This window comes from Megascapheus bottae, unplaced genomic scaffold (genome assembly GCF_031878675.1).
Source record: "Megascapheus bottae isolate mThoBot1 unplaced genomic scaffold, mThoBot2.hap1 HAP1_SCAFFOLD_48, whole genome shotgun sequence".
NCBI lineage: Eukaryota > Metazoa > Chordata > Mammalia > Rodentia > Geomyidae > Megascapheus > Megascapheus bottae.
Window position 1 is genome coordinate 1,267,616 of NW_028327313.1, and position 144,179 is coordinate 1,411,794.

Consider the following 144,179-nt stretch of genomic DNA (forward strand, 5'->3'; position numbering starts at 1 on the left):
CAGGTGGCAGAGTTCTATCCTTGAGAAATAAGCTCAAAGACAGTATCTGCCCTCTGATTTCATGCCCTAACATACATACACACACACACACACACACACACACACACACACACACACACACACACACACACATTCTCTTTTACTGCAGGCAAATAGTTACTTTTACAAACTAACCACTGTAACACTATTTCATGTCAGATATGCTTCACGATCCAGGCATGACCAGTCATTGTAAAAGATCTTTTATGATAGACTTTGTCAGCCTTCAGTAAGTTTTGGTTTACTCATGTATGTATATATCCTTGGCTCTTGTCCTGGAACAGGGCTTCAGTAATTATTGCCTGCAGAAAGAAAATAGAAGGGAAGAGAAGGGCAGGGGAGAGGAGTGGATGGGAGGGTGGAGGCATAAGAAAATGGCTATTTGGGACTCTAAGAAACTGTAACAGCTTACTCCAAATGTATTGTAAGAAAAAATGTCACTGCCTCTATCATTTTCATTATTTTTCAACTGCTTGGGTGACAAGTGGGTCATTGGGTATTTGCCCACATTTGGGAGCTAAAATGCCAGTGACAAACCTGACATATTACATATATGTCTTTATCTTATATGTCACTGATGCTTCCTTATCTTTATTACTTTTGTTCTGGCCCTGGGATCACAGCACCTGTACACTCTCCCTGAGCTTTTTGGATGAAGGCCAGTGCTCTATCACTTCAACCACAGCTCCACATCTGGCATATTTTGGATGTTAAATAGAGATTGAGTATTTTACATACACCTTCTGAGGATGGGTTCAAACATGGTCCTCAAATCTCAGATTTCTGAGTAGTTAAGTCTACAGACATAACAAATCTTTGCCTTAGCTAATTTTGTTTCTTCACCACTATCTGCCTATGTTTTTTGTAATTTTCCTTCTCTTATATTTCCCGAAACATATTTCAGTCCTTTTGCACATTAGCGCTAAGATAAACATATTAAGCAGTATAGTTTCAACAGATTGATGTTTCTTATCTATCTGCAGAAATGAAGAAAAGTGTGGTCTGGGTTAGGTAAAATTTTATATTTGGTATTGATTACAGACATGAGGATTTATTCATGAAGTTATTCATATAGATAAGTGTATTGCTGCAACTAGAAATTCGTAAGTTAGAGATTTGACTGAACTCTATATCCATTGCTGCTCCAAAGTATTTCTCAATTGTTATACAAATAGGGTAATTTTGCCACATAACTGATTCATATTTTTCTACCTTACATGCCATGTAAATAGATTGCATTTATGGCCATATTTATACCTTGTCACACATCCTTTTTTCTCTCTCATATCACATGAGCCACTCATCTACTTTTGGCTTACCACTGATTAACTGCATATATGAGTGTCTTGGAGAGATTTGCAATAGAGCAAAACCTAGATACATAAGACCATACAGTATGATGCTAAATGAAAGACCTCTAGGATATAGAAACAAATGCCATATAATGAGTAATTGTTGTCCTTAATGTACTATGTTAATTCTCATCTCTTTTGCTGTCCCTTGGTTATCTCATATTGTTACACTATCTCACTTTATTATCTGATATATTGGACATATTTGTATTGGTTATTTGAAAGTGGTTAGGGAAGGGGGGAAAATGAGATGAAGAGTGCTGGATGGGGGAAGGGAAATATGGACCAAGACAGGAGAAAGGGTATCAATGTATGTGAATTAATACACCTTCTCTCTGGCCAATATAATGTATACCTTCAATTAATTACAATAAAAATATATGAAAAAAAATTAAAAATTTTAAAAAAGGGTATCATAGAATTTTCTGCTCCACATTGTTTTCATTGAGGCTCTTTGGATGTCATCCTCTTGGTCAGCTATGATTACAGGAACAAATATTTTTAATTTCTTGGGATATCCCCAATTTGTAATTTTTACCATGAAAAAAGGTGCAATTCTTGTTTTATAATTTTTATTTTGTCTGTGACTTAGTACAAATTATATTTTGAAAGGGTTCCATTGTGATTTTTTTCGACAGAAGTGCCTAGTACATTTGGAATAAATTTACTTTCTACATTTACCTTCTGCTTCATATATTTTATATTAAAGAAATTAAGCAATGATTTTCAGAATCAAGCTCTGTGATCCAGATCATTAGCATGAAACTGACTGTTTCATTTTATGAAGATAATTCCATATACAAATGTGCATGAATGATTAGTTGGAATGTAAATTATCTACCTATGAACATATTTTTAATGATATCAATGAAATGAGAAGCCTCTAGTTTTCATGGCATTTGCATGACAAACTTTATGGACATGTAAATAAGCAATGAAAATGTAAACTCATACTATCCCTATGGGACTCTTTGAGGTACTAATCTGCAAGTTCTCTCCTTACAATGTTATTTCTTCACTTGAGGTTGCAGGTATTTAATTAAAAATTAAATACTATTCCAGAAATATGTACACCTTAACATCTACAACAGAGGAACAGCACTTAAATACCTTGTGTCTAGCATGCAACTCCAGCTCAGATCATATCTCTTCATTTTTAAAGGCTTTATGTCATCATAACATAAACTGGATTGTCTCAAAACAACATTTTTCACACAGGTAGAGCTAGTGACTCCAAGATTATGGTAATAGAATATGTGCTATCAGCTGAAAGCCCATTCTATTGTTAATGGATGACAGGTTTTGTGGGTGTGCATCTGTTAATAGAGCACTTTCTCTGCTGAAATAAGTTTCTGAATCTCATTCATGAAAAATTCTCTTCAAGTCCTTACATAATCCTATATATACTGCGTTAATGTTCCATTCCCATTGTGGTTCATCTTTATGCATACTCATTGGCAAAGGAGCAAGCATTCAATCCATCAAATGCTTTTTATGAGCTTTGAAGTACTCCTAAATTTCTATACTATCTTCACAGATGTATCTTTATTGAAATAATTCTAAATAATTCTAAATCTGTTCACAGATTTATCTTTAAGAACTACCAATTTGCTTTGGCCTTGACTTTTGCTATGAAGTGATCAATGAAAACCCTGATCTTTACATAACATGAGTCTGGGGTTTGATGTATGTAATGTTCAATGTGAGGCTTGAAAAGCATTTAAAAATCCCTTCAACAGCTTCCTGGGGAAGTATAACATTCCAAACTACTCCTATATGAGAGAGAGAGAGTGAGAGAGAGAGAGAGAGAGAGAGAGAGAGAGAGAGAGAGAGAGAGAGAGAGAGAGATCAAATCTCTAGCAGCACTTACAGGACCATCGAGATTAACAACTGCTCAAGTTGGGACACTTTTGCACCTCTACCGCTTTCCACAAGTAAAGGTGGGAGGAGTGGAGTGATATTGTTTAAATGTCAAGTTTGGTATTAGAAAATTATATAAAGAGACTGGATTCATGAGCATATCAAATTGGTAATATTAAAAAATAAGAATTCAAGATAATGGGAAACATTGTCCAATTTCTTGTCAAAGATGAAGGAAAAGTGGAGCATACAAATGGAGTTTTTTGAAGCTTTAGCTTTATCAATAATTTTTTTAAACTATCAGGAAATGAAAATGAAAATAGAATATAAAGGAATGTTGAGCTGGTGCTTTTGGCTCATAAGTGGAATTTTAGCTACTCAGGAGATATATTGCTAATTCACTAGCAAAAAGAAATGAGTAATATGTGGTTCAAGTGGTACAATGCTACCTGTGTTATTTATTCACAATGGAATTCTATGCTGCTATCAGAAAGAATGACATCCCCCCATTTGTAGGGAAATGGAAAGGCTTAGAAAAAATCATATTAAGTGAAGTAAGCCAGACTCAAAGGAACATAGGCTCAGTGGTTTCCCTCATTTGTCATAATCACTAGAAACCTTGGACTCTCCTATCAGATATTTACTATAGAACAAAACCTAGGTACATTAGGCCATACAGTATGACGCTAAATGAAAGATTTCCAGGATATAGAAACAAGAGCCACATGATGTGTGATTGTTGTCCTTAAGGTACTATGTTATCTCTCATCATTTTTGCTGTCCCTTAGTGTGATTTCTTTTAAAGGACATCCTCATACTGGACATTTCTTAAGACATAATACTAATGTATTCACTTCTTTGAAAGTACATTGAATGCTAGGCGTTGGAGGTTCATATTTGTAATCATAGTTATTCAGGAGACTGGGATCTGAGTACAAAGCCAGCCAAGGTAGAGAAGATCATGAGGTTCTTATTTACAACTAACAATCAAAAAGCCTAAAGTGGAGCTCTGGCTCAAAAGCGAAGTACCATCCTTGAGTTAAAAAGCTAACAGGCAGAACTTAGGCTTTGAATTCAAGCTCCAGTACTGGCACACACACACACACACACATGCACACACACACACACATACACACACACACATACTTGCATACACATATGTGTGCTAAGGATCTGAAACTAAGAATATGATGTACGAATGAAACGTTATTTTTTTAAAATTTTTTTCATGCTACAAATATTTTCATTGTAAAATTGATATACGGAGAGGTTACAGTTCTAGAAGTCAAGTAATAAGTGGATTGCTTTTTTCATGTTTAATAAACAAGTATTCAAGGAGGGATTCTTTTTTTCATTTATTTTTATTATAATTAATATAAGGGTTACATGATATTTGCCTGATAGAAGGTGCATTAATTCACATACATTGATTCCCTTCCACCTGTCTTGGTCCCCATTTCCCTTCCCCACTCCCCCAACCTTTATCTTGTTTTCCCCCCTTCCCTATCCAATTTCAAATAACCAAATACAAATATATCCATTATATCTGGTAACAAAGTGAGATATATATCAATATGACAAGGGACAACAAAAGAGATAAGAGATAACATAGTACCTATGGACAACAATCATTCATTATATGGCTTATATTTCTATATCCTAGAGATCCTTTCATTTAGCCTCATACTATGTGGCCTTTGGTATCAAGGTTTTGCTCTACTGCAAATCTCTGCTAGGAGAGCCCAAAGTTTCTACTGATTATGACAAATGAGGGAAACCATTGAGCCTAAATTCCTTTGAGTCTGGCTTTGTTCACTTAATATGATATTTTCTAAGTCTTTCCATTTCCTAACAAATGGGGCAATGTTGTTCTTTTTGACAGCAGCATAAAAATCCATTGTGTACAAATACCACATCTTTTTGATCCATCCATCAACTCAGGGACATCTAGGTTGGTTCCCTATCTTTGCTTTGGGAAATAGTGCTGCATTGATTATTGTTGTGCTGGTGGATTTAATATGTCCTTGTTTCTGAATGATTGGGTAAATGCAAAGAACTGGAATTGCTGGGTTATTGGGGAGCTCTATGTTTAGTCTTTTGAGGAACTGCCATACTGCTTTCCATAGTGGTTGAACGAGTTGGCACTCCTACCAACAGTATACTAGTGATCCCTCCTGGCAACATCCCCTCTACTTTTCTTGATCCTGGCCATTCTAAGTGGAGTGAGGTGGAATCTTAGAATTGTTTTGATTTGTATTTCTTTTATGACCAAAGATGTTGAGCATTTCTTCATGTGTCTATAGGCCATTTTTGCTTCTTCTCCAGAGAAGACTCTCTTTAAGTCTTTGGTCCATCATTTAATGGGTTGGTTGTTACACGGGAGATTAGTTTAGGATTGATTCAATTTTTTGAGCTGTTGATATATTTTAGGTATGAGGCTTTTGTCCATTTTATGGTTGGTGAAGTTCTTCTCCACTCTGTAGGCTTCATAATTAATTTACTAGCTATGACCTTTGTCAGACAAAAGCTCTTCAGTTTAATGCAGTCGCCCTAATCCAGCCTTTCTCTGATTTGTTGTGATTCTTGTTCCTTATTAAGAAAGTTTCGACCTCTGCCAAGGAGGCCTGGTGTATCTCCTATTCCTTCTTGTAAAGTTTTCAGTGTGTTGACTTTTACCTCCAGGTCTCTGATACTTTTGGAGATAATTTTAGTGCAGGGTGACAAAGAAGGATCCAACTTATTTTTCTGCAGTTGCTTAACCAGTTCTGTCAGCAACAGTTGTTGAGGAGGCTATCTTTCTTCCATACTATTTTTTTGAGTCCCATGTCAAAGATTAGGTGGCCATAGGTCTTCGGTTTAATGTCTGGTTCTTCAGTTCTATTCCATTGGTCTTCAGGCCTGTTCTTGTGCCTGTACCAAGCTCTTTCGATAATTATAACTTTGTAATAGAGTCTAAAGCTTGGTATTGAAATTCCTACTGTGCTGTTCTTTCTGCTAAGAAGAGTTTTTGCTATACGAGGTCTTTTATTGTTCCATGTGAAATTTTGGATTGCCTTTTTTATTTCTTTAAAGAATGAAATTGGGATATTAATGGGTATTGTGTTGAATTTGTATATATCCCTTGGCAAGATTGTCATTTTCACCATATTGATTCTTCCAATCCAGGATCATGGGAGGTTTTTCCGTTGCCTCAGTTCTGCTTTAATTTCCTTTTTCATGATTTTAAAATTTTCATCAAAAATGTCCTTTACATTCTTAGTTAGGGTGATTCCTAGGTACTTTATTTTCTTTGAGACTGTTGAAAAATGAGTTGCTTTCCTGATTGTTGTCCCATTCCTCTCACTGTTATCATCGAGGAAGGCAGTTGATTTTTGAGGGTTAATTTTATAGCCTGCTACCCTTCCAAAATTTTGAATCAGCTCAAGGAGCTTGGGAGTAGAGTCTATAGGATTCTTTAAATACAGAATCATGTCATCTGCAAAGAGGGAAAGTTTAACTTCCTCTTTCCCTATTTGGATCTCCTTTATGCTTCCTTCTTGCCTTATTGCACTGGCCAGGATTTCTAATAATATGTTAAAAAGGAGTGGAGAGAGTGGGCATACTTGTCTCATTCCTGATTTTAGAGGGAATGGCTTTCGCTTTTCACCATTAAGTATAATACTAGCTGTGGGTTTGTTATACGCAGCCTTTATTATATTGAGGAATGTTCCATGGATTCCTACTTTCTCCAAAGTTTTTTACATATATGACCGTTGGATCTTGTCAAATGCCTTTTCTGCATCTATTGAGACAATCATGTGATTTTTTCCCTGCTCCTGTTGATGTGTTGAATTATATGAATTGATATGCGTATATTGAACTAGCTTTGCCTCCCTGTGATGAATCCTGCTTGATCATAGTGTATAATTTTTTGATGAGTTGTTGTAGACGGTTGGCCAGTATTTTGTTGAGAAGTTTTGCATTGATGTTCATCAAAGAAACAGGTCTATAATTCTCTTTCTTTGATGAATCTCTGTCTGGTTTGGAGATGAGGGTTATAATAGCTTCATAGAACGAATTTCATAAAGAACCTTCATTGTCAATTTCGTTGAAGAGCTTGAGGAGTATTAGTGTGAGCTCTGCTTTGAAGACCGTATAGAATTCTCCTGTGAATCCATCTGGCCTTGGGCTTTTTTTAGGTGGAAGGTCTCTTAGTACATTTTTATTTCAGTGCTTGAAATAGGCCTGTTTGGTTTAGTTCTTCTTGGTTCATTGTGGGTATATTAATATTGGCTAGAAATTCATCCATTTTTTCTAGATTCTCAAATTTCTTGGCGTAAAGGCTTGAGAACTATACCTCATGATGCTCTGGATCTTGGTAATTCCTGTCATGTTATTACCATTTTCATCTGTGATTTTGTTTATTTCCATATGTTCCACTCTTTTTTTGGTAAGATTTTCTAAGGGTCTGTCAATTTGTTAAGTTTTTCAAAGAAAAACTCTTTCTTTTGCTGATTCTTTCTATAGTTTTTTGTACTCCAATTTATTTAATTCTGCTTTGATTTTAATAATTTGCTTCCTTCTACTGTGATTAGTATTGGTTTGTTCCTCTTCCCAGGAGCTTCAAGTGACACGTTAAATTGTTTGTCTACCCCCCCATCTGACTATCTTCTACTTATGGCTATCTATCTATCATCCACCCAACCATTTATCATTAGTCTTTTGGGTATCTATCTTCAATCAATCTACCTATCATCCATCTATGTACTTGAGTATGTATGTATGTATGTATGTATGTATGTATGTATGTATGTATGTATGTAAATACATACGTACATATACATGTATGTATGTATGTAATCTATCTATCATTTGACCGATCTGTCTATCTGTGTATCTTTATTTTCTATCATCTGTTTTTGCTATTCATTTGAAACTCTCAGATTTGTATGGTAGATAATTTTTAATTATTAGCCAAAGGCTATATTTCTTTATGAATTGTAAAAAGTGATATGGTACATCTTTTTGATATTATTTATTAGAAGAACATACCTGAATTATTCTTGTTCTCAAATAATTCAGATATTAAATAATTCCATGGTTCAATGCTTCTTGATTTATAATCACCTCGCGATGGTATTTTATAAATCTCTTTGCTTTATAAAATTTAGTTTATTATATTTTTTAGTCCTGGGGCTTGAACTCAGGGCCTAAGCAATGTTCTTGGGCTTTCTCAAGCTGGATCTTTACCACTTGAGCCACAGCACAACCTGTGGCTTTTTCTATGTTTGTGTCACCAAGGAATTGAAGCCAGGTTTTCATTTATGCTAGCCAAGTACTCTACCACGAGGCCAAACGGCCAGCCCCTCTCTTTCCTTTTTTATGATAATTTTGTCCAGACTCAGAGTTTGGCCTTTTCAAATGACCCATGAGTAGCTGGTATTGGGATTCTTTCTGCTTCATATTAGCATTATGTTTGTGTGTGTGTGTCTGTGTGTGTGTGTGTGTGTGTGTGTGTGTGATCTTTGTGTCACTAGAAACATTATTCTCTATTATCATACTATGGAAAAATTACCTGTGCTCCCTCCCATCCACTGCTCCAGCTTTCAAAAAATGAGGTAAAATCCTGGAACTCACTTTCTCTTACTGTTACAATAATAGATTCATTTCTAAAATTGTTCTTACCGACGTGCCATTGAAAGGTGAGATGTATTGAGATGTGTTGTTTATATTTCATGTTCCAGTCAGGGAAGCGCTGGCAGTTTCTTCCTAGATGAGCAAAATCTATCTTGGCTGTGTTTCTTTGATTATATGATGACTTTATACATTCTCTTCTATCTAAATGAATCAACATCTGGTACTTGAAATATCCGAGGAAAAAGCTGTGGATCAAAGAATTTAGTTCAGGGATAATGGGAAATGTGTTACATTTAAAGTGAAGATTTGAGAATTATTTGGTTAGAAGACAATTGTCTTTCAGAAATATTCCAGATTGTTACAGTAAATGCAGCATAATATAAATGACATAGGTGCATTATTGTGAATTAAAATTTCCAATGGGTTGCCAGTGGGTAATTGTCAAAATCCTTCTCAATTGGCCTAAGATCCAAGGATCATGGTTTGAAACCAGCACAGGCAAGAAAGTACGTGATACTCATATCTGCAAAGATCCACCAAAAAGCCAGAAGTGGAACTGTGGCTTAAATGGTAGAGTTCTATCCTTGGGCAAAAAGAAGTATATGGACAGTGCCCATGCTTGAATTCAAGCAAAGACTGGCACAAAAAATAAAAATAAAATAAAAATAAAGTTTCCAGCCCAAGTGAGTTCTGGCAAGTTGTTGGAACAGCCTCCAGAGGTGCATTAAGATCATATGTTTCATTTATTAAAATGAGAAACCCTTCAGACATCTATGAGTGGTTCAAATAAAATGCTTTCCTTTTTTCAAGCAAGACAATTTATCAACGATTTATAATCTGATCGGTTTTGCACTTATAGAGAAGTGTCATATTTTGGCCTGAACCATCTACAAAGTACTATATAAATATTTTCATAGCTATAACCTCCAATGGTATTTTTGAAATCGTTTTTGTGTACTGGGGCATGGGGAGTTTCCCTTAGCTATTTTGCTCAAGGATTGTACTCAACCACTTCAGTCATACCTTCACTCCCAGGTTTTGGCTAGGTAAATGAAGGTAAGTCTTTTTTTCTAATTGTATATTATTGTAGGAGTAATATATAGAGGGGTTACAGTTACATTTGTCAGGTGGTGAAGGTAAGTCTTACGGACTTTCCCGCCCTCGCTGGCTTTGAATAGAGATCCTCAGAGATCCTCAGATTCCAAACACTTGAGTAGTTGAGTAGCAATAATTTCTAAAGAATAACAAGTTATGAGAATAAATGAAAAAGAAACTAGTTAGACTCATTTAAAGAATGGTACTTTAATGAAAAGCATAAAATGACATTGATAATTGACAAAAACTTCCACTAAAATAAAATGATTCTATTAAATGTTGTCTCTATGTTTAATATTCCTTTGAATAAATAGGGGGAAATTTATGTGAAATTAACTAGTAAAGTGCTTTTTTATCCATATATATTTATTGTAATTAATAGAGGGTTACATTATATTGACCAGAAAGAAGGTGCATTTCTTCACAAACATTGATACACTTTCTCATGTCTTGGTCCCCATTTCCCTCACCTCATACCTAGTACAGAGCTTTATATAAAGTGCTATTTAAGTTTCACACTGCTACAATAAAACACCTGAAAGTTTCCTTTGAATCACAGTTCCAAGATTTGGGTCTATCATGAAGGTGTCATATAAGGATGGGAATATGTATTTGAGTATTTACATTTTGAGCCAGGAAGGAGAGAGGGAGGGAGGGATGGAAGGACGGAGAAGAGAGAGAGAGAGAGAAACAGAGAGAGAGAGAGATAATTTTATAATCCATGTTGAGGATATAATTTCAGTAACTGTCAAGTAACTTTCAACTAGGCAATACTTCTCAAAATTAAAATAGCATTTATCAATCTTAGGGCAAAAACCTTTAGAACAAAGCTTTTGGGAACACAGTCCTATTTAGGTGGAAACCAGTTGGTCACACCTGCAATCTTAGCTACTCAGGAGGCTGAGAGTTGAGGATTGGAAGAAAGCATATGAAAATCTTATCTCCAATGAAGCATTAAAAATGTTAAAAATGGAGTGGTTGGCTTAAGTGATAAATCACTAGCCTTGAGCACAAAAGCTTTAAGAGCACTAAGTTCAAACCCCAGAACCAACAGGCGCGGGAGCACACACATGCACACACACACACACACACACACACACACACACACACACACAGTTAAATCATAGAAAATACTGAATAAATATTTGCTGAATTTGTATCAATTCCACCTTGATCCTGTCCATGAGTACGCTATGTTTGGGAAAGTTAAACAAAATTTATTTTGTTTGTTTATTCACTTCTGTCTTATCTGCCCCATTGAACACATTATTCTCACACATTCTTCGTTTTCTTAGAATTTATCATATGTTGATGGAGTTTATGACTATCAGAAAAAAGTCTTAGTTTTTGTTTTCAATAACTTCTCTCTCTATTCTTGCAATATGAAACCTTGTTGACAAGGAAACAGTTTCCTTTCTATTGTCAAAGACCCTCAGGTTGTCTTTATGAGTTCTTTCAAACTTGAAAGCTGCCTCTGATGTTGGCTACAGTGTCTGGAGGAAGCCAGCAGAGGGACATCTTTGCCCATTACTTATGTTTGGTTGACCTAGTTGTTCTGTGCTCTTGGGGATCACACGACACATAAAAGGCAATGGCTGTGGTTAGAATGAGCCTAATTCTCCTCTCTCCCAGAATCCTCCTTCCTTGTTCATTTACATGATTGAGATCTCTGGGGCTATATGCTATCCATAATAAATGCACAATTTATTTTTGAGGGTCATGCGTCTTGAACCCTGGACCTGGGCGCTGTCTCTGAGTTCTTCGTTTCAAGGCTACCCCTCTACCTTTGATCCAAGCCCTACTTAACCATTTCTAGTGATTAATTGGAGGTAATATCTCACGGTCCTTAGTGCCTAGGCTGGTTTTGAGCATTGATCCTCAGATCTCAAACTCCTAAGTAGCTGGGATTGCAGGCGTTAGCCACCATGCCTGGTAAAATGCACACTTTCTAAGCTGTTTTGTCCTAGATTCGTAGTGTATTTTCTAAACACTTCTATTTCTTCCCCATTAAGAACAATGAGAACAAGTTGTTCTACGTAAAATGGGGAAATCTGAGATTTGCTGGAACAGAATCAGAAGGTTAGATGATAAAACAGAATGTTGGTGCTTGCCCTGGGCATAAGAAGGCAGAAGTTACATTTGGTTGAGCCTTTCCTCAGATCTGCAATTTTGTGCACAGAGCTTCTCCATACTCCTAATTGGGTGCCAGTGGCTCATGATTATAACCCTAACTACTCAGGAGGCTGAGATATGAGAATCAAGGTCAAAACCAGACAAGCAGAAAAGTCTGTGAGACCCTTTTTCTCCAAATAACCCACAAAATTTGGAAGTGGACCTATGGCTCAAGTATTAGAGCACTAGCCTTGAGAAAATTGTTACAGGAACAGTTCCCAGGCCTTGACTTCAAGCCCCAACCCTGATACACATACTGAAACAGGTAACATACACACACACACACACACACACACACACACACATACACACACACCCATCTCCATGCCTCACATTATTTTGCTGAATGAATGATGAGGATAAATGCATTTTCTACTACAATCTGCCATCAGGTCCTTAAATACTCTTAAATATAGATATATAGATAGTTGTACATTTATGAATCCATATATTTGTAAAAGAGCACTACAGATAGATCTATTTTTTTGAGGGGGTGGCTTTTGGTAGGCAGTGGAACTATGCTCTTCAAATGGGTACATATGCATGCATGTCAATGGCCTCGCCACACCAGTCAGAATTATATTTAGATCCTTCCAATGAAGCAAAAATATTCTCATGACATTTTCTATACCTCAGGCCCTAGAGCTATGAATACAAGGACAAAGCGTTATTCTACATTTCTATAAATTAAGTCAAAATGATATCATTTCACTCAAATCTACATTTGAATATATCTCTTTCTGATTTGAAGTGAACACTGTCCTTTACTTATAATCTACTGACTTAAAGAAGAGAAGAGGAAATTGAATTATTACTGTCTTTTAATTTTAGGATGAAGTTTATATTTTTATACAGTAATTGCTTTGTGTTAGAAAACTCATTATAGCCAACCACTTGTGGTTCATGCTTATAATCCTAACTACTCAGGGGGCTAAGATCCAAGGATCACAGTTCAAAGCCAGCCTGGGTAGGAAAGGCCATGAGACTGTAATCTCCAATTACCTACCAAATACACACACACACACACACACACACACACACACACACACACACACACACCTCAAAATGAAAACAAACCACACCCAACATCTCAGAGGTGGAGCTGTGGCTCAATTAGTTGAGAAATATCTTGAGCAATAAAGCTCAGGCTTAGCACCCAGGCACAGAGTTCAAGGCGTGGGACCAGCACCGAGAAGTATATACCTATACTTATATCTATAAATAATATGTAAATTACATGTGTATATGGTATGATAATATAACAATATATATAATTAATATACTATTATTTTAATATATTATATAATACAATATGTAATAATGCAGACATATGCATAATAATTTTATGTGTAAAATTATATGATATGCATATGTCATATAATATTCATATTCTATGCTATGTATTGTATATACTATACTGTATATATTCTATAGTGTATACACAATTATGTAGTATTAATGACATACTATATATTAATACATATTATTCATTATGTAGTAGACATTATATAGTATATAATTGTATAGTGTCTACAAAGTATATTATATATACTACATAGTATGTTATCTGGTTGTATTTCAATAAGAATCTAGCATAATTATTAATCTTTACAGTTACTAAAATGTTAATACATTATAACATAATAATATAACTAAGATAATTGAGTTAATAGAAAAATTTATAATAAATGTAAACAAATTATGCATTGTTGTGTATTATTCTGGTTTTGTATGATATGATACTGATACAATCCATTACTTCCAGGAATGTTTGCACATGTTACTATGTAGACACTAGTGTCCTATGTGGACAAAGATACTTTTCTTCCTAAAATATGTTATCATATACTTGGACACTTTTGTATGGTGTTCTAGGTTGACCATATTTCCTCAAGTATACTGGGTACTAAATGAGCTCACTGCTAGTAACCTACATTCTTGTCTCTGTATCCTGGGAACCTTTAAGTTTCCTGAAGACTTCCCTTTGTGTGTGCAGTTTAAAATTTGTGATTACTTGTTTGCTTTTGCAGAGGATTTACACCTGCTGCTTTCTAGTTTTATTTCAGTATAGCTTTATAGATACAGAGCATATAATACAATATTTATGAAAGTTAAAATATATAATGTATTTTGTAGAATACGGCATCATCTGATGGTGAATGCACTATGTTATTTGATAGATTGTGTACATTGCAGTTGTTGTCATAAAATGTTCTGTCATGTTAAATGAGTCCAATATATGGAATATTCTTTGAACTGCAGCAATGTCGTTTCTAACATTCTACACTCTTTAATCTATTACTGATCTAGATGCCTCAAAATCACCACATAGAGTTATGGATCTTGATTTTGGTTTTCACTTTCCCTTGTGATTTGATGCTCTCTTTAGCATACCTTTTATCACAAAACCTATTAAAGATCAGTGTATTTCTAGGAAAAAAATGTAATCTTAATTAGTCCCTTTATTCCTTTAGTCATACTTTTCCTGAGATATGATTTGAACAGTTTCACATAAATATTTTTGGTATGACTATGTCTATGTCTCTTCATGATTTTTTATTTTTAATTATTCCTATCTATTTACAAGTTAAAATGTAATACATTGCTCATGTCTACATTGTGGAAGTGTCCACTTGAGGAAATTGATATAAATATTGATATAAATATGAGCTCCTACTTACCATTCTGTTGTGGTGAAGTTACTTAAAACTGAATTCCTTGGAGATTTCCCAGATATTCTTAAATGTGATCATCATTTTTTACTATAGATCTATCAGATTATTTTCTTCTGTATAGCTGAAATTTTGATTCCACCAAAGTGTACATCCAGGACCATTCCAAAACATGTATCTTTATATTTAAAGATGGTTTTTCTCGTGTAGCAACAGAAATTAGTCCTTCTCTTCTAGTTTACTGTCTTTATATTGTAATTATTATATGTAGATAATTCAAATATAAAGTGATCATTGATCTACAGAGATAATTATGCATGTTAGTATGTTTTCTATTTGTTTTTCCTTAGAGAATATGTATAAACTTCTCATGTTTTCTGTGCACTCATCACAATTCAGCTGATTTTTTGCTGCACATTCATGTAATTATCTTTTATACTGCAATTTTTTGCTAGACCTGGGCTTGATCTCAGGGCCTGAGCACTGTCCTTGGACCACCTCACGGTTAGGCTACATCTCTACCATTTAAGCCTCAGCACCACATCCAGCTTTTTTCTATGAATGTGGTACAGAGAACTCAACCCTGATCTTCCCTCATACTAGACCATACTCTACCATTATGCCAAACTCCCGGCATTTTTTTTTCTACTCAGAGATAACATACATTTTCCTTCTCTAGAAAATTCCTTTAAACAGTTTCTACAGTGCAGAAGCTGGTGACAAAGTCTCTTCAGTTTACTTTTCTTCATGCTGTATGAATTCATTAATTTTTATGTTCATGAATGTTTTTTTTTCTTCTTGGCATTTTGTTTTTTTATTTTGCCAGTCCTGCACTTGGGCTCTGGCCCTGAGCACTGTCCTTGGTCTTTCTCAAGGCTAGAGCTCTAGCACTTGAGCCTCAGCACCACTTCCAGCATTTTTCTATGTATGTGGTACTAAGGAATCTAACCTGGGTCTTCATGCATGCTAGGCAAGCACTCTACCACTAGGCCAAACGCCCGGCCACATGAATGGTTTTTTTTTCTCCTTTTCTCCTACTGCCCCACTGAGCAAATGTAGTAATGGCTTCCTTAAAGTGACTTTATACATGCATAATTTCTCTGTAGTGTTCCTGATGATATCTAATTATTCCTTGATATTTCTTATACAAGCATAATTTTCCTTTGTTTCTGAGGCTTTTTTTTCGTTGTCATGCATGTGAACACTTTCATTAAACTTCCCATTTTCTAGTGAGTTGCCTTATAAGTTTTGTGTCTGAGATTTGTTGAAAATTGTTTCATTTCCATTGAGAAATTATTTCCTTGTTTCACTGTTCATGGTTACAATATTTACATGGATATTTTATTTTTTCATTGTCATTGAAGAGTGAATATCTGACGAATAGAATGGTATGAGTTCAGATCTCATATTCAGTGTACGAATCTTTGGTTTCATACAGTTCTGCAGTGGTCAGGAATGTGGGAAATCTGTTTTATGGCAGAAAACTGGGAAAGCCCCAATTTTTCAAGTCAATACTGTGGCCTAGTGGTTGAGTGTTTGCTCTCTAACACTAGTTCAATTCTTGGTTCCACGTACACAGAAAAAAGCAGCAAATGACTCCAGTGGCAGAGCACTAGCCTTAAGAAAACACAAGGACAGTGTTCAGGCCCTACATTCAAGCCCCAAGAATAGCAAATCAAAACATAGTAAAACAAAACAAAACCCCAATATTTCCATCTGGATACTTTACCCTTTTCTGCCCAATCTCAGAAGAAGAAGGGAATTTTAACTGTTTTTCAGTGTGATATGGCACAGAATTTTTGTTCATGTTCAATTTTCAGTATAATTCATTTTTCTTTTTATGTATTTATTTTTTTCCTTTTTTATTGTAATTAGTAAAAGGGTTAAATGATATTTGCCAGATAGAAGGTGCATTAATTCACATACATTGATACCCTTTCACATGTCTTGGTACCCATTTCCCTCCTCCCCAACCCTCCCACCCATCTTGGTATTTCCCCCCTTCCCTATCAAATTTCAAATATCCAAATACAAATAAATTCAATATATCAGATAACAAACTGAGATACTATAACAATATGAGATAACCAAGGGACAGCAAAGGAGATGAGAGACAACATAGTACATTAAGGACAACAATCATTCGTTATATGGCTTTTGTTTCAATATCCTGGAGGTCCTTTCAATTAGCTTCACATTATATGGACTTATGTATCAAGATTTTGCTCTATTGCAGATCTCTGCTAGGAGAGACCAAGGTTTCTACTGATTATGACGAATTAGGGAGACCATTGAGCCTAAGTTCCCTTGAGTCTGGCTTACTTCACTTAATATGATTTTTCTAAGTCTTTCCATTTCCTAACAAATGGGGCGATGTCTTTCTTTCTGAGAGCAGCATAGAATTCCATTGTGTACAAATACCACAACTTGTTGATCCACTCATCAACTGAGGGACATCTAGTTGGTTCCATATCTTTGCTATGATGAATAGTGCTGCAATGAACATTGTTGTGCTAGTGGATTTAGTATGTCCTTGTTTCTGGATTGTTGGGTAAATGCCAAGTAGTGGAATTGCTGGGTCATGTCTTTTCATGTCTCTCTACTAGGAAGTCAGTGTTTCAGCTCTGCTAGCACATGTTCATTTCAAACTACAGGGAGAAGAATTGAGGCAAAAGTAATGAGACAATTTTGCAGCTTATGAAAGACCAAGGGTATGTGTTGTAGGATTCTGAGAGAAGTAGGTTAGAATGTAGTATTTATTTCCAGATTATAAATGTGATTGCTAATTTCCTTTTACTTGGCTACTTAAATGTCCTATTTCATAGAATTTTGTTTGATCTTTATCTGAAAAACATCCTTGGCAAGTAGTGGAACTGCTGGGTCATGTCTTTTCATGTCTCTCTACTAGGAAGTCAGTGTTTCAGCTCTGCTAGCACATGTTCATTTCAAACTACAGGGAGAAGAATTGAGGCAAAAGTAATGAGACGATTTTGCAGCTTATGAAAGACCAAGAGTATGTGTTGTAGGATTCTGAGAGAAGTAGGTTAGAATGTAGTATTTATTTCCAGATTATAAATATGATTGCTAATTTCCTTTTACTTGGCTACTTAAATGTCCTATTTCAAAGAATTTTGTTTGATCTTTATCTGAAAAACATCATTGCTTGTCATTTTTTTTCTTTTAATCACGAGAAGACTAGGAATGTGAAGGCCAATAGGATCCAAGGATCATCACATGAACTCAAATGTGGAAAACTAAGTGAAAGATTTGCCCCACCCCAGATGATGCCTGAAAGTCTGCTTCATGTGTTCCTGTCCGTGTGTGTGTGTGTGTGTGTGTCTGTGTGTGTGTGTGTGTGTGTGTGTGTATGTGTAGAGGTCATTGGGCCTGGGTGCTGTCTCTGAGCATTTGCACTCAGAGGTTAGCATTCTGCCACTTGTGCCACAGCTCCACTTCTAGTTTGGGGACTTGAGGGTCTCATGAACATTCCTGCCTAAACTGGATCTATGATCCTCATATCTCAGCCACCTCAGTTGATAGGATAATAGATGAATCTTGTTTTTATCACCAGTATATTTGTTATGAATTATATTTGATCTTGGTTTTCTGCAGCTAAAGAGTTTTTCCTTTTTTCTTTACTTTTTCTTGTGTGCTTAAGAAGATATTTTCTACATCCTTTCAGCAGGAATTATAATGTTAAAGTTTGTGACATCATTCAACCATGATGGTGATGGAGTTTCACTCTGATTTTGTGAAAATAAAGTGATCAGAAGCCTGGGGACATCATCCTAATGAAAGGGGACTCAATCCAGTCATACATCTGCCCTTTTCAGTGAATCTATAAAAACATAAAATACTATGTGTACTTAAGATGTACTTCCCTGAAATACTTGGTACCACCTTGAGTGGCCTTCTCATCTCATGAACTATCATTTCAGGAAGTAGAAAACCTTTACATACCCTCTTGATTTTTTTGCCACTCTTGAGGCCTGAACTCAGGTCCTGAGCGCTGTTCTTGGGCTTTTCAAGGCTAGAACTCTACCACTTGTGCCACAGCATTTCTGGCATATTTTGTGTATGTGGTACCGAGGAATCACAGCCAGGTCTTCGTGTATGCTAGGCAAGCATTTTAACACTAGGCCAAACTTCGGCCTCTCTGCTTGATTTTTATGCTTATTATCACTATTGTGAACACCAGAGCTTCTATCTGCAATGGGTATAACATTTGCATAGCACGAATGGGATGTCTTAAGGACCATCACTTGTCTCTTTTTCCCTACTCATACTTGATAACCTGCTCTCCTTCCTGATGGTCAACATACACTCTGACTTCTGCACAGTTAATACTGGGGAGTTTGTATATTGTGATAATTGTTAATTGGATTGCTACTGAATGTGTAAGCAGTGTTTAACTCAACAATAACAAACCAACCCTGTTGATAAAATTAAGAAGAAATTTTAAAAAATGAGCTTCATTAGAAACAATGTCTTTCACCATCTCTTATAAAATATTAACAATTTAGAAATATTTGCTCAGGACCCTCCCTTTTAAAAGGAACATAAGCACAGTGCTATTTTTAGCCAATACATTGTTATTTTTCCAATTTAAAACTAAAGTAATAGAAGTCCACTGTCAATAAGTGATTGTCAGTATATAATCACTTACTTATTAGAAACATACATTTAAAAAGGTAAAATAAAAATGAAAAGGAAGGATGGTCATTATGTGACACTATGTCTTAAATAGTTATGTTTCTTAAACATGTATACAGTCCAATAATTCAGTCTATTTAAAATAATGAATAATGAATTTCATAAAAAGAAGGTAATAGAATGTAACATTGTTATAATCATCAGATAACTGAGTACATATCTAATATATGTATGTTCCGTAATTTAAAAATATTTAAACAGAGATTTGTAATAGAGCAAAACCTAGATACATAAGGCCGTATAGTATGACGCTAAATGAAAGGACCTCTAGGATACAGAAACAAAATCCATATAATGAATGATTGTTGTCCTTAATGTACTATGTTATCTCTCATGTCTTTTGCTGTCCCTTGGTTATCTCATATTGTTTCACTATCTCACTTTGTTATCTGATATATTGGATATATTTGTATTTGGTTATTTGAAATTGGATAGGGAAGGGGGGAAAACAAGATGAGGGGTTGTGGTAGTGGGAAGGGAAATGGGACCAAGACAGGAGAATGGTTATCAATGTATGTCAGTTAATGCATCTTGCACCTCCTATCTAGTGAATGTAATGTAACCCTTCTATTAATTATAATAAAATATGTGAAAAATAATTAAACAAGTATATGTTGAAAAGCATATCCAGCAATGTATAAGCAAACTTAGGAATTTACATTTTTCTTCAGCTATTGCTTCATAAATCTAATACATTGTGATATATATTAGAAGTATATATTTATAGGATATATAAGCAATACTGACATTCTACAACCATATACAAAATGAAGCCATATAGAAAACCATATAGAATGGTAGGAGAAGGAAATAGAGGGCAAAAGAAAAGAGAGATGGAAAGGAACTAGAGAGGATGTGGCAAGGTAGATTGATTGGAACAAATAGATTTATAACTACTGCAAAAACAGATGTGAGAATAAAAACTATTAAATAAAATGCACTAATGAGTATATGAAATCATGGAACATGGTAATAGGAAAATATTATTGAAATGTATTTAAAGACTGAGCAGCATAATGGTATGAGTGAAAGAAGATAATGTATTTAAAATTTAGTTCCTAGGTACTCAGAGAGCTGGGATCTGATTAACACTGTTGGAAACCAACCTGGACAAGAAAATTCACGAGAATGTTATCTTCAGTTAACCACCAAAGATCCAACGGAGAGGCTGTGGCTTAAGAGGTAAAGCACTTAGGTTTGAACAAAAATACTCAGTGTCACTAACCAAACTTCAAGTTGAAGCCCTAGAATTGACACAAAATAATAAATTTTAGGCAAGTTATTAATAAAGCAATATAAGAAAACAAGTCAGAAGTGAAAATATACTAGTGAAGCTGGTTGTGGTGGCTTATGCCTATAATCCTAGCTACTCAGGAGGCTGAGATCTGAGGATCAAGCTTCAAAGAATCCTGGGAACAAAAGGCACTGATACTCTTATCACCAATTAATCTCTAGAAAATGGGAAGTGGGACTTGGCTAAAGGGTAATGTGATATCCTAGAGCTGTAGAGCTCAGGTACAGTGGCCAGGCAGAGTTCAAGCCCTATTATACAGGCACACACACACACACATAAACACACACACATACACACACACACACACACACACACACACACACACACACACACACACAAAATATAATAGTGAAGAATAAGGGAGGTGAAAGGTTAAATAAAGAGCAAATAGAAAGAACCAAAAAATACAGAATAAAATTCAAATTTACCTGGCTCTGGCTACTACTTGTGGCTGCACCATTACTAGAGAAATGAATGTCACTCATATGTTGAAGTGATTCCAAGAACACAAATGAGTATATTTGGTAAAATATTTAAATTTCAGCTTAAGATGGCCTACTTGTTTCAAGATGTCTTCTGTCCCAGAAGCCATGCAGAGAATTTATATCTGGCCTTAACAAAATGATATGCACTTGGGAGCAAAGATTCAGCCCAGAAGCCCAGCACTGGAGGCCAAGATAGAGAAGACCTCTACAGCCACCATGACTTTTCCTTTGGCACTGTGGTAAATAGGCAGGAAAGTGAGCCAGACACTGCAGAACAACAGCTTTCTGAAGGTCAGGAACTTGGCTTCATTGAAGGTGTTAGGCAGGTTCCTAGCAAAGAAATCCAAAGTGAAGCTGGCCAAGGCAAGGGCACCCAAGACACACTAGAAAGCAGTGAGGGAGCCCTTGCTACATATCATGATGAGGTGACCATGTTCAGACTATGCATCGGTGTCAATGAAGGGAGGAGAGGTTCCCAGCCAAATTCCATAGATCCATTCCTGGATCAGGGTGCAGATGGGAATGATGAAGTTAGGAGCCCCTAATACCAGTAGCCACCTCATCTTCTTGCTGGAAGAGTGACCTTGAAGGCCAGAACTGCAGTTACAGTTTTGGCCAAGACAGCAGAAACAGCTACAGTGAACACAATTCCAAATATGCTTTGCTGTAGAATGCAGGTGACTGTGTTGGGATGACCAATAAAGAGCAAGGAACAGAGAAAATGAGGGAGATGAGCAGGATGTAGCTGAGAGCCTGGTTATAGCCTTGACAATGATAGTGTTGTTATATTTCACAAACACCGCAAGAACAACTACTGTGAGTGTAGGTAAAGAGCAATGCAAGACATGGCCACCCCAAGGGCTGTCCATAAGCCAGGAAACTAGTAGCTCTTAGGAAGCACTGATACCTCTCTGTGTTGGCATACTGTGTTGGCTTACTGTGTTGGCATTTCACACACTGCTCCAAATTTTATAAGAAAATGAAATTCTCATTAGTCCCTTTTCAGTACTTAAAAGCAAACATTCTGACATGTGAAAATTTAGTAGCATAAAGCAAATATTACCATATATGCTCAGTATTACTTTTATGTATTCTTCATGTTCTTACAGTAATTCTTACATTCTATTTTAGTCTGAGTGAAACTCTTTACTGCCATTGATGATTGTTCATATTATTTATTGCCATTTTAATATCCTACAAATTATTTCTTTTCTTCTTCATGCTGACAAAACTCTCAGACTTATGTACACAAGTCCAACCCTCATTAAATTTTATATTTGGGGGCCAGGAGTGTTGCCTAGTGGTACAGTGCCTGCCAAATATGCATGAAGCTCTGGGTTTGATTCCTTAGGACCACATACACATAGAAAGAAGGAAGTGGTGCTGTGCCTAACGTGGTAAAAAGCTTGCCTTGAATTTGAGAAACTCAAGGACACTGCCCAGCCCATGAGTTCAAAGGCCAGCACTAGCAAAAAAGAAACATTTGTGGAGTAAACCTTGCATGTACCTGTATGTCCCTGTAGCACACTGTGGTACATCCTTTCAGTTGTTATGTTTGCCTCTTCTATTCATCTGTATGGGAACAGATAGTCAAATCACACTTTGAATATATAAAGTCATGCTATGCACAATACTTGTGTCAGATTCTGAATCTTTTTATTTTTTTCAGTCCTGGGATCTGAACTCAGGGCCTGAGCACTGTCCTTGGGCTTTCCTTAAGGCTGGAGCTCTACCATTTGAGCCACAGCACCAGTTCCGGCCTTTCTATGTATGTGGTACCAAGGAATTGAACCTGGGTCTTTGTGCATGCTAGGCAAGCACTCTACCACTAGGCCAAATTCCCAACCCTGTGCCCGATCCTTAAATCAACACAACCCAGAGCATTTGCTCTGCTTCCCCAAGATTTCTAAGTAATAGGAAGTAAAAATGTGCAAAATCTGTGTTTTCTTTGTAGTTCAAAAGTAATATTGAAGATATAGATCTTGTTCTTAAAAATTCTTTGCATGTAATGGGATAGAAGTTAAAGTTACAGTACTGAGTAGTTGAGTAAACATACATACAGCAGACCAGAAAAAATCCTACGTGTAAATCAGAGCCGAAGTCTTTTTCCCCCCGAAGAGAAGTAGCAACCACTGTCACAATTAAATTACTAAGTGAAGGAGGAAGAATTTGAGTCTGCAATCCTGCATTTGTATTGACTTGCATGGATGAGAAGAGTAGGAGAGAGTATGAATTTCCCCCTATGACGTGAGCTTACCTGTTCCATTAGCAATCTCATTGTCTGGGCAAGGTGTGCAAGAAAAGCAACAGGCAGCCTTTCCCTCCTGAGGATATTTTTTGAATCCAGGACCACAACTCTCACTGCAGACAGAGTGAATAGGCAGAAGAAAATCAGATATGTGTCAGTAACTGCTCAGAATTTTACATAATACTCCAAAAATATATCACTTCAACACAATGTTCCATTAAGCATATTATTTCTTTTTTATTGCCAGTCATGGGGCTTGAATTCAGGGTTTGGGCACTATCCTTGAACTTTCTCAATGCTAGTGTTCTGGCACGTGAGCCACAGCACCACTTCTGGCATTTTCTGTGTATGTGGTAACTAAGAAATCAAACCCAGGGTTTCATGCCTGCTAGGCAAGCACTCTACCACTAGGCCAAGCCATAATATCGTCTTACTTTCTAGTGGCCATGAAGTGAGAATCATGTCACACAGTCTCATTCAAGGATTCCTTGAAGATGCTTAAAATAGTAGACCAACTAACCACACAATGTAGCAAAGTAAACATTTCAACCACATGAAGTGATTCCTGTGTTAATTTGAAAAAATATTAAAAACTTGCTAAGAAATATGGGGCTTGTATTGTATGATGCTACTCTAAATCATTGCTACTCTACACAATCAGTGTTAATGTCTACTTTTTGGTACTGGTCCTGGGGTTTGATCTCTGGATATGTGCATTGACCTTGGGCTTTTTTTCCAGTCCTCAGGCATGAACTAAGGGCCTACGCACTTTGTTTGGTTCAAAGCACCACTTCCAGCTTTTCCTCTGTATGTGGTACCGAGGAATCGAACCCAGGTGTTCATGCATGCTAGGCAAGCAAATCTACCTCTATGCCAAATTCCCGGTCCTGGATTTTCTTTCCCATAAAGGTAGCATTCTACCACTTGACCCACAGTTCTACTGAACTGGCCAATTGAGATAAGAATCTCAAACACTTTTCTGACAGTTTAAACTTCAAAGAGAACCGTAATCTTAGATGTGAGGAAGTTGGCTTCCTCAGTGAATAGGCATAAGTCACTAGACCCAGCTCTTCATTCCTGGTGGTTAAAAGAATTTAAGAGTCTCACAAAAGGTCTTAGTTTGACTGCCTTCAAATTATAGTATTTGTAGCTCACCTACCTAAGTAGAAGTTATTGCAGGAGTATATTGCTTTTATACAAGCAGGTATAAATTTTATGGGTGAAAGCATACAGAGTCGATATCTTCACTAACCATACAACAAACAAAGGCCTAATAACTAAAATGTATCAAAATCTCAAAAAAATGAATCACTCCAAATCTAATCTCCAAACAACCCTCCTGTTAAAAGATGGGCCAAAGATTGAGAGTGTTCTCTGAAGAAGAAATAAGATTGGCCTATAGACACATGAAGGAATGCTCTATGTTTCTGGCCATAAAAGAATTACAAATCAAAACAACTCTAAAATTCCATCTCACTACTGTTAGAATGGCCAGGATCAAGAAATATAATAACTGATGATGGTGGGGATGCGGTCAGGAGGTATCACTACTACATTATTGTTGGCAGTGCAAATTCATTCAACCACTATGGAAAGCCGTATGGTGGTTTCTCAAAAGACTACAATAGAGCTCCCCTATGATCCAGCAATTCCACTACTTGGCATTACCAAATGATCCAGAAACAATTGCACTAGCACAATGATGCTCATTACAAGACTAATTTCCACAGCAAATCTATGGAACAAACCTAAATGACCCTCAGTAGATGATTGGGTCATCAAGATGTGGTATTTATTAACAGTGGAATCCTATGCTGCCATCAGAAAGAATGACATAAAGGAAATGGAAAGACTTAGGAAAAGTCATATTAAGTGAAGTAATTCAGACTGAGAAGAGCATAGGGTCAATGGTTTGTGTCATTTTTCATAATTAATATAAACCTTGAACTCTCTTAGCAGAGGTTTACAATAGGGCAAAACCTACATACATAAGGCCACATAGGATGAGGCTAAATGAAAAGACATTCAGGATATAGGAACAAGAACCATATGAGGTGTTACTGTTTTTCTTAATGTACTATATTATTTCTCATCTCTTTTGCTGTCCCTTGGTTATCTCATATTGTCACAGTATCGTACCTTGTTATCTGGTATATTGCATGTATATTTATTTGTTTATTTGAAATAGGATAGGGAAGAGGGAAAAAGTTGAGGGGAGGGTGAGGCGGGAGGGAAAGGGGGAAAAAGCATGAGAAGGGTATCAAATTTTGTGAAGTAATGCACCCTCTATCTGACGAATATAATGTAACCTTTCTATTATTTACAATTTTTAAAATAATGTGGAAGAAGCTTCAGTTAACTCAAGAACAAGTCACATATTAGCTATGTTGCATTTTGATCTGTCAACCATGACTGTGAATGGAAATGCCAGAAATTCTACCAATAAAAACTAGAATGGCCAGGTGCGGTGGCTCACACCTGTCATCCTAACTGTCCTGGGCCTGAGATCTAAGGATCAAAGTTCAAAGCCAGCCCAGGAACTAAAGTCTGTGAGACTCATCTCTAGTTAACTGCTAGAAAACTGGAAGTGGCGGTGTGGCTCAAGGGTAGGGTGATTGCATTGAGGTGAAGAACTCAATCTCAATGCCTAGACCCAGAATTCAAGCCTCGATGACCAAAAAGGAGTTAGAATGGCTAAATGTAGCAAAACTCAAGATCAAAGAACACCTTGATGTCAAGAAACACACTTCAGCATCAACGCCCCTCAGTGAGTTTAAGAAAAGGTCATCCATGCAAATGAAATCTAAAAGAAAGCTGCCATATCTTAACATTTCACAACCAATAGACTTGAATTAAAGTGACAAAATGTGACACAATTGTCATGTAAAGAAAGGATCAAATTTACCAGATGAAACTGCAGTTTCAAATGTTTATTTACTTACACACTATCCAAACACTGAACTATGTTAATCAGACTTTGAAATAGTCCTCAATACAATACTAGCTGAAGATATTATGGAGGGATCATCCAGACAAAATTAACAGGGAAGAATCAGACTTCAATTTCACACTTGATCAGGACAGCCTCATTACAGACTCACAGAATATTTTGTTCAACATCTGGATAAAACTTTGCTCATCAACATACTGAGCATTCACCAGGAGAAATGACCGTATGGGACACAAAGTCAGTCAGATTTTAAAAAATAACATTGAATGTGTATTGAGCACACATGCAGACATGCGGTAAGAAGGCCAGAAATTAATGAGGAAAAGATTCACATAGTATGAAAGTTAAATGAATCCCTTGTGAACACATAATTAAATAGTAAAATATAATGAGGAAAGTGTTCAACTTAATTAAATAAATAATTTAGGATAGTGAATTGTTTTTCAAGACAAATTTCGTTAAATAAACTTATCCTTGGAACAAATGAAAATGAAAACCATATGTATATAAAAAGGGGTGGGAGGAATAACAGGAAACTGTAACCTTTCGATAAATCAAGCAGACAGATACTGAGCTAAAGAATCTGCACTACATCTCAATGAACTAGAGATTTTTTTATAGTACTATTTGCTGTTCTTTTTTCTTCTTTTTTCTGTTTTTTTCCTATCTTCTTTCTTTGGTTTATTCCATTTCATCATCATTTTTAATTCTCTACTTTATCTTGCATATAAGGTCATCTGATTTGGGGAAGAGAATGTGAAAAACGGAAAGGGCAGGACAAAGGGTGAACCACTTCAGCATACATTAGATACTATGGTGGGAACATACTGTACAACTTGGCATGGAGACAAGTCTGAATGATTAAAACAGAAAATAAAGGTGGGATTTACACTGCTCAACAAGAAATATACTCATTATCTGAATTATATAAGTGCTCTGTTCATCATGTACAATAAAAATTTAATAACTTAAATTAAAATAAAAATAAAAGCAAGAGAACAGACACTGAACTGAAGAATTTACACAGAAACTCAAAGAACTAGAAATAACAATCTTCAAGTAGGTAAAAGGAATGAAATAATCAAGCAGAAAGAGTAGGTCAAAGGATGAGCAAACTCAGTGATATGAGACACTGTATTCGAAGTGAGGTTTTTAGTTTGATGTGGGGAGTGGACTGGAGTTAGGAAGTCAAAGAGTGGGAGAAAATGAGGGAACAGTAAAGGAGATGGTTTGAAAATGCAGTATCAAGAAAAAAGAAAAAAAGAGGAGTTTCTACAAAACCAAAAAGGAGATAAAACAAGTAAAAATTGTGAAGAGCTTACTGTCCTGGAAAGATGATACACAAAAGGAAACTAACTATCCTCTTCTACAAACAGGCAGAAAATCACTTAAATGTGGAGTCAAGATAAATTAATGAAACTAAGTTGTTTCTCTTGCATAGTGATAGGAGGTGATGGTAGAGGATACAGAGAGCATTCATGTGTGAACATAGAATTCCATCAGCCACGCCCATCCACAAAAGAAATCCGCAAATGGAAACGAAATGTAGAGTTACTTACGGATTGTACTGTTCATCTCCAGAATCATCACTGTTTCTGCGATCTGTTCCCAAAGTGTAGAGAGCAAAAAAACCCATCAATCATCACATCTCCATCCATGTGTGCTTGCTGCTTCATTGCAGAAAAGCATCTAGTGCCAGCCAAGAAACTGACAGAGAGGAGGCTGAAGAAGAATGATTATGGGAATCAAATGGTACATCTCTGGAGCATCTGCCCAGCTGAAATTCTGGATGGAAGTGGGGTCCACTGGGTCAGGTATGTGTATTCATAAATCTCTGTATATGTACATATGTGTCTTTTTATTGACAGAGATGTATGTTGTAGAAGTAGATGTGTAAGCCTATAATGAATTCCCAGGAAGAATGAGTAATCAACTTCCCTGGGGCTCTGCATTTGTGGCCTTGCATGCAGGAGAAAAACACGAGATGGAAAACATGTTTGCACATTCTCCTTCACTATCCCAGGTGCTATGATTTCCTCAAAAACACCAGAGAGTGACTCCCATGGAGGAGGGTATCTTTGATGTGTTTGCTTAATGTCTGTGTCCAGAAACTATTTGCATGAAAGCCATTTTGGATGATTCAGCTGGATTGCATCAGAGTATGCCATTTTAGGTATGCAGTGAAATGGGTAGAAAAAATTGTCAATTTGCACACCCATTGCCCAAAACAGCTACAGAACGTTGGTAGTTGATTCAAGGAGGTTTCAATAAGAATTCCACATACAGATGCCTCCACACATGCATCCATTTACTATTGCCTAAGGAAACAATGATGTTCCTGAAACCACATATTCAATCCACTAATTGTTTACTTCTTGTGCTAAAGAGTCTGATGTAATCAGTTTGTCAATTGTTGCTTTTATTTTGTGAGCTCTTTGAAGTTTTAATCAGGAAGTTACTGCCTAAACAAAATATTTCCTTTTTTTGTTATCTATATTGTAATGCTTTAAGTTTTAGCTCTTTAAAATATGGGTACTAGAAAAACAAGGATCATTCACAACTTAGGGTATCCTGGGATCACTGGTTACACTTTCCAAGTTGTGAAGTATGTTCGTAGAGAAAAAAGGTCTTTGAGGAAATAATCAGCACATTTGTTGGTTTTGGTGTGCACAGGTGGGAGGCATATAGAGCTGGAGTCAACATGGTGGCTAAGAATTTCTCAGCAGCTAGCATTGCTTCCAGGATTCAGAATAAAGTCCCACAAAGGGCAAATGGATCAAGAAAGGAGATATTAAAATTCTCTACTTCCATAACATTCTGCACCATTCAGAAGGAAATGTAAAGATGTGGAAAACTATTGTATGAAGTAAGCCAGACCCACAGATATATTGGTTGCATTGTTTCCTTCATTTTTTTCTATCAAATATGTATGTAAATCTATAAGTAAACACAATAGACGGTCAAAGAAAAAAATACACACTTGGACATAATAAATTATACTGAACTCAAAATAGTCACACTATAATATCTAAGGAGGGAATTCTGCTTTCCATAATTAGAAGATTTTTTAATTGGAATGCATACATATAATCTTTACATATTATTATATATTCATATCTATTTATCATTGATCCAAATATCTAATGGTACTTATTAAATAACTAAGGAAGGGATCATATCTACCCAAACAAAATAGTTAACTGTGTTCCTTGGTTGTGATTGGACACATAAAAATGTGTGAAACAGGACACTGGAGTTGAATATTTACCTCACTTTGGTCAACATAATTCAACTCCTTTTCAGAATATAGTTACACATTAATTACAATTTTAAGGGAAACAAAATGAACTTAAATCCCTTAACGGTGTTTCCATGAAGACTCTGGAGGATAAACATTTCATGATGCAGATCTCCAAATGTCAAGTATTCCATATATGTTTGAATTTTTGCTGACAAACAATTAAAACCTATGAAATTATAAAGAGAATCAGCACATAGGAAAGTGATGTTAGGATGCTAGATTGTTGTACTTCTGGGTCATTATTAAGAAAGTTTAACCTGTGTCAACGAGACCTATTGTCTTTCCTATTCCTTCTTGTAAAGTTTTCAGAGTATCTGATTTACCTCAAGGACTTTTATCCATCTCAGATTAATCCGGATGCAGGGTGACATAGAATGATCAACATTAATTCTCTGTGTGTCCTTAACCAATTCTGCCAGTAACCCTTGTTGAAAAGGCTGTCTTTTTTGCATTCTATTTTTTGGCTCCTTTAACAAAGTTTAGGTGGGGCCAACTGGTTGCCTTCTGGGTCTTCAGTTGTATTAAATCAGTCCTCAATTCTCTTCATATGCCAATACCAAGCTGTTTTGCTTACTATAGCTCAGTAATAGAGTCTAAAGATTGATATTGATATTCCTCCAAGGCTGTTCTTTCTGCTAAGGATTGTTTGTGCTATACAGGGTCTTTTTTTCCATATATTTTTATTGTAATTAATAGAAGGGTTACATTATTTTCACCAGATAGAAGGTGAATTCTTCACAAATGTTGATAACCTTTCTGATGTCATGGTCACCATGTCCATCCCCCCCACTCATCTTGATTTCCCCCTTCCCTATCCAATTTCAAATAACCAATTAAGCATATATAAATTAGATAAGAAGGTGAAATATTGTAACAATATATACAGGGTCATTTAACAGTCCATATGAAATTTTGAATTGCCTCTTCTATTTCCATAAAGAATGACATTGGAATACTGATGGGTATTGCATTGAATTTGTAGATAATCCTTGGCAGGATTGCCACTTTCATGATGTTAATTCTTCCAACCCCAGAACATTAGAGTTTTTCCCACTTCTTCAGTTCTGCTTTAATTTCCTTTTTCAATTTTTTTTAAAGTGTTCGTCATAAAGGTCCTTTAAATTCTTAGTTACATTAATTCCTAAGTGCTTTATTTTCTTTGGGGTTATTGCAAACGGAGTTGCTTTTCTGATTTTCTTCCTTGTCTCTCATTTTTGGCAAATAAGGAAGCAGTTGATTTTTGAAGGTTAATTTTACACATTGCTACCTGCTCAAGTTTCAAATAAGCTCAAGCAACTTGTGAGTGAAATGCATAGAATTCTTTAAATATAGAATCATGTCATCTACAAAGAAGAAAGTTTCACTTCCTCTTTTACTATTTGGATCCCCTTTATATTTGCATCTTGCCTAATTGCTCTAGCTAGGAATTCTAATAGTACATTAAAGATATCTTGCCTTTCTGCTCTAGCTAGGAATTCTAACAGAACATTAAAGATGAGTAGAGAGAGTTGGCTTTAGTTTTTTGTCATTAAGTATAATGCTAGCTGTGTGTATGTCATACACATCCATTATTATACTGAAGAATGCTCCATGGATTCCCAGTTTCTCCAGAGCTTTTAGCATGAAGGCATGGTGTATCTTATTAACTAGCTTTTCTGCATCTATTTAGATAATCAGGTGATTCTTTTTTTTTGCCAGTCCTGGTCTTGAGCTCAGGGCCTGAGCACTGTCCTTGGATTTTGTCAAGGCTAGAGCTCTACCACTTAAGCCTCAGCACCACTTCTGGCTTTTTTCTATGTATGTGGTACCGAGGAATCGAACCCGGGTCTTCATGCATGCTAGGCAAGCACTTTAACCACTAGGCCAAACTCCCGGCCCAATCAGGTGATTCTTTTACTTGCTCCTTTTGATGTGAATTATACTTACTGATTCTTGGGCATGGAACCAGTTTTGCATTATTCTGATGAATCCTGTTTGATCATAGTGCAGAATTTTTGGATGAGTTGTTGAAGAAGGTTGGCCAGTATTTTGCTGAGAAGTTCTGCATCAAAATTTGTCAAAGACATAGGTCTATAGTAGTCTTTCTTTGATGAGTCCTTGTTTGGTTTTGGGATGAGGGTTATGCTGGATTCATAAAAGGAGTTTGGTAAAAATTCTTCTCTTTCAATTTCATTGGAGAGCTTGAGGAGTATTGGTGGGAGCTCGAATTTGAAGGCCTTATACAATTCAGCTATGAATCCTTAGGTCCTGGGATTTTCTTGGATTGGAGGTCTCCTATTGCCTTTTCTATTTCAATACTCTAAGTAGACCTGTTTAGTTGGTTTAGGATTTCTTGGTTGAGTTGGTGTATGTCAATATTGCGTAAATATTCATCCATTTGTTCTAGATACTTAAATTTGTTGGCACAAAGGTGTGGAAAATATTCCCATATGAGGGTCTGTATCTTGCTTATTTGTTTATGATATTTTCATTCTTTTCCATCATTCTGTTTATTTTGGTATGCTGCCAATTTGCGGGGGATTTGCTCATGTTCTGTCAATTTTGTTAACATTTCAAAGAACCAAATCCTTTTGTTTATCCTTTGTATGTGTTTTGTCTGTAATTCGTTTAATTCTGCAATGATTTTTAACAATGTGGTTCCTTCTACTGATATGGGGATCGTTTTGTTGCTCTTTATCCAAGCTGTTAAGGTATAATATAAAACTGTTGGTTTGAGACAAGATCCAATACAATTTTATACTAAAAGTTCTGGAGAAACTAGGAATCCATGGAACATTGCTCAATATAATAAAGGCTGTGTATGACAAACCCACAGCTACCATAATACTTAATGGGGCAAAGTTAAATACATTCCCTCTAAAATCAGGAACAAGACAAGGATGGCCAGTCTCTCAACTCCTCTTAAACATAGTATTAGAATTCCTAGCCAGTGCAATAAGGCAAGAAGCAAGCAAAAAAAGGGATCCAAATTGGAAAGAGGAAGTGAAACATTCCCTCTTTGCAGATGACATGATTCTTTATTTAAAGAACCATATAGACTCCACTCCCAAGATGTTTGATGTGATTCAAAACTTAGGCAAGGTAGACGGCATAAAATTAACCTCAAAAATCAACTGTCTTCCTCTATGCCAACAATGAGAGGAATGAGGCAACAATCAGAAAATCACTACTTTGGCAATAGCCTCAAAGAAAATAAAGTACCTAGGAATTAACTTAACTAAGTATGTAAAGGACCTTTTGATGAAAACTTTAAAACCCTGAAATAGGAAATTAAAGCAGAACTGAGGAAATGGAAAAACGTCCCATGCTCCAGGATTGGAAGAATTAACATCATGAAAATGACAATCTTGTCAAGGGCTATCTAAAATTCAATGCATACTCATCAATGCCCCAATGTCGTTCTTTAAGGAAATAGAAGTGGCAATCAAGAATTTCATATGGAATAATAAAAGACCCATATAGCAAAAACAATTCTTTTTTTGCCAGTCCTGGGCTTGGGCTAAGTGCTTGAGCACTGTCGTTGGACTTCTCAAGGCTAGCACTCTACCACTTGGGCCTCAGCAACACTTCTGGCTTCTTTCTATGTATGTGGTACCCAGGAATTGAACCTGGGTCTTTGTGCATGCTAGGCAAGCACTCTTCCACTAGGCCAAACTCCCGGCTCCTTAGCAAAAACAATTCTTAGCAGAAACAACAGCACTGGAAGTATATCAGTACCAAACCTTAGACTGTATTGCAGAGCTATAGTAACCCAAACAGCTTGATACTGGCACAAGAGCTGCACCAATGGAATAGAACTTAGTACTTGGATATTATCCCATAGACCTATGGCCACCTAATCTTTGATAAGCGTGCCAAAAATATAGAATGAAAGAATGACAGCCTCTTCAAGATTTGGTGCTGCCAGAACTGGTTATGAAACTGTACAAAACTAAAGTTGGATTGTTCTTTTTCATTCTGCACCAGGATTAATTCAAAAGGGATCAAAGACCTTGAGGTAAAAGCAGATACACTGAACACTTGACAAGAAGCAACAGGAGGTACAGTAGGTCTCCATGGCATAGGATGAATCGTTCTTAATAAGTACCCAGAATCACAACAAACCAGAGAATGTCTGGATAAATGGGACTACATTAAACTGCAGAGCTTCTGCAGGGCAAAGGCAATAGATCGCAAGTTAAATAGGAAACCTACAGAATGGGTGAAGAACTTCACTCACCATACAACAGACAAAGACCTCATATCTAAAATATATCAACAGCTCAAAATATTGAATGACTCCAAAAGTAATCTCCAAAGTAACAAACATCCCTTTAAATATGGGCCAAAGACATAAAGAGAGTCTTCTCTGAAGAAGAAATAATAATAGCGTATAGACACATGAAGAAACGCTCAACATATCTGGACATAAAAGAAATGCAAATCAAAACAAATCTAAGATTCCACCTCACTCCATTTCGAATGGCCAGGATTAAGAAATCCAGTAACAACAGTTGCTGGTGGGGATATGGACAAGAGGGATCACTACTACACTGTTGATGTGAGTGAAAACTCATTCAGCCACTATTTAAAGCAGTATGGCAGTTCCTGAAATGACTACACTCAGAGCTCCCCTATGAACCAGCAATTCCACTTCTTGGAATTTACCCAATCTTACAGAAACAAGGGCATACTAAATCTACTAGCACAACAATGTTCATTGTAGCATTATTTACCATAGCAAAGATATGGAACCAACCCAGATGCCCCTCAGTTGATGAATAGATCAACAAGATGTGGTATTTATACACAATGGAATTCTATGCTGCTGTTAGAAATAGAGACATCACCCCATTTGTAAGGAAATGGAAAGACTTAGAAAAAATCTTATTAAGGGAAGTAAGCCAGACTCAACAGAACATAGTTTCAAAGGTTTCCCTCATTTTTCATAATCAGTAGAAACCTTAGGCTCTCCTAGCAGAGATATACAATAGAGCAAAAACTAGACACATAAGGACTTACAGTATGAGCCTAATGAAAGGACCTCCAGGATGTAGTATTAAAAGTCATATAATGAGTGATTGTTGTCCTTAATGTACTATGTAATCTCTCATCTCTTTTGCTGTCCATTGGTTATTTCATATTGTTACAGTATTTTTCTGTTATCTGATATACTCTATATATGCTTATTTGTTTACTTGAAATAGGGTATGGAAGTGGGGAAAACAAGATGAGGGGTAGGGCTTGGGAAAGGACATGGAAACCATGACCTGAGAAAGGGTATCAATGTTTGTGAAGTAATGTACCTTTTAACTGGTAAATACAATGTAGCCCTTCTATTAATTACAATAGTAACTATGTTAAAAAACTTAGTAAAAGAAAGTGAGTTCCAGGATTTTACCTCATTTTTGGAAAGCTGAAGCAGAGGATCAGGAGAGAGCACCATAGTATGGTGATAGAGAATTATCTGTTTCTAGAGAGACAAAGATCACACACAAACACACACACACACACACACACACGACTAAAATGTAGCTGAACAAATTCCAATATCAGCTGCTCTTGTGTCATTTGAAAAGGTCCAAGTCTGTGTCTTCCCTGTGTCAGGAAAAAATTATCATATAAATGGAAAGAGAGGGGCTGGAAGTTTGGCCTAGTGATAGAGTGCTTGCCTAGCATGCACGAAAACCTGGGTTCAATCCTTGGTGGCACAAACATTGAAAAAGCCACAGGTGCTGCTGTGGCTCAAGTGGTAATGCTCCAGACTTTAGAAAACCCAAGAACAGTGCTTACGCCCTGAGTTCAAACCCCTGGACTGGAAAAAAAATAATAAAATAAATTTTAAAAAGGAATAGATTTATAAAACACTATCCTTAGGTCATTATGAATCAAGTAGCATTGAACCATGCAATTATTTAATCTCCGAATTGGCTGTGAACAGCAATAATTCAGGTATGTTGTTCAAACAAATCATGTGAAAAACATGTACCACATCACATTTTAAAATTCAAAAAAAGAAATATAGCCATTGGCTAATCAGTAAAAATTATCTAACATACCAACACGAGAATTTCAAATGAATAGCAAAAACAGACCATAGAAAATAGAGACACACAGAGACAGACGGAGCGATAGATAGATAGATTAGATAGATAGATAAATAGATAGATAGATAAATAGATAGATAGATATATACATAGACAGGCAGACAGACAAATACATACATACATACATACATACATACATACATACATACATACACACATACAAATGCAAACATACATGTGTACGTATGTACATACGTAGAAAGGTACATAGATGGATGATAGGTGACTTTATGAAAGATAGATACCAACAAGACTAATGACAAATGTTTGGGTGTATGATAGATACATATGTAGATAGATACATAGATAGCAGAATGATTGATGATAGATGATAGATAAATAGAAGATAGTCAAGAGGGTCCGGGAGCATAGCCTAGTGATATAGTACTAGCCTAGCATGAACAACCACCTGGGGTCAATTCCTGAGTACCACATACACAGAAAATCCTGAAAGTGCTGCTATAGTTCATGTGGCAGAGTGCTAGTCTTGAGCAAAAAGTGTCCAAGAACATTGGCCAGGCCCAGAGTTCAAGGCACAGAACTGGCAAAGAAAAATTAAATTAAAAAAGAAGAGACATACATACATACATACATACATACATACATACATACATACATACATCATATTTTAGTTAGTTTTAGATCCATAAAATTTCTCATTTATTCTCTTTGTAAAATTATGTGAGGTCTTGACTATGAATGAGAAAACTAGCTCTTACATGAGCTTCCATGAAGCAAGCTTAGGATAGACTGCTAAAACATCTGTGTGTTCAAGTGGGTGTACGTGTGTGTGTGTGTGTGTGTGTGTGTGTGTGTGTGTGTGTGCCAGTACTGGCGCTTGAACTCAGAGACAAAGTTCGGTATCTTAGCTTTTTCACTCAAGGCTGGTGCTTCATTCTTGAGCCCAAAGTTCCACTTCAGGCTTTTTGATGGTTAGTTGTAAATAAGAGCCTCATGATCTTTTCAACATGGGCTGGATTTGTACTCAGAACCCAGTCTCCTGAGCAACTACAACTACAAATGCAAGCCTCCTATGCCTAGCTTTCAATGCACTTTCACGTAGATGAATTCATTAGTGTAAGTCTTTAAGAAATTTCTAGTGTGAGGATGTCTTTTTACAAGAAACCAGACTCCATTCTGCCAGCAGACTAAGGTTTAATTCTTTCCTCTGCCATTTAGAGAATGCATGGCTATATAAAACACTCTGGGATCTGCTTTAACTATAAATTAAGTTCATTGAATTACTCTCATATGGTGGCTGAGCTAATGGTGCCTGAGCATAGCCCAAGACAGGCACAGTCAATAAATGTTACTTTCTGCTCTTCCTATGACAATTTACATGGCATCACTTTCTCATTATAGTTAATTTTAATTTTCATGGTAGATAAAAATAGAGTAAAATAATATGAACTTATGGCAAGACACCAGTGGCTCATGTCTGTACTCCTAGCTACTTAGGAGTCTGAGATCTGGGGATTAGAATTTAAAGCCAGCCAGGGCAATAAACTCCATGAGACACTTATCTCTAATTAATAACTGAAAAGTCGGACGTGTTTGTATAGTTCAAGTGGCAGAGCACTAACTCAAGGACACTGCCCAAGGCCTGAGTTCAAGCCCCAGGACTATCAAAAAGGAAAAACAAAACAGCAACAAAAGGAGAAACCCAGAAGAGTATAGATTTATCTACCTCCTAATCAATAAATCTGGAAATAAACAAAATAGATATGAAACAACTTCAGGAAGTGAAGATTTTTGTCTATCTGTCTCTCTGTCTGTCTGTCTGCCTCTATCTCTCTGTGTCTGTCTCTGTCTGTCTCACTCGCTGACACACACACACACACACACACACACACACACACACACACACACACTGGAAGAGGAAAATATAAAGTCCTCAAAACCCTACAGACTCCTGCTTACTTAGAGAGCATTTGTTTGACTTCATTGGAAGTGTTGACACACCTTGGCTTTGGGGTCTGCCAATCACTCAGAGGAAAGACAAACTCAGAATCTGTGAAATATTTCAATAGTTATAAGAGCACAGGAGAGGAGAGAGCTGCACAAACACACAACTGTCAGAAACTCCAGAAGGATGCCTACAACTTTTCATTTCATTATTAATTAACCAAATAGAGAAGGAAATTACCCAAGCCTTTGGAAAAAACCAACAGAAATTATTAGGAGAGCAAAGTCTATAGCTCAAAAAATGCCAAGAGGTGTGTTTAACCAAATCCACAAAATGGAAAACTTTATAGTTTATGGAATACTAACGAGGATTTGTCCTCCATCATATGTAAACAATTAACTCTAGATGAACCATTTCTTTGGTCCTTGTTTATAACATTTAAATCACGACCCAAAAGAATCAACTTCCCAAATATCTTCAACATATCCCAGAACAAATATCAAACATAAACACGGATAATTTTTTCTCAAATTATCCAACAGCCCCTTCAGAATGAAAAACATCTAGGATCTGATTTAAAATAACAATTAAAAGCAAACAAAGCAAAAATTTCAAAGCCAGGTGAAGGATGCTCACACTTATAATCAAGCTACTCAAGAGACTGAGATCTGATGAAAGTTTGAAGCCAGCCTGGAAATGGAGGTATGGTTGAAGTAGTAGAGCCCTGAGCAAACAGCCAAGTAAGAGTGTGATTCCCTAAGTTCAAGTCCTGATACCAGCACAAAAAGAAAGGAAAGGCAAGAAAGCAAGGCAAAGCTAGGCTTGAGCATATGAAATAAAAGCTAGAAAATACATAAAAAGAATGGGGCTGGGAGCATGGCCTAGTGGTTGAGTGCTTGCCCAACCTTGCATGCAAGAACTCTGGGGTTGATTCCTCAGTAACACATACACATAAATAACCAGAAGTGAGCTGTGACACTCAAGTGGTAGAGCACTAGCCTTGAGAAATTCCAAGGACAGTACCCAAGCTCTGAATTCAAGTCCCAGATCAGGCCAAAAGAAAAAGAAAAAGAAATGAATTCAACTATCAAAGATGACATCTACATTCAGATCAAAATATACTGGATTAATTTAAGAAAGGATGAAATATATCAAAATAAATCTTGACTATCTTAAAGACATAGATATTGAAATTATTTAAAATAAACCCAAATATGAACAGAACATTAGCTGGCTGGAACTGGTGGCTCACATCTGTAACCCTAGCTACTCAGGAGGCTAAGATCTGCCAATCACAGTTCAAATACAGCCCAAGCAGGAAAAGTCCATGAGGCTTTTAAGTGTTTAAATACTAATTAAGCGCAAAAAGCCAGAAGTGGATCTCTGCTTCAAGAAGTAGAGTGATAGCCTTGAGCAAAATATTCTCAGAGACAGTGCTCAGGCCCTGATTTCAAGCCCCATGGCCACAAAAAAAGAACATAATCCTAGGAGGTTCATCATATGAAAAACTGGTTAAGTAATTAACTGAGTCTCAAACAGAGCACAAAAGAAAGGATGAAACAGATGTAAAGAAATTCTAGCCAAAATTTTCCCAAATTTAATTCATTTTTGACTTATAAATGCTGAGATTTAAACAGAATATTCTCCTACCATAACTGATGAAAAGATGTCTAAGGCCAAATTTACCATAATACTACCCTTGAAATTTTAAAAAAATGTCTTTTATATTCTTGTTGCTGTTGAATATTCCTTTTTTGTTACTGTACTTTATTGCCATGGTTATATATACAGGGGTAACAGTTACATTCGTCGATAGTGAGTAAATTACTTTTTTTGGATCTTTTGTCCATATGTGTTTGTTAATAATTCCATTTGTAGTGTACATTTCTAGGTAAAAACTTCAAAAATGTTTCGAAACACTTAGTCATTTCAACAGGAAAAGAGATATGTACACGATTTATATCACCGATCAAGTTCACAGAATTCAGATTTTTCCATATACTTTTTTTTTGGTGGGTCATGGAGCTTAAACTCAGCCTGGCCACTGTCCATATGTTCTTTTTTTATTTTTTTATTTTTTATTTTTTTATTTTATGTTTTTTATTGTAATTATTAAAAGGGTTACATGATATTTGCCAGATAGAATGTGCATTAATTCACATACATTGATACCCTTTCACGTGTCTTGGTACCCATTTCCCTCTCCTCCCCACACCCCCCACCCGTCTTGGTTTTCCCCCCTTCCCTATCAAATTTCAAATATCCAAATAAAAATAAATTCAAGGGCCGGGAGTTTGGCCTAGTGGTTAAAGTGCTTGCCTAGCATGCATGAAGACCCGGGTTCGATTCCTTGGTACCACATATATAGAAAAAAGCCGGAAGTGGTGCTGAGGCTCAAGTGGTAGAGCTCTAGCCTTGAGAAAGTCCAAGGACAGTGCTCAGGCCCTGAGCTCAAGCCCAGGACTGGCAAAAAATAAATAAATAAATAAATTAATTAATTAATTAATTAATTCAATATATCAGATAACAAAGTTTTGGAACCAACCCAGATGTCCCTCACTAGATGAGTGTATCAACAAGATGTGGTATTTATACACAGTGGAATTCTATGCTTCCCTCAGAAATAACTACCTCACCCCATTTTTAAGGAAATGAAGACTTAGAAAAAATCATATTAAGTGAAGTAAGCCGGACTCAAAGAAACCCAGGCCTAATTGTTACTGTATTTTATTGCCATGGTGATATATACAGGGGTAACAGTTACATTAGTGGATAGTGGGTAAATTACTTCTTGAACATTGATACATCTTCCCAGGTTTTTTTCCACATTTTCACTTCCCCCACCCTGTCCCAATCATCTTGTTTTCCCACTTTCCCTTCCTTCTTTTAAATAAATGCATTTACAAAATGCTAGGTAACAAAGTCATATACAGTAACATCATGATGTAAACCATAAGGGAAAAAAGAGAACAGAAATAATTTCACATTGTATATTAAGAACAACAATTTCCAAGATAAACCTGTTTCCATATCCTGGAGTTCATTTCGCTTGCCCTCATCCTATATGACCATATCTACAAAGCTTTTGTGATCCTCTGGTAGGAGAGTCCTAGATGTGTAGTACGAATTACTATTGAGGGAAATCATGGATGTTTCTTTGGGTCTAGTTTATTTCGTTTAATAAAATGTCTAAAAAGTCTTTGGGGATTAGAAACATTACATATAAAAAGGATGCAAACAGTCACGTATTTTCTAGCAAAATGGTGAAGTCTAGAAGGAACAACAAACCAGAATTTTTTAAAAAATTCTCTGGGCCTAGAAGTTGTTACCTGGTAGAAACTACCTCTCAGAATTAAAACATGAATAACATGTTTTCCCAAGAACATAAAAAGTGTAAGAATCGGCATCCAACTGTAATCCTTTCAACTCAGGAAGATGACATCTGAGGAACATGATTCAAAGCGAGCCCAAACAGAAACCTCTTTGTGACTTTTACCTTCAGTGAACCACAGAGAATGCTGGAAATGACAAAGTAGGCCAAGGGTAGAGCACTAGCCTTGGCAAAAGAAGATCAAGGATAATGGCCAAACCCTGAGTTCAAGCACCTGGACTGACACAAAACTATAGATCAACAGCTTTCTGAAGGTGAGGAACTTGACTTCATTGAAGGTGTTAGGCAGGTTCCTGGTAAAGAAAGCCACAGTGAAGCTGGCCAAGTCCATGGAGCCAGGTATCCCAAGACACAATAGAAAGCAGTGAGGGAGTCCTTGCCACATAACATGATGAGGTGACCATGTTCAGAGTATGCATCTGTGTGAATGAAGGGAGGAGAGGTTCCCAGCCAAATCCCATAGAGAGGCACCTAGATCAGGGTGCAGATGGGAGTTATGAAGTTAGGAGCGCCTGATACCAGTAGCCACCTCATCCTTCTTGCTGGAAGAGTGACCTTGAAGGCCAGAAGAACAGTTACAGTTTTGGCCTAGACAGCAGAAACAGCTACAGTGAACACAATTCCAAATATAGTTTGGTGTAGAATGCAGGTGACTGTGTTGGGATGGCTATAAAGAGCAAGGGACAGAGAAAGCAGAAGATGAAGGAGATGAGCAGGATGAAGCTGAGAGCCTGGTCATTAGCCTTGACAATGGAAGTGTTCTTATATTTCACAAACACCCCAAGAACAACTGCTGTGAGTGTAGATAAAGAGCCATGCAAGCCAAGGCCACCCCCAAGGGTTCTCCATAGGAAGGAAACTTGCAGCTCTTAGGAAGCACTGATTCCTCTCTGTGTTGGCATACTGTGTTGGCATACTATGTTGGCATTTCACACACTGCTCCAAATGTCATAAGAAAAACATATTCTCATTAGTCCCTTTTCAGTACATAAAAAGCAAATATTCTGACATGTGAAAATTTAGTAGCATAAAGTAAATATTACCAGATATGCTCAGTATTACTTTAATGCATTCTTCATGTTCTTACAGGAATACTTACATTCTCATATTTTAGTCTGAGTGAAACTCTTAATTGCCAATGATGATTGTTCATATTATTTATTGCCATTTTTAATACCCTACAAATTATTTCATTTCTTCTTCATGCTGACAAAACTCTCAGACTTATGTACACAAGTCCAACCCTCATTCAAAATTTTACATTTGGGGGCCAGGAGTGTTGCCTAGTGGAATAGTGCCTGCCAAATATGCATTAAGCTCTGGGATTGATTCCTTAGGACCACATACACAGAAAATGATGGAAGTGGTGCTGTGGCTAACGTGGTAGAAAACTAGCCTTCTGAAACTCAAGGACACTGCCCAGTCCATGAGTTCAAGGGCCAGCACTTCCAAAAAAGAAACATTTGTGGAGTAACCTTGCAAGTACCTGTATGTCTCTGAAGCACACTGTGGTCCTTCCTTTTAGTTGGTATGTTTGTCTGTTCTATTCATCTGTACGGGAAGAGATAATCAAATCACTCTTTGAAGATATAAAGTCATGCTATACACAATACTTGTGGCAGATTCTGATCCTTTTTTAAATTTTTTTTCCTTCCTGAGGTCTGAACCCAGGGCCTGAGCACTGTCCTTGGGCTTTCCTTAAGGCTGGAGCTCTACCATTTGAGCCACAGCACCAGTTCCAGCCTTTCTATGTGTGTGGTACCAAGGAATTGAACCTGGGTCTTTGTGCATGGTAGGCAAGCACTCTACCACTAGGCCAAACAGCCGACCCTGTGTCTGATCCTTAAATCAACCCAACCCAGAGCACTTGCTCTGCTTCCCCAAGATTTCTAAGTAATAGGAAGTAAAAATGTGCAAAAATCTGTGTTTTCTTTGTAGTTCAAAGGTAATATTGAAGATATAGATCTTGTTCTTAAAAATTCTTTGCATGTAATGGGATAGAAGTTAAAGTTACAGTACTGAGTAGTTGAGTAAACATATATACAGCAGACCAGAAAAAATGCTACATGTAAATCAGAGCCCAAGTCTTTTTCCCCCCGAAGAGAAGTAGCAACCACTGTCACAATTAAATTACTAAGTGAAGGAGGAAGAATTTGAATCTGCAATTCTGCATTTGTAATTACTTGCATGGATGAGGATACTAGGAGCCAGTATGAATTTCCCCGTAAGACATGAGCTTACCTGTTCCATTAGCAATCTCATTGTCTTGGCAAGTTGTGCAAGAAAAGCAACAGCAGCCTGTCCCTCCTGAGGAGATTTTCTGAATCCAGGACCACAACTCTCACAGCAGACAGAGTGAGTAGCTGAAGAAACCCCGATATGTGTCAGTAACTGCTCAGAATTTTACATAATACTACAAAAATACATCATTTTAACATAATGTTCCATTAAGCATATTATTTCTTTTTTATTACCAATCATGGGGCTTGGATTCAGGGTCTGGGCACTATCCTTGAACTTTCTCAATGCTAGTGTTCTGGCACATGAGCACCACTTCTGGCTTTTTCTGTGTATGTGGTAACTAAGGAATCAAACCCAGGGCTTCATGCATGCTAGGCAACCACTCTACCACTAGGCCAAGCCATAATATCGTCTTACTTTCTAGTGGCCATGATGTGAGAATCTTCTCACACAAGCTCATTCAAGGATTCCTTGAAGATTTTTACAATAGTAGACCAACTAACCACTGAATGACGCCTCCACAGATTGTAGCAAAGTAAACATTTCAACCACATGAAGTGATTCCTGTGTTACTTTGAGAAAGTGTTAAAAAAAACTTGCTAAGAAATACGGGACTTGTATTTTATGATGCTATTCTGAATCATTGCTACTCTACACAATCAGTGTTAATGTCTACTTTTTGATACTGGTCCTGTGGTTTGATCTCACGATATGTGCATTGACCTTGGGCTTTTTTTCCAGTCCTCAGGCATGAACTAAGGGCCTAGGCGCTTTCTTTATTCCAAAGCACCACTTCCAGGTTTTTTCTGTTTATGTGGTACTGAGAAATTGAACCCAGGTGTTCATGAATGCTAGGCAAGCAAATCAAACTCTATGCCAAATTCTTGGTCCCGGACTGTTTTTCCCATAAGGGTAGCACTCTACCACCTGACCCACAGATCTACTGAAGATTTTGATGGCCAATTGACATAAGAATCTCAAACAATTTTCTGGCAGGTTAAAGTTCAAACTGAACCGTAATCTTAGATTTGAGGACGGTGGCTTCCTCAGTAGATAGGCATGAGTCACTAGCCCCAGCCCTTCGTTCCTGGTGGTTAAATGAATTTAAGAGTCTCACAAAAGGTCTTAGTTGTACTGCCTTCAAATTTTAGTATTTGTAGCTCACCTACCTAAGCAGAAGTTATTGCAGGAGTATATTGCTTGTATCCAACCAGGTATAAATTTTAAGGTGAAAGCATACAGAGTAGGAGATCTTGACTAACCATACAACAAACAAAGTCCTAATATCTAAAATATATCAAAACCTCAAAAAATTGAATCACTCCAAAATTAATCTCCAAATAACCATCCTATTAAAAGATGGGCCAAAGATTTAGAGTATTCTCTGAAGAAGAAATGAGTGGCCTATAGACACATGAAGAAATGCTCAATGTTTCTGGCCATAAAAGAATTGCAAATCAAAACATCTCTAAGATTCCATCTCAAACCAGTTAGAATGGCCAGGATAAAGAAATATAATAACCGATGCTGGTGGGGATGCGGCCAGGAGGTATCACTACTATACTATTGTTGGCAGTTCAAATTCATTGAACCATTATGGAAAGCAGTATGGTGGTTTCTCAAAAGACTACACATAGAGCTCCCCTATGACCCAGCAATTCCAATACTTGGCATTACCAAATGGTCCAGAAACAAGGACATACTAAATGCACTAGCACAATGATGCTCACTGCAAGACTATTTTCCACAGCAAATCTATGGAACAAAACTAAATGCCCCTCAGTAGATAATGGGGTCATTAAGATGTCGTATTTATTAACAGTGGAATTTTATGCTGCCATCAGAATGAACGATATAAAGAAATGGAAAGACTTAGCAAAAATCATATTAAGTGAAGTACTTTGGACTGAGAAGAGCATAGCATCAATGGTTTCCGTCATTTTTCGTAATTAATATAAACCTTGAACTCTCTTAGCAGAGGTTTACAATATGGCAAACCCTACATACATAAGGCCACATAGGATGAGGCTAAATGAAAAGACATTCAGGATATGGAAACAAGGACCATAGGAGATGATACTGTTGTTCTTAATGTCCTAAGTTATTTCTCATCTCTTATGTTTTCCCTTGGTTATCTCGTATTGTTACAGTATCTTACCTTGTTATCCATTACATTGCATGTATATTTATTTGTTTATTTGAAATAGAATAGGGAAGGGGGAAAATTTTGAGGGGAGGGTGAGGCGGGAGGGAAAGGGGGACAAAAGCATGAGAAGGGTATAAATTTTTGTGAAATAATGTACCTTCTATCTGACGAATATAATGTAACCCTTCTATTAATTACAATTTTTAAAATAATGTGAAAGAAGCTTCAGTTAATGCAGAGAACAAGTCACATATTAGCTGTGTTTCGAAGTGATCTGTCAACCATGACTGTGAATGGAAATGCCATTAATTCTACCAATAAAAATTAGAATGGCCAGGTGCGGTGGCTCACACCTGTCATCGTAACTATCCTGGGGGCTGAGATCTAAGGATCAAAGTTCAAAGGCAGCCCAGGAACGAAAGTCTGTGAGACTCATCTCTAATTAACTGATAGAAAATTGGAAGTGGGTGTATGGCTCAAGGGTAGTGTGGTTGTCTTGAGCTGAAGAACTCAGTGTCAATGCCCAGACCCAGAATGCAAGCCCCAATGTCCAAAAAAGAGTTAGAATGGCTAAATGTAGCAAAACTCAAGATCAAAGGATACCTTCATGTAAAGAAACAAACTTCAACATCAACGCCCCTCATTGAGTATACGAAAGGGTAGTACATGCAAATGACCTCCAGGATAGTGAAAAAAGCCATATAATGAATGATTGTTGTCCTTAATGTACTATGATATCTCTCATCTCCTTTGCTGTCCCTTGGTTATCTCATATTGGTGTAGTATTTCACTTTGTTATCTGATATATTGAATTTATTTGTATTTGGATATTTGAAATTTGATAGGGAAGGGGGGAAAACCAAGACGGGTGGGGGGTGTGGGGGGGGAGGGAAATGGGTACCAAGACATGTGAAAGGGTATCAATGTATGTGAATTAATGCACCTTCTATCTGGCAAATATCATGTAACCCTTTTACTAATTACAATAAAAAAAACATCAATCCTCAGATCTTAACTTCCTAAATGGCTAGGATTACAGATGTGAACCACTGGTCCGTGCCTTGTCTGTTGTCTATTCTTCTATGAATAAATCTTATGCAGAAAGCCAAGAAAAAAGAAATCTAAAAGAAAGATGCCGTATCTTAACATTTCACACCCAATAGACTTGAATCAAAGTGACAAAAATGACACAGTTGTAATGTAATGAAAGGATCAAATTTACAAGATGAAATTGCTGTTTGAAACGTGTATTTACTTACACACTATCCAAAATTTGAACTATGTTAATCAGACTTTGAAATAGTCCTCAATCCTATACTAGCTGAAGATTTTATGGAGGGATCATCCAGACAAAATTAAGAGGGAAGAATCAGAGTTCAATTTCCCACTTGATCAGGATAGCCTCATACAGACTCACAGAATATTTTGTTCAACATCTGGATAAAACTTTGCTCATCAACATACTGAGCATTCACCAGGAGAAATTACCATATGGGACACAAAGCAGCCAGATTTTTAAACATAACATGGAAAGTATATTGAGCACACATGCACACATGCGGTAAGAAAGCCAGAAATTAATGAGGAAAAGATTCACATAGTATAAAAGTTAAATGAATTACTTGTGAACCATAATTAAATAGTAAAATATAGTGAGAAAAGTGTTCAACTAAATTAAATAAACAACTTATGATAGTGAATTGTATTTGAAGACAAATTTCATTAAATAAACTTATCCTTGGAGCAAATGAATATGAAAACCATATATATATAAAACGGAGTGAGAGGAAAAACAGGAAACTGTAATCTTTTGTTAAATCAAGCAGACAGATACTGAGCTAAAGAATCTGCACTACATCTCAAGGAACACGAGATTTTTTATACTACTATTTGCTGTTCTTTTTTCCTCTTTTTTTCTGATTTTTTCCTATCTTTTTCTCTGGTTTATTCCCTTTCATCATCGTTTTTCTTTCTCTACTTTATCTTGCATGTAAGATGGTCTGATTTGGGGAAGAGAATGTGAAACCCAGAAAGGGCAGGACAAAGGGTGAACCAACTCAGCAGACATTAGATAGTATGGTGGAAACATACTGTACAACTTGGTATGGAGACAAGTCTGAATGGTTAAAACAGAAAATAAAGGAGGGATTTACACTGATCAACAAGAAATATATTCATTATCTGAATTATGTAAGTACTCTGTTCATCATGTACAATAAAAATTTAAAAATTTAAAATAAAATAAAAATAACAGAAAGTAAGAGAACAGACACTGAACTGAAGAATTTACACAGAATCTCAAAAAACTAGAAGTAACAATCTTCAAGTTATTAAAAGGAATGAAATAATCAAGCAGAAAGAGTAGGTCAAAGGATGAGCCAAATCAGTGATATGAGACACTATATTCGAACTGAACTTTACAGTTTGATATGGGGAATAGTGTGGAGTTAGGAGATCAAAGCGTGGGAGAAAATGAGGGAAGAGTGACTCAGTTCAAAAAAAGGCATTCCTTACTTGACTTACATAATTTTAAACTCCGTTTATTTCACCTTCATAATAAAATCTAAATTAAAACAATAAAGCAGATGGTTTGAAAATGCAGTATCAAGAAAAAAAAGGATTTTGCTTATTTAGGTATACTCTCTTCTTTTTTTGGTAAGGTTTCCTAAGGGTTTATCAATATTGTTAATTCTTTCAAAGAACCAACTCCTTGTTTTGTTAATTCTTTCTATAGTTTTTTTGGATTCCAAGTCATTTAATATTGCTTTGATTTCAATAATTTGCTTTCTTCTACTGGGGTTCGGGTTGGTTTGTTGCTCTTTTTCCTGGAGCTTAAGGTGAAACATTAACTTGTTGGTTTGCGATTTTTCCAACTTGTTGTTGTAGGCACTCAGAGCTATAAATTTTCCTCTGAGTCCTGCCTTTGCTGTGTCCCAAAGGAGCTGGTATTTTGTGTGTTCCTTATTGTTAAATTTCATAAACTGTTGGATTTCTGTTCTGATCTCTTCGATGACCCATTGGTGATTCAACAATGTGTTGTTTAATCTCCAGGAGTTACAGGGTTTTTGTTGGTGGAGATGTGTGTTCAGTTCCAATTTGATGCCTTTGTGGTCTGAGAGCGTGCAGGGAATAATTTCAGTGTTTCTGAATCTGTGAAGGCTTGTTTTAATGCCTAAGATGTGATCTATTTTGGGAAATGTTCCATGTGCTGCTGAAAAAAACGTATCTTGTGTTGTTATTGGGTGGAATATTCTGCAGATGTTTGTTAGATCTAGTTGGTCTATATAGTTGTTCAAATCTAAGATTTCTCCATTGAGTTTTTGCCTTGTTTATTTGTCCATAGGTGAGAGTAGTGTGTTAAAGTCAAAAACAATCACTGTGTTTCGATCTATGTATGGATTCAGTGAACGTAAAGTTTGCTTGATGAAGGTTGGTGCTCCGGAATTGGGTGTGTAGATATTTAGGATCGTTATGTCTTCCTGGAAGAAAGATCCCTTTACTAGTATGTAGTAACCTTCTTTGAATTTTCTCACTAATTTTAGTTTGAAGTCTATTTTATCTGATATGAGGATGGCAACTCCAGGCTGTTTATGAGGGCCGTTAGCTTGATAGAGTTTATTCCAACCTCTCACTTTCAAAAGGTCTTTGTTTTTTGGGGTAAGATGTGTCGCTTGAAGACAGCAGAATGATGGATCTTGCTTTTTGATCCAACTAGACAGTCTATGCTGTTTAATTGGGGAGTTAAGTCCATTGATATTGAGCGTTAGGATTGAGAGATATTTATTAGTTCCTACCATTTTTAAAAGTTTTTATTAGGGCCTGTGTCTTGACAGTTCTTGTGGTACTTAGATGGTATGCTGTTTAGGTGCCATTTCTTTCCCTATATTGCAGTTATTTTGGTTTTCTATGTATAGAACATCTTTGAGTATTTTCTGTAGTGTTGGTTTTGTTGCGACATATTGTTGCAGCTTTTCCCTGGAATGGAATGTTTTTATTGTTCCCTCAGTTATGAATGAGAGCTTAGCTGGGTACAGTATTCTTGGTTGGTAGTTATTTGACTTGAGGGCATGGCATATATGCTTCTAGACACTTCTTGCTTGCATGGTCTCTGCTGAGATATCTGGGGTTATTCTGATTGGTTTTCCTTTAGAGGTTACTGAACCCTTTTCCCTGGCTGCCTTTAGGATCCTTTTTTGGTTTATATTGATCCAGTTCGGATTACGATGTGGCGGTGGGATGTTCTTTTCTGGTCAGGTCTGTTTGGGGTTCTAAAAGCTTCTTGTATCTGGATGGGTCTGCCCTTCTGGATATTTGGGAAATTCTCTGAGATGATTCCCTGAAGTATATTTGCAATACCATTGACCTCTTTCTCCAGACCCTCCTCAATACCAATTAGCTTTAAATTAGGCTTCCTAATTGTATCTTGGACCTCCTGAAGCGCTCTCTCGTGTTTCCTGATTTGGATTGACTCATTTTCTGTTCTTTCTCTAAAACATCTAAATCATCTTCAGCCCCAGAAATTCTCTCTTCTGCATTGTCTAACCTGCTATCAAAGCTATCTAATTTATTCTTCATCTCCCTTGCTTCTAATTGCTCATTTTTGATGCCTTGCATCTCTTCTTTTAGATCATGTAAGGATTTCTTTAGCTCCTTGATTTCCATTTGAGTGGTTAGCTCAGTACCTTTATTCTCTTTGGACATTTGCTGGAGTTCGGTCACCTTTTTGTTTGTGTTTTCTATGAAAAACCTTTATTATGGCCTCCTTTATGGCTTCTCCTTTTTCACTTATCACCTTGTTAATGGTTTCCTCTTGTTTAGCTATGGCTTCCTCCCTTATCTCTTTCTTTATATTTTCACATTTTTCATTAAAGATGTTTATCAATTGCATTTGTATAGCACTTGGAAGACTCTCTTCTAGGTTTGCCAGTGACTGTTCCATTGTCTGTTTATATTGGGTGGGGAATGTTATTCCTTGATTTGACATTTTTCTTGAGTTTCTTGTTCTGCCCATTTGAAAATGGGAGCACGATTAATACTTAACACAATTATAGTTTTTCAGATATAACCAACCTCGACCTCTTTAGCTGGCAGACACTAGATGTTCACAGTTTTGGATTGGTATCATCACTCTTTTTGTACACTTGCAGACCAGACTAATACAATCACTGGTCACCGATTTATGACCAATAAAATAAGCCTCTCACTCCAATCTCTATTGTATTTAAGTCCCTCTGGACCTAGAGTATCATTGAACACCTAGATATACAGTATTGCTCAACAGCCATCAAGTTAGATCCATGCATTATATGGGTTGAAAGATGATCAGAGGACCAGAGATAGAAAAATAGTATAAGAGAGATCAGGGGAGGTACAATAGGAATAACGTAGGAGTGTAAGATTATTATAGTAATGAAGAAAAGATATAGTGTAAGGATATCTGACCTAAGTTGTTTAGCAGGTAGCGTATTTGAGTACAAAGTTTGGAAAGTATTATCTAAAACTTATGAAAGTAAGAAGGGTAATTAGAAGAATATATCGAGAAAAGAGGGAGGTAGATATAGGAGATTTCAATGATGGAAAATTTTAAAAATAAAGAAGAAAAAACAGGAAATTAAGACAACAAGCACAAAACAAGAACAACGAAAAAAACATACAAAACAAAAAACAGAGCAATAAAAAAGAAAATCAAAAAAGCAAAAAGAACAACAACAAAAAAAATTAAAAAGAGAAAGAAAATGGTGGGGGGAGGTTCCTCACTATTGTGAGCTCTTAAGAAATACTAGGATTGAGACCAGGAGATTAAAAAGCAGATGACTGTATCAATATAGATATCATTTGTATTCAGACTGTACCCAGAGATGTCACTATGTTTCCAGGAACGACCACAGTGACAGAGGGATGTGGGAGAAAAAGAGAAGAAAAAAACAGTGTAGGTGGGATGGTAAAGATAAAATAAGAAAACCTATAAATGCAATTGAAAGATGGGGTGGAAGAAAAAAAAGAAAAAAAACCCAAACAAAGACAAAGAACAAAAAAAAAGAGAAAGAATTAAAATAAAAGAAGAAAAAAAGGTCTTCAGGATACTTTGGGTGGGGGTTGGGATCAGGGCAGGATGGCAGGATAGGAAACTTGTGTCTCCACTAAATTCAGGATCCAAACAGATCAGAAAGTCTTTTTCTCTTGTGATCTGGCTATGAGGTATTTTCCATCCGATTGTTTGTTTGGGAAAAGGAAGCTGAAAGATTGGTGGGCGGGTTTTGTTTACTAGGCTTGTGGCTGGCACGGGTGACGGACTTCAGCAGCTCTGGGGACCGGATTTCCGGCTAAGAGATCTCTGGGAAATCCTTTGCCAGTAAGAAAGATGGCGCAGCCAGCACCACCTCTCAGGTTCCAATTGCTTTGGCCTAGGTCGTTGCCAGAGTATCATGAGGGAATACTTCTCAAACCTTACACCAACAAATTTGAGAATCTAGAAGAAATGGATGAATTCCTAGCCAATATTATCATACCCACACTGAACCAAGAAGAACTGACACAACTAAACAGGCCTATTTCAAGCACTGAAATAGAAATGGCAATAAGAGTCCTTCCACCTAAGAAAAGTCCAGGGCCAGATGGATTCACTGCTGAATTCTATAAGGTCTTCAAAGCAGAACTCATACCAATACTCCTCAAGCTCTTCAACGAAATGGAAAATGAAGGTTCCTTACCAAACTCATTCTATGAAGCCAGTATAACGACCTCAAACCCATTTGTAAGGAAATGGAAAGACTTAGAAAAAATCATATTAAGTGAAGAAGCCAGACTAAAAGGAACATAGGTTCAAAGGTTTCCCTCATTTTTATAATCATTAGAAACCTTGGGCACTCATAGCAAAACTTCTCAACAAAATACTGGCCAACCGTCTACAACAACTTATCAAAAAACTTATACAGTATGATCAGACAGGATTCATCACAGGGAGGCAAAACTGGTTCAACATACGCAAATCAATTAATATAATTCAACACATCAACAGGAACAGGGACACAAATCCCATGATGGTCTCAATAGATGCGGTAAAGGAATTTGACAATATCCAACACCCCTTTATGTTAAAAGCTCTGGAGAAACTAGGAATCCAAGGAACATTCCTCAGTATAATAAAGGCTGTGTATGACAAACCCACAGCTAGTATTATACACAATGGCGAAAAGCTAAAGCCATTACCTCTAAAATCAGGAACGAGACAAGGATGCCCACTCTCTCCACTACTCTTTAACATACTACTAGAATTTCTAGCCAATGCAATAAGGCAAGAAGCAAGCATAAAGTGGATCCAAGTAGGTAAAGAAGAAATAAAACTATCCCTCTTTGCGATGACATGATTCTGTATTTAAAGAATCCTATAGACTCTACTCCCAAGCTCCTTGAGCTGATTCAAAACTTTGGAAGGGTAGCAGGCTATAAAATTAACCCTCAAAAATCTACTGCCTTCCTCTACGCCAACAGTGAGAGTAACGAGGCAACAATCAGGAAGGCAACTCCTTTCGCAATAGCCTCAAAGAAAATAAAGTACCTAGGAATTAGCTTATCTAAGAATGTAAAGGACCTTTTTGATGAAAACTTTAAAACCCTTAAAAAGGAAATTAAAGCAGAACTAAGGAAATGGAAAAACTTCCCATGCACCTGCATTGGAAGAATCAACCTCGTGAAAATGACAATCTTGCCAAGGGCTGCCTACAAATTCAACGCAATACCCATCAATATCCCAATGTCATTCTTTAAAGAAATAGAAGAGGCAATTAAAAATTTTATATGGAATAATAAAAGAACCCATATAGCAAAAACACTTCTTAGCAGAAAGAACAGCACAGGAGGAATTTCAATACCAAACTTTAGACTATATTACAGAGCAATAATTATCAAAACAGCTTGGTACTGGCACAAGAACAGACCTGAAGACCAATGGAATAGAACTGAGGACCCAGATATTAAACAACAGACCTATGGCCACCTAATCTTTGACAAGGGAGCAAGAAAGATAGAATGGAAGAAAGATAGCCTCTTCAATAAGTTGTGCTGGCAGAACTGGTTAAGCACCTGCAGAAAATTAAAGTTGGATCCTTCTTTGTCACCCTGCAGTAGAATTAACTCCAAATGGATCAAAGACCTCGAGGTACGAGCTGACACACTGAAAATTTTACAAGAAGGATTAGGAGATACACTAGGCCACCTTGGCACAGGTCGAAACTTTCTTAATAAGGACCAAGAATCACAACAACTCAGAGAAAGGCTGGATAAGTGGGACTGCATTAAACTGCAGAGCTTTTGTATGGCAAAGGACATAGCTAGTTAATTAGTTAGGAAGCCTACACAGTGGGTGAAGATCTTCACCAACCATACAACGGACAAAGGCCTCATATCTAAAATATATCAACAGCTCAAAAAGTTAAATCACTCCAAAACAAATCTCCAAAGTAACAGCCATCCAATTAAAAAAATGGGCAAAAGACTTAAAGAGAGTCTTCTCTGAAGAAGAAACAAAAATGGCCTATAGACACATGAACAAATGCTCAACATCTCTGGTCATGAAATGCAAATAGAAACAACTCTAAGATTCCACCTCACTCCAGTTAGAATGGCCAGGATCAGGAAATCTAATAACAGTAGATGCTGGAGGGGATGTGGCCAGGAGGGATCACTACCACACTGTTGGTGGGAGTGCAAACTCGTTCAACCACTATGGAAAGCAGTATGGCAGTGCCTCAAAAGGCTAAACATAGAGCTTCCCTATGACCCAGCAATTCCACTACTTGGCATTTACCCAACCATCCAGAAACTAGGGCATACTCAATCCACTAGCACATCAATGTTCATTGCAGCATTATTCACCATAGCAAGGATATGGACCCAACCTAGATGTCCCTCAGTTGATGAATGGATCCACAAGATGTGGTATTTCTACACAATGGAATTCTATGCTGCTGTCAGAAAAAACGACATCGCCCCATTTGTTAGGAAATGGATAGACATAGAAAAAAATCATATTAAGTGAAGTAAGCCAGACTCAAAGGAACTTAGGCTCAATGGTTTCCCTCATTCATCATAACCTCTAGAAACCTTGGGCTCTACCAGCAGAGATTTGCAATAGAGCAAAAACTTGATACAAAAGGCCATATAGTATGAAGCTAATTGAATGGACCTCTAAGATATTGAAACAAAAGCCATATAATGAATGATTGCTGTCCTTAATGTCCTATGTTATCTCATCTCTTTTGCTGTTCCTTTGTTATCTCCTATTGACACAATATCTCACTTTGTTATTCGATATATTGGATACATTTGTATTTGGTTACTTGAAATTGGAGAGGGAAAGGGGGGAAAAGCAAGAGGGGGTGGGGGGAGGGTAATGGGACCAAGACATTTGGAAGGGTATCAATGTATGTGAATTAATGCACCTTCTATCTGGCAAATATCATGTTACCCTTTTATTAAATACAATAAAAAAGAACAAAAAAAAACAAAAAAGGAGTTTCTACAAAAACAAAAAGGAGATAAAACAAGTAAAAATTATGAAGAGCTTACTGTCCTGGAAAGATGATACACAAAAGGAAAGTATCCTCTTCTACAAAAAGGCAGAAAATCACTTAAAGTTAGATTCAAGATAAAATAATGAAACTAAGGTGTTTCTCTTGCAGAGGGATAGGAGGTGACGGTAGAGGATACAGAGAGCATTCATGTGTGAACATAGAATTCCATCAGCCATGCCCATCCCCAAAACAAATTAGCAAATGAAAATGAAATGTTGAGTCACTTCGAGATTGTACTGTTCATCTCCAGAATCATCACTGTTTCTGCGATCTGTTCCCAAAGTGTAGAGATCAAAAACCCCATCAATCATCACATCTCCATCCATCTGTGCTTGCTGCTTCATTGTAGAAAAGCATCTAGTGCCAGCCAATAACTGACAGAGAGAGGAAGCTGAAGAAGAATGAGTATGGGAATCAAATGGTACACCTCTGAAGCATCTGCCCAGCTGAAATTCTGGCTGGAAGTGGGGTCCACTGGGTCTGGTATGAGTATTCATAAATCTCTGTATATGTACATATGTGTCTTTTTATTGACAGAGATGTATGGTGTAGAAGTAGATGTGTAAGCCTATAGTGATTCACAGGAAGAATGAGTAATCAACTTCCCTGGGGCTCTGCATTTGTGGCCCTGCATGCAGGAGAAAAACACGAGCTGGAAAACATGTTGGCACATTCTCCTTCACTATCCCAGGTGCTCTGATTTCCTCCAAGACACCAGAGAGTGACTCCCATGGAGGAGGGTATCTTTGATGTATTTGGTTAATGTCTGTGTCCAGAAACTATTTGCATGAAAGCCATTTTGGATGATTCAGCTGGATTGCATCAGAGTATGCCATTTGAGGTATGTAGTGAAATGGGTAGAAAAAATTCTACGCTAGTAAGTTGTCAACCACAGATATTAGTGCATCATGCTCAGGTGGTCAATTTGCACACCCATTGCCCAAAACAGCTACAGAACGTTGGTAGTTGATTCAAGGAGGTTTCAATAAGAATTCCACATACAGATGCCTCCACACATGCATCCATTTACTATTGCCTAAGGAAACAATGATGTTCCTGAAACCACATATTCAATCTACTAACTGTTTACTTGTTGTACTAAAGAGTCTGATGTAATCCATTTGTCAATTCTTGCTATTATTTTGTGAGCTCTTTGAAGTTACTGCCTAAACAAAATGTATCCTTTTTTGTTATCCATATTGTAATGCTTTAGTTTTTAGCTTTTTAATACATGGGTACTAGAAAAACAAGGATCATTCACAACTTAGGGTATCCTGAGATGCCTGGTTACAGTTTCCAAGGAGTGGAGTGTATTCATAGAGAAAAAAGGTCTGTGAGGAAATAATCAGCACATTTGTTGGTTTTGGTGTGCACAGGTGGGGGGCATATAGAGCTGAAGTCAACATGGTGGCTAAGAATTTCTCAGCGGCTAGCATTGCTTCCAGGACTCAGAATAAAGTCCCACAAATGAAAAAAGGATCAAGAAAGGAGATATTAAAATTCTCCACTTCCATAAGATTCTGCACCATTGAGAAGGAAATGAAAAGATGTGGAAAAATATTTTCTGAAGTAAGCCAGACCCACAGATATATTGGTTGCATTGTTTCCTTAATTTTTTCTATCTAAAATATATATATAAAGCTATAAGTAAACACAATATACGGTAAAAGAAAAATAGATATACACTTGGACCTAAATTATACTGAACTCCTGATAGTCACACTATAAGATCTAAAGAGAGAATTCTGTTTTCCATAATTAGAAGATTTTTTTAATTCGAATGTATACATATAATCTTTACATATTATTATATGTCTATATCTATTATCATTGATCCAACTATCTAATGGTATTTATTGAATAACTAAGGACGGGATCATCTCTACCCAAACAAAATAGTTAACCGTGTTCCTTGGTTGTGATTGGACACATAAAAAAGTGTGAAACAGGACATTGAAGTTGAATATTTACATCGCTTTAGTCAACATAATTCAACTCATTTTCAGAATATGGTTACGCATTAATTATATTTTTAAGAGGAAACAAAATGAAAATCATTTAACTGTTTCCATGAAGACTCTGGAGGATAAACATTTCATGATGCAGATCTCCAAATGTAAAGTATTCCATATATGTTTGAATTTCTGCTGACAATTAAAACCTACTAAATTATAAAGAGAACCAGCACATAGGAAAGTGACCTGATGTTAGGATGCTAGATTGTTGTACTTCTGGGTCATTATTAAGAAAGTTTGACCTGTGTGAAGGAGACTTATTGTCTCTCCTATTCCTTTTTGTAAAGTTTTCAGAGTACCTGATTTACCTCAAGACGTTTATCCATCTGGGATTAATCCGGATGCAGGGTGACATACAATGATCCAACATTAATTTTCTGCATGTGATTAATCAATTCTGTCAAAACCCCTTGTTGAAGAGGCTGTATTTTTTGCGTTACATTAATTCCTAAGTGCTTTATTTTCTTTGGGGTTATTGCAAACAGAGTTGCTTTTCTGTTTTCCTGTCTTGTCTCTTATTTCTGGAAAGGAAGAAAGCAGTTCATTTTTGAGGGTTAATTTATACACTGCTACCTGCTCAAGTTTCAAATCAGCTCAAGCAACTTGTGAGTGAAATGTATAGGATTCTTTAAATATAGAAGCATGTCATCTGCAAAGAAGAAAGTTTCACTTCCTCTTTCACTATTTGGATACACTTTATATAAGCATCTTGCCTTATTGCTCTAGCTAGGAATTCGAATAGTACATTAAAGATGTGTGGAGGGAGTGGGCTTTAGTTTTCTTGCCATTAATTTAATGCTAGCAGTGTGTATGTCATACACATCCATTATTATACTGACGAATGCTCCATGGATTCCCAGTTTCTCCAGAGATTTTAGCATGAAGTATCTTATGTTGTATCTTATTAATTAGCTTTTTTTGCATCTATTTAGATAATCAGGTGATTCTTTTACTTGCTCCTGTTGATGTGAATTATATTTACTGACTCTTGTGTATGGAACCAGTTTTGCATTACTCTGATGAATCCTGTTTGATCATAGTGCATATTTTTTTTCTTTTTTTATTGTAATTAGTAAAAGGGTTACATGATATTTGCCAGATAGAAGGTGCATTAATTCACATACATTGATACCCTTTCACATGTCTTGGTACCCGTATCCCTCCCCCCACACCCTCCCCACTCGTCTTGGTTTTCCCCCCTTCCCTATCAAATTTCAAATATACAAATACAAATAAATTCAATAAATCAGATAACAAAGTGAGATACTATACCAATATGAGTTAACCAAGGGACAGCAAAGGAGATGAGAGACAACATAGTACATTAAGGACAACAATCATTCATTATATGGCTTTTGTTTCTCTATCCTGGAAGTCCTTTCAATTAGCTTCACATTGTATGTCCTTATGTATCAAGATTTTGCTCTATTGCAAATCTCTGCGAGTAGAGCCCAAGGTTTCTACTGATTATGGCGAATGAGGGAAACCATTGAGCCTAAGTTCCTTTGAGTCTGGCTTACTTCACTTAATATCATTTTTTCTAAGTCTTTCCATTTCCTAACAAATGGGGCGATGTCATTCTTTCTGACAGCAGCATAGAATTCCATTCCGTGCAAATACCACAACTTGTTGATCCACTCATCAAGTGAGGGACATCTAGGTTGGTTCCATATCTTTGCTATGGTGAATAGCGCTGCAATGAACATGGTTGTGCTAGAAGGTTTAGTATGTCCTTGTTTCTGGGTGGTTGGGTAAATGCTAAGTAGTGGAATTGCTGGGTCATAGGGGAGTTCTAGGTTTAGCCTTTTGAGGCACTGCCACACTGCTTTCCATAGTGGTTGAACGAGTGTGCACTCCCACCAACAGTGTAGTAGTGATCCCTCCTGGTCACATCCCCTCCAGCATCTATTGTCATTCGTTTTCCTGATCCTGGCCATTCTAGCTGGAGTGAGGTGGAATCTTAGAGTTGTTTTGATTTGCATTTCTTTTATGACCAGAGATATTGAGCATTTATTCATGTGTCTATAGGCCATTTTTGTTTCTTCTTCAGAGAAGACTCTCTTTAAGTCTTTGGCCCATCTTTTAATGGAATGGTTGTTACTTTGGAGGTTAGTTTTGGAGTGATTTAATTTTTTGAGTTGTTGATATATTTTAGATATGAGGCCTTTGTCCGTTGTTTGGTTGGTGAAGATCTTCTCCCAGTCTGTAGGCTTCCTGATTAGTTTACTAGCTATGACCTTTGCCATACAAAAGCTCTGCAGTTTAATGCAATCCCACTTATCAAGCCTTTCTCTGATTTGTTGTGATTCTTGGTCCTTATTAAGAAAGTTTCGACCTGTGCAAAGGAGGCCTAGTGTATCTCCTATTCCTTCCTGTAAAGTTTCAGTGTATCAGCTTTTACCTCCAGGTCTTTGATCCATTTGGAGTTAATTCTAGTGCAAGGTGACAAAGAAGGATCAAGCTTTAGTTGTCTGCAGGTGCTTAACCAGTTCTGCCAGCACAACTTGTTGAAGAGGCTGTCTTTCTTCCATTCTATTTTTTTGGCTTCCTTGTCAAAGATTAGGTGGCCATAGGTCTGTGGTTTAATATCTGGGTCCTCAGTTCTATTCCATTGGTCTTCAGGCCTGTTCCTGTGCCAGTACCAAGCTGTTTTGAGAATTATAGCTCTGTAATAGAGTCTAAAGTTTGGAATTGAAATTCCTCCTGTGCTGTTCTTTCTGCTAAGAAGTGTTTTTGCTATACGAGGTCTTTTATTATTCCATATGAAATTTTGGATTGCCTCTTCTATTTCTTTAAAGAATGACATTGGTATGTTGATGGGTTTTGCATTGAATTTGTAGATAGCTCTTGGCAAGATTGTCATTTTCACAAGGTTGATTCTTCCAATCCAGGAGCATGGGAGGTTTTACCATTTCCTTAGTTCTGCTTTAATTTCCTTTTTTAGGGTTTTAAAGATTTCGTCAAAAAGGTCCTTTACATTCTTAGTTAAGCTAATACCTAGGTACTTTATTTTCTTTGAGGCTATTGTGAAAGGAGTTTCTTTCCTGATTATTGCCTCGTTCCTCTCACTGTTGGCATAAAGGAAGGCAGTTGATTTTTGAGGGTTGATTTTATAGCCTGCTACTCTTCCAAAGCTTTGAATCAGCTCAAGGAGCTTGGGAGTAGAGTGATTCTTTAAATACAGAATCATGTCATCTGCAAAGAGGGATAGTTTTATTTCCTCTTTCCCTACTTGGACCCCCTTTATGCATGCCTCTTGCCTTATTGCACTGGCTAGGAATTCTAGTACTATGTTAAAGAGTAGTGGAGAGAGTGGGCATCCTTGTCTCGTTCCTGATTTTAGAGGGAATGGCTTTAGACTTTCACCATTAAGTGTAATACTAGCAGTAGGTTTCTCATACACAGCCTTTATTACATCGAGGAATGTTCCATGGATTCCTAGTTTCTCCAGAGCTTTTAACATAAAGGGGTGTCGGATCTTGTCAAATTCCTTTTCCGCGTCTGTTGAGACAATCATGTGATTTTGGTCCTTGCTCCTGTTGATGTGTTGAATTATATTAATTGATTTGCGTATGTTGAACCAGCTTTGCCTCCCTGTGATGAATCCAGTTTGATCACAGTGTATAATTTTTTTGATGAGTTGTTGTAGACGGTTGGCCAGTATTTTGTTGAGAAGTTTTGCATCGATGTTCATCAAAGATATAGGTCTATAGTTCTCTTTCTTTGATGAATCTCTGTCTGGTTTGGGGATGAGGCTTATACTGGCTTCATAAAATGAGTTTGGTAAGGAACCTTCATTTTCCATTTCGTTGAAGAGCTTGAGGAGTATTGGTGTGAGCTCTGCTTTGAAGACCTTGTAGAATTCAGCTGTGAATCCATCTGGCCCTGGGCTTTTCTTGGGTGGAAGTTCTCTAATTGCCATTTCTATTTCAGAGCTTGAAATAGGCCTGTTGAGTTGGCTTAGTTCTTCTTGGTTCAGTGTGGGTATGTTAATATTGGCTAGGAATTCATCCATTTCACCTAGATTCTCAAATTTGTTGGCATAAAGGTTTGAGAAGTATTTCCTTATGATATTCTGGATCTTGGTAATTTGTGTCGTGATATTACCATTTTCATCTGCGATTTCGTTTATTTCGTTATGCTCTCTTCTTTTTTTGGTAAGATTTGCTAAGGGCTTGACAATTTTGTTAATTCTTTCAAAGAACCAACTCCTTGTTTTGTTGATTCTTTCTATAGTTTTTTTGGTTTCCAAATCATTTAATTCTCCTTTGATTTTAATTATTTGCTTTCTTCTACTGGGATTAGGGTTGGTTTGTTGCTCTTTTTCCAGGAGCTTAAGGTGAGACATTAACTTGTTGGTTTGCAATTTTTCCAACTTGTTGTTGTAGGCACTCCGCACTATAAATTTTCCTCTGAGTACTGCCTTTGCTGTGTCCCAAAGGAGTTGGTATTTTGTGTGCTCCTTACTGTTAAATTTCATAAACTGTTGGATTTCTGTTCTGATCTCTTCGATGACCCATTGGTGATTCAACAATGTGTTGTTCAGTCTCCATGAGTTACAGGGTTTTCATTGGTGGAGATGTGTTTTCAGTTGCAGTTTGATGCCTTTGTGGTCTGAGACTGTGCATGGAATAATTTCTGTGTTTCTGAATCTGTCCATGTTTGTTTTATGGCCTAAGATGTGATCTATTTTGGAAAATGTTCCATGTGCTGCTGAGAAAAACGTATATTGTGTTGTTGCTGGGTGGAATATTCTGCAGATGTCTGTTAGATCTCGTTGTTCTATATAGTTTTTCAGTTCTAAGGTTTCTCTGTTGAGTTTTTGCCTTGTTGATCTGTCCATAGGTGAAAGTGGTGTGTTAAAGTCACCGACAATCACTGTATTTCGATTTATGTATTTTTTCAGTGTAAGTAAAGTTTGCTTGATGAAGTTTGGAGCTCCGGGATTGGGTGTGTAAATATTTAGGATCATTATGTCTTCCTGGAAGAAAGATCCCTTTAGTAGTATGTAGTAACCTCCTTTGTCTTTTCTTACTAATTTTGTTTTGAAGTCTATTTTATCTGATATGAGGATGGCAACTCCAGGCTGTTTATGGGGGCCGTTAGCTTGATTGAGTTTATTCCAACCTCTCACTTTCAAAAGGTCTTTGTTTTTTGGGGTAAGATGTGTCGCTTGAAGACAGCAGAATGATGGCTCTTGTTTTTGATCCAACTAGACAGCCTATGCCGTTTAATTGGAGAGTTGAGTCCATTGATATTGAGAGTTAGGATTGAGAGATATTTATTAGGTCCTACCATTTTTAAAAGCTTTTAGTAGGGCCTGTGTCTTGACAGTTCTTGTGGTCCTTAGGTGGTATGCTGTTTAGGTGCCATTTCTTCCCTATATTGCATTTATTTTGGTTTTCTATGTATAGAACATCTTTGAGAATTCTCTGTAGTGTTGGTTTTGTTGCGACATATTGTTGCAGCTTTTCCCTGGAATGGAATGTTTTTCTTATTCCCTCAGTTATGAATGAGAGCTTAGCTGGGTACAGTATTCTTGGTTGGTAGTTATTTGACTTAAGAGCATGACATATATGCTTCCAGTCACTTCTTGCTTGCATGGTCTCTGCTGAGTAATCTGGGGTTATTCTGATTGGTTTTCCTTTATAGGTTACTGATCCCTTTTCCCTGGCTGCCTTTAGGATCCTTTGTTTGGTTTCTACTGATCCAGTTCGGATTACGATGTGGCGGTGAGATGTTCTTATCTGGTCAGTTCTGTTTGGGGTTCCAAAAGCTTCTTGTATCTGGATGGGTCTGCCCTTCTGGATATTTGGGAAATTCTCTGAGATGATTCCCTGAAGTATATTTGCAATACCATTGACCTCTTTCTCCAGACCCTCCTCAATACCAATTAGCCTTAAATTAAGCTTCCTAATTGTATCTTGGATCTCCTGAAGCGCTCTCTCATTTTTCCTAGATTTGTATTGACTCATTTTCTGTTCTTTCTTTATAATAACTAAATTATCTTCAGCCCCGGAAATTCTCTCCTCTGCATTGTCTAACCTGCTGTCAAAGCTATCTACTTTATTTTTCATCTCCCTTGCTACTAATTGAGCATTTTTGATGCCTTGCATCTCTTCTTTTAGATCATGTATGGATTTCTTTAGCTCCTTGATTTCCTTTTGAGTGGTTAGCTCAGTAGCTTTATTTTCTTTGAACATTTGCTGGAGTTCGGTCACCTTTTTATTTGTGGATTCTATGAATTCATCCATCTTTCTTTGAACAGCCTTTATTATGGCCTCCTTTATGGCTTCTTCTTTTTCACTTATCACCTTGTTTATGGTTTCCTCTTGTTCAGCTATGGCTTCCTCCCTTATCTCTTTCTTTATATTTTCACATTTTTCATTAATGATGATTACCAATTGCATTTGTACAGCATTTGGAAGACTCTCCTCTAGGTTTGCCAATGACTGTTCCATTGGCTGTTTACATTGGGTGGGGGAGGTGGGAGATGTTGTTTCTTGATTTGACATTTTTCTTGAGTTTCTTGTTCTGCCCATTTGAAAATGGGAGCAAGCTTAATAGTAAACACGATTATAGTTTTTCAGATATAACCAACCTAGACCTCTGTAGCTGGCAGACTCTAGACGTTCACAAGTTTTGATTGGTGTTATCACTCTTTCTTTTTGTGCAGTTACCGACTAGTCTAATTATTCACTGATAAGTGATTTATATCCAAAACAATAAGCCTCTCAATCCAATCTCTATTGTCTTTAAGTCCCTGTGAGCCTAGAGAATGATTAAACACCTAGATATACAATGTTGCTCAACAGCCATCAAGTGTAGATCCATGCAGTATAAGGGTTGAAAGAGGAGCAGAGGTCCAGAGATAGAAAAATAGAATGAGAGAGGTCAGGGGGTAAGTAGGTAGAGTATCTGAGTACAAAGTTTGGAAAGTTTTAGAATAAAACTTATGTGTTGCTGCGCGACTAGCTCTTAGCCCAGCCAGTGGCCTCACAGTGGACCATGGGATGGATCTGCGAGCTTCCGTCTGAGCTCTGTTGGCGGACGTTTTCCTGTGCTGCTTCCAGGGGCGGCCCCAAGCCAAGGGTCTGGGGATTGAGAGTTTCAGGAGCTCTCAGCAGGACCAGCAGGAGGCCCCTCTGTTCCCAGGGGCGGGGCCCAGCTGGGGACGTGGGCTCCAAGGGCGGAGCCGCACCTTTTTGGTTCTCAGAAGGGGAGCTTGGCTGCTGGTCGGCCCTTTAGATCCCTGCTGTGTTTCCACTGCTCTGTCACAGTCTGTGACTGTGGGGGGGGGCCCTCGGTGGTGTCTTGCTCAGGATTCCCAGCTGGAGGATACCCCGCTCGAGAATTGAGGGGGGGCAGATGCTGGCTCCTATTTACCCGCACCCCCTACCCACTTTTGTAAGGCAGGGTCCCAAAGTCCTCCATTCTCCAGATCCAGTGGCCTGGGTGAGGAGCCTGGTGGGTGGGTGGGAGCTCCGCCTCCCCTGGTGGGGTGATGAGTCTTAGGGTCCGCCGCTTGTCAGTCTCCAGTCAGAGGGCTGGGGGTTGAGCCCGTTGGGCGGGTGGGAGTTGGGGCAGCCCCGCCTCCCTTGGTGGGGTGCTGGGTCTTATGGATAGCCCGCCTGTCAATCTCCAGTCAATGGCCTGAGGGAGGGGGTGTTGAGGGAAGGGACAGGATTCTAAATTCCTTGCCCCACTGCTCCCAACAGTCTTCTCGGGGAAGGCTGTTGGGGTCTGAGTTAAGTTCTATTGCTTGGCACCCGCTCGGCTTTCCCGATGTGTTTGGGGATGCGCTATATTACTCACGCCTCTGCGTCCGTCTGCGGGTGCTCCACGGTGGTGGGGATTCTTTCACTCCCCTCGGGTCTCTGCCGCTGCCTGTGTTCTGGGTCTGGGTTCCGCTGCTTGCTGTCTGGTTCCAAGTCTGGGTTCCGATGCTTCAGCCGTTCACTGGCCCTGTTCTGTGCTGGTCTCTGTAGCCGTTGGGCTCCAGCCTGGTGCCCTCCACTGCCGCCGCTTTTCGTGGATTAGAGCCCTTGACCGCCCACGCGTTTCCCCGAGTGGAGCCGGTGCCGGCTCAAGCCGCTTTACTAGGCTTGGTCTGGCGCAGCTTTCCGAGGCTTTGGGCGAGAAGTGGGGGAGGGGACCTCGAGTTCCGAATTCTTTGAGAATGTTGGATGGGAGTTTTATCTGGATTCTTTTTCCGGTTTGAGTCCTTCTTCGTTGCTTTTTGAGTTTGTTGTTGTGGATTTCTTTAGATAGTTGGCTCGTGGGACTCCCTGGTTCTCTCTTTTTGTCAGAGAAAGCTAGGCAGCGTCCCTATTGTCTCGGCGCCATCTTCCTTCCCCAACTATAGTGCATAATTTTTTGATGACTTGTTGAAGATGGTTGGCCAGTATTTTGTTGAGAAGTTCTGAATCAACATTCGTCATAGATATAGGCGCCTGGCCCCCTTCTCTCCTCCCTCCGATCAACCACCCGGTAATCAGGAGCAGCGCCGCGGCTCCAGTGGCACAGCGCTAGCCCAGAGCCCAGAGGGCCGCAGGGGTGGCCCCCACGCCCCGGCGCTAGCCCCACAACAGACCGAGACCGACCGACCGACCGACCGACCGACCGACCGACCCACAGACCGACAGACCGAAGGAACCACGCACCCACCGAGTGAGCCGCTCAAAGACCAAAGCAAACGTGAACAAGGATGAAAAGAGCAGATCCTACCACTCTCACACTCAGAGGCGCTATCCAAGCTCCCAACGCAGACGGTCTCGCTGGGGTGGCCCTTCCTCCGAGAGGCCCGAGAGGCGGACCAGCGCTCTTATTTATGCTGAGGGGGGCGGAGCCCCCGGAAGGGCTTGCAACCACGCCCCTGGGCCAGGCAACTTGATTTGCATATCAATAGGTGCTGGAATTGACCTTGCAGCAGCAGCAGCAGCCACACCTTTCAATTCCTTTTTCAGGCAAATGCTTCTGACCACTTCTTTCTGCACTGGCCTTTTCAAGGGAATTTTCAGTGAAAGTGAGGTTTGACCCCATGGCCAAAAGGCTCTTTCTTTTCTTCCCTTTTAGGGCCTCTTTCTTGTCTGGTTTCTTTGCTTCCTAGCTTGCTTTGTGGTGTTACGGGGCTTGAACTCTGGGCCCCGTCCCTGAACTCTTCAGCTCATGGCTACTGCCCTACCCCTGGAGCCACAGCCCAACTTCCCATTTTTCTAATGATTCTTTGGAGCTGCGAGTCTCAGGTCCTGTAGTTGCCAGGCTGGCGTTGAACTGCAGTCCTCAGACCTCAGCCTCCTCAGTAGCTAGGATGTTGAGACTTGAGACACCTCTCCCCAAACCGACTTTTTTCCTCCCTCCTCCCCCAACTCATTTCTCTCCATCTCGTACTTTATGACTTAACCACGCAACGTGGCCAAGCTCGCTGGGAACAGCCATCCTACCTTGTGTTTCCTAAAGAGAGCTGAGGGAGGGTATGTCATGGTACTGGGGCATCCTCCTACAGTTTATTTTTGGAACTCCTTAGGAACCTCTGTTGGGCAGGGTCTTCACCCCTTGAGCCCTGCCCCCCTCTCACAAGTTATCAGCATCCCAACTCAACAGACAGGGAAGCCAGGAGCGCTAGGGCCCTCAGGGCACTAGGATCCTCTCAGCTATGTGGAAAGCGTGAACAGGAGGATCTCAGTCAGCTTTGTCCTGGAAGGTGGTCCCAAGGAATGGGATCCAGCTAGGCAAGCACTCCGTTGCACTGGGCCAAACGACCGGAGCCTGTCTTTCCTCGCATATTTGTTGGTTTCTTTTGGTGGTGGTTACGGTTTTCACTGTTTTTTTTTTCTTTCCTTTGGTGTTCCTGTTTTTCTGTGTAGGGTTTTGCGGGGAGGAGTCGTTCACTCCTTGGGTTTTGGTTTCATTTGGGGTGGGTGGGGTGTGTTGTTGCTCTGTTGTTGCTTTGTTTGCGCTTTTGTTCCGGGAAGAGGCTCTTTGTTTTGGCATGGTCTCTTGTGGACTTTGACCTTCCGGTTCACCCTTTCCCCATAGCTGAGACGACAGGCCAGAGAGCCCCTGGCTTACCGGTTGGTTGAGTTGGCACGGCGACAACTTGTGAGCCGGGTTCTCGGGTGCGGAGTTCCCAACACCTGGAAAGGCCCTCCACTCACTGCAATGGGTTGCCCCTGTGAAAAACGGGCCTGACCGGAAATTGCAGAGTGCCATTGGAGTATCTCCAGATAAGGGAACTCTTGGCGACATTCCAAAAGCTCACAGTCCCACCGTCCAGGTCAAGGAAGACCCCAACCAGGTCCAGAGGCATCTCCATGTAGTGAGACACAAGTGGAGAAGTAGTGAACAGACTGTCGTAGGTGTTGGATTTCATAGCTAAGAGAAGAAAGAGGTCCTGAGATTCATCCATGGGGAGGTCTCTCCCCACCGCCGAGTCCCTGCAGACTCCTACAGCCCAGGTGGAAGAACCTTTGGCACTGAGCTCCCAGTAATGTTTCCCCGAGCTGAAGCCCTGGGCCCCGAAGGCAGTCGAGTCGATGGAGTGTTCAGCAGGATTCCCAAGCGTGTCTCCACGGGCGGCTCCAACCTCTCGCGGAGGAGCGGGCGGCTCACCTTGATTGTGGGCAGCCTCTCGCAAGGAAATGCCCACTTGGTACCTGTTGAGTGTCTCCAGTACTCCAGGGACTGGAAGAGCACGGAGCTGTGGCCTCACAGGGCCAGGCATGAGGGCCAGCACTTCCTTGCCACTCTCCAGTGTCACGTCGACAGACCTGAGAAGTTCCAGGTCTGGCTTCTGGTACGTCTGGATGAGCTCCTGGTAGGTTTCTCTGAGCTGGCGCCTCTTCTGAATCATCTGGGTCTCCATTTGGCTGAGTTGCCCTAAAACCTGTCTTCCTTGGCTGAGAAGTCTGTCCGAATGCTGCTTTTCCTCCTCGTGGCGTTCCCGGTCCAGCATGGCAAAAACCTCCTTGGTGGTCCCTCGGTAGAGGTTCACATAGCGAACCCACTGGACGATGAGTCTCCTGTTCTTGTGGATGTTCCTCTGGTTTTCTTGTACCTTGTTCCAGATGGTGGACATCAGCTTGCAAATGGCCTCCCGCTGCTCTTCAGCAGCCGTTTCCACGGGCTGGTGGTTGTGAGACTCGTGCTCCTGAGAGCGGGAGCACTGCGCACAGAGCAGGTCCTTGCCGACCTGGCAGAAGATGTGCCTTGTCTCCTTGTGTGGGCCACACTTGTGTTCCTCCGAGCTCAGGAATCGCCAGAGGCTGGCTTTTCTGGCAAGGGCCGCCAGGCTCTTCAGAAGGACGTCAGACCTGAGGTCTCCCTGCTGGGTGGGTTCGCGGCAGGCAGGGCACGTTCCTGGGGGGGTCTGCCTTTCGTGCCAGGACAGGCAGAGACAAGGTCGACAGAAACTGTGGCCGCAGTCTATGGTGACTGGGTCTAGGAAGGTATTTAGCAGACGGCGCAGCTCAGCTCCTTCTGGAAAGCTTGCAGAGCCGCGCCGTCCATCCTTGAAAGCGGGGAGCCGGGCGTCGCCGGCTCGCACCGCTGATCTTGGCTACTCCGGGGGCCTGGGATCTGAAGGTGCCGCTTCCCGGCCTGCCCGCACAGGAAAGCGCGCCTGGCCCCCTTCTCTCCTCCCTCCGATCGACCACACGGTAATCAGGCGCGGCGCCGCGGCTCCAGTGGCACAGCGCTAGCCCAGAGCCCAGAGGGCCGCAGGGGTGGCCCCCAGGCCCCGGCGCTAGCCCCACAACAGACCGAGACCGACCGACCGACCCACAGACCGACAGACCGAAGGAACCACGCACCCACCGAGTGAGCCGCTCAAAGACCAAAGCAAACGTGAACAAGGATGAAAAGAGCAGATCCTACCGCTCTCACACTCAGAGGCGCTATCCAAGCTCCCAACGCAGACGGTCTCGCTGGGGTGGCCCTTCCTCCGAGAGGCCCGAGAGGCGGACCAGCGCTCTTATTTATGCTGAGGGGGGCGGAGCCCCCGGAAGGGCTTGCAACCACGCTCCTGGGCCAGGCAACTTGATTTGCATGTCAATAGGTGCTGGAATTGACCTTGCAGCAGCAGCAGCAGCCACACCTTTCAATTCCTTTTTCAGGCAAATGCTTCTGACCACTTCTTTCTGCACTGGCCTTTTCAAGGGAATTTTCAGTGAAAGTGAGGTTTGACCCCATGGCCAAAAGGCTCTTTCTTTTCTTCCCTTTTAGGGCCTCTTTCTTGTCTGGTTTCTTTGCTTCCTAGCTTGCTTTGTGGTGTTACGGGGATTGAACTCTGGGCCCCGTCCCTGAACTCTTCAGCTCATGGCTACTGCCCTACCCCTGGAGCCACAGCCCAACTTCCCATTTTTCTAATGATTCTTTGGAGCTGCGAGTCTCAGGTCCTGTAGTTGCCAGGCTGGCGTTGAACTGCAGTCCTCAGACCTCAGCCTCCTCAGTAGCTAGGATGTTGAGACTTGAGACACCCCTCCCCAAACCGACTTTTTTCCTCCCTCCTCCCCCAACTCATTTCTCTCCATCTCGTACTTTATGACTTAACCACGCAACGTGGCCAAGCTCGCTGGGAACAGCCATCCTACCTTGTGTTTCCTAAAGAGAGCTGAGGGAGGGTATGTCATGGTACTGGGGCATCCTCCTACAGTTTATTTTTGGAACTCCTTAGGAACCTCTGTTGGGCAGGGTCTTCACCCCTTGAGCCCTGCCCCCCTCTCACAAGTTATCAGCATCCCAACTCAACAGACAGGGAAGCCAGGAGCGCTAGGGCCCTCAGGGCACTAGGATCCTCTCAGCTATGTGGAAAGCGTGAACAGGAGGATCTCAGTCAGCTTTGTCCTGGAAGGTGGTCCCAAGGAATGGGATCCAGCTAGGCAAGCACTCCGTTGCACTGGGCCAAACGACCGGAGCCTGTCTTTCCTCGCATATTTGTTGGTTTCTTTTGGTGGTGGTTACGGTTTTCACTGTTTTTTTTTTCTTTCCTTTGGTGTTCCTGTTTTTCTGTGTAGGGTTTTGCGGGGAGGAGTCGTTCACTCCTTGGGTTTTGGTTTCATTTGGGGTGGGTGGGGTGTGTTGTTGCTCTGTTGTTGCTTTGTTTGCGCTTTTGTTCCGGGAAGAGGCTCTTTGTTTTGGCATGGTCTCTTGTGGACTTTGACCTTCCGGTTCACCCTTTCCCCATAGCTGAGACGACAGGCCAGAGAGCCCCTGGCTTACCGGTTGGTTGAGTTGGCACGGCGACAACTTGTGAGCCGGGTTCTCGGGTGCGGAGTTCCCAACACCTGGAAAGGCCCTCCACTCACTGCAATGGGTTGCCCCTGTGAAAAACGGGCCTGACCGGAAATTGCAGAGTGCCATGGGGTATCTCCAGATAAGGGACCTCTTGGCAATATTCCAAAAGCTCACAGTCCCACCGTCCAGGTCAAGGAAGACCCCAACCAGGTCCAGAGGCATCTCCATGTAGTGAGACACAAGTGGAGAAGTAGTGAACAGACTGTCGTAGGTGTTGGATTTCATAGCTAAGAGAAGAAAGAGGTCCTGAGATTCATCCATGGGGAGGTCTCTCCCCACCGCCGAGTCCCTGCAGACTCCTACAGCCCAGGTGGAAGAACCTTTGGCACTGAGCTCCCAGTAATGTTTCCCCGAGCTGAAGACCTGGGCCCCGAAGGCGGTCGAGTCGATGGAGTGTTCAGCAGGATTCCCAAGCGTGTCTCCACGGGCGGCTCCAACCTCTCGCGGAGGAGCGGGCGGCTCACCTTGATTGTGGGCAGCCTCTCGCAAGGAAATGCCCACTCGGTACCTGTTGAGTGTCTCCAGTACTCCAGGGACTGGAAGAGCACGGAGCTGTGGCCTCACAGGGCCAGGCATGAGGGCCAGCACTTCCTTGCCACTCTCCAGTGTCACGTCGACAGACCTGAGAAGTTCCAGGTCTGGCTTCTGGTACGTCTGGATGAGCTCCTGGTAGGTTTCTCTGAGCTGGCGCCTCTTCTGAATCATCTGGGTCTCCATTTGGCTGAGTTGCCCTAAAACCTGTCTTCCTTGGCTGAGAAGTCTGTCCGAATGCTGCTTTTCCTCCTCGTGGCGTTCCCGGTCCAGCATGGCAAAAACCTCCTTGGTGGTCCCTCGGTAGAGGTTCACATAGCGAACCCACTGGACGATGAGTCTCCTGTTCTTGTGGATGTCCCTCTGGTTTTCTTGTACCTTGTTCCAGATGGTGGACATCAGCTTGCAAATGGCCTCCCGCTGCTCTTCAGCAGCCGTTTCCACGGGCTGGTGGTTGTGAGACTCGTGCTCCTGAGAGCGGGAGCACTGCGCACAGAGCAGGTCCTTGCCGACCTGGCAGAAGATGTGCCTTGTCTCCTTGTGTGGGCCACACTTGTGTTCCTCCGAGCTCAGGAATCGCCAGAGGCTGGCTTTTCTGGCAAGGGCCGCCAGGCTCTTCAGAAGGACGTCAGACCTGAGGTCTCCCTGCTGGGTGGGTTCGCGGCAGGCAGGGCACGTTCCTGGGGGGGTCTGCCTTTCGTGCCAGGACAGGCAGAGACAAGGTCGACAGAAACTGTGGCCGCAGTCTATGGTGACTGGGTCTAGGAAGGTATTTAGCAGACGGCGCAGCTCAGCTCCTTCTGGAAGGCTTGCAGAGCCGCGCCGTCCATCCTTGAAAGCGGGGAGCCGGGCGTCGCCAGCTCGCACCGCTGATCTTGGCTACTCCGGGGGCCTGGGATCTGAAGGTGCCGCTTCCCGGCCTGCCCGCACAGGAAAGCGCGCCTGGCCCCCTTCTCTCCTCCCTCCGATCGACCACACGGTAATCAGGCGCGGCGCCGCGGCTCCAGTGGCACAGCGCTAGCCCAGAGCCCAGAGGGCCGCAGGGGTGGCCCCCAGGCCCCGGCGCTAGCCCCACAACAGACCGAGACCGACCGACCGACCCACAGACCGACAGACCGAAGGAACCACGCACCCACCGAGTGAGCCGCTCAAAGACCAAAGCAAACGTGAACAAGGATGAAAAGAGCAGATCCTACCACTCTCACACTCAGAGGCGCTATCCAAGCTCCCAACGCAGACGGTCTCGCTGGGGTGGCCCTTCCTCCGAGAGGCCCGAGAGGCGGACCAGCGCTCTTATTTATGCTGAGGGGGGCGGAGCCCCCGGAAGGGCTTGCAACCACGCCCCTGGCCAGGCAACTTGATTTGCATATCAATAGGTGCTGGAATTGACCTTGCAGCAGCAGCAGCAGCCACACCTTTCAATTCCTTTTTCAGGCAAATGCTTCTGACCACTTCTTTCTGCACTGGCCATTTCAAGGGAATTTTCAGTGAAAGTGAGGTTTGACCCCATGGCCAAAAGGCTCTTTCTTTTCTTCCCTTTTAGAGCCTCTTTCTTGTCTGGTTTCTTTGCTTCCTAGCTTGCTTTGTGGTGTTACGGGGATTGAACTCTGGGCCCCGTCCCTGAACTCTTCAGCTCATGGCTACTGCCCTACCCCTGGAGCCACAGCCCAATTTCCCATTTTTCTAATGATTCTTTGGAGCTGCGAGTCTCAGGTCCTGTAGTTGCCAGGCTGGCGTTGAACTGCAGTCCTCAGACCTCAGCCTCCTCAGTAGCTAGGATGTTGAGACTTGAGACACCCCTCCCCAAACCGGCTTTTTTCCTCCCCCCTCCCCCAACTCATTTCTCTCCATCTCGTACTTTATGACTTAACCACGCAACGTGGCCAAGCTCGCTGGGAACAGCCATCCTACCTTGTGTTTCCTAAAGAGAGCTGAGGGAGGGTATGTCATGGTACTGGGGCATCCTCCTACAATTTATTTTTGGAACTCCTTAGGAACCTCTGTTGGGCAGGGTCTTCACCCCTTGAGCCCTGCCCCCCTCTCACAAGTTATCAGCAGCGCTGGTCCGCCTCTCGGGTCTCTCGGAGGCATCGACACTGACTGCATTGGGAGCTTGGATAGCGCCTCTGAGTGTGAGAGCGGTAGGATCTGCTCTTTTCATCCTTGTTCACGTTTGCTTTGGTCTTTGAGCGGCTCACTCGGTGGGTGCGTGGTTCCTTCGGTCTGTCGGTCTGTGGGTGGGTCGGTCGGTCGGTCGGTCGGTCGGTCGGTCGGTCTAGGTCTGTTGTGGGGCTAGCGCCGGGGCCTGGGGGCCACCCCTTTGGCCCTCTGGGCTCTGGGCCAGCGCTGTGCCACTGGATCCTCGGCGTCTCGCCTGATTACCGGGTGGTCGACGAGAATGTGAAACCCAGAAAGGGCAGGACAAAGGGTGAACCAACTCAGCAGACATTAGATAGTATGGTGGAAACATACTGTACAACTTGGTATGGAGACAAGTCTGAATGGTTAAAACAGAAAATAAAGGAGGGATTTACACTGATCAACAAGAAATATATTCATTATCTGAGTTATGTAAGTACTCTGTTCTTCATGTACAATAAAAATTTAAAAATTTAAAATAAAATAAAAATAACAGAAAGTAAGAGAACAGACACTGAACTGAAGAATTTACACACAATCTCAAAAAACTAGAAGTAACAATCTTCAAGTTATTAAAAGTAATGAAATAATCAAGCAGAAAGAGTAGGTCAAAGGATGCGCCAAATCAGTGATATGAGACACTGTATTCGAAGTGAACTTTACAGTTTGATATGGGGAATAGAGTGGAGTTAGGAGATCAAAGTGTGGGAGAAAATGAGGGAAGAGTGACTCAGTTCAAAAAAAGGCATTCCTTACTTGACTTACATAATTTTAAACTCCCTTTATTTCACCTTCATAATAAAATCTAAATTAAAACAATAAAGCAGATGGTTTGAAAATGAAGTATCAAGAAAAAAAGGATTTTGCTTATTTAGAAATACTCTCTTCTTTTTTTGGTAAGGTTTGCTAAGGGTTTGTTAATTTTGTTAATTCTTTCAAAGAACCAACTCCTTGTTTTGTTAATTCTTTCTATAGTTTTTTTGGATTCCAAGTCATTTAATATTGCTTTGATTTCAATAATTTGCTTTCTTCTACTGGGGTTCGGGTTGGTTTGTTGCTCTTTTTCCTGGAGCTTAAGGTGAAACATTAACTTGTTGGTTTGCGATTTTTCCAACTTGTTGTTGTAGGCACTCAGAGCTATAAATTTTCCTCTGAGTCCTGCCTTTGCCGTGTCCCAAAGGAGCTGGTATTTTGTGTGCTCCTTATTGTGAAATTTCATAAACTGTTGGATTTCTGTTCTGATCTCTTCGATGACCCATTGGTGATTCAACAATGTGTTGTTAATCTCCAGGAGTTATAGGGTTTTCGTTGGTGGAGATGTGTGTTCAGTTCCAATTTGATGCCTTTATGGTCTGAGAGCGTGCAGGGAATAATTTCAGTGTTTCTGAATCTGTGCAGGCTTGTTTTATGGCCTAAGATGTGGTCTATTTTGGAAAATGTTCCATGTGCTGCTGAAAAAAACATATCTTCTGTTTTTGTTGGGTGGAATATTCTGCAGATGTTTGTTAGATCTAGTTGGTCTATATAGTTGTTCAAATCTAAGATTTCTCCATTGAGTTTTTGCCTTGTTTATCTGTCCACAGGTGAGAGTGGTGTGTTAAAGTCACCAACAATCACTGTGTTTCGATCTATGTATGGTTTCAGTGAATGTAAAGTTTGCTTGATGAAGTTTGGAGCTCTGGAATTGGGTGTGTTGATATTTATGATCGTTACGTCTTCCTGGAAGAAAGATCCCTTTACTAGTATGTAGTAACCTTCTTTGAATTTTCTCACTAATTTTAGTTTGAAGTCTATTTTATCTGATATGAGGATGGCAACTCCAGGCTGTTTATGAGGGCCGTTAGCTTGATAGAGTTTATTCCAATCTCTCACTTTCAAAAGTTCTTTGTTTTTTGGGGTAAGATGTGTCTCTTGAAGACAGCAGAATGATGGATCTTGCTTTTTGATTCAGCTAGACAGTCTATGCTGTTTAATTGGGGAGTTAAGTCCATTGATATTGAGCGTTAGGATTGAGAGATATTTATTAGTTCCTACCATTTTTAAAAGTTTTTATTAGGGCCTGTGTCTTGACAGTTCTTGTGGTACTTAGATGATATTCTGTTTAGCTGCCATTTCTTTCCCTATATTGCAGTTATTTTGGTTTTCTATGTATAGAATCTCTTTGAGTGTTCTCTATAGTGTTGGTTTTGTTGCTACATATTGTTGCAGCTTTTCCCTGGAATGGAATGTTTTTATTGTTCCCTCAGTTATGAATGAGAGCCTAGCTAGGTACAGTATTCTTGGTTGGTAGTTGTTTGACTTAAGGGCATGGCATATATGCTTCCAGACACTTCTTGCTTTCATGGTCTCTGCTGAGAAATCTGGGGTGATTCTGATTGGTTTTCCTTTATAGGTTACTGAACCCTTTTCCCTGGCTGCCTTTAGGATCCTTTTTTGGTTTCTATTGATCCAGTTCGGATTACGATGTGGCGGTGGGATGTTCTTTTCTGGTGAGGTCTGTTTGGGGTTCTAAAAGCTTCTTGTATCTGGATGGGTCTGCCGTTCTGGATATTTGGGAAATTCTCTGAGATGATTCCCTGAAGTATATTTCCAATACCATTGACCTCTTTCTCCAGACCCTCCTCAATACCAATTAGCTTTAAATTAGGCTTCCTAATTGTATCTTGGACCTCCTGAAGCGCTCTCTCGTATTTCCTAGATTTGGATTGACTCATTTTCTGTTCTTTCTCTAAAACATCTAAATTATCTTCAGCCCCAGAAATTCTCTCTTCTGCATTGTCTAACCTGCTATCAAAGCTATCTAATTTATTCTTCGTCTCCCTTGCTTCTAATTGCTCATTTTTGATGCCTTGCATCCTTCTTTTAGATCATGTAAGGATTTCTTTAGCTCCTTGATTTCCATTTGAGTGGTTAGCTCAGTACCTTTATTCTCTTTGGACATTTGCTGGAGTTCGGTCACCTTTTTGTTTGTGTTTTCTATGAACTCATCCATTTTTCTTTGAAAAACCTTTATTATGGCCTCCTTTATGGCTTCTCCTTTTTCACTTATCACCTTGTTAATGGTTTCTTCTTGTTTAGCTATGGCTTCCTCCCTTATCTCTTTCTTTATATTTTCACATTTTTCATTAAAGATGTTTATCAATTGCATTTATATAGCACTTGGAAGACTCTCTTCTAGGTTTGCCAGTGACTGTTCCATTGTCTGTTTATATTGGGTGGGGAATGTTATTCCTTGATTTGACATTTTTCTTGAGTTTCTTGTTCTGCCCATTTGAAAATGGGAGCACGATTAATACTTAACACAATTATAGTTTTTCAGATATAACCAACCTCGACCTCTTTTTTTATTTTTTATTTTTTTATTGTAATTAGTAAAAGGGTTACGTGATATTTGCCAGATAGAAGGTGCATTAATTCACATACATTGATACCCTTTCACATGTCTTGGTACCCGTTTCCCTCCCCCCCCATACCACCCACCCGTCTTGGTTTTCCCCCCTTCCCTATCAAATTTCAAATATCCAAATACAAATAAGTTCAATATATCAGATAACAAAGTGAGATATTATACCAATATGAGATAACCAAGGGACAGCAAAGGAGATGAGAGACAACATAGTACATTAAGGACAACAATCATTCATTATATAGCTTTTGTTTCACTATCCTGGAGGTCCTTTCAATTAGCTTCACATTATATGTCCTTATGTATCAAGAGTTTGCTCTATTGCAAATCTCTGCTAGTAGAGCCCAAGGTTTCTACTGATTATGATGAATGAGGGAAACCATTGAGCCTAAGTTCCTTTGAGTCTGGCTTACTTCACTTAATACGATTTTTTCTAAGTCTTTCCATTTCCTAACAAATGGGGCGATGTCATTCTTTCTGACAGCAGAATAGAATTCCATTGTGTACAAATACCACAACTTGTTGATCCACTCATCAACTGAGGGACATCTAGGTGGGTTCCATATCTTTGCTATGGTGAATAGTGCTGCAATGACCATTGTTGTGCTAGTGGGTTTAGTATGTTCTTGTTTCTGGGTGGTTGGGTAAATGCCAAGTAGTGGAATTGCTGGGTCATAGGGGACCTTTTTGATGAAAACTTTAAAACCCTAAAAAAGGAAATTAAAGCAGAACTAAGGAAATGGAAAAACCTCCCATGCTCCTGGATTGGAAGAATCAACATTGTGAAAATGACAATCTTGCCAAGAGCTATCTACAAATTCAATTCAATACCCATCAACATCCCAATGTCATTCTTTAAAGAAATAGAAGAGGCAATCCAAAATTTCATATGGAATAATAAAAGACCCCGTATAGCAAAAACACTTCTTAGCAGAAAGAACAGCACTGGAGGAATTTCAATTCCAAACTTTACACTCTATTACAGAGCTATAATTCTCAAAACAGCTTGGTACTGGCACAGGAACAGGCCTGAAGACCAATGGAATAGAACTGAGGACCCAGATATTAAACCACAGACCTATGGCCACCTGATCTTTGACAAGGGAGCCAAAAAAATAGAATGGAAGAAAGACAGCCTCTTCAACAAGTTGTGCTGGCAGAACTGGTTAAGCACCTGCAGAAAACTAAAGCTGGATCCTTCTTTGTCACCTTGCACTAGAATTAACTCCAAATGGATCAAAGACCTGGAGGTAAAAGCTGACACACTGAAAACTCTACAGGAAGTAATAGGAGATACACTAGGCCTCCTTGGCACAGGTCGAAACTTTCTTAATAAAGACCAAGAATCACAACAAATCAGAGAAACGCTGGATAAATGGGACTGCATTAAGCTGCAGAGCTTTTGTATGGCAAAGCACATAGCTAGTAACCTAATCAGGAAGCCTACAGAGTGGGAGAAGATCTTCACCAACCAAACAACGGACAAAGGCCTCATATCTAAAATATATCAACAACTCAAAAAATTGAATCACTCCAAAACTAACCTCCAAAGTAACAACCATCCCATTAAAAATGGGCCAAAGACTTAGAGAGAGTCCTCTCTGAAGAAGAAACAAAAATGGCCTATAGACACATGAAGAAATGCTCAACATCTCTGGTTATAAAAGAAATGCAAATCAAAACAACTCTAAGATTCCACCTCACTCCAGCTAGAATGGCCAAGATCAGGAAAACGAATGACAACAGATGCTGGAGGGGATTTGGCCAGGAGGGATCACTACTACACTGTTGGTGGGAGTGCAAATTCTTTCAACCACTATATAAAGCAGTGTGACAGTGCCTCAAAAGGCTAAACATAGAACAACCTCGACCTCTTTAGCTGGCAGACACTAGATGTTCACAGTTTTGGATTGGTATCATCACTCTTTTTGTACACTTGCAGACCAGACTAATACAATCACTGGTCACCGATTTATGACCAATAAAATAAGCCTCTCACTCCAATCTCTATTGTATTTAAGTCCCTCTGGACCTAGAGTATCATTGAACACCTAAATATACAGTATTGCTCAACAGCCATCAAGTGTAGATCCATGCATTATACGGGTTGAAAGATGATCAGAGGACCAGAGATAGAAAAATAGTATAAGAGAGATCAGGGGAGGTACAATAGGAATAACGTAGGAGTGTAAGATTATTATAGTAATGAAGAAAAGATATAGTGTAAGGATATCTGACCTAAGTTGTTTAGCAGGTAGCGTATTTGAGTACAAAATTTGGAAAGGATTAGCTAAAACTTATAAAAGTAAGAAGGGTAATTAGAAGAATATATCTAAAAAAGAGGGAGGTAGATATAGGAGATTTCAATGATGGAAAATTTTAAAAATAAAGAAGAAAAAACAGGAAATTAAGACAACAAGCACAAAACAAGAACAACGAAAAAAACATACAAAACAAAAAACAGAGCAATAAAAATAAAAACAAAAAAGCAAAAAGAACAAGAACAAAAAAAACTAAAAAGAGAAAGAAAATGGTGGGGGGAGGTTCCTCACTATTGTGAGCTCTTAAGAAATACTAGGATTGAGACCAGGAGATTAAAAAGCAGATGACTGTATCAATATAGATATCATTTGTATTCAGACTGTACCCAGAGATGTCACTATGTTTCCAGGAACGACCACAGTGACAGAGGGATGTGGGAGAGAAAAGAGAAGAAAAAAACAGTGTAGGTGGGATGGTAAAGATAAAATAAGAAAACCTATAAATGCAATTGAAAGATGGGGTGGAAGAAAAAAAAAAACCCAAACAAAGACAAAGAACAAAAAAAGAGAAAGAATTAAAATAAAAGAAGAAAAAAAGGTCTTCAGGTTACTTTGGGTGGGGGTTGGGATCAGGGCAGGATGGCAGGATAGGAAACTTGTGTCTCCACTAAATTCAGGATCCAAACAGTTCAGAAAGTCTTTTTCTCTTGTGATCTGGCTATGAGGTATTTTCCATCCGATTGTTTGTTTGGGAAAAGGAAGCTGAAAGATTGGTGGGCGGGTTTTGTTTACTAGGCTTGTGGCTGGCACGGAGGATGGACTTCGGCAGCTCTGGGGACCGGATTTCCGGCTAAGAGATCTCTGGGAAATCCTTTGCCAGTAAGAAAGATGGCGCCGCCAGCACCACCTCTCAGGTTCCAATTGCTTTGGCCTAGTTTGTTGCCAGAGTATCATGAGGGAATACTTCTCAAACCTTACGCCAACAAATTTGAGAATCTAGAAGAAATGGATGAATTCCTAGCCAATATTATCATACCCACACTGAACCAAGAAGAACTGACACAACTAAACAGGCCTATTTCAAGCACTGAAATAGAAATGGCAATAAGAGTCCTTCCACCTAAGAAAAGTCCAGGGCCAGATGGATTCACTGCTGAATTCTATAAAGTCTTCAAAGCAGAACTCACACGAATACTCCTCAAGCTCTTCAACGAAATGGAAAATGAAGGTTCCTTACCAAACTCATTCTATGAAGCCAGTATAACGACCTCAAACCCATTTGTAAGGAAATGGAAAGACTTAGAAAAAATCATATTAAGTGAAGAAGCCAGACTAAAAGGAACATAGGTTCAAAGGTTTCCCTCATTTTTCATAATCATTAGAAACCTTGGGCACTCATAGCAAAACTTCTCAACAAAATACTGGCCAACCGTCTACAACAACTTATCAAAAAAATTATACAGTATGATCAAACAGGATTCATCACAGGGAGGCAAAGCTGCTTCAACATACGCAAATCAATTAACATAATTCAACACATCAACAGGAACAGGGACAAAAATCACATGATTGTCTCAATAGATGCGGTAAAGGAATTTGACAAGATCCAACACCCCTTTATGTTAAAAGCTCTGGAGAAACTAGGAATCCAAGGAACATTCCTCAGTATAATAAAGGCTGTGTATGACAAATCCACAGCTAGTATTATACTTAATGGCGAAAAGCTAAAGCCATTACCTCTAAAATCAGGAAAGAGACAAGGATGCCCACTCTCTCCACTACTCTTTAACATAGTACTAGAATGCCTAGCCAATGCAATAAGGCAAGAAGCAAGCATAAAGGGGATCCAAGTAGGTAAAGAGGAAATAAAACTATCCCTCTTTGCGAAGACATGATTCTGTATTTAAAGAATCCTATAGACTCTACTCCCAAGCTCCTTGAGCTGATTCAAAACTTTGGAAGGGTAGCAGGCTATAAAATTAACCCTCAAAAATCAACTGCCTTCCTCTAAGCCAACAGTGAGAGTAAGGAGGCAACAATCAGGATCGCAACTCCTTTTTCAATAGCCTCAAAGAAAATAAAGTACCTAGGAATTAGCTTATCTAAGAATGTAAAGGACCTTTTTGATGAAAACTTTAAAACCCTTAAAAAGGAAATTAAAGCAGAACTAAGAAAATGGAAAAACCTCCCATGCACCTGGATTGGAAGAATCAACCTCGTGAAAACGACAATCTTGCCAAGGGCTACCTACAAATTCAACGCAATACCCATCAATATCCCAATGTCATTCTTTAAAGAAATAGAAGAGGCAATCCAAAATTTCATATGGAATAATAAAAGACCCCATATAGCAAAAACACTTCTTAGCAGAAAGAACAGCACAGGAGGAATTTCAATACCAAACTTTAGACTATATTACAGAGCAATAAATGTAAAAACAGCTTGGTACTGGCACAAGAACAGACCTGAAGACCAATGGAATAGAACTGAGGACCTAGATATTAAACAACAGACCTATGGCCACCTAATCTTTGACAAGGGAGCCAGAAAGATAGAATGGAAGAAAGATAGCCTCTTCAACAAGTTTTGCTGGCAGAACTGGTTAAGCACCTGCAGAAAATTAAAGTTGGATCCTTCTTTGTCACCCTGCAGTAGAATTATCTCCAAATGGATCAAAGACCTCGAGGTAAGAGCTGACACACTGAAAACTTTACAAGAAGGAATAGGAGATACACTAGGCCACCTTGGCACAGGTCGAAACTTTCTTAATAAGGACCAAGAATCACAACAACTCAGAGAAAGGCTGGATAAGTGGGACTGCATTAAACTGCAGAGCTTTTGTATGGCAAATGACATAGCTAGTTAATTAGTTAGGAAGCCTACACAGTGGGTGAAGATCTTCACCAACCACACAACGGACAAAGGCCTCATATCTAAAATATATCAACAGCTCAAAAAATTAAATCACTCCAAAACAAATCTCCAAAGTAACAGCCATCCAATTAAAAAAATGGGCAAAAGACTTAAAGAGAGTCTTCTCTGAAGAAGAAACAAAAATGGCCTATAGACACATGAACAAATGCTCAACATCTCTGGTCATAAAAGAAATGCAAATCAAAACAACTCTAAGATTCCACCTCACTCCAGTTAGAATGGCCAGGATCAGGAAATCTAATAACAATAGATGCTGGAGGGGATGTGGCCAGGAGGGATCACTACCACACTGTTGGTGGGAGTGCAAACTCGTTCAACCACTATGGAAAGCAGTATGGCAGTGCCTCAAAAGGCTAAACATAGAGCTTCCCTATGACCCAGCAATTCCACTACTTGGCACTTACCCAACCATCCAGAAACTAGGGCATACTCAATCCACTAGCACATCAATGTTCATTGCAGCATTATTCACCATAGCAAGGATATGGACCCAACCTAGATGTCCCTCAGTTGATGAATGGATCCACAAGATGTGGTATTTCTACACAATGGAATTCTATGCTGCTGTCAGAAAAAACAACATCGCCCCATTTGTTAGGAAATGGAAAGACTTAGAAAAAATCACATTAAGTGAAGTAAGCCAGACTCAAAGGAACTTAGGCTCAGTGGTTTCCCTCATTCATCATAACCTCTAGAAACCTTGGGCTCGACCAGCAGAGATTTGCAATAGAGCAAAAACTTGATACATAAGGCCATATAGTATGAAGCTAATTGAATGGACCTCTAAGATATTGAAACAAAAGCCATATAATGAATGATTGCTGTCCTTAATGTCATATGTTATCTCATCTCTTTTGCTGTTCCTTTGTTATCTCATATTGACACAATATCTCACTTTGTTATCTGATGTATTGGATACATTTGTATTTGGTTACTTGAAATTGGAGAGGGAAGGGGGGAAAACCAAGAGGGGGTGGGGGGGAGGTTAATGGGACCAAGACATTTGGAAGGGTATCAATGTATGTGAATTAATGCACCTTCTATCTGGCAAATATCATGTTACCCTTTTATTAAATACAATAAAAAAGAACAAAAAAAACAAAAAAGGAGTTTCTACAAAAACAAAAAGGAGATAAAACAAGTAAAAATTATGAAGAGCTTACTGTCCTGGAAAGATGATACACAAAAGGAAACTAACTATTCTCTTCTACAAAAAGGCAGAAAATCACTTAAAGGTAGATTCAAGATAAAATAATGAAACTAAGGTGTTTCTCTTGCAGAGGGATAGGAGGTGACGGTAGAGGATACAGAGAGCATTCATGTGTGAACATAGAATTCCATCAGCCATGCCCATCCCCAAAACAAATCCGCAAATGAAAATGAAATGTTGAGTCACTTACAGATTGTACTGTTCATCTCCAGAATCATCACTGTTTCTGCGATCTGTTCCCAAAGTGTAGAGAACAAAAACCGCATCAATCATCACATCTCCATCCATCTGTGCTTGCTGCTTCATTGTAGAAAAGCATCTAGTGCCAGCCAATAACTGACAGAGAGAGGAAGCTGAAGAAGAATGAGTATGGGAATCAAATGGTACACCTCTGAAGCATCTGCCCAGCTGAAATTCTGGCTGGAAGTGGGGTCCACTTGGTCTGGTATGAGTATTCATAAATCTCTGTACATGTACATATGTGTCTTTTTATTGACAGAGATGTATGCTGTAGAAGTAGATGTGTAAACCTATAGTGATTCCCAGGAAGAATGAGTAATCAACTTCCCTGGGGCTCTGCATTTGTGGCCCTGCATGCAGGAGAAAAACACGAGTTGGAAAACATGTTGGCACATTGTCCTTCACTATCCCAGGTGCTCTGATTTCCTCCAAGACACCAGAGAGTGACTCCCATGGAGGAGGGTATCTTTGATGTATTTGGTTAATGTCTGTGTCCAGAAACTATTTGCATGAAAGCCATTTTGGATGATTCAGCTGGATTGCATCAGAGTATCCCATTTTAGGTATGTAGTGAAATGGGTAGAAAAAATTCTACGCTAGTAAGTTGTCAACCACAGATATTAGTGCATCATGCTCAGGTGGTCAATTTGCACACCCATTGCCCAAAACAGCTACAGAACGTTGGTAGTTGATTCAAGGAGGTTTCAATAAGAATTCCACATACAGATGCCTCCACACATGCATCCATTTACTATTGACTAAGGAAGCAATGATGTTCCTGAAACCACATATTCAATCTACTAACTGTTTACTTGTTGTACTAAAGAGTCTGATGTAATCCATTTGTCAATTCTTGCTTTTATTTTGTGAGCTCTTTGAAGTTACTGCCTAAACAAAATGTATCCTTTTTTGTTATCCATATTGTAATGCTTTAGTTTTTAGCTTTTTAATACATGAGTACTAGAAAAACAAGGATCATTCACAACTTAGGGTATCCTGAGATGCCTGGTTACAGTTTCCAAGGTGTGGAGTGTATTCATAGAGAAAAAAGGTCTGTGAGGAAATAATCACCACATTTGTTGGTTTTGGTGTGCACAGTTGGGGGGCATATAGAGCTGAAGTCAACATGGTGGCTAAGAATTTCTCAGCGGCTAGCATTGCTTCCAGGACTCAGAATAAAGTCCCACAAATGAAAAAAGGATCAAGAAAGGAGATATTAAAATTCTCTACATCCATAAGATTCTGCACCATTGAAAAGGAAATGAAAAGATGTGGAAAAATATTTTCTGAAGTAAGCCAGACCCACAGATATATTGGTTGCATTGTTTCCTTAATTTTTTCTATCTAAAATATGTATATAAAGCTATAAGTAAACACAATATATGGTAAAAGAAAAATAGATATACACTTGGACCTAAATTATACTGAACTCCTGATAGTCACACTATAAGATCTAAAGGGAGAATTCTGTTTTCCATAATTAGAAGATTTTTTTAATTCGAATGTATACATATAATCTTTACATATTATTATATATCTATATCTATTATCATTGATCCAACTATCTAATGGTATTTATTGAATAACTAAGGAAGGGATCAACTCTACCCAAACAAAATAGTTAACCGTGTTCCTTGGTTGTGATTGGACACATAAAAAAGTGTGAAACAGGACATTGAAGTTGAATATTTACATCGCTTTAGTCAACATAATTCAACTCATTTTCAGAATATGGTTACGCACTAATTATATTTTTAAGAGGAAACAAAATGAAAATCACTTAACAGTGTTTCCATGAAGACTCTGGAGGATAAACATTTCATGATGCAGATCTCCAAATGTAAAGTATTCCATATATGTTTGAATTTCTGCTGACAATTAAAACCTACTAAATTATAAAGAGAACCAGCACATAGGAAAGTGATCTGATGTTAGGATGCTAGATTGTTGTACTTCTGGGTCATTATTAAGAAAGTTTGACCTGTGTCAAGGAGACTTATTGTCTCTCCTATTCCTTCTTGTAAAGTTTTCAGAGTACCTGATTTACCTCAAGACGTTTATCCATCTGGGATTAATCCGGATGCAGGGTGACATACAATGATCCAACATTAATTTTCTGCATGTGATTAATCAATTCTGTCAAAACCCCTTGTTGAAGAGGCTGTATTTTTTGCGTTCTATTTTTTGGCTCCTTTAACAAAGATTACGTGGGGTTGCCTTCTGGGTCTTCAGTTCTATTAAATTAGTCCTCAGTCCTATTCATATTTAATACAAAGCTGTTTTGCTTACTCTAGCTCAATAATAGGGTCTAAACATTTATAATGATTTTCCTCCAAGGCTGTTCTTTCTGCTAAGGATTATTTGTGCTAGACAGGGACTTTTTTTCCATATATTTTTTTTATTTTAATTAGTAGAAGGGTTACATTATTTTCACCAGATAGAAGGTACATTTCTTCACAAATGTTGATATCCTTTCTCATGTCATGGTCTCCATGTCCACCCCCCCCACTCATCTTGATGTCCCCCCTTCCCTATCCAATTTCAAATAACCAATTTAGCATATATAAAATATATCAGATAACAAGTTGAAATATTGTAACACTGTACACAGGGTCATTTAATACTCCATATGAAATTTTGAATTGCCTCTTCTATTTCTGTAAAGAATGACATTGGAGTACTGATGGGTATTGCAGTGAATTTGTAGATAGTCTTTGGCAGGATTGCCATTTTCATGATGTTAATTCTTCCAATCCCAGAACATTGGAGGTTTTCCCACTTCTTCAGTTCTGCTTTAATTTACTTTTTCAGTTTTTTTAAATGTTCATCATAAAGGTATTTTAAATTCTTAGTTACATTAATTCCTAAGTGCTTTATTTTCTTTGGGGTTATTGCAAACACAGTTGCATTTCTGTTTTCCTGTCTTGTCTCTTATTTCTGGAAAGGAAGAAAGCAGTTCATTTTTGAGGGTTAATTTATACACTGCTACCTGCTCAAGTTTCAAATCAGCTCAAGCAAATTGTGAGTGAAATGTATAGGATTCTTTAAATATAGAAGCATGTCATCTGCAAAGAAGAAAGTTTCACTTCCTCTTTCACTATTTGGATACCCTTTATATAAGCATCTTGCCTTATTGCTCTAGCTAGGAATTCGAATAGTACATTAAAGATGTGTGGAGGGAGTGGGCTTTAGTTTTCTTGCCATTAATTTAATGCTAGCAGTGTGTACGTCATACACATCCATTATTTTACTGACGAATGCTCCATGGATTCCCAGTTTCTCCAGAGATTTTAGCATGAACTCATGTTGTATCTTATTAAATAGCTTTTTTTGCATCTATTTAGATAATCAGGTGATTCTTTTACATGCTCCTGTTGATGTGAATTATATTTTCTAACTCTTGTGTATGGAACCAGTTTTGCATTATTCTGATGAATCCTGTTTGATCATAGTGCATAATTTTTTTCTTTTTTTTATTGTAATTAGTAAAAGGGTTACATGATATTTGCCAGATAGAAGGTGCATTAATTCACATACATTGATACCCTTTCACATGTCTTGGTACCTATTTCCCTCCTCCCCCCACATCCACCACCCATCTTGGTTTTCCCCCCTTCCCTATCAAATTTCAAATATCCAAACACAAATAAAATCAATAAATCAGATAACAAAGTGAGATACTATACCAATATGAGATAATCAAGGGACAGCAAAGGATATGAGAGACAACATAATACATTAAGGACAACAATCATACATTATATGGCTTTTGTTTCACTATCCTGGAGGTCCATTCAATTAGCTTCACATTATATGTCCTATGTATCAAGATTTTGCTCTATTGCAAATCTCTGCTAGTAGAGCCCAAGGTTTCTACTGATTATGACGAATGAGGGAAACCATTGAGCCTAAGTTCCTTTGAGTCTGGCTTACTTCACTTAATACGATTTTTTTTAAGTCTTTCCATTTCCTAACAAATGGGGCGATGTCATTCTTTCTGACAGCAGCATAGAATTCCATTCTGTGCAAATACCACAACTTGTTGATCCACTCATCAACTGAGGGACATCTAGGTTGGTTCCATATCTTTGCTATGGTGAATAGTGCTGCAATGAACATGGTTGTGCTAGTGGGTTTAGTATGTCCTTGTTTCTGGGTGGTTGGGTAAATGCCAAGTAGTGGAATTGCTGGGTCATAGGGGAGTTCTATGTTTAGCCTTTTGAGGCACAGCCACACTGCTTTCCATAGTGTTTGAACGAGTGTGCACTCCCACCAACAGTGTAGTAATGATCCCTCCTGGTCACATCCCCTCCAGCATCTGTTGTTATTCTTTTTCCTGATCCTGGCCATTCCAGCTGGAGTGAGGGAGAATCTTAGACTTGTTTTGATTTGCATTTCTTTTATGACCAGAGATGTTGAGCATTTCTTCATGTGTCTACAGGCCATTTTTGTTTCTTCTTCAGAGAAGACTCTCTTTAAGTCTTTGCCCCATCTTTTAATGGGATGGTTGTTACTTTGGAGGTTAGTTTTGGAGTGATTCAATTTTTTGGGTTGTTGAGATATTTTAGATATGAGGCCTTTGTCCGTTGTTTGGTTGGTGAAGATCTTCTCCCACTCTGTAGGCTTCCTGATTAGTTTACTAGCTATGTCCTTTGCCATACAAAAGCTCTGCAGTTTAATGCAGTCCCACTTATCAAGCCTTTCTCTGATTTGTTGTGATTCTTGGTCCTTATTAAGAAAGTTTCGACCTGTGCCAAGGAGACCTAGTGTATCTCCTATTCCTTCCTGTAGAGTTTTCAGTGTGTCAGCTTTTACCTCCAGGTCTTTGATCCATTTGGAGTTAATTCTAGTGCAAGGTGACAAAGAAGGATCCAGCTTTAGTTTTCTGCAGGTGCTTAACCAGTTCTGCCAGCACACCTTGTTGAAGAGGCTGTCTTTCTTCCATTCTATTTTTTTGGCTCCCTTGTCAAAGATTAGGTGGCCATAGGTCTGTGGTTTAATATCTGGGTCCTCAGTTCTATTCCATTGGTCTTCAGGCCTGTTCCTGTGCCAGTACCAAGCTGTTTTGAGAATTATAGCTCTGTAATAGAGTGTAAAGTTTGGAATTGAAATTCCTCCAGCGCTGTTCTTTCTGCTAAGAAGTGTTTTTGCTATACGGGGTCTTTTATTATTCCATATGAAATTTTGGATTGCCTCTTCTATTTCTTTAAAGAATGACATTGGGATGTTGATGGGTATTGCATTGAATTTGTAGATAGCTCTTGGCAAGATTGTCATTTTCACAATGTTGATTCTTCCAATCCAGGAGCATGGGAGGTTTTTCCATTTTCTTAGTTCTGCTTTAATTTCCTTTTTAAGGGTTTTAAAGTTTTCGTCAAAAAGGTCCATTACATTCTTAGTTAAGCTAATACCTAGGTACTTTATTTTCTTTGAGGCTATTGTGAAAGGAGTTTCTTTCCTGATTATTGCCTTGTTCCTCTCACTGTTGGCATAAAGGAAGGCAGGTGATTTTTGAGGGTTGATTTTATAGCCTGCTACTCTTCCAAAGCTTTGAATCAGCTCAAGGAGCTTGGGAGTAGAGTCCATAGGATTCTTTAAATACAGAATCATGTCATCTGCAAAGAGGGATAGTTTTATTTCCTCTTTCCCTACTTAGACCCCCTTTATGCATGCCTCTTGCCTTATTGCACTGGCTAGGAATTCTAGTACTATGTTAAAGAGTAGTGGAGAGAGTGGGCATCCTTGTCTCATTCCTGATTTTAGAGGGAATGGCTTTAGACTTTCACCATTAAGTGTAATACTAGCAGTAGGTTTCTCATACACAGCCTTTATTACATTGAGGAATGTTCCATGGATTCCTAGTTTCTCCAGAGCTTTTAACATAAAGGGGTGATGGATCTTGTCAAATGCCTTTTCCGCGTCTGTTGAGACAATCATGTGATTTTTGTCCTTGCTCCTGTTGATGTGTTGAATTATATTAATTGATTTGCGTATGTTGAACCAGCTTTGCCTCCCTGTGATGAATCCAGTTTGATCATATTGTATAATTTTTTTGATAAGTTGTTGTAGACGGTTGGCCAGTATTTTGTTGAGAAGTTTTGCATCGATGTTCCTCAAAGATATAGGTCTATAGTTCTCTTTCTTTGATGAATCTCTGTCTGGTTTGGGGATGAGGGTTATACTGGCTTCATAAAATGAGTTTGGTAAGGAACCTTCATTTTCAATTTCGTTGAAGAAATTGTGGAGTATTGCTGTGAGCTCTACTTTGAAGACCTTGTAGAATTCAGCTGTGAATCCATCTGGCCCTGGGCTTTTCTTGGGTGGAAGTTCTCTAATTGCCATTTCTATTTCAGAGCTTGAAATAGTCCTGTTGAGTTGGCTTAGTTCTTCTTGGTTCAGTGTGGGTATGTTAATATTGGCTAGGAATTCATCCATTTCATCTAGATTCTCAAATTTGTAGGCATAAAGGTTTGAGAAGTATTTCCTTATGATATTCTGGATCTTGGTAATTTCTGTCGTGATATTACCCTTTTCATCTGCGATTTTGTTTATATCGATATGCTCTCTTCTTTTTTTGGTAAGATTTGCTAAGGGCTTGTCAATTTTGTTAATTCTTTCAAAGAACCAACTCCTTGTTTTGTTGATTCTTTCTATAGTTTTTTTGGATTCCAAATAATTTAATTCTCCTTTGATTTTAATTATTTGCTTTCTTCTACTGGGATTAGGGTTGGTTTGTTGCTCTTTTTCCAGGAGCTTAAGGTGAGACATTAACTTGTTGGTTTGCAATTTTTCCAACTTGTTGTTGTAGGCACTCCGCACTATAAATTTTCCTCTGAGTACTGCCTTTGCTGTGTCCCAAAGGAGTTGGTATTTTGTGTGCTCCTTACTGTTAAATTTCATAAACTGTTGGATTTCTGTTCTGATCTCTTCGATGACCCATTGGTGATTCAACAATGTGTTGTTCAGTCTCCATGAGTTACAGGGTTTTCGTTGGTGGAGATGTGTGTTCAGTTCCAGTTTGATGCCTTTGTGGTCTGAGAGTGTGCATGGAATAATTTCTGTGTTTCTGAATCTGTCCAGGTTTGTTTTATGGACTAAGATGTGATCTATTTTGGAAAATGTTCCATGTGCTGCTGAGAAAAACGTATGTTGTGTTGTTGCTGGGTGGAATATTCTGCAGATGTCTGTTAGATCTAGTTGTTCTATATAGTTGTTCAGTCCTAAGGCTTCTCTGTTGAGTTTTTGCCTTGTTGATCTGTCCATAGGTGAAAGTGGTGTGTTAAAGTCACCGACAATCACTGTATTTCGATCTATGTATGGTTTCAGTGTAAGTAAAGTTTGCTTGATGAAGTTTGGAGCTCCGGGATTGGGTGTGTAAATATTTAGGATCGTTATGTCTTCCTGGAGGACAGATCCCTTTAGTAGTATGTAGTAACCTTCTTTGTCTTTTCTTACTAATTTTGGTTTGAAGTCTATTTTATCTGATATGAGGATGGCAACTCCATCCTGTTTATGGGGGCCGTTAGCTTGATAGAGTTTATTCCAACCTCTCACTTTCAAAAGATGCTTGTTTTTGTGGGTAAGATATGCCTCTTGAAGACAGCAGAACTATGGCTCTTGCTTTTTGATCCAACTAGACAGTATATGCAGTTTAATTGGAGAGTTGAGTCCATTGATATTGAGAGTTACGATTGAGAGATATTTATTAGGTCCTACCATTTTTAAAAGCTTTTATTTGGGCCTGTGTCTTGACATTCTTGTGGTCCTTAGGTGGTATGCTGTGTAGGTGCCATTTCTTTCTCTATATTGAAGTTATTTTGGTTTTCTATGTATAGAACATCTTTCAGAATTCTCTGTAGTGTTGGTTTTGTTGCGACATATTGTTGCAGCTTTTCCCTGGAATGGAATGTTTTTATTGTTCCCTCAGTTATGAATGAGAGCTTAGCTGGGTACAGTATTCTTGGTTGGTAGTTGTTTGACTTAAAGGCATGACATATATGCTTCCAGTCACTTCTTGCTTGCATGGTCTCTGCTGAGTAATCTGGGGTTATTCTGATTGGTTTTCCTTTATAGGTTACTGAACCCTTTTCCCTGGCTGCCTTTAGGATCCTTTGTTTGGTTTCTACTGATCCAGTTCGAATTACGATGTGGCGGTGTGATGTTCTTTTCTGGTGAGGTCTGTTTGGGGTTCTAAAAGCTTCTTGTATCTGGATGGGTCTGCCGTTCTGGATATTTGGGAAATTCTCTGAGATGATTCCCTGAAGTATATTTCCAATACCATAGACCTCTTTCTCCAGACCCTCCTCAATACCAATTAGCCTTAAATTAGGCTTCCTAATTGTATCTTGGACCTCCTGAAGCGCTCTCTCATTTTTCCTACATTTGAATTGACTCATTTTCTGTTCTTTCTCTATAATAACTAAATTATCTTCAGCCCCGGAAATTCTCTCCTCGTCATTGTCTAACCTGCTATCAAAGCTATCCAATTTATTTTTCATCTCCCTTGCTACAAATGGCTCATTTTTGATGGCTTGCATCTCTTCTTTTAGATCATGCATGGATTTCTTCAGCTCCTTGATTTCCTTTTGAGTGGTTAGCTCAGTAGCTTTATTTTCTTTGAACATTTGCTGGAGTTCGGTCACCTTTTTTTTGGGGATTCCATAAATTCATCCATCTTTCTTTGAACAGCCTTTATTATGGCCTCCTTTATGGCTTCTTCTTTTTCACTTATCACCTTGTTTATGGTTTCCTCTTGTTCAGCTATGGCTTCCTCCATTATCTCTTTCTTTATATTTTCACATTTTTCATTAATGATGATTGCCAATTGCATTTGTACAGCACCTGGAAGACTCTCCTCTTGGTTTGCCAATGACTGTTTCATTGACTGTTTACATTGGGTGGGGGAGGTGGGAGATGTTGTTTCTTGATTTGACATTTTTCTTGAGTTTCTTTTTCTGCCCATTTGAAAATGGGAGCAAGATTAATATAAAACACGATTATAGTTTTTCAGATATAACCAACCTAGACCTCTGTAGCTGGCAGACTCTAGATGTTCACAAGTTTTGATTGGTGTTATCACTCTTTCTTTTTGTGCAGTTACCGACTAGTCTAATTATTCACTGATAAGCGATTTATATCCAAAACAATAAGCCTCTCAATCCAATCTCTATTGTCTTTAAGTCACTGTGAGCCTAGAGAATGATTAAACACCTAGATATACAATGTTGCTCAACAGCCATCAAGTGTAGATCCATGCAGTATAAGGGTTGAAAGAGGAGCAGAGGTCCAGAGATAGAAAAATAGAATGAGAGAGGTCAGGGGGTAAGTAGGTACAGGATTTGAGTACAAAGTTTGGAAAGTGTTAGAATAAAACTTATGTGTTGCTGCATGACTAGCTCTTAGCCCAGCCAGTGGTCTCACAGTGGACCATGGGGTGGATCTGCGAGCTTCCGTCTGAGCTCTGTTGGCGGACGTTTTCCTGTGCTGCTTCCAGGGGCGACCCCAAGCCAAGGGTCTGGGGATTGAGGGTTTCAGGAGCTCTCAGCAGGACCAGCAGGAGGCCCCTCTGTTCCGAGGGGCGGGGCCCAGCTGGGGACGTGGGCTCCAAGGGTGGAGCCGCGCCTTTTTGGTTCTCAGAAGTGGAACTTGGCTGCTGGTCGGCCCTTCAGATCCCTGCTGTGTTTCCACTGCTTTGTCAGAGTCTGTGACTGTGGGGGGGGGCCCTCGGTGCTGTCTTGCTCAGGATTCCCAGCTGGAGGATGCCCTGCTCGAGAATTGAAGGGGGGCAGATGCTGGCTCCTATATACCCGCACCCCCTACCCACTTTTGTAAGGCACGGTCCCAAAGTCCTCCACTCTCCAAATCCAGTGGCCTGGGTAAAGAGCCTGGTGGGTGGGTGGGAGCTGGGACAGCTCTGCCTCCCCTGGTGGGGTGATGAGTCTTAGGGTCCGCCGCTTGTCAGTCTCCAGTCAGAGGGCTAGGGGTTGAGCCCGTTGGGCGGGTGGGAGTTGGGGCAGCCCCGTCTCCCTTGGTGGGGTGCTGGGTCTTATGGGTAGCCCGCCTGTCAATCTCCAGTCAATGGCCTGAGGGAGGGGGCTGTTGAGGGGAGGGACAGGATTTTAAATTCCTTGCCCCCCTGCTCCCGCCAGTCTTTCTCGGGGCATTGTGTTGGGGTCTGAGTTAAGTTCTATTGCTTGGCACCCCCCCCCCCCCGCTTTCCCGATGTGTTTGGGGATGCGCTGTATTACTCACGCCTCTGCGTTTGTCTGCGGGTGCTCCACGGTGGTGGGGAGTCTTTCACTCCCCTCGGGTCTCTGCCGCTGCCTGTGTTCTGCGTCTGGGTTCCACTGCTTGCTGTCTGGTTCCGCGTCTGGGTTCCGCTGCTTCCGCCGTTATCTGGCCCTGTTCTGTGCTGGTTTCTGCAGCCGTTGGGCTCCCAGCCTGGTGCCCTCCACTGCCGCCGCTTTTCATGGATTAGAGCCCGTGCCCGCCCCCGATTTTCCCCGAGTGGTGCCGGTGCCAGCTCAAGCTGCTTTTAGCCGCTTGGTCTGACGTGGCTTTCCACGCCTTTGGGAGAGAGGTTGGGGAGGGGTCCTTGCGTTCCAAATTCTTTGAGAAAGTTGGATGTGAGCTTTATCTGGATTCCTTTTCCGGTTTGAGTCCTTCTCCGTTGCTTTTTGAGTTTGTTGTTGTGGATTTCTTTAGATAGTTGGCTCGTGGGACTCCCTGGTACTCTCTTTTTGTCAGAGAAAGCTAGGCAGCATCCCTATTGTCTCGGCGCCATCTTCCTTCCCCACCTATAGTGCATAATTTTTTGATGACTTGTTGAAGATGGTTGGCCAGTATTTTGTTGAGAAGTTCTGCATCAATATTCATCATAGATATAGGCGCCTGGCCCCCTTCTCACCACCCTCCGATTGACCACCCGGTAATCAGGCGCGGCGCCGCGACTCCGGTGGCACAGCGCTAGCCCAGAGCCTAGAGGGCCGCAGGGTTGCTCCCAGGCCCCGGCGCTAGCCCCAGAATAGACAGAGACCGACCGACTGACCGACCAACAGACAGACAGACCGACAGACCGAAGGAACCACGCACCCACCAAGTGAGCCGATCAAAGACCAAAGCAAACGTGAACAAGGATGAAAAGAGCAGATCCTACCGCTCTTACACTCAGAGGCGCTGTCTAAGCTCCCAACGAGGAGACTCGTGTTCCTGAGAGCAGGAGCACTGCGCACAGAGCAGGTCCTTGCCGACCTGGCAGAAGATGTGCCCTGTCTCCTTGTGTGGGCCACACTTGTGTTCCTCCGAGCTCAGGCATCGCCAGAGGCTGGCTTTTCTGGCAAGGGCCTCCAGGCTCTTCAGAAGGACGTCAGACCTGAGATCTCTCTGCTGGGTGGGTTCGCGGCAGGCAGGGCACGTTCCTGGGGGGGTCTGCCTTTCATGCCAGCAGAGGCAGAGACAAGGTCGACAGAAACTGTGGCCGCAGTCTATGGTGACTGGGTCTAGGGAGGTATTTCTGCAGACGGCGCAGCTCAGCTCCTTCTGGAAGGCTTGCAGAGCCGCGCCGTCCATCCTTGAAAGCGGGGAGCAGGGCGTTGCCAGCTCGCACCGCTGATCTTGGCTACTCGGGGGGCTGGGATCTGAAGGTCCCGCTTCCCGGCCTGCCCGCGCAGGAAAGTGCACCTGGCCCCCTTCTCTCCTCCCTCCGATCGACCACACGGTAATCAGGCGCGGCGCCGCGGCTCCAGTGGCACAGCGCTAGCCCAGAGCCCAGAGGGCCGCAGGGGTGGCCCCCAGGCCCCGGCGCTAGCCCCACAACAGACCGAGACCGACCGACCGACCGACCGACCGACCGACCGACCCACAGACCGACAGACCGAAGGAACCACGCACCCACCGAGTGAGCCGCTCAAAGACCAAAGCAAACGTGAACAAGGATGAAAAGAGCAGATCCTACCGCTCTCACACTCAGAGGCGCTATCCAAGCTCCCAACGCAGACGGTCTCGCTGGGGTGGCCCTTCCTCCGAGAGGCCCGAGAGGCGGACCAGCGCTCTTATTTATGCTGAGGGGGGCGGAGCCCCCGGAAGGGCTTGCAACCACGCCCCTGGGCCAGGCAACTTGATTTGCATATCAATAGGTGCTGGAATTGACCTTGCAGCAGCAGCAGCAGCCACACCTTTCAATTCCTTTTTCAGGCAAATGCTTCTGACCACTTCTTTCTGCACTGGCCATTTCAAGGGAATTTTCAGTGAAAGTGAGGTTTGACCCCATGGCCAAAAGGCTCTTTCTTTTCTTCCCTTTTAGGGCCTCTTTCTTGTCTGGTTTCTTTGCTTCCTAGCTTGCTTTGTGGTGTTACGGGGCTTGAACTCTGGGCCCCGTCCCTGAACTCTTCAGCTCATGGCTACTGCCCTATCCCTGGAGCCACAGCCCAACTTCCCATTTTTCTAATGATTCTTTGGAGCTGCGAGTCTCAGGTCCTGTAGTTGCCAGGCTGGCGTTGAACTGCAGTCCTCAGACCTCAGCCTCCTCAGTAGCTAGGATGTTGAGACTTGAGACACCCCTCCCCAAACCGACTTTTTTCCTCCCTCCTCCCCCAACTCATTTCTCTCCATCTCGTACTTTATGACTGAACCACGCAACGTGGCCAAGCTCGCTGGGAACATCCATCCTACCTTGTGTTTCCTAAAGAGAGCTGAGGGAGTGTATGTCATGGTACTGGGGCATCCTCCTACAGTTTATTTTTGGAACTCCTTAGGAACCTCTGTTGGGCAGGGTCTTCACCCCTTGAGCCCTGCCCCCCTCTCACAAGTTATCAGCATCCCAACTCAACAGACAGGGAAGCCAAGAGCACTAGGGCCCTCAGGGTACTAGGGTCCTCTCAGCTATGTGCAAAGCGTGAACAGGAGGATCTCAGTCAGCTTTGTCCAGGAAGGTGGTCCCAAGGAATGGGATCCAGCTAGGCAAGCACTCCGTTGCACTGGGCCAAACGACCGGAGCCTGTCTTTCCTCGCATATTTGTTGGTTTCTTTTGGTGGTGGTTACGGTTTTCACTGTTTTTTTTTCCTTTGGTGTTCCTGTTTTTCTGTGTAGGGTTTTGCGGGGAGGTGTCGTTCACTCTTTGGGTTTTGGTTTCATTTGTGTTGTTGCTTTGTTGTTGCTTTGTTTGCGCTTTTGTTTTGGGAAGAGGCTCTTTGATTGGCACGGTCTCCTTTGGACTTTGACCTTCTGGTTCACCCTTTCCCTATAGGTGAGATGACAGGCCAGAGAGACCCTGGCTTACCGGTTAGTTGAGTTGGCACGGCGACAACTTGTGAGCCGGGTTCTAGCGTGCGGAGTTCCCAGCACCTGGAAAGGCCCTCCACTCACTGCAATGGGTTGCCCCTGTGAAAAACGGGCCTGACCGGAAATTGCAGAGTGCCATTGGGGTATCTCCAGATAAGGGACCTCTTGGCAACATTCCAAAAGCTCACAGTCTACTGTCCAGGTCAAGGAAGACCCCAACCAGGTCCAGAGGCATCTCCATGTAGTGAGACACAAGTGGAGAAGTAGTGAACAGACTGTCGTAGGTGTTGGATTTCATAGCTAAGAGAAAAAAGAGGTCCTGAGATTCATCCATGGGGAGGTCTCTCCCCACCGCCGGGTCCTTGCAGACTCCTACAGCCCAGGTGGAAGAACCTTTGGCACTGAGCTCCCAGTAATGTTTCCCCGAGCTGAATACCTGGGCCCCGAAGGCGGTCGAGTGGATGGAGTGTTCAGCAGGATTCCCAAGCGTGTCTCCACGGGCGGCTCCAAACTCTCGCGGAGGAGCGGGCGGCTCACCTTGATTTTGGGCAGCCTCTCACAAGGAATGCCCACTCGGTACTGTTTGAGTCTGTCCAGTACTCCGGAGACTGAGCAGCACTGAACTCTGGCCTCAGTGGGTCAGGCCGAAAGGCAGCACTTCCTTACAATTCTCCAGTGACAAGTTGACAGCCTGGAGAAGTTCCAGGTCTGTCTTCTGGTATGTCTGGATCAGCTCCTCGTAGGTTTCTCTGAGCTGGCGCCTCTTCTGAATCATCTGGCTCTCCATTTGGCTGAGTTGCCCTAAAACCTGTCTTCCTTGGCTGAGAAGTCTCTCTCAATGCTGCTTTTCCTCCTCGTGGCATTCCTGATCCAGCATTGCAAAAACCTCCTTGATGATCCCTTGGTATAGGTTCACATAAGTATCCCACTTGCTAAGGTGCCCCGGCCTTCAGGGTAGTCATCTAGAACTGGAGGAGGAGTATACCTAAATGAGAGAGAAACCAGACACCATAAAGGAGACCAAGACAGTATTTTGATCAAGGTCTCAATCTTTATTTTTGCACTGTACAATATATAGTTTTAGTAGAAAGGTGATTGATGCAAGCAGGTTGCCTAGTGGTATTGCTTAGTAACCATCTCTATACAAGATTTCCCTGAAACAACCCTGACGAAGGTTTCAGGAGGTGGTCAAAATGTTTGCCAATCAGGATACATTAATCAAGTTCTCTTTGGTTACACAATATTTCAGGTGGGTTGTCATGGAAGGGATAGTATAAACAATTATCAATTCTTTCAAGTTACAGAATCTTACACTTAATAATTTCTTTTATTTTATTACTTAATTCTTTCAGCTTACAGAATCTTATGGTTTGTGCATGTCATAGCAACAGCTGTTTGGTGCCCAGCCTCTCCTCCCTTTTTACTTAATTTATTAAAAGGCCAAACATTGTTATAATACAGGTGAAGCAGCTTTAAGCCAAACCATATCTTAGAGAAATCAATGTTTTAAGCAAGATTGGCATTAACCCATGGAAGGAAGTAGGAACCCATCCCACTGGAAGGCTTTACAGTATTCTTTTTGAGGGGAGGGCATTTTTTTATCCAGATCCAACTCCTATGCAGATCGGTTTTCTTCCACGAGCCGAACGGCTCTTTTGCATTGATCCGTAGTCAGTAGGTAGTGTTCTGTTCTAGCCTTTCATAGGTGCCGATGGCCTATCACTAGCCGGTTCGTGTTCGGGCCGCCATGGTAGAACTGCTGTTCTTTGTTGATCTGCTTTGGTAGTAGGAGATGGTGGCCTCCGTGCCTACACCTGCCTCTTGAGTGGCCAAATCTAGCCTATGATAATGAATTTGAAGGGGTTTAGATGCCAGGGAGTCAATTGGCTGCTTTACAAAGCTCATGATTCTATTGAATATGCATGGTCCTATGCATACAATAATCAAAATACCCAACGAAGTACCTAGGAGGGGAAGGAGGTAAGGCAACATACCATTTAATCCAGTCCAAAAGGGGTTATCAAACAATGCTCAGAGGTGTTTGATCAAGTTCTCCTTGAGGTTCTTAATCTTTTCTAGCACAATACCGGACTTGTTTGCATAAAAGCAGCACCGCTCCTGTAAAGCCAAACAAATTCCTCCCTTTTCTGTGGTGAGTAGATCTAACCCTCTTCTGTTCTGAAGAACAACCTCAGCGAGGGAGTCCATCTGATCCTGAAGGTCACTAAAAGCGCTGGACAATGTCTGAACATCCTCTATTAACTGATTGGTTTGGCGTAAGAGTGTAGTGACATTCCCAATCCTGCCATTCTTGCACCTCAGGCTGCAGTGATTCCCAATTCTGGTAGGAGAGGAATAAAAACAGCCCACTTATGTCTTCCTTCTACCATTTCTAGCCTGGAAATTGGCAGAACTTCACTTCCAGGAATAATGTCTATATCGGGGAGCAGTGAAGCAAGTACACAAACTCCAGTCCATTTTACAGGGAGTTGGGTAAATGCCAGGTTGCCTCCACAGACAAATACTTTTCTTACAGGAGGGCAAAGGGAAATAGTAGAAGAAGAGTAATTAATTACTGCTAAATAATTGCTAAAAGAAATTACTCCTACATGTATATCAAAGGTATTATTCTTAGATTGACTAAAAAAGCACAAAGAATTAATAGCAGAATTAATAGGGCTAAGGGAATTATTGCTTGGAATGGCAAACGGGATTGGTGTGCCCCCATGGCAATCAAAGGGGTTGCCAAAAAGGGAAAGTAGGAGGGTTTCTTTATCTAGTAGTTGTCTTTGTACTCCAATGATGACAGCAGCAACAGCAAGTGTGACAATTGTAGGATCCACAGCAGTTTTGACGATTTTCAAGAATAGAAGAAAAGTTTTTGTTCTCAGGGCGCTAGCCTTCCCTGGAAGGTGAGTTATCAATAGGCTTTAGGAGTCGTTCTGGGAGCCAACGAGAAGCACATTTTTTATTATCAAATATACAGGCTGATCCTCTTCCCCAGATCAATTCTGGGTGAGGACCCTACCATTGGGTAGTCAGAGAATCCTTCCAAATAACAGTTGAATAATTATTAATAGCTTGGGGATGCCAAAGTTGATCAGCTGCAATTTTTCATTAATATCCAGTGTTAAAAAATTAATAATAAATAGAGCACGATGAAGAATATTTTTGGAGTTGCTATTGTGGGAGAAAAGGTTTGTGATCTTAACTTTTGAAAAGTATTTTTAAGGGTTTGATGAGCTCATTCAACATTTCCTTGACCTTGAGGATTATAGGGAATACCAGTGATACGTTTTATTTGCATCGGGTGGCAGAAATGTTGAAAATTTATGCCAGTATGTGCGGGGCCATTATCAGTCTTAATAATCTTAGGCTTTCCCATAACTGCCAAGCAATTAAGTACATGGGCGATAACATTTTTGGAGGCCTCACCAGAATGTGGTGTGGCAAAAATAAATACACCAGAGGTATCTACAGAAACATGAAGATATTTAAGAGTACCAAAAATAGGGAACCTGAGTAACATCCATTTGCCACAATTCATTAGGGACCAATCCTCAGAGATTAACACCCAAATGGGGTATTGGAAACAGGGTAATACAATTTTGGCACTGTTTAACAATTTGCCGTGCCTGCTCTCTGGTGATTTTAAAAAGAAGACAAAGGTCTGGGATTAAGGTGATGTAGCGAATAAGCTTCTCTGGCCTGGGCTATCAGGTCACGTTTAGCTAAAAGTAGCAATTGGGTAGCTTGGTCTATTGTTTCATTATCCTTTGTCAAAGGTCCATGGAGGCCAGAGTGGGCACGGATGTCGCCTCTAGAGAAGGGGCAACTTCTAGTTTGAATATATCGTTGAATTAAGAAAAATAGGGGACAGCATTTGTAGTTGGCTTAATAAAAGGCAGTGTTTCAAGCAATGGTATAGAATGAGCAATATAGGCACTATCAGTGTACAGATAGCAAAAACTTGTAAGACTGCAAACAACTCAACCAACTGGGCAGAACAATACGGGGACTTTAAGGAAGTAATTTTGCCATTAATAGAAAAGGCAGCTTGCCCATTGGAGGAGCCATCTGTGAATACAGGGAGGCATTAGGAAGGGGCTTTTGAAATGTCTGTACAGCGAAGGTAATGGGTTGATGTCGCAAAAACTGAAGAAGTTTATCAACAGGATAATGATTATCAAAAGTGCCTAAAAAGGAAATGCATGAAACAGCCCAATCATCATCATTTTGAATTATCCATTGAATCTTGGAGGGAGTATATGGTAAAATTATTTTATCTGGGTCTTTGCCAAAATTTTTTCTGCTTTGTTCCCTTCCTAATTTAATTAGCCCCATCACCCACGTAGTGTAGGGTGTAAGGACCTTAGCTGGTGCAGCAGGCAGATGTATCCAATAAAGAGGTTCTTTCTGCCAAAAGACTCCAGTGGGTGTGAAACTAGATGCACAAATGACACACTGTAAGGGTAGGTCATTATTACCAAAAGTAATTTGCTGGTTAGAAATGGCTGCCTCTACTCTGGAGAGAGCTTCTCGAGCAGGAGCATCCAAAGAGCGTTTAGAATTGGGGTCGTAATCTCCTCTAAGACTATCAAACAAGTGTTTAAGCTCACCGGTAATCAGTATAAGATAGGGGTGGAGCCAGTTGATGTCACCTAAGAGTTTTGGGAAAACATTTAAGGTGTTAAGATGATTAATCCTAAGTTGAATTTTTGGGATAATATTTTATTGGAAAAAAGCTCAAAGCCTAAAAATAGATATGGAGGATTTAATTGAATCTTATCTGGTGCAAATTGAAGACCTGCACTGGTAAGAGCATTTGATAGTTGCTGAGAAAAATGGAGAAGGCAATCAGCATCTGGTCCAGCAAGAAGAATATCATCCATTTAATGAAATACATAGAGAGAGGGATCCTTTAATCTGAATAGATCTATCATATGAGCAACAAATTTTTGACATAATGTAGGGCTATTGGCCATCCCTTGGGGCAAAACTTTCCACTGAAACCTAGGTATAGGGCCTTTAAAATTCACTATTGGTAGAGTGCATGCAAAGTATTGGCAATCCTCCGGATGGAGAGGGATGGTGAAAAAGCAATCCTTTAAATCAATAACAATTGTATAATATCCCTTGGGAATGGCAACCGGAGTAGGAAGGCCAGGTTGAAGGGCACCCATGGGAATCATGGCCTTATTAATTCCACTAAGATCTTGAAGAAGTCTCCACATTCCTGTTTTCTTTTTTATTACAAAAATGGGTGTATTCAAAGGGGAAATAGTAGATTCAATGTGGCCTGTAACAAGCTGTTCCTGTACTAATGCTGTGGCTGCAGCCAACTTTTCAATTGTTAATGGCCACTGATCAACCCACACAGGCTCTGTCCTTTTCCAAGAAATTTTGTTTGAATGAAGTACAGGCATGTCAATGGCCACTAAGGAAATTTTTATTGCCTATGCCAGCGTGATCAGCCTTAGCATCCATCTGGATGGGCGCAGTAAGACCCTGAGAATTCTTTCGCACTTGACCTGGGCAATAGCGTTGATTATGTATTGGTTGAGTAATTAATTCACTGAGGCTGCCCATAATGAGTCCCATCTGAGAAAGAATGTCTCTGCCCCATAAGTTAACTGGGAGGCTGGTGACCACATAAGGCTGCACCGTCTTCCCACATAATAATTTTAGAACTCTGAAGAGGGTTAGAAATCTGTCCTATTCCTTTTAAGTGAGGAATAGCAGGGTTAAGGGGCCAGGCTGAAGGCCCATTCCTAATGGAGATGGTAGTAGCACCTGCTCCTGTATCAACTATGCCCTCAAAATTCCTTCCATCTAATTTTACCTTTGTTTTTTAATATATTTTATTGTAATTAATAGAAGGGTTACATAGTATTTGGCAGATAAATGGTGCCTTAATTACCACATATTGATACCCTTTCCATGTCGTGGTCCCCATTTCCCTCCCCCTCCCCCACCCCTCATCCTGTTTTCCCCCGTTCCCTATCCAATTTCAAATAACCAAATACAATTATATCCGATATATCAGGTAACAAAGTGAGATAGTCTAACAATATGAGATAACCAAGGGACAGTAGAAGTGATGAGAGATAATATAGTGCCTTAAGAACAACAATGATTAATTATATGGCTTATGTTTACATCATATTTTAAATGACAAGTTTAACAAACAATTGCTCAAGGAGCAAACCTCTAATTACATACTTCCATGTAATTTTACCTTTAATAAAGGTTTCTTATGTGAAATTTCCTGTACCCAATAGGTATATGAGGAACCAAAATTATGACTGCCTCTCCGGCGTTCGTAACTGGGGTTATTAGTAAAGAGAGGAAGCAATACCAATTGAGCAATCCTCTGGCCAAGGAAAATAGTTATAGGTCCTTGAGAAGCAGTTGCCACTATTTTGATTTCCCCAGTATAATCATTATCAATAATACTTGGTGAAATATTAAGAACCTAGATGGTGTTTGGGGGCAAAGGGCCAAAAATTCCAGTGGAAAGGAACTGAGTCCCAGAATCAGGAGTCAATATTGAGTGGGAGGTGGCACAGAGGTCCAGTCCTGCACTACCTGGTGTTGCTCGCATGAGAGAGATGCCATTAGATGAGCTGGAGATTGTGGGAAAAACCTGACAGCCTCAGGGTTCAATCCCACTGTTGGCTTGGGGCCCTGTGGTGGGACCCTCATCCAGTTTCCCTGCTTCAGGGCAATGGTTTTCCCTGGTTATCAGTTTTGGACTTACACTCCGAGGCCCAATGTTTGCCTTGTTTGCCTCGAGGACAAATTGATGAAAGGGGAGGCCGCTCTGCCTTAGGGGCCGGGGACGCTTTCAAAAAATGACCAGGCTATTTGTAGTTGAAGCATCTTAGCCTTGGGTCCCTGGGTAAAATCTTTGAAGGTGGCTCCAATAGCCAATCCAATATTACGTGAGGCTGGGTCAACATCAGCACAAAGTCTGACATAATCAGAAAGGATTTTGGCACGGCGATGAGGAGGTATTGCAGCCTGAGAGGCAGAATTGGCATTTTCAAAGGTAAGATGTCTAATGAGTTCATTATCTGTCTCTTTGTGCCCTATAAATCGCTCCACAGCCTCAGTAAGGCACCCCACAAATTCACTGAATGGCTCCTGGGATCCCTGACGAATTTTTACTATGGAAGAAACAGCTGACCCTTGAGGAGGGAGGCTCTTCCAAGCCTGAAAGGCTGCATGCTGAATTAGAACAAGTGGCCCTGCGCAAAATTTGAGTTGTTTTTGATTGTTATCATAGGGGGTTTGTCCTAATAATTTAGTAAGGGTCCCTGTCTTAGACGGACCTGTAGCAGTTATATTGCGACGTGCAATGTCCTGATATCTTTCAGCATAATCAGCCATCCATGAAAGATATTGGCCTATGCTAAGTGCAGCTTTAGCTAGCAGTCCCCAGGCATTTACTGTAAGCCAGTCTTCACTCATGGATTCTAAAAGAGATACAGAGTAAAGGGGGCAACTGGGCCTTACATGGAGACAGTGCTTTTAAGTTCCTTAATATATTTGAGGTTTTTTATTGTAATTAGTAAAAGGGTTACATGATATTTGCCAGATACAAGGTGCATTAATTCACATACATTGATACCCTTTCACATGTCTTGGTACCTATTTCCCTCCTCCCCCCACATCCACCACCCATCTTGGTTTTCCCCCCTTCCCTATCAAATTTCAAATATCCAAATACAAATAAATTCAATATATCAGATAACAAAGTGAGATACTATACCAATATGAGATAGCCAAGGGACAGCAAAGGAGATGAGAGACAACATAGTACATTAAGGACAACAATCATTCATTATATGGCTTTCGTTTCACTATCCTGGAGGTCCTTTCAATTAGCTTCACATTATATGGCCTTATGTATCAAGATTTTGCTCTATTGGAAATCTCTGTTAGTAGAGCCCAAGGTTTCTACTGATTATGACGAATGAGGGAAACCATTGAGCCTAAGTTCCTTTGAGTCTGGCTTACTTCACTTAATATGATTTTTTCTAAGTCTTTCAATTTACTAACAAATGGGGCAATGTCATGCTTTCCATAGTGGTTGAACGAGTTTGCACTCTCACCAACAGTGTAGTAGTGATCCCTCCTGGCCACATCCCCTCCAGCATCTGTTGTTATTCGTTTTCCCTGATCCTGGCCATTCTAACTGGAGTGAGGTGGAATCTTAGAGTTGTTTTGATTTGCATTTCTTTTATGACCAGAGATGTTGAGCATTTCTTCATGTGTCTATAGGCCATTTTTGTTTCTTCTTCAGAGAAGACTCTCTTTAAGTCTTTGGCCCATTTTTTAATGGGATGGTTGTTACTTTGGAGGTTAGTTTTGGAGTGATTCAATTTTTTGAGTTGTTGAGATATTTTAGATATGAGGCCTTTGTCCGTTGTTTGGTTGGTGAAGATCTTCTCCCACTCCGTAGGCTTCCTGATTAGTTTACTAGCTATGTCCTTTGCCATACAAAAGCTCTGCAGTTTAATGCAGTCCCACTTATCCAGCCTTTCTCTGATTTGTTGAGATTCTTGATCCTTATTAAGGAAGTTTCGACCTGTGCCAAGGAGGCCTAGTGTATCTCCTATTCCTTCCTGTAATGTTTTCAGTGTGTCAGCTTTTACCTCCAGGTCTTTGATCCATTTGGAGTTAATTCTAGTGTAAGGTGACAAAGAAGGATCCAGCTTTAGTTTTCTGCAGTTGCTTAACCAGTTCTGCCAGCACAACTTGTTGAAGTGGCTGTCTTCCTTCCATTCTATTTTTTTGGCTCCCTTGTCAAAGATTAGGTGGCCATAGGTCTGTGGTTTAATATCTGGGTCCTCAGTTCTATTCCATTGGTCTTCAGGCCTGTTCCTGTGCCAGTACCAAGCTGTTTTGAGAATTATAGCTCTGTAATAGAGTCTAAAGTTTGGAGTTTAAATTCCTCCAGCGCTGTTCTTTCTGCTAAGAAGTGTTTTTGCTATACGGGGTCTTTTACTATTTCATATGAAATTTTGGATTCCCTCTTCTATTTCTTTAAAGAATGACATTGGAATGTTGATGGGTATTGCATTGAATTTGTAGATAGCTCTTGGCAAGATTGTCATTTTCACAATGTTGATTCTTCCAATCCAAGAGCATGGGAGGTTTTTCCATTTCCTTAGTTCTGCTTTAATTTCCTTTTTTAGGTTTTAAAGTTTTCGTCAAAAAGGTCCATTACATTCTTAGTTAAGCTAATTCCAAGGTACTTTATTTTCTTTGAGGCTATTGTGAAATGAGTTTCTTTCCTGATTATTGCCTCATTCCTCTCACTGTTGGCGTAAAGGAAGGCAGTTGATTTTTCACGGTTGATTTTATAGCCTGCTACACTTCCAAAGTTTTGAATCAGCTCAAGGAGCTTGGGAGTAGAGTCTATAGAATTCTTTAAATACATAATCAAGGCATCTGCAAAGAGGGATAGTTTTATTTCATCTTTCCCTACTTGGATCCCCTTTATGCTTGCTTCTTGCCTTATTGCACTGGCTAGGAATTCTAGTATTATGTTAAAGAGCAGTGGAGAGAGTGGGCATCCTTGTCTCGTTCCTGATTTTAGAGGGAGTGGCTTTACATTTTCACCATTTAGTGTAATATTAGCAGTAGGTTTCTCATACACAGCCTTTATTACATTGAGGAATGTTCCATGGATTCCTAGTTTCTCCAGAGCTTTTAACATAAAGGGGTGTTGGATCCTGTCAAATGCCTTTTCCACATCTATTGAGACAATCATGTGATTTTTGTCCTTGCTCCTGTTGATGTGTTGAATTATATTAATTGATTTGCGTATGTTGAACCAGCTTTGCCTCCCTGTGATGAATCCAGTTTGATCATAGTGTATAATTTTTTGATGAGTTGTTGTAGACGGTTGGCCAGTATTTTCTTGAGAAGTTTTGCATCGATGTTCATCAAAGATATAGGTCTATAGTTCTCTTTCTTTGATGAATCTCTGTTTGGTTTGGGGATGAGGGTTATACTGGCTTCATAGAATGAGTTTGGTAAGGAACCTTCATTTTCAATTTCGTTGAAGAGCTTGAGGAGTATTGGTGTGAGCTCCGCTTTGAAGACCTTATAGAATTCAGCTGTGAATCCATCTGGCCCTGGGCTTTTCTTAGGTGGAAGTTCTCTATTTTCCATTTCTATTTCAGACCTTGAAATAGGCCTGTTGAGTTGGGTTAGCTCTTCTTGGTTCAGTGTGGGTATGTTAATATTGGCTAGGAATTCATCCATTTCATCTAGATTCTCAAATATGTTGGCATAAAGGTTTGAGAAGTATTCCCTCATGATATTCTCGATCTTGGTAATTTCTGTCGTGATATTACCATTTTCATCTGTGATTTTGTTTACTTCAATATGCTCTCTTCTTTTTTTGGTAAGGTTTCCTAAGGGCTTGTCAATTTTGTTAATTCTTTCAAAGAACCAACTCCTTGTTTTGTTGATTTTTCCATAGTTTTTTTGAATTCCAAATCATTTAATTCTGCTTTGATTTTAATAATTTGCTTTCTTCTACTGGGATTAGAGTTGGTTTGTTGCTCTTTTTCCAGGATCTTAAGGTGAGACATTAACTTGTTGTTTTGCAATTTTTCCAAGTTGCTGTTGTAGGCACTCAGCGCTATAAATTTTCCTCTGAGTACTGCCTTTGCTGTGTCCCAAAGGAGTTGGTATTTTGTGTGCTCCTTATTGTTAAATTTCATAAACTGTTGTATTTCTGTTCTGATCTCTTCGATGACCCATTGGTGATTCAACAATGGGTTGTTCAGTCTCCATGAGTTACAGGGTTTTCGTTGGTAGAGATGTGTGTTCAGTTCCAGATTGATGCCTTTGTGGTCTGAGAGTGTGCATGGAATAATTTCAGTGTTTCTGAATCTGTCCAGGTTTGTTTTATGGCCTAACATGTGATCTATTTTGGAAAATGTTCCATGTGCTGCTGAGAAATTCTCTGAGATGATTCCCTGAAGTACATTTCCAATACCATTGACCTCTTTCTCCAGACCCTCCTCAATACCAATTAGCCTTAAATTAGGCTTCCTAATTGTATCTTGGACCTCCTGAAGCGCTCTCTCATTTTTCCTAGACTTGGATTGACTCATTTTCTATTCTTTCTCTATAATAATTAAATTATCTTCAGCCCCAGAAATTCGCTCCTCTGCATTGTCTAACCTGCTATCAAAGCTATCTACTTTATTTTTCATCTTCCTTGCTACTAATTGCTCATTTTTGATGCCTTGCATCTCTTCTTTTAGATCATGTATGAATTTCTTCAGCTCCTTGATTTCCATTTGAGTGGTTAGCTCAGTAGCTTTATTTTCTTTGAACATTTGCTGGTGTTCGGTCACCTTTTTATTTGTGGATTCTATGAATTCATCCATCTTTCTTTGAACAGCCTTTATTATGGCTTCCTTTATGGCTTCTTTTTTTTCATTTATCACCTTGTATATGGTTTCCTCTTGTTCAGCTATGGCTTCCCCCCTTATCTCTTTATTTATATTTTCACATTTTTCATTAATGTTGTTTATCAATTGCATTTGTACAGCACTTGGATGACTCTCCTCTAGGTTTGCCACTGACTGTTCCATTGGGTGGGGGAGGTGGGAGATGTTGTTTCTTGATGTGACATTTTTCTTGAGTTTCTTGTTCTACCCATTTGAAGATGGGAGCAAGATTAATACTGAACACGATTATAGTTTTTCAGATATAACCAACCTAGACCTCTGTAGCTGGCAGACTCTAGATGTTCACAAGTTTTGATTGGTGTTATCACTCTTTCTTTTTGTGCAGTTACCGACTAGTCTAATTATTCACTGATAAGCGATTTATATCCAACCCAATAAGCCTCTCAATAAAATCTCTATTATCTTTAAGTCCCTCTGAGCCTAGAGAATAATTAAACACCTGGATATACAATGTTGCTCAACAGCCATCAAGTGTAGATCCATGCAGTATAAGGGTTGAAAGAGGAGCAGAGTTCCAGAGATAGAAAAATAGAATGAGAGAGGTCAGGGGGTAAGTAGGTAGAGTATTTGAGTACGAAGTTTTGAAAGTATTAGAATAAAACTTATGTGTTGCTGCGCGACTAGCTCTTAGCCCAACCAGTGGCCTCACAGTGGACCATGGGATGGATCTGCGAGTTTCTGTCTGAGCGCGGTTGGCGGACGTTTTCCTGTGCTGCTTCCAGTGGGGGCCCCAAGCCAAGGGTCTGTGGATTGAGAGTTTCAGGAGCTCTCAGCAGGACCAGCTGGAGGCCCCTCTGTTCCCAGGGGCGGGGCCCAGCTGGGGACGTGGGCCCCAAGGGCAGAGCCGCGCCTTTTTGGTTCTCAGAAGAGGAGATTGGCTACTGGTCGGCCCTTAAGATCCCTGCTGTGTTTCCACTGCTTTGTCAGAGTCTGTGACTGTGGGGGGCCCCTCGGTGCTGTCTTGCTCAGGATTCCCAGCTGGAGGATGCCCCGCTCGAGAATTGAGGGGGGGCAGATGCTGGCTCCTATTTACCCGCACCCCCTACCCACTGTTGTAAGGCAGGGTCCGAAAGCCCTCCACTCTCCAGATCCAGTGGCCTGGGTGAGGAGCCTGGTGGGCGGGTGGGAGCTGGGAGAGCTCCGCCTCCCCTGGTGGGGTGCTGAGTCTTAGGGTCTGCCCACTTGTCAGTCTCCAGTCAGAGGGCTGGGGGTTGAGCCCATTGGGCGGGTGGGAGTTGGACAGCCCCGCCTCCCTTGGTGGGGTGCTGGGTCTTATGGGTAGCCCGCCTGTCAATCTCCAGTCAATGGCCTGAGGAAGGGGGCTTTTGAGGGGAGGGACAGGATTCTAAATTCCTTGCCCCCCTGCTCCCGCCAGTCTTTCTCGGGGCATTGTGTTGGGGTCTGAGTTAAGTTCTATTGTTGGCACCCGCTCCTCTTTTTCGATGTGTTTGGGGACGCACTGTATTACTCACGCCTCTGAGTCCGTCTGCGGATGCTCCACGGTGGTGGGGAGTCTTTCACTCCGCTCGGGTCTCCGCCGCTGCCTGTGTTCTGCGTCTGGGCTCCACTGCTTGCTGTTCTGGTTCCGCGTCTGGGTTCCGCTGCTTCTGCCATTCGCTGGCCCTTTTCTGTGCTGGTTTCTGCAGCCGTTGAGCTCCCAGTCTGGTGCCCTCCACTGCCGCCGCTTTTCGTGCCGGTTTTCCTGGATTAGAGCCAGTGCCCGGCCCCGCTTTCCCCGCGTGGACCTGGAGCCCGCTCAAGCTGCTTTGTGCAGCTTGGTCCTGCGCGGCTTTCAGCGGCTTTGGGCGTTCCGAATTCTTTGAGAATGTTGGATGTGAGCTTTATCTGGATTTCTTTTCCAGTTTGAGTCCTTCTCCGTTGCTTTTTAAGTTTGTTGTTGTGGATTTCTATAGATAGTTGGCTCGTGGGACTCCCTGGTTCTCTCTTTTTGTAAGAGAAATCTAGGCAGCATCCCTATTGTCTCGGCGTCATCTTCCTTTCCAAGAGCACAATTCTAAAGACCAGGTTCTCCCACCGCCGCCGGTGCCTTGATCCTCGGTATCAGGAGTCTGGCTGATTCTGGCTGCAGCAGGGTCTGCTCCAAAGACAACCTCCCCGGGCTTCCAGCCCTTTTATAGGCTGAGGTGCTGTGGCCAGAGAGGGGGATGTGCACTCCCAGGGGTGGCACAACCTGGCCACCACTCCTTTGCTTCAGCTTTCTGCCACTGGCTTCTAACTAGGTCCTCCAAACACGACTGGGGTGTTCCTCTTCGCGTTCCACAGGGATTCCTTCTGCTTATACACATGCTGTCCAACAGCCACTCGAGTGCGGTAAGTTTCTCTGACTTGGGGAAGGGACAGGGGGATCACAGAGACCCCCAGGGGAGTGCGGAGGCGAGGGAAGGGGAGAGGAGGGAAGCGGGGGAGGGGAGGTGGCCCCGGGGGGATGGATCCCAGGCCAAGAGTCTCGCTCACGGACACCACCGTGTTCAAAAACAGAATGTGGTTTGCTTCTGAGGACGGGGGTGGGAGGGATGGGGCCTCTCCGATGGGGAGGGTGCAGGAGGAGAGCAGGCAGGAGAGCAGGCAGGGGAGGGTAGAACAGCTGGAGCCCGCGCAAGTTTCCCCCAGCCCCTTGGGGCCAGGAAACCTCCACTCCTCGGTCTGCTGTGTCTTCGGGGCTTCACCAAGCCCCAAGGCGGGTTCGGACACCCAAAAACAATGCAACCCTCATGAGCAGTAAAGTGGTGTAGGTGCAATGGGGTGGACACCATGGTGTCTAGAACCAGCCAGGAGACACAGGCAAGGGACAGGGTTCACGGAGACACATGGCATGGTGCGAATGGCCCTTGAGTCGAGGTGGGGTGGCCCTTCCGCTTCGACCATCGCAAACACAGCCTGGCAGACCCAGCCTTGGAGCTGGTGGTGATTCACAGGGTATCGCCCAGACCGGTCCTCCTTCCTGCTGTCTGGAAGGCCCTGGAAAGGCTCTTGCTTCCCGTAGGGGAATGGGTCCCCGCTAGATATGAAAGGCCTGAAAGGAGAGTGGAAGGAGCCAGTGGGGTGTCTCCAGAGAGGGGAATTCTTAGGCACACTGGCCAAACCCGCGGTTCAGTTGTCCAGATCCAGAAAGGCCCGCACCAGACCCGGAGGCTTCTCTAGGTAGAGACCAGTCACTGGCGCTGTAGTAGAGAAAGCGGCCAGGAGTGGCCCCTGGCACCGAGGAGAGCAGGGAAAGCTCCTGGGATGCCTTGGCAGGGAATCCTACTGAATTCTTCAGGCCTCTCAAATCTCTGTCCCTCTCAGCCACACAACTCTCATTTCTGTCCTAAAGGGGTCAACTCCTTCCACTTCCTCAATCCTCTCACCTCTCTCAGCTCATTTCATCCTCAACCCTCCCAACCCTCCCAACTCTCTGAACACTCTTGATTCTGTCATCCCTCCTAACCCTCTCCTAACCCTCCCCTAAGTCTCCCAACCCCCACAACCCTCACAACACTCCCAAGGCTCTCAACAATCTGAACCCTCTTAATTCCTGACAGTCTAAAATCTCTCGTCCCTCCCAACCCTTTCCTACCTTTTCCTAAACTCTCTCCATGACCCCTCAACAATCTCAAATCTCAACACACTCAACCCACTCAGATCGCTTAACACTCTTCACTCTCCACTGACTCGCTCAACCACTGGAGACTCTCAACCCTTTCCAAAATCTCTCCCGAACGTCTTCTAAAACCCTTAGCCCTCCCAAAACCCTCAAGCCTCTCCATCAACCATCCACACCCAGTCAGTACTCTCAACTCTCACACCTCACACCGAGTCCTCCAAACCCTCTCATCCATATCAACCCTCTCATTCTCTCAAGTCTCCCCATTCTCCAATGTTCTCAACTCTCCAATACTCTCAAATCTCTCAACCTTTTCTACCCCACCGACCCGCTTCCACCTTTCAGTCCCCTCCACCCTCTCAAATCTCTGAACCTTCTCCTAACACTCCCATTGCTCTTAACACTCCCAATCCTCTCAGCCCTCTACCCTCCTCATCTCGCTCAACTGTGTCCTAATCCCCTGCACTCACTCAAATCCCCCCATCTTCTCACCTCAATCAACTCACTCAGTTCACTCAAGTCTGTTAACCCTGTGAACTCCCTCCCAACTCTTTCAACCTGTGGGGCTTCCTAGCTAGTGGAAAACAGGCAGGCCTAGGCTGCTACCTGCGGCCCCGTGATACTGTGCCTTCGGCACATACACCACCCCACCCCACCCCCCACCCCGGCACAACCAGTGATGTAAGCAGTCCGGAGCTAGAGCGCTCAGGGGCTCTCCCCGCCTGGAGCAGGAGCTCCACAAAATGCCCCACAAGTGGGACGTGTCTAAGGACATGGTGGACTGGCAGTCACATTCAGTAAAGACCAAACACCTGCTGCTGGTAGGATGTGGTGGCCACCGCTCAATCTGGATTGGGCATGTGAGCACGTTTTCTAAACTAAAGTTACATCTGCACCGAGACTCCGGTCTCCACAGTCTGTGTCCCGGGATGATTCGTGGACACCACCGCCATTTCCCCCCCCCACCGCCCTCCTAGATTTCCGAGAAGGACCCCAACATCAACCCTCTCAAGCCTCTCGACCCTCTCCACTCTCTCCTAAATCTCTCAACCATCTCAGCCCTTTCACCTCACTCAATCTTCTCAACACTCTCTCTCCTCTCACAACTCTCAACTCTTCCTGAAACCTCTCAAACACCCATGGGCTAACCCGAGGCAACCTTTACGCTGAAGAAACAACGTGTTTGTAATGAACTTTATTATTTGGCCTGTGGGGGAGGGCGAGGAGCGGGGGTTGCCGGATGTGGTGGAAGCTGGAGGAGACGTGGTTGGGGAGGGGATAAGAGCTGGAGCCCGAGGAATTTGCCTCCATGCCCTTGGTGGCAGAAAACCTCCATGACCATAAGGCCAGCTGAGCCTTATGGTCTTCTCCCAGGCCGAGGTGGGTTGGGACTACCGAACCCAATTCAGCACCCAAGGAGCAGTGTAGGGGGCCGGGCGCGGTGGCGAGGGGCTTGGGCAGGGAGGGGGTGCCACGCTGTCTGGAGAACAGCCAGGCCACAAGACAAGGGACAGGGGCCACAGAGATACACTGCATGTTGGAATGGCCCCTGAGGCAGTCTGGGTGGCTCCCCCTTTGCCTGCCATGAAAACAGGAGGGCAAACCCGGTCTTGTGGCGGGAGGCCCACAGCGTGCCGCCCACACTGCTCCTCCTTCCTGCCACCTACAGGGTCCTGGACTCCCTGGAAAGGCTCTCCGCCTAGGGGAATGGGTCGCTGCAAATGAAAGGCCTGACTGGAGAGTGGAAGGAGCCGCTGGGGTATCTCCAGAGAAGGGAACTCTTAGCCACGTTGACAAAACTCACGGTCCCATTGTCCAGGTCCAGAAAGACCCCCACCCGACCCACAGGCTTCTCTAGGTAGAGAGGAAGCAGTGGTGAGGTAGTACAGAGAGCGCCAGGACTGCTCTCTGGCACAGAGGAGAGGAGGAAAAGGTCCTGGGATGCATTTGGAGGGAATCCTACAAAATTCCTGCACACCCCCAAAGCCCAGGGGGAATAGTCATCCACGCTGAGCTCCCAGTAATGTTTCCCGGAGATGAAGACCGGGGCGCTGAGAGCAAGCCTACAGCCGGCTCCTTCCTCCCTGGAATCTGCGTGTCCTCGGGCCCCTCGAGAGGTCGTCCCTTGACCAGGCAGCATCCCTACCCACTCTCAACTCTCACACCTCACACCGAGTCCTCCCAATTTGAAATTGGATAGGGAAGGGGGGAAGACAAGATGAGGGGCAGGTGTGTGGGGAAGGAAATGGGGACTAAGTCATGCTTACAGTTATGTAGAAGATATAAATAGCCTTTATAGTGAAGCACAACATGAAAATTGATTTTACAATCTTTTCTGCCAGGAGTATGGCCTAGTGGTAGAGTGCTTTAGGCATGCACAAAGCCCTGGGTTCAATTCCTCAGCACTGCATACACAGAAAAATGCTGGAACTGGTGCCGTGGCTCAACTGGTAGAATACTAGCCTTCAAAAAGACCAAGGACAGTGCCCAGGCCCCGAGTTCAAACCCCAGGACTGGTAGAAATATTTTTTTCTATTTATTTGCTGCCCTAATTCACAGTAAACTTATATATATATATATATATATATATATATATATCTCAGCACACCATTCTAGGCACCTACTTTTAAAGTTATCATGCTAGATCATAAGCTTTTTAGAAGAGAATTGGTGTTTTGCTAACACCAAAAACATTTGCTGATCTATAAGAGAAACTTTGTTTTAGTAATTAACAACTGAGCATAGAGCCAAATATTTCACTTAGATTTTTTCTTCTACTATAGAACACCAAGAAAGCTCCCACTATCTTATATAGGACATGAGCTTACATGTAGAAGAATGAAAACCCAAACTTTGTATTCTCATGACTGTGTCCAAATGACTCATTCAAAATGTGCCATTCCAGGGATTGGTGTCATTTGAGGATGTGGCTGTGGACTTTAGCTGGGAGGACTGCAGGACCTGGGCAGTGCTAGAAGACCTTGTATAAGGATGTAATGCTGGAGACCTACAGCAACCTGGTGTTCCTGGGTGACCAGAAGTCACATTAACTCACAGAAGCAAGAACTTTGTTCTTAGTGGATAGATAAATATTTATCAGACTCAGTGCTATTTAGATGTAAGATTCCTTTCCATGACGATTGTCACCTTTCTCTAAGAAATAAGAAAAACTTCAAATTGGTTGTACATCTCCTGTTGTCATTTTTCAAGGAACTGAGATAGTAGTTTGGCACAAGTTCTGTATTATTCCCATGGAAAAAGCATTCCTACACTTGAAGTGATTATTAAGGTTGGGCACAGAGTTTGGATTTCGAATGGGACAAGAATCCTAAATCAAAATGGAGCTTGGAAAGGTGAGAGCCAGTATGGATGTGTTGAGGTGGTCTTAGCTGTGTCCTCACCTTTCACACTTACAGGCAGCTGTTCTCATGCATCACATATCTGCATTATACAGTCTCCATGGTGGCTCTGTCATAAATGGACTTCCCCATTTTTGTTTAAGACTGCCAGTGCCCCAGTCAGTATCTGATTATTAGATTTTCATTCTAATTTTTCTTTGTATTTTCAATTGTCACTTTTTTTTCTATTCTTTTTTTTGGTGGCTCATGGGGTTTGAACTCTGAGCCTGGGCACAGTTCCTGAGCTCTTCAACTCAAGGCTACTGTCCTACCCCTTGAGCCACAGCCCCACTTCCCATTTTCTATTGGTTAATCGCAGATGAGTCTCACATTTCCAGTCCAGGCTGGCCTTGAATCATGATCCTCAGATCTCAGCCTCCTGAGTAGCTAGGGTTATAGGGGTGATCCACCATACTCAGTTTTTCTTTCCATTCTTAAGAACCCCATATTCCTTGCCATTTACTAATACTTCACTTATTCTTTCAGTGCCTTTAGTTGAATATTTCATAGGTGTTTTTGATGTTTTTGTGGCCATGTAGAAAATACCATTAATTAAACAAATGTATTTCCTTTTATAGAACTTGTATTATTTTGAGAACTGAAAATCAAATATGATCCACTAGATTGTTTTGCATGGATGAGACAGAGAGGAAAAATAGGTGTTACACAAGTGGAGGATTAAGAGGAGGACATTTTAGAGACGCTATGATTTACTTAAGGATAGTTTAAGCTGGGCACCAGTGGCTTACACCTGTAATCCTAGCTACTCAGGAGTCAGAGATCTGAGGATTGCAGTTCAAAGCCAGCGCTGGCAGGAAAGTCCATCAGACTACAATTAACCACCAGGAAACCAGAAGTGGTGCTGTGACTCAAGTGGGAGAACGATAGACTTGAGCTGAAGAGTTGTTGGACAACCCCCTGGCTCAGAATTCAAGCCCTACAAACGACCAACCAAAAAAAAAGAGAAAAAATAGATAGCTTAATTTTATGGTGATGGTGATGCTTTTCCAAGTTTGATATATAATATGAAGGTAGATATAGAAATCTAGAAAAGGCTGTTCATCAATATTGAAGATATGACTAGTCTTTAGAGAGAAATTCACCCCGGGAGCTAATTAGAAATGGGGTCATATGTCCCAAAGCAGAACTACATGCCAGATTGAGAGGTCATTACCCACAAGGAGGACCCATTGTCAGCAGAAGTTCTGTACTGTTTTCCATTATCAGGGCACTGTGTTTCTAAACCTGAAGTGTTTGTCAAGCTGGAGCAAGATACAGAGCCCTGGATGGGAGGAGGCTCAAAGGAGAATGTTTCAGGTGAGTTAGCCCATCCCACCCAGGGTTATTGGAAAGGACCATTCTTTTTTTCTGTGTTTTTTTTAACCAGCCTTGGGGCTTGAACTGAGAAATTGAGCACTGTCCTTGCGCTTTCTGAAGACTAAAGCTCTACCACTTGAGCCGCAGCACCATTTCCAGCTTTTTTCCCCCCTATGTATGTAGTACCAAGAAATCAAACCCAGGTCTTTGTGCCTGCTAGGCAAGTACTCTACCACTTGGCCAAACTCCCTGTCCCTGGAAAGAACCATTCTGAGCTGTTGTTTTTGGTTTTTCTCCTTGGCCAATCCTGGAGTTTGACCTCAAGGCTTAGAAACTGTCCTTGATCTTCTTTTACACACACACACACACACACACACACACAAACACACACACACACGCATGTTTTGTTGGCGGGGTAATGTATAGAGGGGTTACAGTTACATTCCCCAGGTAGTAGGTACATTACTTCTCACACATTGATATCCCTTCTTATGGCTTTGTCTCCATTTCCCTCCTCCAACCCCCTCCCAATCATCTTGTGTTTCCCCCTTCCCTTTCCTATTTCAAATAAACAAATAAATGTATATACAATATACCAGGTAACAAAGTCAGATACAGTAACAATCTGAGATTAACATCTTATCACAGGCCTTATCAAAGGGCAAAAAAATAGAAGAGAAATAACATAGTATATTAAGAACAACAATCACACAAGATAAAGCTCTTGTTTCCATATCCTACAGTTCCTTTCATTTAATTTAGTCTGATCCTATACGATCTTACGTACCTAAGTTTTGAGCTATTGGAATCTTCTACCAGGAGAGTCCTAGATGTGTACTAATTATTACAAATGAGGGAAACCATTGAGCTCATGTTGCTTTGGGTCTGTATTACTTCATTTAGTATGATTTTTTACAAGTCTTTCTATTTCCTTACAAATGGGGCGATGTCATTCTTTCTGAGGGCACCATAGAATTCCATTGTGTATAAGTTCCACATCTTCTTGACCCAATCACTGCTGAGTGTCCTTAAGCTTTCTTAAGGCTAGCACTCTACCACTTGAGACACAGTACCACCTCAGGCTTTTTCTGGGTATGTAGTACCAAGGAATCTAGCCCAAGGATTCAAGCATGCCCCAGTGCATGCCAGGTGAGCACTCTACCAGTAGGCCAGACTCCCAGCCCCATACTGAGCTCTTCTAATGAATTTCCTAAGTTTTTTTCAATCCTGGGTGTGGCAGAGAACTTGGAGGCTTTTGGTCTATAGGCCATGTGAACAAGAGTTCATTTGGTGGTATTCTGAATTTTGTATGGTAGTAGAGTTAGGGTAAACATTTCCCTTTTCTTTTGTGGAAATTACTTTAAAGAAAGAAATAAAAGTATAGGAGACATCCCATCCTGTAAAACTAGGAGCATGCATATACCAGGAACTAAGGAAGACTGGACCAATAGTCTCAGGTAGGCCAGAAAAAGGTAGTGACCACAATCTGGGATTTAGAACAAAATTTTATTCAGGAGAGGATGGTGACTTAGGGTAATAGGTTGGTATATGATTTGTCTGCTGTAGTTCTGAGAGGCAGAGTATCAATAGGAATGTAGAAGACACTGTATCTAAGAAAGAGAAGGAACTTGAAAATCCCTACAGGTGCATATAGTAATTCTCAAGGAGAAGTGAGAACTGAACAAATATGGATAGAAATGCTCAGTCTCAGAAAATACTCCTACTTGGGAGACAAGCAAGTGGCCTTATTGTATATCTATATGATAGTAGAAAATATTTCTGTCTTCCAAGCTAATATTTGAGAGAAAAGAATGGCACAAAATACCCATTATTGAAAACAAACAAACAAAAAGCTTCCCCACAAAACAGAACAAAATTAAGGTATAACAACCCTAGGAAAACAAATGGCAGATAATATGTAGTCAGATTAAAATTGTAAGCAGCAAATGGTTAAGTATTAGGACTACATTATCTTCTGATATTAGAACAAAAACTAAGAAAAATAGGATGTTACATGATAAAATATCAATATTAGGCAAAAGAATGTATAGTTCTTTTTCATTTTTCTTTTTTAAATTTTTTATTGAAATTTTATTATACAGGTGATGTACAGAGTGGTTACATAAGTCACATTATAAATACATTTCCTTTTGAACATTGTCACCCCTTCTCTCATTTTCATCCACTTTTTCCCCACCTTCCCTTCTTCCCCCAATTGTACAGTTCATTTCCAAGATAGTGTCTAGAGAGTATCACTGCTGAATTGGTTCACTCTTGTCCCACCATTTCTGTGCTTTCCCTTTCCTTCCCCAAATCAGATATGTATAAGGAAAAGAGTACATAGTTGAAAAAGAGTGACAAAATGGAGTAAACCAAAAGGGAAAAAATAGCCACAAACAGTACAATAAAATAAAACGTCTTGTTTCCACTTTGGAGTTCTTTCCCTTTAGCATCATTTTATATGGTCATAAGCACACAGCTATTGAGCTTTCCTCTGCTAAGAATATCTTTCTTTGTTCTCACTGTGTGAATGCTTAGAGTGCTGTTTAATTGTGTACAAGTGTAATTAGTTGTTACTATTCATTGGATTAGTGTGTAGATTTGTAGACACATTATAGTTATTATATATGAGGGGAAAGGAGCATATAGTTCTTATAAATCAAATCTTTGTGCTGATATTTAAAATCTTCAGCAAGTAGGATAGGAGGAAATGTCCTTTCCTTTATATAACTATTATTTGAAAATGTTTAGATTTCATTGATATTTTCTGTTCCTTTTGTTGTTAATTATTTTAGATGTCTCACAAGTGAATCACCTGATTAAGGTGTGCCATAAAAGCCCAAATAGATGTCTATGTCAAGTTGTAATCACCAATAGGGACACAGTGGAGGGAAGAGTTAGATTAAGAAGAACTTCTAATTTGAGCTCAAACTGTATGTCAGAATTGGTTATGAATAATATGAACTCCCTAGGCATGAGGCCTGAAGAGTGTATTGTGCATCAAAACATGATTCTCCATAGTGATTCTGATGAAAATCATGCTGGAGAGAAGCTTGCTGTCACTCATGCAGTTGAACACTCCCTGAGACATTCTGAGCATTTTGGTCAACATCATCAGATTCTACCTGGTCAGCAAAAATATGGATATGGTGGAGAATGGAAAGTATTAAACTCAGAGACCATATTTTTTGCCCAAAAGAATGTTCATTTGGGAGAGCCCTCCCGTAAGTATAAAGACTATAGGGAAGCTTGTGACACACCTACTCTCATTGTCCAAGAAATAACTCAGATAAAGCTGAGAACATTGAAATGTATTGTATGTTGGAAAACATTCAACATAAAATATACAGTTGGTAAACATCAGAAAATACACACAGGAGAGAATACATATGTATGTAGTGAATGTGAAAAATCTTTCATTAGGAAAGTAAATCTTAAAACATGTCAGAGAAAATATCCCAAGGAAAAGCCCTATGACTATAACAAATGTACAAAACCTTCTGTCAGAAGTCAGACCATGATTTCCAATCTAAGACACATATGGGAGAGAAAAATCTTGAATATAACAAGCATAGCAATTCTTTTTTACTGCACATCAGAGGCCACTGTACATCAGAAAACTCACAGAGGAGAGAAACCTTAGGAATGCAATGAATGTAGGAAATCTTCCAATCGGAAGTTAGATCTCAGCAAGCATCAGAGAATGCACACTGGGGAGAAACCTTATGACTGTAACAAATGTGGAAAGTCTTTCAAATAGTTGTTCAATCTCAATTTGCATCAGAGAACACACACTGGAGAAAGACCTTATGGCTAAAGAAATGTGGAAAATCCTTCAACAGGAAGTCAAGTCTCAACATGCATCAGAGAATTCATACAGGAGAAAAACCATATGAATGTAACATATGTAGAAAGTCTTTCAATCACAAGTCATACTTCAATGGAGAGAAACCTTATGAGTGTAGCAAGTGTGGAAAGTCTTTCAACAATAACTCATACCTCACTGTGCATCAGAGAACACACACAGGAGTAAATCCTTATGAATGTAACAAATGTGGGAAGTCTTTCAACTATAAGTCATATCTCAGTGTGCATCAGAGAACACATACTGGAGAGAAACCTTATGAATGTAACAGATGTGGAAAATCTTTCAACCAGTTATCAAGTCTTAACTTGCATCAGCAAACACACACAGGAGAGAAACTTTACAAATGTAACAAGTGTGCAAAGTCTTTCAAGCAGAATTCACACCTCAGTGTGCATCAGAGAACACACAGGAGAGATCACATATAAAAATAATGAACAGGAGTTGGGTGTGGAGGCTCAGATATGATGATGAAGGTTCAAAGCCACCCTGGGCCCAAAAAGAAAACCTGAGACTCTATCTCCAACTAATCCCTAGAAAATGGGAAGTGGGGCTTGGCACTAGGGTAGGGTGGTAACATTGAGCTGAAGAGTTCAGGGACAGTACTCAGGCCGAGTCAAGCTCCACGACCCACAAAAAAATGAACAGGAAAACCTTTAAACAGAAGCCATAACTCAACAGGCATCAGAGAATTAAACCCGGTTAATATTGAATATGCTAAGTCTTTGAACCAGAAGCCCAACTCACACAGATAATAAAACCTGTGTAGGAAAACCTTCTGTCTTAAATCTCATCTCACAAATCTTCAGAGTTTATATAGGTAAATTCTCATGGCAGTGATTAGCTGAGTTTTCTGAAACTATTTTCTCTTGCACACATACTAAACCCACATTTCTCAGCATTTTTCATTCTAAATGGGTCATTGCACCTGAATACTGTCCAGAGGATTTTAACACAAGTGATGTCCAGTATTTCCAGGGTTAATAACAAATGATCAATGGTCTGGTACTCTGCATAAGAGAGTGAAGTTGAGGGTTGATCAAGTTAATTTTGCTACATTTTCTCTGAAATGGTAAATCCTGCTCTTTCGGAATGGAGTCAGACGATTCTCTGAGATATTTGGGGGAAATATAGATGGGAGCCAAGGGTATGAACATAGATTTCTGTACTACTAGCCCAAATCCCTATTTTGTACTTTATATTACTGAAAAATAAATACTTTGGTTAAGCCATCGTATGTGTGATCTATGTACTATAACATAGATAGCTCACTGTTACCAGTTCAGTGTTTGAATATGAAGGACCTAAGGAAAGATATCACTCTATTAGAAAATATACACTGGCTGGGTATTGGTAGCTCACATCTATAATCCTAGCTACTCAGAAGACTGAGATCTAAGAATTGTGGTTCAAAGCCAGTCACATAGTCCCCATGAAACTCATCCCCAGTTAACCACTCAAAAATAGGAAGTAAAGGTGTGATTCAAAGTGGTAGAGAACTACTAGCCTTGAGCAAAAAAGTTCAAAGACAGTGCTGAGTTCAAGCCCCACAACCAACAAAAATGAATGTACACAGGAGTGAAACCTTTACTACAACCTTATCGATATCACATCATTTCGTGGAACATTCAGAGATCATATTTGGAGGGCTCGTTAAGCATTCAGAATGAAATAAATTTTTATAAGTGTCTTTGTCAGTTTTGATAAAAATTACAAAATTGTGGTGCTTCAGTCCTGGCATAAAAAAATCTCAGAGTGCAGGTGCTCTCCTTGACCTTCTTTCCTTAAGACAAACACTACCATTATAGCCACGGCTCCACTCCAAATCTTTTGGTGGTTAAATGAAATTAAAGAGTCTCAAAGACTTTCCTGACTAGACTGGCTTTTTCCTTAGATTTCAGTCTCCTAAATGGCTAGGATTAAATGTGTGAGCCACTGGAGCCCAGTTTAGGACTGTTTTATGTAGCAGAATTTATAATAAACGCTGAAAATTGGTAATATAGACAGATAGAAGGGTTAAATATCATGGAACCTGTAAAGCAGTTGACAACATAGCAGTGGATCTGTGCCACTAGTTTTGATTCCCAGTTTGTATTTAACATGAGGATACACCAGTCCCTGTAAAACATATAGATTATATGGGTGACTTTCTGTGTTAATGTTTTCTGCTTACTGAAACCTAACCAGTCAATGTAAAACATATAGATTATACGGGTGATTTTCTGTGTTAATGTTTTTTGCTTACTGAAACCTAACAACTAAAAGTACTTATATTTTAACCTAAATACAGTGACAATTAGGATTTTCCAATTCCATGCTGCCTTTGATTCCCTTAAAGTTTGTCACATATATGAGAAATTACTTCATGGGTAGGTGATACTAAATCCTGGATCATTCCAAGCAGTGATCTATACCATATTAATTCTTTAACATGTACAAGTTTTTATTTCCATAGTGTTTTCTGTATCCATAACATGTCAGGTGTTTCTTAAATTGTTGAAAATGAATGTGGTTAAACTTGAAATGGTCATAGATACCTTTTGTTGTTGCTGGACTAGTTTTGGTATAGGATGACTACACCAAAAATGACTTCCATGTTACTTCCTTATATCTAATTATTCACTTATGATTAATTCACTCCTTGCCCATTCTGTTGGTGTTCTCAAGCTACTATAATAGAGTCTGCAGTGTGAATAATGGGAACTGAATGCGTTTTCTCACTGTTCTGGAGGCTGAATGTAATAGTTTAGGTGTTGATAGCTCTAATGAGTACGAATGTCTTTCTTAAGCCAGTCAAATCCCTTCCTCCAGCTCCCTCCAGGTCAGTTGTCCCAGAACACAACTGCAAGAGGCTTTGGGGCAAAAAAATCCTTGCACCAATATTAAACATGACAAAGATAGAATAACCAAGTGATCCAAGGCAAGAAAAAGAAATAAATCCTAGGAAACTAAAATTTAATCAGAGTTTCTAGTGAAACTTCTAAGTCAAAAGGTTTTATTATAAATACAAATTTAGAAAGAAGAGAGGAGCTGGGACTGTGGCCTATACTTCACAGTTTCCTGCCCAGGCTGGATTCAAACTGCTATTCTTAGATATCAGTCTTCTGAGTAATTAGGATTATAGGTATGGGCCAACAATGGGCGGGTTTTTCTTTGTATTTTAATAGGAAGTATACTGGATTCTTAATAGCCTTAGTTGCAATAGTCATTTCAGCTACTTCATGTTATCTTCAATGCTTTGTTACATCTCTTCAAACTACTTCAAATGGACTCTGACCTAAGAAATGGCATGCAATAATTTTAACACAAACCCATGTAGACCAACAAATTCTGATGAGGTTAGATCAATTAGACAAGCTCATAAATGGCTCTAAGAATGTCAGCAAGCACTGGTTGAGAGACAGGAATATATATACATATATATATATATTTTAAAGAATGGGATTCAAGAATATATATATATATATTCTTTTTTTAAAGAATGGGATTCATTGGAGTTCCTGTTTCTCAAACAGTGCTTGCTGACACAGGAAGCTAAAATCTGAGCATCATGGTTTGAAGCAACACTGGGAAATAAAGTCTTTAAGGTTCTTGCCTCTAAATGAACCACCAAAAAGCCAGAAATGAAACTGTGGCTCAATGGCTAGAGCACTAGCTTTGGGCAAAAGAAGCTCAGAGACAGTGCCCAGGCCCTGATTTCAAGCCCCAAGGTACACACACATACGCACACACACACCCCCACACACACACCATCTGTGTGTGTGTGTGTATGTATGTTACTCCTCAACACTATAATTCTACACACCATAATTGGACCTTCTTGGCAGAGAAAATTTTACTTTCCCAATTATTACCCCAGCTAAATGATTGTAAAGCTGTACTCATCTGTCAGTTCTCAAGGAACTACAAGGCAGTCTCAACTTGGATTTTCAGACTTAACTTCTATATATAGTGGTGATTGCTAGGGAAAGAACTTGTTATTATTGCAGTGTTTGGAATATTCGCAAGGTTGTTTCACAAAGAGAACAGACTGAAATGAAGATATCTGTGTTGCTTTCTTAATAACAGATAGCTGTTTAAAAAAATAAAAATGGAGGTAATATGGGGATCTTAGAACTCCATTGGCACTACAATGGGGTATGGAAGTATAAGTGGACAATGTGTGTGGAGAAACCCTGATAAAAGCAGAAAATTGCTAGTTTGTCTTTTGTTTTACCTGTGTGTAAGCAGTAAGAGACAGCCAATGGATTCCAAATGTTTAACATGACACAGTGATCCTGTCAAAGACAGGATGAGTTCCTGATATCTACCTCTTGGAATGTATTCTTTGAGATGTAAAACAAAACTGCCCCCAACTAATATACGGAAAGACCCATTAAAAATGGAAGATGGTGCCCCAGTGCAGTGGCTCACGCCTGTAATCCTAGCTACCCAGGAGACTGAGATCTTAGAATCACAGTTCAAAGCCAGCCTTAGGACCAAAACTAAAGAACATGAAACTCTTCTCTCCAGCTAATCAATAGAAAATGGGAAGTGTGGCTGTTGCTTGAGCTGATGAGCCTTGAGCTGAAGAGATCAGGGACAACACCCAGGCCCAGAGTTCAAGCCCCATGACCCACAGGAAAACAAACAAACAAACATGGAGGATGGAGAAAGCTCAAGATTTTAGGGGTCTGCCTTTCTTCTGTCATAATATCCACTGGAAAGAACCAGGAGTAATGCAGACAAATGGTCCATAAAACTCCATAGTGCAACTGTGCACCTGTAATCCTAGCAACCAGAACAGACATGATTCCTCAATCTCTCCTTTTAAGATCAAGAAGTGAGCAACATGGCTCACTTGAAAATTTAAAAAATCAGTACATGAACATTATTCAGGCAGCTACCACTCAACACATATTATAAGAATATCTCCTAGAACTAGATTTGCAATATTGCCTCTCAGGAAGTGTGTGTGTGTATTGGGACTTGAACACTTGTCCTGCTTGGCTTTTTTGCTTCAAGGCTAACACCCTACCACTTGAGTCATACCTCTACTTACAGCTTTCTGTTGAGAACCTGGAGATAAGAGTTTCATAGACTTTACTGTCCGGGCTGGTTCTGTACTGCAATTCTGAAATCTCTGCCTTCTGAGTAGCTAGGATTACAGGCATAAGCCGCCACCTCCATGAAGGAACTATTTATACCACTGTTGATGGGAACCTGTGTTTTTGATAACTGAACTGAAGACACCAATAAGTATTTTCACTATGCTCACATTCCATCTGTAAGAAGGTTCTACAAAAAGGGACCCCACTACACTGCTAGTGGGAGTGTAATCTAGTACAAACCACTCGGGAAAGCAATCTGGAGGTTCTTCAAAAACTAAATGGGCCAAGAGGGTGGACTAGTGGTTGAGTGCTTGCCTAGAGTGCAAGAACCCCTTGGTTTGTCTCCTCAGTACCACATACACAGAAAGAGCCAAAAGTGGTGCTGTGACTCCAGTGGTAGAGCTCTAGCCCTGAGAAAGCCCAAGGAAAATGCTCGGACCCTGAGTTCAAGCCCCAGGACTAGCCAAAAATAAATGAATAAATAAATAAATACAACTAAACATAGACTTTCCCAGCCATACCACTCATACACATCTACTCTGAACACCATGAGACAGGATATAAGAACATGCGCACATTCACGTTCATTGCCATACCATTCACAAGAGCCAAGATATAGAAACACCCCAGATGCCCCACAGTAGATGGACACAGCAGTAGTAGTATCCACAATGGAATTTTACACCGCCATTAGAAAGAATAATGTCATTTGCAGGGAAATGCATAGAACTAGAACAATTCATGTTAAGGGAGATAGAGAAGCCAAGCTCCAAGATACAAAAGATGTGTTTTCTCTCTGACACAAAAGTTAGATCTAAAATGCACTAGGAGGGGCTGAGAATGGGGCTTAGTGGTAGAGTGCTTGCTCCGCATGCATGAAGCCCTGAGTTCAGTTCTTTAGTGGTACTGTGGCTCAAGTGGTAGAACACTAGCATTGAGCACAGAGAGGCTCGGGGATAGAGCCCTGGACCTGAGTTCAAGCCCCAGGGCCAGATTAATTAATTAAAGCAAGCAGTGGAATATGACAAATTTAACAGAATTCTAGGAACTCACACAAGTTTATGGAACTTGAATTGTGGGCCTGGGCGTTTTCCTTTAGCACTTCAGCTCAAAGCTACCACCCTACCCCTTGAGCCACAGCACCACTTTAGAGACTTTCATGCCAGGGCAGGTTTTGAACTGCAAGCCTCAGATATCAGCCTCCTGAGCAGCTAAGATTACAGGTGTGAGCCACTGCACCTGCCTTTTTTTTCTTTTTTGAATATTCTGTCTTCTTTACCTGATGTACATATTCCTGGGTATATCTTTGGGAGGGTAGGAAAAAGCACAGAACTTGAGGGGAAAAGGGTGAGAAGGGCAGCAGTGGAGCTCAATGGACAGTGATGAAAGAGGGTAGAAACAGGAGAGAGGGATGGGAGACAGTGAGGGAACAGAAGACACTGCACAAATGAAAGGGCATGTACTCATTACACTACTCATGTAATTTTAATACCTCTGTAAAATAACATTTCTAAAATAACAATAAATTAAAAATAAAACAAGCAAATTTGTATGGATTTATAAAAATATAACAAGTTTTTTTTTCAATGACTTAAACTGTACCAACTGTAATTTCTACATTTACCTAATGACAAATATTAGAAATGGTATCGAGAGGGGGCCTGATGAAAATATTTATCCAAACTATTACATTTTTTTGCCAGGATACTGGGTCATTAATCGAAAACAACTTTGTCTAACAGAAATTACCTCTGATCAGAAATATCCTTCAGGCTGTTAGTTAAGTGTATTTGGCACAGTGTGTGTGTGTGTGAGTGTGTGTGTGTGTGTGTGTGTGTGTGTGTGTGTGTGTGTGTTGATAGTAGGTGATTAACTCAAGGCTTGGGCACAATACCTAAACTTTTTCAACCAAGGCTGAGACTATACCATGAGCCATATCTCTACTTCTGATTTTTTGCTGGTTATATAGTGATAATCAAACTGACTTTCCTGCCCAAGCAGCCTTCAAACCTCAATCATCAGATCTCAGCTATCTGCATAGCTAGGATTACAAATGTGAGCAACTGATGTCACCAGATTACCACTATTTAAACAACAACAAAAGCAGGCTCATCTTGTTCCTCAGTTCCTGGTGTCTTAAAGGAAAACCTAAAAGTAACAACACTATAAATAGGTGTGCTCAAGCACCAATGCCACCCATGCTGGAGTGTGATATTCTGCTTTTAGTTACATAGAATACCCCTGTCTTCTTAACATTAACCTTAGTGAAAACAAGATCCCAGCCTCAGAAATGAGAGGAGCTATTAACAAGCTTCAAAAAACCGCCAATCTGGTTTTATTAAGAAATGGTTCGTTTTAACTATGAGAAACCTAAATAATGTTATAAAGAATATGAATAAATCGATATGCTCGAGAAACAAGACTTAGCAGATAAAATAATCACTGATTATTTAAATTGATAATTGTTCAAGTTGATGTCATAATTTCTCCTTTGTATTGTGAAATATTTACCCTATGAAGCACAAGTTACCCGGGTCATCCTTTAAAGAATTGTTCAGCACCTCATTCTATAATTCTGCTTTAGGAAAAATATTCTAAATGTTGCCTAGTGCTGGAGGTTTCCACCTGCAATCCCACTCTGGAGGCTGAGCTCTGAGGATTGCTGTTGAAGCCAGCTCAGTCCATGAGACTCATCTCCAATTAACTACCAAAAATTCAGAAATTATGCTGTGACTCAAGTGGTAGAGCAACAAAAGCTCTAGGACAATACCCAGTTCTAGGGTTCAAGTTCTGTCTCAGCATTTTTACTCAGGACTGACTGATGCTTTACCACTTAAGTCACACCTCTACTTCCAGCTTATTGCTGGCTAATTGAAGATAGGAGTCACAGAGACTTAGGATCTCAGGAGGATGAGATCTGAGAATTGAATTTCCTAAAGCCAGCCTGGGCACTAAAGACCATGAGACTCTTATCTCCAATTAACCACCAGAAAACCAGAAGTGGCATAAGTGGCACTGTGGCTCAATTGGTGAGGGGTGGTAGCCTTGAGCTGAAGAGCTCAGGGACAAAACCCAGGCCCAGAGTTCAAGTCCCATGACCACTTTAAATTGGATCCTGAGGATCTCAGTCTCCTCAGTAGCTAGGATAAGAGGCATGAGCCACTATCACCTGGCCTCTAACCTCCACATTTGTGTACCTAGATTTCAGACATGTGCCACTACTCTTGGCCTCCCATTGTATTTTGAGATAGAGGAACGGAGGGAGAATAAGAAAAGGATGATAATAATCAAGATGCATTATATTCATAAAATTATGTTGGACTGAAATCCACTTGTACATCACTTAAATTAGAAAATGTTCAAAATAAGGAAACATAACCAAATATTAAATTAAGTTTGCATCTATCTTAGAAGACTCTGTCTCAAGCTGCAAAAATTTAGATTTTATGGCCCATTCTGATAGCATATTAAGAAAAGGTATAGATTCAAGCATAAAAAAATGCCAATACAGCCGGATGTGGTGACTCATACCTGTAATCCTAGCTACTCTGGAGGCTGAGATCTGATGATCGAGGCTCAAGCCAGCCTCATGAGACTCTTATCTCCAATTAACCAGTAAAAACCAGAAAAGGTGCTAAGGCTCAAAGAGTAGGGCAGTAGCCTTGAGCTGAAGGGCTCAGGGACAGCACCCAGACCCAGAGTTCAAGCCCCATGACTGACCGCTCCCCACCCCCAAAAAAAGCCAGAACTCAATATTTTTATTTATCAATTTATTTTTTAGTGTTCTACACTTGAGCCCAGCACCACTTCCAGTTTTTTTCTTTTTTGTTGGTGTTTGTTTTTTGTTTTTGTCAGTCCTGGGTCTTGAACTAAGGGCCTATCCTTGGGCTTTCTCAAGACTAGAACTCTACCCCTTGAGACACATCACCACTTCTTTTTTCTTTGTGTGTGGTACCAAGGAATCGCACCTGCATCTTCATGCATGCTAATCAAGTACTTTACCATGAGGCCAAACTCCTGGCACTACACTCCCAACTTTTTCTGTGTAAATGGTACTGAGGAACCAAACCTGAGTCTTCGTGTATGCTAGGCAAGTACTCTACCCCTAGGGCAAACTCCCAGCCCAATACTCAATATTTTGCATATAAAAGGCAAGTAGCTAACTATGTTCAATCAAATATGCTCAATGTAAATAAATTCACATATTACAATTTCCTAAATTAAGTCTAAGGCTTCAAAGCTTTATGACAATGTGGAAAATCCCATATACTCTCACTTTGGTAACCCCTCTGTAACAAACTAACATCTGGATGCTTCTTTCCTACATGTGCACATTTAGAGACCTGCTGTGAATCTATACAGGCTGACAATCTTAATGGTTTCAGACAATAGGTGATGAACCTCCCAAACCTAGCTATTTACTGTTCACATTGATACTTCCAGGAACCCCCAGTGTCAATCAATGATAGAATATGTGCATATGGTGATTTTGAACAAGGTTCTAGCTCACTAAGACTTTCTGCAGTAAAATCTCATTGGATTTATATTTACCAAATATCACCTGTAACAACTCATACAAAAATATTGTCTTCATGTATTGTAAAAAATATAATTGAGGGCCGGGAATTTGGCCTAGTGGTAGAGTGCTTGCCTAGCATGCACAAAGACCCGGGTACATTCCTCGGTACCACATACATAGCAAAAAGCCGGAAGTGGTGCTGAGGCTCAAGTGGTAAAGTTCTAGCCTTGAGAAAGTCCAATGACAGTGCTCAAGCCCTGAGCCCAAGCCCAGGACTGGCATGCGTGCATATATATATATATATATGTATATATATATATGTGTGTGTGTATGTATACACACACACAAACACACACACACACACATATATATATGTATATATATATATATATATATATATAATTGAGCTTTGGGTCAGTATAATCTCTGTAATAGAACTGAAAGCAGAATCTTTTTCTTCAGGGATATCTTTGATACTTATAATAACTAAATGTGGACTTAAGTTTCCAGGAAAATAAATGAAACAAAAGACTTTTCCCTTCGCTAATAGACAATCACAGAGAAGAGAGGGGGGGTGGAGGGAGGGAGAGACAGAGAGAGACAGAGACAGAGAGAAACCTAGAAATAGTATTTAACAATTTTCTTACATCATAGTATAAGCTTCAAGTTGAACAGTATGAGAGTAATTCCAATAAACAACCATAAACATAAACCAGGACTTTTTTTAAGTATGAAGAAATTAAACTATCCAGGGATGAAAGTAGTAAGTTTTCTTTCTTCTAAGTTTGTAATCTCATTTATGCTTTTCTTTCAATATGAAAATAGAAAGTACATTTTTTACTAAAAGTAACGTCTCACATTAGAAATCATAAATGTACACCAGCTACCTGGAAATTCTGGTTTAAAGTGTAGTTTTAAACACACACACAAAGGCAAAAATAAAGACAATAATCTTTCTTGGAAAAGCATTACGATTTATAAGACATAGACTAACATAAATTTTATATCACATATTGCAAATCTCATCTAAACCTTAAATTTTCCAAATTTTATCATTAGGTATTAAATGAATAAAATAGCATCTTTTCCAAAGTGACACTATTATATTTTGCACTTTAGGTTTTTAACAGTTTTATTTGGTAAAGAGAAGCCTAAGAATCTTTACAAAAACATTTCTAGAGGGAATACATTTTAGTATAAAATAAACATATTTGATTAGAGAGGACAGATCTCAAATGTATATTTTTGATTTTGCCAATTTTATAGCTAGTACAAAAAAGATAGTTCATTGAAATATTTCTTAAATGTAAAAACCAGTCCAGCTAACATAAGCTATACAACCTTGCTGTAAAAGTACTTTTATCAAACTCTGCCCAAAATATTTTTGTAATTATACTCATAAAATTCAGTTCCTTGTATCATTTTTCACTGCTGACTAGCTTTTCCATTTTCTGTTGGCTCCATTCTGAAAAAAATAGGTTGGTAAAACATTAACTATATCCAGAAAAAAATCATATTAAGTGAAGTAAGCCAGACCCAAAGGAACATGGACTCAGTGGTTTTCCTCATTTGTAATAATTAGTACACATCTAGGACTCTCCTAGCAGAGGATTACAATAGCTCAAAACCTAGGTACTAAGGTCACATAGGATGAGACCAAATGAAAGGAACTGTAGGATATGGAAACAAGAGCTCTATCTTGTGTGATTGTTGTTTTTAATGTACTATGTTATTTCTCTTCTCTATTTTTGCCCTTTGATAAGGCATTTGATGAGACATTAATCTCATATTGTGACTGTATCTGACTTTGTTACTTGGTATACTGCGTATAAGTTTATTTGAAATAGGAAAGGGAAGGAAGGAACACAAGATGATTGGGAGGGGGTGGGAGGAGGGTAATAGAGACAAAAACCGTGAGAAGGGGTATCAATGTGTGAGAAGTAATGTACCTACTACCTGGGGAATGTAACTGTAACCCCTCCATAAATAATCCCGACAATAAAAAAATATATAACAACTAAATTAAAAAAAACATTAACTATAACCATATTTAATCTACTTCTTATATGGAAATGAAAACCTAATATACTCAAAGAACAAAACACAAGCACGTTAGGCAGAAGAATAATAGTTAGGGGCCCTCTAATTAACAGAAGTTTTCTCATGTTGAAGATAAGTGAAAATGGACCCTGGAGAGATTAAGGGCTGTCCCAAAATTACATTTCAAAAGCCATTAGTGACTGTGTGTGTGTGTGTGTGTGTGTGTGTGTTTGTGTGTGTGTGTGTGTGTGTGTTTATGATACCACTCTTTCTCTTAACAAAACTAAGGAAAGCATCTCTGTTATTTAATAAGAGTTTTCTTCCTTTTCTATTAAAGGAATTCCTTTACCAATACACTTTAAAAAATTTCTTCTAAATTGCTCAAAATCAGAGGCCAGGAGTTTGGCCTAGTGGTAGAATGCATGCCTAGCATTCATGAAGAGCCAGGTTTGATTCCTTGGTATTGAATCCATAGAAAAAGCCGGAAGTGGTGCTGTGGCTCAAGTGGTAGAGCTCTAGTCTTGAGAAAGCCCAAGGACAGTCCTCAGGCCCTGAGCTCAAGCCCAGGACTGCCAAAAAATCTTTCTAAATTGCTCAAAATCACTAAATGTAGGATTCACTATTCTATTATAAATAATGCTTTAATATTATATTACTTATCATACAAATATTTCTCTTTGTTATCTGGTTTTTGTTTTGTTTTGTTTTCAGTCAGTCATGGGGCTTGAACTCTGGGCCTGGGTGTTATCCCCTGAGCTCTTTTGCTCAAAGTTAGCACTCTACCACTTTGATCTACTTCTGATTTGCTGGTGGTTTAAGAGTTTCATAGACTTTCCTACACATGCTGGCTGTGAACTGTGATCCACATATCTCAGCCTACTACACAGCTGGGATTATAGGCATGAACCACAGTGCCAGGCTCCTCTGTGTTATCTTACACAGACTCTGTGCTCTCTGAGATTTTCTAAAATGCCTACTAACCATTAAAAGCATTACTGGTATGAGCACACTATAAATCAGTAAAATCTGACCTTGTATACACACCAAAGTCAAGTGTTTTTTGTTGTTGCTGTTTCTTACTTTCTGTTTTGGTAGTAAGGCTTGAAAGCAGGCCCTTGTGCTCTCATGTGGCTTTTCTACTCAGGATGTTGTTGTACCATTTGAACATACCTCACTTCTGGCTCTTCTACTGATCAATGGCAATAAAAAGTTTCACAAATCTTCCTGCCTACTGCAGGTTTGAACTGAGCTCTTCAGATTTCGTATGGGCCACCACAGTGCCTGGCTACAATACCGTGTATTCAAAATACTACCACTCAACAGTAGTAACAAATTTGCTTTCAACCAACAAGCAGTGATTATCAAGCACTGTACAGACAATAAAATAATTTTCAACCATAATAACACAAACCCATTTTCCTCCTTAAGATGTTGATATAATTCGGCTCTGTTGTTAACTGAGTTTAAACGTCCAGCAAACTCCTGATGTTTTCTGGAACTGGCAGTATGGATTCTATTACTCCACAAGGACAATAAGGACACAGGCCCTGGTGATGTGTAACAAAGAAAAGGAAAGACAAAAGGCGTATGATCACAAAACTTATAAATAAAACAGGCTTACTTTTAATATGATTGCTCGTGTTACATAACCAAGCCAGTAACATTTTTTGCATATTCTAAAATTTACATGTGTTTTAAGGTCTTTCAATGTACTCACTCTGTTCAGTGAGTTTTTGGAAAGATTCACATGACTAAATACAAAATTATATATATGTGACTAGAATGTGTGCATATTTTGTATGCAAAAGCTAAGGGACAGTGAGTTCAAGGCCTAATGGGGGTTGGGGGAGAAAGCGGGAAGGGGTGGAGGAGAAGAACTCATTGAGCTATCTGATACAAATGTCAGAAAACTCTTTACAACCTGACTTCAAGATTTAATGTGCAAAGGACAGATACACAGACCAACAGGAGACTAAAGAGAACCTAGTAATATACATATATAGTCCACTAGGTTCTTACAACTTACAAAGGCTCTTCAGTGAAGAAAGGATACTCTTTTAACAAATGCTCCTACAACAATTAGAATACTAAATGTAAAAAAAATTAATAAATTCTGACTCATACTTTTCACAAGAGCAAGGAAAATTATTATATCTTAAATATAGAAACTAAAAATCTAGAGTTCCTAAAAGAAAATGTAAGAATAACCTTTCTGAACTTGGATGACATTTCTTAACACATGATCCCCAGAACATCACAAAAGTGAAAACGGATATATTTGACTTCCTCAAATGTAGAAACTTCTACATTGCAAAATCAACAATTCACAGGAGCAATACACTTACACAAAGCATACCTGTTACATACCTAAGAATTCATAAACACCCCAACTTAAAAATTATATAATTGAATATTCACTGAATTAAACATAGCAGATGACTAATAAATGAGTACGGGCTTATCATTGCTAATACAAAGAAAATGTAAATTAAAGTAATAATGAATTATCAATGAATATTATAGCTATTAGAATAGCTAAAATAACAAATAAAGGTAATCTTGACATATCAAATGCTAATATAAACACACAACCATGAGAAAATTTCTTTTACAGTGGAGAGTTCAAATGGTACAGATACATTAGAAAAGTAATCTGGCAGGTTTTCTTTTAAGAAAGTAGCAATATAGGGACTGAGATTTTGATCTAGTGGTAGAGTGCTTGCCTAGCATGCTCGAGGACTGGGGTGCAATTCCTTGGTACCACATACACAGAAAAAAAAGCCAGAAGAAGTACTGTGGCTATAGTGGTAGAGCTCTAGCCTTGAGAAAATTCACTGACAGTCCTCAGGCCCTGAGCCCAAGCCTAGGACTGACAAAAAAAAACAAAAGGAGCATATACATAGGAAACTCAAGTGCATTAAGCCATTTAAAACTCCAGCCTCAAAACTCAGCATATTATTTGATTTCATTTAAGGCACTCTGAAAAAGGCACAATTTTGAGTTGAGCATCGTGACTCGTATCTATAATCCTAGCTACTCAGGAGGCTGAGAACTGAGGATGGCAGTCTAAAGCCAGACCAGGCACTAAAGGGTACTCCAGTCTGTGAGATGCTTATATCCAATTAATCACTAGAAAATGGGAAGTAGGGCTGTGGCTCCAGGAGTAGGGCGGCACCCTTGAGCTAAAGAGCTCAGGGACAGTGCCCAGGCCCGGCACCCCCCCCAAAAAAAGCCAAAAAACTACTTAAGAAGTTGGGAGTTTGGCCTAGTAGTAGCATGCTTGCTTAACAAGCACAAAAAATCAGGTTCAATTCCTCAGTACTACATACAGAGAAAAAGCCGGAAATGGTGCTGTGGCTCAAGTGGAGAGCTCTAGCCTTGAGAAAGCCCAAGGATAGCACTCAGGCCCTGAGTTCAATCCACAGGACCGAACAACAACAACAACAACAACAAAAACTACTTAAACATAATAAACTTTTTTAGTCATTGCTAAGTTTGAAAGGCTCAGTGCTATCCTCAAAGTTGCTAATGAACAACAAAATAGTTGAGTTTCTCTGTTACTGTCACACAAAGGGAACTGAAGAGATTTTTAACCAAATCTATGAAATTAGAATGATCCACTTTTTGGAGAGGGGGGCAGGGGGAGGGGTCATGGGACTTGAACTCAGGGCCTGGGTGTTGTCTCTGAGCTCTCTAGCTCAGGGCTACTGCCCTACCCTTTGAACCACAGTGCCACTTCTGGTTTTCTGGTAGTTAATTGGAGATAAGAGTCTCACAGGCCTTTTGAGTTTTTTAGTGGCAAGGGCTGGCTGTCTTTGAACCTGGATCTTGGATCTCGGATCTCAGCCTCCTGAGTAGCAAGGATTACAGGCATTTACCACCAAGCTGGGCTAGAATAATCCACTCTTAAGAACAATGCAAAAAAATTGACTTTGTAAAGTCCTAGGGGAATTAAAATTCCAAAGCAGATAAAACAAGGTAGTATACCGGTGTATGGAAACTTTTTCAAACAAAATTGGGATCATAAGACTGTATGAGTCTGTAGCCTTCCCAGGACTCCCTTATTACTACATATCCATGAACTCGTTCATTTAGCAAATACAACTGACAGAAGCACATCAGAGGCTGTATGTTGGGCAGCAGTGATTTAACCAGAAATGAAAAACATTCTCTTCCCTTAAAATGTTTCATACTGACAGCAGAAACTATGTACTACTGCTACACACTACCTGAGTAGCTAGCAATCCCGGAAAACAATTGAAGCATAAAAAACAGCACCTGACTAAACTGTGAAAGGACATCAGGGATCTTTCCTTGGGAAAGAAGTTGATTTCCACTAATACCTGAATTTTAGGCAGACATTACAAGAGAAGAAAGGGCATTGGTAGGAATACCAAATCTTGAGCTATATAAATTCTGCCCTATGAACCACTGTCATTTAATCATTTATTTTGTGTTTGGTTATCTCTAATTATTTGCCACCATAAATACTTTTTTTTGGCCAGTCCTGGGTATTGAATTCAGGGCCTAGGCACTGCCCTTGGGCTCTTACCTCCAATTAACCACTAGAAATCCAGAAGTGCCGCTATGGCTCCAGGGGTAGGGCAATAGCCTTGAGATGGAGACCTCAGAGACAGAGCCCAGGCCCAAAGTTCAAGCCCCATGACTGACAAAAAAAAAGACTGGGAGCTTGGCCTAGTGGTAGAGTGCTTGCCTAGCATGCACGAAGACCCGGGTTTGATTCCTTGGTACCATACACATAGAATAAAGCCAGAAGTGGTGCTGAGGCTCAAATGGTAGAGCTCTAGCCTTGAGAAAGTCCAAGGTCAGTGCTCATGCCCTGAGCTAAAGGCCAGGACTGGCCAAAAAAATACTAAGCTTAATTAGAAAAATCTTTATGAATATAATTAACCATGATTATACCTTACCTTTTGATTTTTCTACCTGTGGAGTTTCATCCATTTCAACAAGAGGCTTTTTGTTTGGAGGTTCTGGAGAATCAGGAGAATCTTTTATAATTTCAGCTTCAGCCGATTCTTCCTTTCCACGTTCTAAAATTCCTTTCAATCTTTTAGAGATAGAAATAATAAAATGCAAAGAAACTTTTAGAAATCTATAAATGGTTCTAATAATTAAACATTATGAATATTAGTTTTTATAAAGCAGAGCTGATCACACAAAGTAAAACTAAGAACCAGCAACTTCTATGAAAAATCAGGTATGAAACGGAGCATAGGTGGCTTATGCCTATAATCCTAGCTACTCAGGAGGCTGAGATCTGAAAAAGTGGTTTAAAGCCAGCCCAGGCACTAAAGTCTGTGAGACTCTTATCTCTAATTAACTACCAGAAAACCAGAAGTGGAGCTGTGGCTCAAAGTTATAGAGAACTAGCCTTGAGCTGAAGAGTTCAGGTCAGGGACAGCACCCTGGCCCATAGTTCAAGCCCAATGACCAATCACCGCAACCCCCCCACCTATCCCGCCCACAAAAAAAATGAGATGTAAGAATTAATGAATTAAATTCAAATTTCTCTTTGCCTTATAATAATGGAAATCAGGAGTTAGTTCAGGAATTAGCTATAAAATGGAAAAAACTAGGAAATATGAAGCTAAAATTTATAAGGTGAGATGGCATTTCAAAGATCCTGCACAATTTTAAAGATATGGAGAAAGTACTCCAAATCACAAATAAGACTAAGATATTTACTGTTACTTGTTTTGTTTTCTATGTAGTATGGAAACATATTTAATTTCCACAACTTAGAAACTTAACTCTAATCTTTCACGGGGGAACACCATCACTTTCAAAACATACAGAGGTAAGTCTGAAGGTCAGTGCAAAATGAAGGAGTTCTTTTTTCCTGTTCTTAATAGTGAGCAATTTCATTTCAGATGCTAAGAGCCCAAAGGAAAAACTAAACTTGCCAAGTTTAAGAGAATAGTATTCTTTCTATTTACAAAATTGTGTCATTTCTAGAATTACTGTGAAAATATGCCAGTGGAGCTTTTGGTAGGGATATGGATATGAGTTATAGATATGTATCCACCTTAAAATATATGGGCAGAAAAGATATTTATCAGCATTTATATAAAGAAAAAGTAACCTCGTACACAAACAACAACAAAACATATACATTGTAAATATCAAGAAGTCACCTCTCTGAATCCTGCCAGGATTTTTCCTGTTCATAAACTTTTGTGGCTTTGTCTGACTTATCCTCCTTGTCCTCCCTCTTTCTTCCCCTTTTCTTTCTTTCTTCTTCTTCTGGAGGATTGCTCCTGCATGCCATATGACATTCCAAGACCTTCTGATGCTTCTCAGAGTTGCTGATATGGGCTCTGACAAGTGTTTCCAATTCATTCCACATGATGCGGTACTGTTCATCTCTGCAGTGAAGAGTTAAAATAATGTTCTCCCAATGCCCTTAAATAATATTTAAACATAATACTGAAGTATCACTTCGTACATGCTCACATTAAAAAAAGAAAAAAGTAGTGTTGCACTTCTATGAAATCTTAAGAAAACACTTTTTCTGTAAATTATGTGTTTATGAGTTATGAAGACAGCCAGGTGCTAGTGGATACCCTCTTTAATCTTAACTGCTTAGTAGGCTGAGATCTGAGAATCATGATTTGAAGCTAGCCAGGAAGAAAAACCCGAAACTCCTATTTACAATTAGGCAGCAAAAAGCAATAAGTAGCAGAGTGCCGACCTTGAGTTATTATACCAAACAAAAACATGAGGCTAGTATGGACACAAGAAATAAAATTAATGAAGTATAAATACAGAAATTTAAATCAATTTATGGTCATGAAAAGGAAATACACCTTCCTTCTTTTTTTCTTTTCTTTTTTTTTGCCAGTCCTTGGGCTTGAATTCAGGGCCTCAGAACAGTCCTGGGAGCCACAGCACTACTTCAAGCTTTTATCTATGTTTGTGGTACCAAGAAATTGCACATGGGTATTTGTGCATGGTAGGCAAGCACTATACTACTAGGCCAAATTCCCAGCCCCTCTTCCTTCTTTCTTACTGGACATGATTAATGGATTCTAAGTCAGAATGAACTCATTTTAACTACATCATATTGCATATGTGTATATATACTTACTTTCATGTTTTTTTTCATGCCAGAACTGGGGCTTGAACTTGCAGCCTCAAACTCTTGCTTAGAATTTTCTCTCAAAGCTGGTGGTCTAGCACTGGAGCTATACCTCCACTTCCATATTTTTTGCTGGTCAATTAGAAATAAAGAGACTCATACATTTCTGCCTATGCTGGCTTCTAACTATAATCCTCAGATCTCGGCCTCCTAAGAAGCTAGGATTATAGGTGTGAGCCATCAGCACCAGTGCGTATTTCACATCTTTAATCTCATGATTAAATTACTTACATGTGAAGTAAGATATCTTAAAAAATTCAATTCAAATGATTGTAAAGAATAAAGGGGAAAAAACACTACCTTTTAGGACCCTTTCCTCTGTTACCAACTGTGGAAATAGGTAGAGGATCGTTTTTTCTTTCCATATCAACTAAGTTTTATATTGTTTTTGACAGTTTAACACATCTTCTTCTGTCAAACATTCTTTCACAATAAGACTGGCTAATGGAACTACCTGTTAGGGTTTGGTTTTTTTTAAAGAAAAGAGAAAAATCTGTCTTGAAATCAAATTTATCGAAGTATGGAGGCACAATCTGACTTTATTACCACAGTAAAGGAATCTGTAACTATTAACTTCAGTTCTCAACTACTAATCCTTTCATTGTAACCAACTCACACATTTCGTTTTTGTTTGGTTTGAGAAATGACATTAGTTGCAAATAGTTTCTTTCTACAAAGAAGATATAATAGAGATAGAAAAAAAGAAAATTATATTTAACACTTACTGCCTGCATGTTGAATATGGTGGTTTGTGAAATAATCATGGGCCAGTATCGAGTGTGTTTTTCTAATTGATCTTTTGCTTGTTCCAAAGGGATCTCAAGACTTCCATCGATTTTATATCTGGGGTCTAGAAAAGGAGTTAATCTGTTTTCCCTCATAAATTCACCAAAATCCTAATGATAACCAAACAAGATAAATTTAGAAACTATGTCTGATGTTTCAGTATAGGTTACATGTAATAATCTCTTCCCTGTCTTCTGTCCTGTGATTTATTTCAAAGTACTTTCTCCAGCAGTGGCCCTCTCCTCACTACTTTGTTCTCTCCTTTTGAACTTTGTCTTTATTGAACGGAAATGAAGAAAGCTTCAAACACGCACCGGTGGTGCATTTGCCCTTTAAAATTCCCAGAAACTTTCATTTTACTGTATCTGGATAATTTAAGTCTTTTCTATTATATGAAAAATTAGTTAATGCATCAGAAAGAAGATCAATTTGCTTACTTTAAATACTACCTGGGATAAATTATCAAAATGTTAACAGTGATTATCTTTGAATGATTACAAGTTGTTCACAATTTTTTGTTTTTGGTTTTACAGATATGTCCCACAAATAAATACTAATGAAACTTCCTCTACCAAAAATATAAAAAGGTCTGTTTAAAAAGAGAAAAGTAGTTACTTAAAATACATTGCAGGCCAAGTGATGGTTGCTCATGTCTATAATCCTAGCTGAGCAGAGTAAGAGCTGAGCATTATACTTTGAAGCCAGCCCAGACAAGAAAGACTTAGAGACTCTTATCTCCAATTAAACATTAAAAAGTCAGAAGTGGAGGTGTTGTTCAAGTTATAGAGTGTTATGTGCAAAGTCCAGGTATAGCACCCAGGCACTAAGTTCAAGCCCTACTACACACACACAAACACACACACACACACACACACACACACACACACACACACATACACACACACACACATACAATTATGACAGCAATTACTTAAATACATGGCAGAAAACACTTTGTGGGTTATAAAATATATTCATGTATATATAAATTACATTTTAATTTCCATAACCATGCTAAAGGTAGACATCCATAAAGTATAAGTATGAAAAGGGAGGCAAAATTGAAACAAAAACAATAGAATTTCTATGAAAAACATACATCATTTCCTTGTATTATATCCTAATTTTAGTATATTCTAAAAATAATACACAAGTTAAAGTTACTTTAAAGCAGCAGCAATTCAAATGTTTCTCCTTCCAATTTAAATTATTAGAAATTTATTTCCATAAATCTTAGATCAAATTAATTTTCCATCTCTATAATTCCAATGTTTCAGTAGATTCCAGTTACTTCTAAGTATGCAATGAATACCTACCATGAAAATCTCTACCACAATGGAAGGAAGATGGCGCCGAGACAATAGGGACACTGCCTAGCTCTCTCTGACAAAAAGAGAGAACCAGGGAGTCCCACGAGCCAACTACCTTAAGAAATCCACAACAACAAACTCAAACCGGAAAAGAAATCCAGATAAAGCTCACATCCAACTTTCTCAAAGAATTCGGAACACGAAGACCCCTCCCCCACCTCTCGCCGCCGGATCCAAGCCGCGAAAGCCGTGGAAAGCCGCGAAAAGCTGGGAAAGTGGCGGCGAGCCTAATCCAGGAAAAGAGGCGGCAGTGGAGGGCACCAGGCTGGGAGCCCAGCGGCAGCAGAAACCAGCACAGAACCGGGCCAGCGAACGGCGGAAGCAGCAGAACCCAGACAGGGAACCAGAACACCAAGCAGGGGAACCCAGACGCAGAACACAGGCGGCGGCAGAGACCCGAGGGGAGTGAAAGACTCCCCACCAGCGTGGAGCACCCGAAGATGGACGCAGAGGCGTGAGTAATACAGCGCGTCCCCAAACACATCGGGAAAACGGAGCGGGTGCCAAGCAATAGAACTTAACTCAAACTCCAGCACCCCACCCGAGAAAGACTGGCGGGAGCAGGGGGGCAAGGAATTTAGAATCCTGTCCCTTCCTTCAACAGCCCCCTCCCTCAGGCCATTGACTGGAGATTGACAGGCGGGCTACCCATAAGACCCAATACCCCACCAAGGGAGGCGGGGCTCTCCCAACTCCCATCTGCCCAACGGGCTCAACCCCAGCCCTCTGACTGGAGACTGACAAGCGGGCAGACCCTAAAACTCAGCACCCCACCAGGGGAGGCAGAGCTGTCCCAGCTCCCACCCGCCCACCAGGCTCCTGTCCCAGGCCACTGGATCTGGAGAGTGGAGGGCGTTGGGACCCTGCCTTACAACAGTGGGTAGTGTGTGCGGGAAAATAGGAGCCAGCATCTGCCCCCCCTCAATTCTTGAGTGGGGCATCCTCCAACTGGGAATCCTGAGCAAGACACCACGAGGGGCCCCCCACAGTCACAGACTCTGACAAAGCAGTGGAAACACAGCAGGGATCTGAAGGGCCAACCAGCAGCTAAGCTCCCCTTCTGAGAACCAAAAAGGCACAGCTCTGCACTTGGAGCCCAAGTCCCCAGATGGGCCCTGGGAACAGAGGGGTCTCCTGCTGGTCCCGCTGAGAGCCCCTGAAACTCTCAATCCCCAGACCCTTGGCTTGGGGCCCCCACTGGAAGCAGCACAGGAAAACATCCGCCATCCGCGCTCAGATGGAAGATCGCAGATCCATCCCATGGTCCACTGTGAGGACACTGGTTGGGCTATGAGCTAGTCATGCAGCAAAACATAAGTTTTATTCTAATACTTTCCAAACTTTGTACTCAAATACGCTACCTACTTACCCCCTGACCTCTCCCATTCTATTTTTCTATCTCTGGACCTCTGCTCGTCTTTTAACCCTTATACTGCATGGATCTACACTTGATGGCTGATGAGCAACACTGTATATCTAGGTGTTTAATTATTCTCTAGGCTCAGAGGGACTTAAAGACAAGAGATTGGATTGAGAGGCTTATTGTTTTGGGTATAAATCGCTTATCAGTGGATTACTAGACTGGTCGGTAACTGCACAAAAAGAAAGAGTGATAATACCAATCAAAACGAGTGAACATCTAGAGTCTGCCAGCTACAGAGGTCTTGGTTGGTTATATCTGAAAAACTATAATCGTGTTTAGTATTAATCTTGCTCCCATTTTCAAATGGGCAGAACAAGAAACTCAAGAAAAATGTCAAATCAAGAAACAACATCCCCCACCCCCCTCACCCAATATAAACAGCCAATGGAACAGTCACTGGTAAACCTAGAGGAGAGTCTTCCAAGTGCTGTACAAATGCAATTGATAAACATCATTAATGAAAAATGTAAAAATATAAAGAAAGAGATAAGGGAGGAAGCCAGAGCTAAACAAGAGGAAACCATAAACAAGGTGATAAGTGAAAAAGAAGAAGCCATAAAGGAGGCCATAATAAAGGTTTTTCAAAAAAGATAGATCAATTCATAGAATCCACAAATAAAAAGGTGACTGAACTCCAGCAAATATCCAAAGAAAACAAAGCTACTGAGCTAACCACTCAAATGGAAATCAAGGAGTTAAGAAATCCATGCATGTTCTAAAACAAGAGAAGCAAGGCATCAAAAATGAGCAATTAGAAGCAAGGGAGATGTAAAATAAAGTAGATAGCTTTGATAGCAGGTTAGACAATGCAGAGGAGAGAATTTCCGGGGCTGAAGATAAGTTATTATAGAGGAAGAACAGAAAATGAGTCAATCCAAATCTAGGAAAAATGAGAGAGTGCTTCAGGAGGTCCAAGATACAATTAAGAAGCCTAATTTAAGGCTAGTTGGAATTGAGGAGGGCGTGGAGAAAGAGGTCAATGGTATCGGAAATATACTTCAGGGAATCATCTCAGAGAATTTCCCAAATATCCAGAAGGGCAGGCCCATCCAGATATAAGAAGCGTTTAGAACCCCAAACAGACCTGACCAGAAAAGAACATCCCACCGCCACATCGTAATCCAAACTGGATCAATAGAAACAAAAAAAAAAAGATCCTAAAGGCAGCCAGGGAAAAGGGTTCAGTAACCTATAAAGGAAAACCAATCAGAATAACTCCAGATTTCTCAGCAGAGACCATGCAAGCAAGAAGTGACTGGAAGCATATATGTCATGCACTTAAATCAAATAACTACCAACCAAGAATACTGTACCCAGCTAAGCTCTCATTCATAACTGAGGAAACAATAAAAACATTCCATTCCAGGGAAAAGCTGCAACAATATGTCGCAACAAAACCAACACTACAGAGAATTCTGAAAGATGTTCTATACATAGAAAACCAAAATAACTTCAATATAGGGAAAGAAATGGCACCTAAACAGCATACCACCTAAGGACCACAAGAACTGTCAAGACACAGGCCCAAAGAAAAGCTTTTAAAAATGGTAGGTCCTAATAAATATCTCTCAATGCTAACTCACAATATCATTGGACTCAACTCTATAATTAAACGGCACAGGCTGTCTAGTTGGATCAAAAAGCAAGAGCCATCGTTCTG

The 144,179-nt window shown here is 40.3% G+C and overlaps 1 long non-coding RNA gene and 1 pseudogene across 1 annotated transcript; both read right to left on the reverse strand.

Annotated features, from left to right (window-relative positions):
- Positions 1-21,358: 21,358 nt before the first annotated feature.
- Positions 21,359-83,234, reverse strand: LOC150040093 (vomeronasal type-2 receptor 116-like; annotated as a pseudogene).
- Positions 83,235-136,825: 53,591 nt separating this feature from the next.
- On the reverse strand, positions 136,826-139,261 carry LOC150040094 (uncharacterized). The gene is made up of 3 exons (XR_016534072.1): positions 139,241-139,261; positions 137,937-138,167; positions 136,826-136,849 (listed from the first exon to the last, which is right to left on the reverse strand). It is a non-coding gene; the product is annotated as an uncharacterized LOC150040094 (long non-coding RNA).
- Between the last annotated feature and the right edge of the window lie 4,918 nt (positions 139,262-144,179).